The sequence below is a fragment of the Panthera leo genome, chromosome B4 (assembly GCF_018350215.1).
Source record: "Panthera leo isolate Ple1 chromosome B4, P.leo_Ple1_pat1.1, whole genome shotgun sequence".
In the NCBI taxonomy this organism is placed as follows: Eukaryota; Metazoa; Chordata; class Mammalia; order Carnivora; family Felidae; genus Panthera; species Panthera leo.
Window position 1 is genome coordinate 137,705,499 of NC_056685.1, and position 124,524 is coordinate 137,830,022.

The 124,524-nt window shown below is 55.3% G+C and overlaps 1 protein-coding gene across 8 annotated transcripts; it reads left to right on the forward strand.

Annotated features, from left to right (window-relative positions):
• Nucleotides 1-53,804: 53,804 nt before the first annotated feature.
• On the forward strand, nt 53,805-120,590 carry PPARA (peroxisome proliferator activated receptor alpha). 8 transcript variants are annotated; one of them, XM_042948121.1, is made up of 10 exons: nt 53,805-53,847; nt 54,841-54,990; nt 88,676-88,823; nt 89,082-89,480; nt 96,587-96,822; nt 106,408-106,568; nt 108,226-108,364; nt 109,366-109,568; nt 116,907-117,354; nt 120,256-120,590. In XM_042948121.1, exons 5-10 carry the CDS (start codon nt 96,615-96,617, stop codon nt 120,501-120,503), a joined length of 1,407 nt encoding a protein of 468 aa, XP_042804055.1. In that variant the 5' UTR covers nt 53,805-53,847; nt 54,841-54,990; nt 88,676-88,823; nt 89,082-89,480; nt 96,587-96,614; the 3' UTR covers nt 120,504-120,590. The 8 variants fall into 8 exon arrangements, with proteins under 8 accessions (XP_042804055.1, XP_042804056.1, XP_042804053.1 ...); XM_042948122.1 differs by lacking the exon at nt 88,676-88,823; XM_042948119.1 differs by lacking the exons at nt 88,676-88,823; nt 89,082-89,480 and having other exon boundaries at nt 53,811-53,847.
• Nucleotides 120,591-124,524: the final 3,934 nt, after the last annotated feature.

A 124,524-nucleotide genomic window follows, 5' to 3' on the forward strand; every position in this document is an offset into this window, starting at 1 on the left:
TCCAGTGACTGGACCAGGCAGACCTTGTTGAGTACTGGGTCCTCTGCTAGAGGGTTAGAGCCGTGACAGGCAGATGTGTCTGTCCCCCACTCCCGGGCACAGGGACCTCAGTTAGCAGATGTGGGCAACCTCAAGGAGGCCCGGACCCAGTGCTGGGTCGGGACTGGACCCAGCTGGGCAGGGAGCAGAAAGTCAGCCTGGAGCACCGAGGGCCGGCCCGAGGAATCCAGGAGGCCTCCCGGAGGTGGTGGACCCACAGCCCCAGGCTCATTACTGCATCCAGCCCGGGGCCTGCCACGTCCCAGGGCCCTGGTGCCAGGCACAGCGCCGCCCCTCCCGCCACCCCACGCCAGCCCTGCACAGGCCACATCTGCTGCCGCCACCGAGCCAGAGCTCCACCTCCCAGGCTCTGTCCCCATGGAAACCACGGGGGGGGGGGGGCGGAGAAGGGGGTGTTCCTGCTGCATTTGGCCCGCTGACTGGTTTCCATTAGAGCCACCCTGCTTTCCTTGAGCCCTGCCCCTGAAGTTCAAGGCTTGCCCCCCCGCCCCCCCACGGGGTCTCTCTCTGCATATACTGAGCTCCAGCCTTCTGGGCCACGGGACTAGGACCGCCTGGGTGGAGTGAGGGCCTGGGGGGGATTCTCCCCACCCCCCCACCCCCCCGCCCAGGCCCAGGGTCCCGCCCAGGGCCATGACTGCTCTTGTCTTGACCGGCTGTGGGCTCAGACCCTGTCCGTTCTTGCCCAGGTCCAACAGCTGCTGAGGGCCCCCACTCCATCCTGGCTGGGCCATAGAAGCGGTGTGTGTGTGTGTGTGTGTGTTGGGGGGGGGGGGGTCAGCAAGCCCCTTTTCTCTCTCTGGGCATCAGTTTACCCGTCTGTAAAACGAGAGGGTTGAAATGTGTCTCCAGCTGGCTGCCGTGCCAGACAGGAGAAGAGAATGAAAGAGAAAATGTAGCCGAGGCATCACCAGCTCTCCCTGGTTCACAGTTCTGGGATTTTTGTTTGTTTTCAAAGAGGGATTTTTTTTTTAAGGGAAGGAGTCATGGAATTTGACCGGAGATGGCTGTCGGAGAGCCAGTGGGAGCCCATGGACCCAGGGCTCGGGAAGGCCTGGCGTGGCTGCGGACAGCCGGGGGCCTGGGCGGCTGCGCCCGTGGGCTCCCCCTGGCATCTGCAGGGTGGCAGCGACCTGGCTGTGAATGCGGCGAGCGGAGGCATGAAACGTGCCCGTGACAGAATCCAGAGGGCTCTGGAAAACTACCCGAGAGGCTTCCGGAGGTCAGAAATGTGGGCAGAAAATGAGATCCAGATTTAAAAAAAAAAAAAAAACCTGGCTGGCTCATCCCCCTGGGAGAGAGGCCTGGGAGAACACTGCTGCTTGTTGACTTTGAAATGCTTGCCCAGGGCTGGTCCACGGCAGCACCCCCCAGCCCCAGCCTGATGTCCTGGTGAAGGTGCTGCCTTCCCCCTCCACCTCTCAGGAGCCGGGAGTTTTACCGAAGGTGACGGGGGACAACTTGAGGACTTTGGCCGGACCTGCCTTCTGCGGGGCCCTGCCACCGTCATCTGGGGACGCTTTCCAGCTTACGTACAAGGAGCAGAACCTCGGAAGCGGCAGACCTTCGCAGCAGCCGGGAATGATTGGGGCAAATTGCTTTCCTCCCCGGGCCTCAGTGTTCTCATCTGTGAAATGGGGATAGGAACACAAACCTGCAGGCACATGGGAATTAGGCGAGATTTGGGGTCGGGCTGGACGCACGGTGGATGGCGACATCAGAACCCCACCCACCCCGGCATCCTCACCACGAATGAAGCAGGCTGCGCCTTCCAGATTGCCGCACACCCTGGGGAGGCTGACACCCGCCCAGCCTGGCCCCAGGGAAAGGTGTTTCTCAAGGCCGCGGGTATAGCTGGCCCTCTTCTTCATCCGGGACCCCACTCCACGTTGGGCCTGCCTCCCCGGGGAAGCCCGAGGCCTCCTGGGTTTGCCAACAGATCTTGGTGGCGGGAGAAGCAGCCGACACCGGGAAAGTCATCACCGCAGCCCGGAGGATGGGCCTGGTGGCGTTTTCGGCTTTCTCTCCCGGGGCCGGAGCGACTTGGGTTGGAACAACCGCGTCCCGGTGGCCTCCACCCTTGTGCGTCCCAGCCCGCCCTCCCTCCGTGGAAGTAGGCCGCGAGAAGCAGGCTGTGGTGTGGCTGAGGTTGATTTAGACATGCGGGGAGACTGGGATAATGTAGGAAATGAAGGAAATTTCCCCAGGGAAAGGGGGAAGAGAAGAGAGAGGAGCTTAAGTGCCTCGATAATTATAAAGCATGGCGTGGTGATTTATGGCCAGCAGGCAGGCTCCTCTGGTCTCTGCCGCCCCTCCCCTCTCAGTCCCTCGTGCCCCCGGAGACCTGCTGGTGGGGGAGGCAGTGAGGCCAGCGGGCGCCGCCCGGCACCCAGGCCCTGCTTTGTGTCCTGGGGACAGAGCCCCTCTGTGTGCGAGCCCTGACGTCCGCTATCTGGGGCGACCTCACGGAACACTGGTGAGCTGCCAGCCGGGGAGCCGAGGCCTGAGAGGCTGAGCCCCTCACAAGGATTCTTAACGGAGGAGCCGAAGCCAGACCGGCCGGCCCAATAGAGCAGTGATGGTCAGGGTGGAGGCGTCACCTCTCATTCTTGCTGCAGGGGGAGGTGAAGCCGGGGCCACGGATTCGGGCAGAGGCCAGGGGGTGCGTTTCTCCGGCTTGGGACCTGTCTGGGTGCGCCCTAAAACTAAGTGAGGGCACGGCTCGCCACGTTGGCCAGGCTGCGAGCGAGGCTGGTGCTGGCCCAAGGGGGCTGCCTGGACAGCACGCCCTTTGGGGCCCAACTATGGGCAGCCTCTCCCCCCACCCCCCCCGCTGCGGGGTTTCCTCTGCTGGGACCAATACTGTCCCTTCCCTGCCTCCTAGAATTCCTGGGGGCTGTCCCCCAGCTGCTGACCTGCAGGCTCACCCTTGACTTCCCCTCCCTGCCACACCCAGATGGTGCCCAAGTCCTGCCAGTTCTGCAGCTTAGACTGTATGTGTCACCCATACAGGGACGTGGGATCACCATGCAGGCGTCTGCCCCGATTGCTGCCCTGTGGGGCTCCCTTCCAGCTCCTGGCTAAAGTCCAGTCTCCCCCCTTCGGGGGACTTGAGAGTCCAGCAGCCTGGACTGTCCCTCCACGTTGCCATCCGTCCACTCTCTACGGTGCAGCACAGCATCACCTCCTCCTGGAAGCCCTCCCTGCTCCTCACCTGCCCACTGCCCTGTAGTCCCATGGCTCCAAGCTTGGGTGATCCGCTCATGGCATGTGTCTGCCCTGGAAGACTGAGCCTCTCCAGAAGGACAGGCCAAAATCACCAGCCTGGCACAGGGCAGGCTCTTGGGGAACATTTCATGAATGAATGAAACGGGATCCAGAGACTGAAACGGAAGAAGCCGAGGCTGTGAATCAACTCCCTGCACTCAGGGCAGCAGCATGAGCCACTGGGTTGGCCTCATCGCCCGGGGCACCCGGGCTCTCAGAGAAACGGGACAGAGGCTACTTTTCCACCCCCACCAGTATGTTCCCTTCTGGGAGTAAGTTGAGGGGCTTGTGAGCCTAAGCCTAACCTCCCCACAGACCACGTGGAGGCACCCTGAGCACCTACGGCCCACAGAGGGAGGATTCCAGGCCACGGGAAAACCACGGCTGCTTCTCTGGGGGTTCCAGGCGGGAAGACCAGGCTGTGAGAGGTGTCCTAGAAGGCTCTGGGGCCGTTTCCCCACCACTCGTCATTAGCAAGTACTGGCACGTTCTGTTTAGGTCGGACGTTTCCAGTTCGTGAATTTCCCGCACGGCTCTGCTGCATTGCGGCCTGTGGGGGGTCCTCCTCCTCCAGGAAGTCCTCGAAAATGCCAAAGCCCCCCGGCCTCTTCCCCCCGCGCCTCCATCGCACCTCCCGCACCCCTCTTCTTCCCCGTCGTTCGTCTTCACGGGTCTGTGATGAGTGAGGGCATCGGTGCCCAGACCTTTCCGAGGGCCCTGGCGTCTTTGTCCAGCCAGGACAGCTCTGGGGCAGCTTCCATTAAGGCTTTTTTTTTTTTTTTTTTTAACGTTTATTTATTTTGAGAGACCAAGTGTGAGCAGGGGAAGGGGAGGGAGATTTGGAGAATCTCAAGCAGGCTCCATGCTGTCAGCCCAGAGCCTGACACGGGGCTCAGTCTCGTGACCTGAACCGAACCCGAGAGTCAGATGTTTAACTGAGCCACCCCAGGCGCCCACCATTAAGGCCTTTTAAAAAGCGTTCCTCGGGGAGGTGACGCCTCCCCGGCTCTGCTGCCGGCTTGCTGTGTGAGCTCGGGCCCGTCCCTCCCCCACTCTGAGCCTCCATTTTGCCACCATCTCTGTGACCTCCAGCGCCGCCATCTGGTGAGTCTCTGGAAGGTTCCGAGGCCCCGGGTGTGGAGCGGCTGCCTCGGGTGTCTGCAAGTGCCCCTGGGTCTTCGAGCTGGGACCCCACTTCTGGGGGTCTCTCCTGGGGAGGGGGGAAGGATCTAGGCCTACAGACAGAGGCGGGCGTCCTCACGCCTCCCCGGAACGCGAGAAGCGGAGCAGCCAGGTACGGTCCGGCGTTGACGTCTGGGCCAGGCGGCTGTGATGGAGCACCGGAGGGCACGCCGTGTCGAGACGCTGCGAGGAAAGGCCGAGGCAGCCCGCGGTGACACACAGCGAGCCCCTCCTGGGAGTGGGCCCGCCCAGGGCTCAGCAGAGGAGGGCCGAGCGTCTGCTGTGTCTTTCTCGCTTGTGCAGATCTTGTTGAATGAGGAAAACGTCACTTAAGCCACAAAGCCCGCCGCCTGGCCGGGGTGACACGGACTCACATCACCACCGCATATTGCGCCCCGAAACCAGAGACGTTGATGTCGTGGGGGCCGGCAAGGCGGCTCCCTGGCCGGGGCGTGTTTGGGGCCATGGAAAACGAGCAGAGGTGACATGGGGGTGGGGGGGAGCTGAAGGGGCCGCTGAGGTTGGGGAGCGCGTGGGGGCCCCTCAAGGCCGATGCTGGTGGCTGTGCTGCCGCGTCGGGGCGGGGCCCGTCCTCAAGCGTCCGTCCGCGTGCGGAGCGTTCAGAGCGTGATGTCTGGAAGGGACGTCTGTGGAGAACAGTTCTGTGGTCACGTTAGCACTGGGCCCGGTACTTTGCCGTTAAGATACCTTGACATCCTTTGCGACAAACCCCGACTCCGTAGAGCTCAAGGCGGGTGTGCGAACAGAGGCGCGCCAGGGAGCGGCTCACTTTTCCGGAACCGAGTTGGGGATTAGCGTGGCGTTGGCAGCTGACCTGCGGGAGGACCCCCCGTGTGCCCCGACACTTGCCGTCGGGAGTTTCGTGTTCGTTCGGCTTCTGATGTCAGGCGCTGTAAATGGCTGCTTTTTAAGCTACAAAACTGGGGCCCAGAGAGGCCAGGCTTCTGAAGGCCACGGAACCCGGAAGATTCTATGTGGCCGTCTGGCGCCGCAGCCTGGGCTCCTCCCCGGGGCCGGCGGCTCTGCCACTGGATGCCGTGTCCTCGGGGATCTGGGCTTCCCGTGTCCTTGCCACGCCGGCCATCGGCGCCCCACGTCCCTGCCGGGGCCGTGTTGACCCCAATGAAGCCGCAGGATGTGGCTGCCCGCAAGCTCACGGCCTACTTCTGACCCCTCCCGGCCTGTCTTGGGTCCCTCTGAGGCCTTGGGTGTCCGACAGGACCCAGGGCCAGACCTCCTTCCTTCCCACTTCTGCACGTAAGTCGAGGGTATGCTCTGCGTGATTCATTAGCAACTGGCTCTTGTGGGGAGGATGTTTCTCCTACACGTGACCTTGGAGAAAGGCCAAGCTTAATGCCGAGGAGACGTGTGGACTAGGCAGGCCGAGCCCTCTGGGGGTCTGGGCTTCCGTGGCTCTGGGCCCTGCGGCTCGGCCAACATCAGGGTTCCTGCTGGGGGCTCCGAGCTCCTGCCGCACGGTGTCCACTCGGGCCCCAGGCGACTTGGTCACTGGTAAGACAAGAGGCTGGGAAGGAGTTTGTCCAGGATGACCCAGAGTGATTCTCACATGTCCTCAAAGCATCGGGGGTGGGGGTGGTTGGGGGGGGCAGGGCACAGGGGTGGTGATCATGCTGTCCGGGGAGCCCATTCGGCCTGGGTGTGGAGCAGGCATCGCATCTAATCTTGTGCGTAAATCTGAGGTGTATGTCGCTGTCCCTGTGTGACACTTTGGGAGCCTGAGGCCCAGAGAGGCACAGGGACTTGTCCAGAGCTGAAATGGGACCTCGGTGGCCCCCGGACCACCCTGCAGATAGACACAGGAATGTTCCAGAGACCAGGGATACTCATGGGCATGGGCGTGGGCAAGGAGGGGACCAGGGTGGGGCCCTGGTGTTGGTTCTGAAAGATTAAGCACCAGCCTCACTGTGACAAAGCCTTGCAGATGACAGAAACGCAAGAGAGAAAGCTGCCAAGGTGGCCTGGGCCGCCCCGTCATCCGAGTGACCGCACCATGGGGCACAGGCTCTGAGGGGGTACGGGTCGCAGTACAGGGCCCCTGGGTGGTTCCGGGGTCCCAGAAGGGGAGCAGTGGTAGACATCATTACAAGCCAGCCCCGGGCTTGTGACTTTTGCTTTTGTCCCCTGAAATGCGGGCCACAGCCCTGGGAGGCAGGCAGTCTCTCCCACATCCCAGGAGGAGACAGGGCAAGAGAGGATGATCTTGTGCCTGGAGCCGTACCCCAAACAGAGGTAGTAGATCTGGCCAGCTCCCCACGCTTCCCTCAACCTGCCTTGTGACCTCTGGAACCTGGGGGCCCAAGCTCGGAGTTCATTAGTGATCCTGAGACAGGCGGGGGCCCCTGCCACCCTTCCCCGCCCCCACACACCACGTGGGCCGGCCTGTTGATGGAGGACAGCGTCGGAAGGTTCAGACAGCCCAGAGGGGGAACGCTGGACTCGGCAGATTTTTAGAGGCACCGAGGGCAGGCCACACAAGGGCTGTCTAGCTCAGGAGCGAGCAGAGTGAAGGTGGGAAGACCGAGAGAGTGCCTCTGTGTGCCGGTGCCCGCTGGGGCCCCCCTGAGTGGGTCCCCGGGGGACACTCAGCCCGGCTGTTCTGTGCCGTCATTGGGAGAGTGGGTGCAAGGATATGGGAGCCACAGAGTATCCCAGGGGGAGAGCATGCTGTCAGTGCCGCTCTGAAGTTGGAAGGGGCGTCCTGGCTTCACATCACCCCCCCGTGGGCAGCCATCCTAGAGAGTTTTTCAGCCGTGGCCACGTGTGGTTCCTGTGTCTGAAGGGTTGGGCCAAGAGCCACACCTGCTCCTGCAGCTGGAGCCCAACTCACCTGCCAGGACAGAAGTTTCACACCCCTTGTGCGTCCAGAACAGGCACGGGGGGGACCCTCCCCCAGCTCCCCGGATATACTGAATTGGGCTATTTGCAAAAAGGGGGCGTCGACTGCTGGGCCTGCGGGCACGGTGGTGTGGGAGCGCCCCTCTGTGAGCCCCTGCCCTGTTCGCCGTCCAGAGGGAAGAGTGGCTGCCTTCTCTCTTGGCTCCCTGGTGCTGTTTTGGGGGCTCCTTCCCTGGGCGGGCCCCAGAGCAACTGTCCCATCAACTCCCGGTGAGGGTGTCAGAGACAGCCTCGCCCGAGGGATTTCCTGACCAGCCCCGGGGGTATCTCGTAGGCTCGGGCAGGTGGGCCTGGGGTTCTCAAACATCAGTGCACAGGCGAGGGGCCCCATCCTGCTGGTAGGAGAGGCCGGGAGGGCGTCCCAGCCCGCTACGCAAGGGCTGTGTGGTCTCAGGGCAGTCCCCTCCCGGGGATGGCCCCCCTGCTGTAAAGCGTACGATTGGGGCATCGGGTTCACAAGCTCCTGTAGGTCTCCGTCAAGGGGTGACATTGGGGCTCCGCCCAGCATTTGGGGACTGGGAGTCCAAGCACATCCTTGGGAACCGAGCAGCAGTCAGGTCCCCTCTGGCCTCTGACAGCCTTAAGAGTCCCATGACACCCACTGTCCAGGGCCTCTGCCAGGAGGGCTATGAGCCACTTGGTGGCTCCAGGTAGGACCTGCTCAGGTGACAGGAAGGGTCCCAGGAAGGTCGCATTCCTGAGGGGACAGAGCAGCCACATTCTTGCACCTGGGGGGGGGGGGGTCTGTGGGAGCCTAGGCATGTTCAGGAACCTGGGGTGCTGACAGAGGGACGGGGAGGAGGGTGTGGAAGGGAACCAGCACCTGGGACTCGGTGCTGGGACTCTCCTCCTCCAGGCCACCGTCCACGCCCAGCCTGGGGCAGAGGCAGAGTGGGTCTGTTCCTTTCTTCGGAGAGTCGGACTGGGTCTCCCGTTACATATGCACGGACGGGGGGTGCCAGTCCTGCTTCCGGAGAGCCTGCGACCCCAGACACAAGCCTGAGCTGGGCCTCGGAGTCACCCTGGGCCGGATGTTTTGCTCCGTCCGTTCTGGAGTGTCCTCTCACTGGCTCACTGGGAAAAGACCCAGAGTCCTGTCTACACCGTCTGAGTCCCAGCTAGCAGACGATGTTCCAAGAGTGGGGGGTGCTTGCCGTCATCCTGGGTGCCGGGCAGGGGCGAGGCTGTGCCTGTGCGAGGCTGCAGGGGTGATGGTTCCTGCTGCAGAGCTGCTGGCCTTGGGGGAGGCGGGCAGGGCGGGACTCTGTGAGCTGATTGCAGGGGACCCCCAGACCACTCTGACCCAGGCGGCATCCCTGGAAGAGTGACCTGAACGATGGGTATAGGGATAGGTGTTTGATGGCAGGAGAACGTTCCGGGCCCAGGGGACAGCAGGTGCCAGTGCAGGGCTGGAGTGAGGGGGTGGAGACACTGTGATGGCAACCTCACCGTCGGCCCTCTCCCTGCAGACCCTGGAGCCGTGTGCGGCTGGGCTGCAAGGAAGCCTGTGGTTGGGGCTCAGTTTTGGGTGGGAGTCCAGACCAGGGCGGTCAGACGAGGCTTTCCTTGCAGTCGGTAACCTCCGGGCGCTTCGGCACCTGCCCGCGGTGTGCGGTGGGCCCGGCCCATCTGTGGGTGGTTGTGGGGGGGAGGGTCACGCTGAGCCCCGTCCCATTCTCGGGGCCACGTGCCCCCAGGGCCTGCCCGGCTGATTGCTCGGTCACCTTGTGTCTTCTGGGACGTGCCTCATCCCAGAGCACCCCCACGGAAGCGGGACCCATGGGGGCCTTTGGGGGACACTCCAGGACTGCGTGGCCCAGGTAGATGGTCTTTGTCCTGGGCCGGGGCGGGGGGGGCAGCCCTGGAGGCAGGCGGCCTGGCCAGGAGGGGAGCGTGAGCCCATCTTTCAGAAGATTCCGGCAGCAGGACCCACCCTGCCCAGAGCCCCTGGCAGGTGGATGAGATCCTTCTTCCAGGGCGGAAGTGAGGTATGAGCGGAGCATAGGATTCCCTGGCCTGCCGTGTGCCCGTGCCTCTCAGTCCTGCGGCCCGAGTCTCTGAGTCACCTCCTCGAAGCAGACGGGATCAGGGAGGGCCAGGAGGGCCAAGCTGTTGGCACAGAGACTCTCCTGAGCCAGCTCTGACCGTCGGCACCTGCGGCGGTGGGGGTGACGGGCGCGCCCGGCCCCAGCTGCGAGCCGGCAGACTGGACGGCTCCTTTGCGGCCTCAGTTTACTCATCCCTAAGACTCAGGGTAGGCGTTCTTCCTGGTGGAGTGTTGGGGACACAAAGTAAATCCCAGAGCACGCGTGGCTTCAGTGAGAAAGCCCAGGGGATGGGACAAAAGTCTTTGCACACGGGACGCAGCCAAGAAGCACGGTGGGTTATACTTCACTCAAAGGCAGCAAACTCTCCGGGTGTTTGGGCCGTGCCGGGCTCTTTCCGTGCTGCAGCCCAGCAGGGTCCGGTCCCCTCCCTCCGTTATTTCCCGTTTACGTGTTCTGGTGCTGCGGGAGGGGAGACGGTGAATTGAGGCAGCGTGAGGACTCGTGGGCAGCCTCCGCCCCAAGCGGCCAGGGGCCTCGTCGGCAGCATCTCTGAGGCAGCCGGGGGGGGGGGGGGTCTCCGGGCCCCAGGAGCTGGACCCCAGGCCTGCCGTGGCCACGGCCACAGGCTTCCGGTCAGATCCACAGCCTTGGGGAGACATCCACGTGGGGAGAGGTCTCCGTGATCTGAGCAGCTCTGTGTGGCGGTCCCGGGTCTGTTTGCACCCGCCCGTGGCAGGGGCTGCGTGGGGCTGGCCGGGGTTCCAGACTGGCTGTTTCCCCCGAGGCTCTCTGTCCATGCCTTCTGCAGTGTTCCGGAACGGCACCTCCAAACCCACGTTCTGCCTGGGACAGCCACTGCCAGCCCTGAGGGCTCATGGGAGTGGCCACACCGTTGCAGGGGACTGGGCCCCAGTATCCAGATCCAACCTCCTGGGGCCCGGCCCCACCTGGCCCTCACTGCCGTGTGGTCTCGGGGAAGCCGTGGCCTCTCCCTGGGGTTCTGTTGCAAAAGGGGCATCCAGACCTCTTGTGTGTCCCCCTCGGCACCAACAGAAGCGGAAGAGGGAGCCTCTTTTTCTGGCCAAGAAGGGGGCGGGGCGGGGCGTCTGGCTTGGGAACAGACACAACCCACCACTTGCAAAGATGAAGCCTGTGCACGCAGCCCCCACTGGTCACGCGGGCAGAGAGGGAACGAAGGTGCTTCACGTTCTATTTGCTTCTGTCCTGCCACATACATAAATAGGCCTGGAACTACCAAAGGTGTGTACGTTTACGTCGAAGCTTCGAGCAACACAGACAATGCAGAAGAACAAAAACAAACGGCCGAAGAAATTAGGGCAGAGGGAAAATCGAAGTTAGGCCTAGCAGAAGCCAAGTCCTGTAGAAGTCTGCCGGTTGCCGGTGGGGACCTGTAAATTCAGCTCTGAACTTCTGGCGTCCCAAGCAAGGAGGAAAAGACTATCCCTTGCAGGAAGTGACGTTCCGAGAGCGCTTTCTGCACCAGTGATCCCAAGAGAGCTGCGGGGTGACGCTCCAGGATGCCCCAAAGCCCTGGACGAGGGCGGGGGGAGAGGAGGGCCCTCCCTCACGCTCGGCACGGTCGTCCCCTCATCCTCGCCAGTGCCTCACGCACTCTGTCACTTGACTGTCCCCAACCCGAAAAGCCTAGTTTGAGACAGAGGCAGTGAGGGGCCCCGGCCAAGCCATCAGGCCTCGCCGAGGCTGATGGCGAACGTACGTCTCTGGCCCCCAAGTCCGCACGTTTGCGGCCCAGAGACGGACGACCCCAGAAAATCGGGGTGTTCCGTTCCCAGTGTTTGGGGCACACGGTCACAGCTGGGGTCCTTGAGGTGACCTCACAGGCTCTCCGGGCAGGGTGGGTCGGGGCAAGGGCACCGCATGTCTCCTGGGGGGCTCTTTCCCGAGACTCACATAGCATCTCTCTCCTTCCAGGACTCACCCCTGCGTCCCGTCACCTTGTTCTGCAAGTGACCCCTGACGTTCAGACGACTGGCCGTGCACCACCCTCAGGTCAGTGCAGCACCTTGGACATTGAAAGTCAGGGCTCCCCCGCCCCCCAGGTACCGCCCGGGGCCGGGCACGTCTGGAGCGGGACACGCGCACGCACGTAACACGCGTGGAGGCTAGTGGAGGACAGAGGAGCGGGCTGGCGGTACTCACGTTTTTGCACGCTCAGCTGGGCCTGCTCCAGCGTCGGCCCTGACCTGCCACCAGCCTCTCTCCGTAGCCGAGGGACCAAGGTCCGCCAGAAGCCAGGGGCTTGCCCTGGTCTCTTGCCCCGGGAAGCTGGACTCAGGCCCATCTCTCTGGCTCCCTTCTGCACAGAAGCCGAGGGAAGCTCCTTCTGCAAGGCGCCATCTGTCTCGGGGGTCCGTGGTGGGAGGGCCCGGGCCAGCTGCTGGGGACTGTTGGAAGTGTCTGTGGAGTGGGCAGAGCTCAGGGGCTCAGCAGGTGAGGGGGCCCCGGCCTGCCACTCCCTATCCTGGCGGCCTCGTGGCCCTGGCGGAGGCCTGTCGTGCCCAGAGGCCCCCTGCCCACTCCCCGCGCCCCCCCTGAGAGCCGGCCTGCGGTGCAGGCCGCAGGGCCCACTCGGCTGCTTCCAGCCTCCTGGGGAGTCAGTGGGGCCATGTGGGCCAGACAGGCGTCCCCTCCCCTCCCCCGCTGTTGCCATGGCCAGGGGCAGGCCTGCCTCCCGGGTCTGGGTGGAGAGGACCCCAGGCTGTTGTGTCTGGGCTCAGGACCCCTCTGCCATCTGGGCCTCGTGTGTTTATAGGTCCAGCTTGCCCACAAGACTCTGCAGACGCGGCCCCCGGGGCTTTTGTGTCTGCACGCAGAGCGGGCGCCAGCCGGTGCCTGAGATGGGGGGTGGAATGTGGGTGGGGAGAGGGGGAGGCCCCCAGAGGACGTGGGACAGAGGGAAAGGGGGACATGGGGGGGTTACCAGAGGAAGGGGAAGGACAGAGTGGAGGCAGAGAGAAAGCAGGGCAGGGCACAGGAAGAGAGGAGCCACGGAGCAGAGCGACAGGAAGCTGGGGGGGGGGGGGTGGCCTGGGGGTGCAGCTGGTCCCAGATGTCCCCAGGGCCTCCTGGGCTGTGCCCAAGGCCATCTAGTCCAGGTGCTTTCCCGGGCGCACGCTGCGAAATCCCCCAATGCCCGCTGGCTGCAGGTAGCCTCCAGGCTCCAAATGAAACCCAGGCCCCCGGAGGTTCGTTCCTCATACAGACGCGGGCACCAGACTCGGGTCCTGAGTCCCCAAGCCCTGACAGACGCAAGCAGGAGGCCGCAAGGGTGTATCCCCAGGACCGTGGGCGGAGGTCGAAGGAGGCAGGGCCGGCCCGCCTGGGAGGCCAGAAGGGCTCTTGGACCAGGACGATGGGGTCCGTACACAGTAGCCGAGGCCCAGGTGACGTGGGGAGGGTTGTGGGCGGAGAAGGACAGGCCTGGAGGAGCGGGCTCTCCCGGGGCAGGACCTGTACCACCCCCCATACTGTGCAGGGGACAGAAGACCGGGCCGATGCATACAGTAGGTGCTTGCTCTGTGCTCATCCAGAGCCTGAGTGGTCACCAGGATGACTGTACAGCCCGGCCACTCACTGCAGGGGTGAGAACATGCCCCGGGCCAGAGGGGAGGGCGCCCCTCCCGTGTGCACTCACGCCCTCCTGTAGCCCCAGCATCACCAGCAAGGTGGGGTTCATCATCTCCATTCTGTCCAGCTAGAAACAGAGGCCGGGGGCTGCGAATAGCCCAGCTCTGGCCTCACCTGTGGCCCTGGGGGGTTGTTGGGATGATGGAGCCCCTTCAGGACGCTGGGCTGGGGGCACCAAAGGTTTATGGGGGGACGGTGACTTGGTGAGTGGGCTCTTTCTGAACTGACCCAGTACTGTTCTCCTTGAGGTCTGCCCAGACTTGGCCCCGAATGGGGAGAGGTCTGGGCACGGGAGGCTCCCTCCGTCTCTAGTCCCTTCCCCTGCACTGAGCCCCTAGTGTCTCCCCCACGCCCGGTGAGGACAGGAGCCACGCGCCTCTGCTCGGCACCCAGTGGTGGCCTGCTCTCCACCACTGAAGGGACGTGGCCCTGCCCTCCCCAGCACCCCGGCTGCCTGTGGGTGGACAGGCTGCCGTGTTCTTCCGAAGCTGACACAGACGGGGGTTCACGGAAAAGTGAGGCCCGGGGTCACCGGCCCGACACCCCACGGCAGAGCCACGCCGAGGAGCCGTATGTGCCTGCTCCGGGGCTGACCCGAGTCTGGTGCCCACGGCCGAGGAGAAGCAGGAATTTGTTCTGACGCTAAACGTCCAGCCAGCCTTGATTTACTCAGAAGTTAAGGCCTTAAAAAATACCTTGCGTCTGACCTTTTGGTCCCAGTGCAAGTACAAAATGCAGAATGATGGGCTTCATTCGGTGCTTCTTACTGGTTCTGAGCTGCAGCGCGCTGGCCGGGAATGGTTAACCTTGAGACGTGAGGAGAGAAGGAAGCAGCAAACGCTTTGCTGCTCTCCGAGCTCCACCGGACAAAGCGACTTGCGATTCAGTTCCCGTTCTGGTGCCAGGCCCTGAGCTGGGCGCCCCTCCCCCCAGTGCCGTCGCTGGTGCCGTCGGCCCTGCTGGGCGGTTGTCTCGGTGCCACTTCCCCGGGGGGGAGGGGACAGAGGCTCAGGGAGGTCAAGGGGCCAGCCCCAGACCGCAAGGCCGCCCAGCAGCAGAGCAGGGGCCTGGCCCCAACCTGCTGAGAAGCACGTCTGTCTGGGTTCCAGGAGCGCGTGGCCTCCCTGAAGCGTCGGGGTCCCCCTGAGCTGTCGGGCTGCTGGATCCTAAGAGGCAGCCTCCCCGGGGGGCGGGCGGGGGGCCGGGGCCGGGGCCTCCAGCTCAGGCCCTCACCGGAGTGGGGCCCAGGGTGGGCTGGGGGGTGTCGAAAGAGACTTTCCGATAGAGTGCAACCCAAGGTGCCATTTTCCCCCAGGTCTGGGCTTGGCTGGACGCTTGGCCTCGGACCCCCCTGGTTGGAGGCCTTATTCCCCAGATACTACGGTGCTGGAAGGCCAGCTGGTCGGCTCTGGTGGGAAAAGAGAGGCTTCCGCTCTTCAGCAGCCCGATTGCTCTCCCTGTTCCGGCGTGCTTGGGTCCGAGCTTCTCTTCTCCAGCACCACCAACGCTCACCTAGCCTGGCGGCCTTGGAGAATCGGGGACGCCACAACACCCTGCCACCTTGAGGAAGAGAAGGCAGACATCTCAGAAGTGGGGCTTCCTAGGGTCCCCCAAGTACAGAGGAGTCTGGTCCTTCTTAGCAGCTGTGTGACCGGGGCTCCGTAAGTGGAGACGTCCGTGGGTTTCCGCTCCCCAGTGCCGTAGGCACAGGATGCCTGTCTTTGGCTGTGTGAGCGTGGGGAAGGGCCTTAGCCTCTCTGTGCCGGTCCCTTCTCGGCAGATCAGGCTGTAACGGGGACTGACTGAGGCCCTCAGCGGGATGGACGCAGGTCAGTGCCTGGCATGTCGCACGTGCTGGGGGTTTGCGTTGGCCGCGTGTCCGATGGGGAGCACGTGCCCGGGAAGGGCGACACGCGTTTGCAGTCGTATTGGGGAAATGGGGGTCAGACCTGGGCTGTGAGGCTGTCTCATCCCCGTGGGGCAGCTCCCACGGAGAATCTGCTCCCGGGAGTGGTCCTCAGTGAGGACAGCGCTTTGTTCACACCCGGCGTGTGTAATCAGGACAGCCGTGGTTACGCAGGTGATGGGGACCGTGGCCCCTGCCCTCCATGCCGTGCCATGGCCTATGGTAGCAGCCACCCTGTAGGAAAGGTGTGGGGCTGCCTTCCCAATCCCACTGTCTTGTTCCTTTATAAAAAAAAAATGTTTATTTAATTTTTGAGAGAGAGAGTGCGAGTGGGCGAGGGGCAGAGAGCGAGGGAGACCCAGAATCTGAAGAGGCTCCAGGCTCTGAGCTGTCGGCACAGAGCCCGACGCGGGGGCTCGAACCCCCAAGTCACGAGATCACGACCTGAGCCGAAGTTGGACATTTAACTAACTGAGCCCCCAAGGCGCCCTTCACTGTCTAATTTCTTGACACAGGCCCTGCCCCTGGCTCTGGATCAGCCTGTCCCCGTCAGAGCACAAGGCCCCAGCTGTGTGAGTGAGGACCTTCTCCCCGGACCCTTGGCCTCAGTCTGCCCATCTGTAAAGTGGGATTGGTCTGGGCCCAGGCTTTCACTCTGCACAGGCAGGGAGGGGTGGCCTGTGCAGTCCCAGGGCCCCCGGAGCAGTCCTACGTGTATCTGCCTTCCATCTGGGGTTCTGAGCAAGACGTGGTAAAGGTGTGGAGACCACGGGCAGCACAGAGTCGGAAAGACGTGGGCCCTTGGTGTGTACCCACCGCCCATCGGGCGGTGCGGCAGAGGGGGCTTCCTGTCCAGCGGGTGTTTGATGGGGCAGCGCCTCTCGCCCACAGGACGTGGGCAGGGGCTCCCCAGAGGGGACGCGAACAGGAGGTGGGCCGTCACCGGACGGAGGCAGAACAGGAGCCTCGAGGTTTGGGACGTGGCTCGGGGTCCCGTCGGGCAGGGCCCTGGGTGCTGTGGGAGGTCGGGGAGGGGCTGGGGCCGGTCTCCCCGGTGTCCCCGCCCCCGGCGCTGCCCTGGCACGGCCGGTCCTGCCAGCTGTCCCTGCGCCTGCCAACAATGGGCAGGAAGAAGCCGGCAGCCTGGACCCCGGGGTGGGATGTGCTGGGATGTCCCCGGAATGCGGGCCAGCCCCTCCGGCCATCTGGTCAGAGGCCATCCCGCCACCAGGCAAATGAAGACCACCCTTCGAGGGTCTGGGGCAAAGGAGGATTTTCCTGTGGAAGGAGGCCATGAGCCTGCACTCTCGCCTGCCTCCCCGCATCGCCGCCCCGAGCCGGGCCATCTCCTCCGTAAGGCGGGAGAGCGTCAGTGCCACCGCCCTGGGCAAGAGCTTCTTCCCAGACCACCCGGAGCCCCTCGAGAGGGTAAGCTCAGGGTGGTGGGAGCTTGGGCAGGAGGAAGCTTCCAGAGAAGGCACTGCCTGCCCCCCCCAACTTTTTCTGGCCAGGTCCCCCTGGGCCTCCACGCAGGACAGGCGGCCGCACTTCCAGAGTGGACATTACCCCTCCCTGCCGCTGCGGGGCCGGTCCCTGCCCCGGGCTATTGGCTGCCTTTGTCTTTCTGGGGCTCCACAAAATGGCCGCCGCAGCCCTCCGCCATTTTGTGTCTGAGGCAGGCGGGCGGGTGGCCGGCGGGGGAGGAGGGAGGGAGACCACCGCCCGCCCGCCTGCCCCGAGTGGCCTGGACGGAGCCCAGCAGCAGCCCCCGCCCCAGCCCGGCCTTGGCCGCGGCTGCCCTGGGCTTGGCACCAGCCAGAGTCTTGGCAAGGCCGTCCGGGAACCCCAGCCCTTCACCCAGCCCGCCGGCCCCCTCGCCACCCCCCAGCCTCCCCTGACGAGCAGACGGAGATGCTGTAGACCAGAGCCCAGAAGAGCTGTAATTAAAGCCATGCTCCTGGAGGGAGTCCTGGCAGCCACGGGGCCGGCACGGACAGTTCTAGAAATGACGCTCGCCCGAGTGGGTGGGGATGGGCTCCCCGGACCCGCCGTGACCAGGGCCCCGTCTGTTTCAGGCCACACTGGGGAGACCAGCGGCCCCTTCAGTCCTGCACCAGCCACCCTGCCCCCTTACCTGCCTGAGGAGCCTCCGGGCTCCCTGGCTGGGCCTCGTGCTGGGCCCGGGGCTCATGGAGGTCGGTCAGGTTTCCGGTCTGGACGCAGCTACTGCCCGTCCTCAGGAAGCAGGGACGGGGGGCTTCCTGGAGGAGGTGAGCTCTGCAGCCGGGCTTCCCGTGGGGCTGGGGCCAGCCGAGAATCTTCGGTGCACCAGGCTGGGGGTGAGCCCGTTCCAGCCCAGCCCGCTGCCCTACGCAGTCCTCTCTTCCGCGGGACCCACATCCCCTGAACCTCGGCTTCCCTGAAGGGCATTTTCCGGAGCTGGGAGCAACCAGGCGTCTCCCTCCTCGTCAGAGAGCCTCCGGCCTCCTCCTGTGCCTCCTGCTCTCGTTCTGCACACAGCATTCGCAAGCTTGCCCCTCTGACAGCACCCAGTGGGTCGCAGGGAGCGCCCTACAGAGGGGAGTCGGTCGGGCAGGAAGTGGGCGCACGGCATCCGGGCAGCCTTGGCTGCGGGGCCTGGGAGCAATATCAGGGAGACGCGGTTGTCCCTGGGCCCGTTCACTGGAGGGACAGGGACTCCACCGGCCTCGGCAGGTGCAAGGGAGCCGCCGGCCTGCCGGGCGTCGATGCCCACCCGTGGTACCCAGCCGTGAGGCCGTCAGAGGGCAGTGGACCTCCTAGAGGAGGTTCGTAGAAACGTCCTCGTAGAGGAGGGAATGGCATTTGAGGAGAGCAGGCGCCTTTTAAAGGGGCTGGTGCGGATTCTCAGGCAGCACGCGGGGTAACGCGGGCGCCGTGGGGGCAAGCCCCGGCCTGTGTTCCCTGCATCGCCGAGGGTCAGTTCCGCGCCGTCGAGGGGTAGAAAGCAGGCGTGCAGCAGGGCAGGGCCCCGGGAGCTGCGAGACGGCTTCCCCAGACACCTGTGGCCCAGCCAAGCCCTTCAGGCTGCGAAGGCCGCTGGACGCTGCCCCAGGCCCTTCCCAGACGCTCTCTCCTTGCGGTTCCCAGAGAGAACATTCCATCACCACGAAGTGAGGTTTACTCACGCCCCGGCTCCCTCTGGGGAAGGCCTGCCGGACGGACGGGATGGTGGCCACACGCCAGGCCAGGCGCAGAGCCTCCTGGAGTTGCCGGGAGCCCCGCGGCGGAACGACCGACCGTCTCGAAGGGGGCGGCCGCCAGGTGTGGCTGCTGCGGGGCGGGGTTTCGTGCTGGGTGTTTTTAATGGTATGGGTGCGTCCGGTCCCCTCCCTTACCCCTGCTCCTCGCCTTGTGACCCAGACTGTGGCCCGAACTGAGAACGTTTCAAGTCCGCGTGCGCCTTTGAGGCTGACGCTGTTGCCTCTGACACCCGACGGAGACACGCTCGGGATCAGAGAGGGCTCTGCGTTCGTGCTTTTCCCTTTGGAGTTTGAGCGAACCCTGGACAGAACAGCCTCCCCCGCCGACGCCTTCTCCCCGGGCACAGAGGCACCTTGCCCTTCCTTCTGACAGCCGCCGGCATCCGGGTCCCACTTTACAGGGCGGGCGGCTGAGGCCGGAGGTACCAACTTGCCCACGGCTCGCCGCCAGAGCAGGGGGCCCGGACCGTGACCCGGTGGACCTCCGAGCCAGCTGTCCCCTCCTCCCACCTGCCCACGGCCCCCGTGGATACAAGTGTGTCTGCAGAGCTGGCCAGCCTCCCCGGGCAGCGCCAGCCCCAGCCCCCCGGCTTCCCAAGTGGTACTTTCTGGGACCTCCGAACTCAGGCAAATGTGGCAGTGACAGTTTGGCCTCCTCTGTATGCCTGGCCCTCCTCTAGGCTCAGGACATCGCGGCAGGCCCGGCCCCTGCCCTGGGGAGCACTCATTTCCCCAGGCCTGGCCACCTTCACCACGCCAGCTCGGAGGCCTCTGGGGACAGGAAAGCAAGGAGCTGGAGCGGGACAGTCTTCTGAGGCGACAGCCGTGGGGGAAGCTGGACAGGGAAGGTGCCAACGAGAGAACGCTTTGGGGCCCTGAGACAGAAGGAGGGCTGGGGCCGGGGCTCCATCTGGAGGCGTCACCCACCTGTGTGGCCTTTGCGGCCCAGAGGTAAGCGAGGCCGTGGAAAGAGCCTGGGGCCAGAGAAATTTGGATTCCAGCTCTGGTTTTGCTGCCCCACCCCCCCAGACAGGCTTTTGGGGGCCGTGAGGCCACCGGGCCTCGTACTCCCTGAGCGGAGGAGTCAGTAACCAGGGTCTGTTCTGTCTTTAGGTTGGAGGTTTTTACGTCATGGGTATTTTCGCGTTCATGTTAAGAATTTTACTTCAAAATAATTTGTCCTCGTCGCTGAGTTTCGGCGCCCCATAAATTGTGTGCCAGAGGTGAGGGTCTGGCTGGCTCCCCGCTTCCTGGCCACACCAGGCCCACAGTGGGCACACGGCCCCTGCCCGCGTCGGTCAGACTGCCTGGTACGCGTGTCTCCTGAACTTTATGGGCCGTGTTTGCAGGGACAGACCCACGCCCCCCCCCCCCCCGCCACTGCCCGGGCCCCCGGATGCCACCCCCACATCTTTTTTCCCAGACTCCATTGTTGGCACGGCTTGCCGAGCAGAAACACTGGCCGCTTTATGGGGAGAAACCTAATCGGGGCGGCAGTGGCGGGGGGCAGCCACGGGGGGGCTCCCGGTTCTCAGTGGCCCCGAGCCAAGCCCGAGGTGACTGCGGGGTGACACCGTCTGTCTGCCTCCCTTGCTCCAGACATCCGCCCAGCCCTGAAAGGGCCACCTGCCCGCCGAGGCCTCCCACACACCTGTCCCTGGCCGGCCCGGCCCCTCCCACCGGGGCCCGCCCAGCACCCTGCCCACAAGCGGACACCGAGGGGGACTGGGACGGGGCCGCTGCCCACCGCTCTCCCCCGCAGCCCTGCTCAGGGAGCCCCGTTCACAGTGCGCTCCTGCCCCTGCCGCCGGCCCTCCTCCAGGCCGACGGGGAAGGGTCTCTTTGGTCTGTCTCGGGATTCCTCCCCAGGCCGAGGGTGCTGGTGATTCGTGGGACTTGTCGGGCAGGTGGACCCGGCCAATCTTCCCCTCCAGCTCAGACTCCCCGAGTTGGGGCCTTTTCCCCGCTAGCTCAGAAATGTCTCCGCACATGGGTCACCGACCCAGAAATGTAAACCCTGCCCCTGACCCAAAAAACCCCCTCTCCGGAGCTGTTGGCTAAAGAAAGCCGCGTTTTGGGTGAGCTCTGTTTTGGTAAGGGCAGAGCCAGAGTGGGGACCCTGCTGGGGGTCATGATACCTGCTTCCTGGTCACCTAGAGAAATTTGAAGCAGGCTGTTGAGTATGCAGGAAACACGCCCCAGGCCCCTGGGGAGAGTGGATTCCCGCCTCCTCCGTGGGCACCGCTCCCACCCACAGCACCACCTGCCGCAGGGCCGGGTCTCGCAGACGTGAGCACAGCTGGTCCCAGAGCTGGGATTCCCCTTGGGGGCCTCCCGAGGCTTCCGGGTGGGCAGTGAGAGAGGCCCATGGTACGGGAGATGGGGCCCTCGTGGGCAAGGAGCTGGGACAACCGGGGCTGTCGTCCCCGGCAGAGAACAAGCAAGGACAGAGACAGATGGGCCGGCGGCTCAGAAGAGGCCTGCCCTGGGCATTTTTCTTTTCCTTGGAGGACGTGTCTTGTTGGCTTCCCCGCCCCCACCCCCCCTTTACGCCAGTCCCGAACAGTAGCCTGGCCAGAATGGGCCAGAACCAGAGGGGACTGTGATCCTTCGAGCAAGTCCTGGCTGAGGCCTCAGGCCGGGTCCTGGGAGCCCTTTCCTCGAGGTTCTGCTCTTGGGAGGACCCCAGGCCTTGCTTGCCTCAGGGGCAGGAGCCCCCGCCTGCCTAGAGCTCTGGAAAGCGGGGACCTCAGCTCCTCCCTCTTGGGTCCTCCCAACTCCAGGCCCCAGAACATCTGTGCCAGCTTGGCATGGGAACGTCGGTGGTCTTGACCATTCAGGGACAAGCCCGGGTCTCGGTCCTCTCTGACACAGAGTCGTCCAGCTCACGGCGGCCACGGAGGCCGTTGTCTCCAGGCCCTTGCGGGGAGCATGTCCCTGGCACTGGAGTGCGGGATGTGAGGGTTGGTAGGGTGTCCCCGGGCAGGAGGCACAGAGCGGCCGCGGGCGTGCTTCTCCCACACCTGATTCTTGTTACTTTTTCTCTAAATCCCCAACAGGTTGAGAAGCGGTGTCCGGGAGGGGGCTTCTGTCCACGGTCGGCCTTCCTCGAGGTGAGTGGGTGTCAGGGCGGGGCCTCTGGGCCCAGGCGGTCTCCACCCTGCGAGGGCCCCCCCGCCACCCGCCCCGCTCTGCCCGGCCCAGCCTGAGCCCGCGGGAGGCCTCGCCGGGTCATCCTACGGGAAACAGGCCGGTGAGTCTGTGGCCCCAGCCTCAGACTGGGGCTGGCGTGGGTGCACGCCCAGTGACTTATGCGACGGCACGGGTGACCCCCGGCCGCACCGCCCACCTCTGCCGCCGTCCTTGCTCTGGAAGTCTGGCTGAGGAGCTGTCCCCCTGCCCTTCGTCTCCAGGTCCTGCCGTCAGCCACGAGGGTCCTTGGACGGAGATCTAACGGTCCCACTGCCAAACCTTTGCCCAAGCCGTGCCCTGCACCCGAAGCCACGCCTCCTTTTCCTGCCACTCTCCGGCACACTCCCCCAGGCGACGCGCTTCGTCCACCCACCACGCGCTTGTGACGCTGTAACCTTTGACGGTTACCGGACGTGGCCCGGAGGAGCCCTGGTCTGTGAGAGCGGATGCAAGCGGGGTGCTCAGCTCTGTCTCTCAGGTGCACCTGCTACCCTCGGGCTCACCTTGTCTGGAGGGCCTCTGGGGCCAGGAATCCTTGAGGGAGCCCCTTGGCTCTGCCAGCCGTGAACCAGCCCTCGACTGCAATCCTGATGTGCCTCGGCCGCCGCCACCGGCCCAAGAGGCCACTCGGTAAGTCCAGCCTGGAAAAAGAACAAAGGGCGAACGAAGGAAGCCAAGCGACCTGCTTCTCAGGCTGGGCCGGAGGCGGGGGGGGGATGAAGCGGGGGTACGTGTGGTGACCGCCAGGGTGGACCAGGATGTGGGTGTCTTCCCGTCTCCCTGTCTGTCCCCACCCCGCAGGGCCCGGCCCGCGGCCCGGCCTGTCGTGCGGTCTATGTCTCCCAGCTGGGGCTGGGCCCTCCCTGCAGCCTTAGCACATGGGTGTCTCAGCGGCCGACCCTGGAGCCCAGAGCCTGTGCTCAGGGTCCCTCCCCCTGGGACGTTCGGGGGAGTCCTGGGCTGGGAGCCTTGGCCAGTTTTCTCCCCAGCAGTGAGACCAACAGCAGTCAGTCTCCCCACAGCGCAGTTGGGCGGGCGCCCAGGGTGCTTAGGGGCCGGGCATGAGACCTCCGTCTGCAGCAGGGGGCAAAAAGCCAAGCCCGGCAGAGCCCAAGAGCAAGCCCCCCGCCCCCACCACACACATGGGGCCGAGGCCCCCACCGGTCTGAGCCTCCGTTTCCTCACTGCAAAAAGGGATCAGTAATCCTAGCTTCACCAGGCCCGTGAGGGCCAAATGGCACGGCCCAGCCTGGGGCCTGCCTGGAGGAGGCAGCCTGTAGGAGGGGTGTGGAAGGAAGCTCAGAGCCCTTATACCGCTGGGCGGAAAGCAGAATGCCGTAACCTCCCCTCTGCCGCCTGTCAGCTGTGTGACCCCGTGAAGGTGAGGTTAGCTCTCTGGGCCCCAGTCTGCTCACCTACAAGATGGGCTGACAGTAGTCCTTGCCTCACCAGCTTTTCCTCGGGGGCGCCCGGCAAGGTGGCGGCCATGGTGGACATTTATCCAGGCTGCCTGTGCCTCCGGGCACTGAATGCCGAGCCCTCCAGGGCCTACGGTTGTGCCCCGGCTGCCTTCCCCAGGGGAGCCGGGTCCCTTTGGAAAGAAAGAACAGTGTCCTGGGATGTCTCCCGAAGTGGGGACAGCTCAGGTCACTTGGAACAGCGGGACCGGAGTGACCAGAGTCTATGGGGAAGGCACACCCACCCCCCCCACCACCCCCCGCCGCCCAGTGGGTGGAGGGAGCAGGCCCTGAGGCCACCCGCGCGTCTCGGGCAGCCAGAGAGGGGAGGCTGTGCTGTCAGAGGGCGGGCGGCCAGGAGGACACGGCACCTTTTTGCCACATGTTGGCTTCTAAGTGACAGCCTTCCAGTGTCACCCTTGCAGCAGATGTCCCTTGGCCACACGGTGGCCGCTCCGTCCGGGTGGGAGTGACCGGTCACCTGTAGCGCTTGCCCCAAGCCACACTGCAATGCTTGTCCCCTCCCTCCGTCCCCTCGCCTCCTTCCTCTGGTTGGTGGCTTTCTCCTGCGGGACCCCCTCTGCACGGCGGCTCTGGGGAGTACGCGGTGCCCGGGGCCCCTGCTGGCCTGCCTGCCGGAGTCCCTGAGCCCTCGGCGCCCGCCGGCCTGGCCCCCACCCCCCTCCCCCGCAGCTCTCCCGCCCCCTCCAGGAGGTGCCTCTGAAGCCGCGAAGCCCGTCCCTGCATCACGACCGACGGTCCTTTGGGGTGAGGTAGTAGGTTGTATAGTTTGGGGCTCTGCCCTGCTCTGGGTAACTATACAATCTACTGTCTTTCCTGAAGTGGCTGTAATCTCGCCGATGGACAGCACCCGGGACCCTGGCTGGGCGGAGATCCGGGTGCAGGTTGGGGATGGGTAGCGCCTGTGGTAGGGTGGGGACGGTGGCCGCCGGGCAGGAAGTCGGGCGGGCCTAGGTTCCACTTGCCGTGTGACCTCGGGGAGGTCGCCTTTGACCTCTGGGCTTCACTTTCCCCGTCTGTGAAATGGGGACCAAGGAGGATTGAAGATGATACCGTGTGAAGTGTCCAGAGCGGGGCGGGGCCCAAAGCCGACCCCCTCCCCCTCCCTACACTGCACTGAGAGCCGCCCCCGTGGCCGGCCGTGGGCACCAGTGGGCACAGCCGTGCACCCAGAAGGACGAGGGGCAGCTGAGACTTGGCTGGGGTTGCAGGGCTGGCCCCCAGGGACTCCCACGGGCGACCTTAGCGCACCCCACCCCCCCGCCGTGTCCTTCCCAACCTGCCCGGCTGAGCATCTGGGCTCTGGTCAGCGGTGGGATGTCCCCCAGAGAGGGAGGCCGAGGCCGCCCCATTCCTCCCCACTCGCCATTCCAGGCAGGAGAGCGGGAGGAAGGCTTTCCGGAGTCTGGCCCCTTGGGGACACACGCTCCCTACCCACCCCCCCGCCCCCGACAGCTCGTAGGTGGAGGGCGTGGGCCTCACTGTGTGTGGGGAAGCCCACGGGTGATCTGCGTCGTCACTCCCGCCCTGCACCTGCCCAGCCTTCCAGCTCGGCTCCGGTGGCCGCAGACCACCGGGCAGGGGCCGGGGCTGGGCGCGGGGCAGTGGCGGGACATCGGAGCCTCCCGCTCCCCGGGCACCGGCGGGGTGAGGTAGTAGGTTGTGTGGTTTCAGGGCAGTGATGTTGCCCCCTCGGAAGATAACTATACAACCTACTGCCTTCCCCGAGGAGCCCAGCGACACGTGCCTGCGGGAGGGCCGCCCCCACGGCCGGCAGGCGACTCCGGGGCCCCGAGCGACAGGCCGGGCGGGCGGGAGGCTGCAGCGTGCACTGCTCGACTTCAATAAAGGCTGTTCTGATGTGACTCTGGAATCACGCCTTGTTCGTTCCCAAAGCCCTGGAACCGGGTGACAAAGGTGGGCGCGTCGGCTGCGGAGGAGTGTGTGTGTGTGTGTGTGTGTGTGTGTGTGTGTGTGTGAGACTTGGCTGGGGAGCTGGATGCAGGCTGTTGGGGTTCCCCAGGCCTGCCCCCTGCCTGTCCGTGGGCCTTTCCAACGGGTTCGGTCCCGGACCCCGGGCCCCAGCCCATCGCCCTCACGCCCCCTTTGAGCACAGGCCCCGATGTGTCTCTCAGCCCCCATCCTGTAGAGAGGACCCCTGGGAGCCCCTTGCAGGGTGGAGCCCAATCAGCAGCTCCGAGCACAGGCCAGGGCCTGGCCCCCGAGGCCACCTCAGCACCTCGTGCTCAGAAGTTCCCATTGCCCACACCCAGCTCCTTCGGGACGGGTTCTGGGGACAGCCCTCATTCTGGTGGCCGTCCTTGGGCCGAAGCGTTCACTCACGTTTCTCCCGGAGGCCTCGAGCCTCGTGTCGATGGCCAGTGCGTGCCTGTCCCCACGGTTCCAGTCTGGCTCTTGGAGAGGCCTGTCATGCCTGCCCCCGCCCCGAGAGCACCCCTGGGGGAGGGGAGTCTACACCCTGCCCCTGTGCCCCTGGCGCCTGGCACAGACCCAACGAGGCCCTGCCTTCCTCAGCCGGGGCCAGCCCCCTGAGTCTGCCCACCGCCCCCCGTGAGAGGCAGCTCCCGGCTGGCCCTTGCTGGTGGCACGGGGCACACCAAACAGCACACTGACACAGCCCCCAAATGTCCCAGCCTGACAGGAGAACAGAAGAGACCTAGAGAGTCCTCAGACGGGGATTCGGGATCGGGGACCTTGTGACAGGGACCAGAAGAGGCTGTGGAGGGGCCGGCTTAGCCGGGCACTTCTCGGTTGTGTGCAGGCCTTATGGGGGCCCTCCTCCTGGTGCTCTGGTCTCTCCTACCATGACTGTCCCCAAGCCACCATTTTGGCCCCAGCCTCTGTCCTGAGCATCCCGGCCCCCCCGCCACGGGGGGTCTACACCTGCCCGCCCTCCGGAAGCCTCTGCTACCCCACAGGTCAGGGACTGTGGGTGCCCAGAGCAGGGGCCCTGAGGGGTGGAGAAACCTAACAATGCTGGGAGCCGTCTGAGCTGGGTCTTGATGGCTGTGTAGGAGTTCACAACCGAGACTCCCGAGAAGAGACCTCCGTGGAGCGTCTACCCCCTCACCGCTGCCCCCGTCGTCCTCTGGCACCAGGGTGGGTGGGAGACTTGGGCACTGCCCACTTCCTCTCCCGTGGTCAGTCAGTGGCAGAGCCTGGCCACTCTTGTCCCCTGAACATTGTGTCTGCCCCTGCCCTCTCTGCAGACCCGTTCCGTGTGCCAGGCCTCAGAGCTTCTGTTGGGGGAGGGGGGCAACCCCTTTCTCCAGACTCTCCGTGCTCATACCTGTGCGTGTCCTCACCTGGACCCCTCCTGCTCCCCCCTGCTTCTCAGGGCTCTGAATGCACAGCGCCCCCCTCTGGGTGTCGTCCGCTCAGGCGCCACCTCTGACCGTGGTGGTCTGTGTCTGAGCCGACGCCCTGGGTTCAACCTTTCCCTCCTGGCACCTCCACTGTGCCCAGCCCTGCAGTTGGAGAGCAGCCAGGGACATGTGACAGCCATTCCTTGTGGTCAGCTCCACGGTTGGGGCAGCCTGGGGGCTGGGAGAGCCCCCAAGGAGCCCTGGACCCAGCCCTGTAGTCAAGGATGGCTTCCTGGAGGAGGGATTCCCTGGATCACCCTGTGTCTCTTGCCACATTGCAACCGACCAACTTCCAGCCTGTCCTCTGCCGCCTGGCTCTGCCCAGAGACGAGGGTGTCAGAACCCAGCAAAATGTGGGCCTGAGTGATGAGGGGGGGGCGGGGATGGGCAGGGTTACCCACCGTGGGTCATCAGCGACACGTGGAAGCCACTCGGTCCTGAAACACAGCAGATGGCGTGGACGGCACGGTCAGGGCAGCTAGTTTGTTCTCGTCCCCTCATCCAGCGCTGGGAAGCCCTGCTAGGTGGCGGGAAGGGCCCCCACCTTCGGGGACACAGGCCCCGGGCAGTAGCTCCACTCACCAAGCCTCCGTTTCCCCGTCCCGCTCGGTAGGGCGGCCTGCTCTGGCTCGAGGGGGCGCACGGTGGACACAGAAGGGCAGGGGCCGGGCAGGAGAGGCCCGGAGGCCCGATTTGCGGCCGGGCGTCTGGCGCCCCCTGCTGCCCGATCTGGGCTGTGGCTCTGGCCTGGGGCTGGGCGGCAGGTGAGGCTGGGCAGAGAGGGCTTGGGCCCCCCGCCCCGTGAGCAACCCGGGCAGGCCGGGACTGTGCTGAGGTCAGAGCCAGGGCCACGTGGCACTGAGGGATGGGGCGGTCACCCAGGGCCGGGACTAGGCGAGGGGGCAGAGGCCCAGCATCTCGGGGGCCTCACTCTGGGGGTCACGTGGCAGGATGGCCTGTCCATCAGTCTGGCGGGCACAGAGCTAAAGCTCACAAGAGGTTTAATTTCTGTTTCCTTTAAAATCCAAGGAAAAAATGAATACGGGTGTCCCCCCGCTATCCAAAAGCAGAGCGCTCCTGTGAAAACTTCCGGAAGCCAAAATGCCGTAAAGCAAAGAAGCAATTACCGTTAATTTATATGGGAAATGTGTGAGGGTTTCCAGACGTAATAAATCACCTCCCTTAGCCTTTCTGATACTCTTAGGACCCGTCTTGCTAAAGGATGCACAAACTCACTCGAGATACAGCACAGAGGCTCACAGACAGGGTTCAGAGCTGAGGTGGCTGGATGCTGAGCGTTTCCCGGGAAGGAGCTGGGCGGGGCCGCTCGCGGATCCGTTGCTCAGGGCGCGCACTGTGTCTATACCGGCTCACTGTGAAAACCAGTGCTGAATGCTATCTTCCCTTCTCACTTGTTTTCGTAAAAGGAGAACTGTTCGGATTTTTTTTTCAGTTAGCGAAAAAACAGGTGCTACTGTAGCGAAAACAGTAAAAGGTAAACGGGGTCACGTGAAATTTTGAAAGCAGTGTATGTATACGATATGTATAGTGAATGATATCATAATACACAGTATAGAACCCCTGACCTCCATAATAATGAACCTGTCCCGATGTTATATTCATTATGTACCACCCAGTCATACAACATGTTCTGTAATGTGTTTTACAAAGGAAGGACCCAGGGAGGGAAAGCGCCCCGTCCCACGGAGCAGGGCTGGGACCCGCCAAGAGGGTGAGCGCCTCCTTCTGCCTCGTCCTGTCCTGCCGTCATCCCCCCCACCCCGTCCTCCGTATGGCCCCCTCCCCTTCCCCTCCCTGCCGCTTTCCCCCTCCTCCCGCCCCCCTGCAGCCAGAGCCCCGGGCCAGCTGCTGAGCAACTCTGCCTTCGTTTCCCAACAGCGACAGCGACACGGTGTGGCGGTGAGAGGCAGTGGAGGCCGTGAGCGCTGCCCACACCCCTCCCTAAGGGAGGGGCCCAAGGCTGTGGCAGCGGATGACCCCTCTTGGGCCAGAGGCCTCAGGTTCCAGGTCAACTCAGGGGAGGGGACCCTGGGGACACTTCTGCTCCTCTAGCTTGTGGGGCCTGTGCTACAGACCAAGTAGGGTCTCCAGCAATTACCCGGTAGCCCCTGCCAGCAATAGGCCCGGGCGGCCCCAGCCTTGGTCCCACTCCCAGAGGGCGCTGAGTCCCAGGGGACACAGCTGGTAGTGTCCCATTCACCGTCACTGAGCCCTCAGCATCACTGCCCTCCAGTGGCACAACCACACCCAGAGCAGACCTGTGAGGGGCTTGGGGACCCTCCGTATGCGAGGGTTCAAGGGACTTACGCTTCCTGCTGGCCTGAGGCCAGGCTCCCTCCGGGAAGGGAGAGGTCCCCCCAAGCGTGGGAGAGTGGGGGGCACTGGGTTGTTTGCAGAGCTGGAGATGGGGGTGACCCCCCGGCAGAGGAGCCTGGAGGGAATGTGTCCCGGGGGTGAGGCAGGGCCTTGCTGTCGTGACTGTGGCCCCCTGGCAGAGACCTAGGGCCCACCCTCTGTCACTGAGCAGAGACGGGTCTCCCTGACGGGTCTGAGGGGCCAGAGTGGGCCGGGGGCTGGGGGGCTGGGGAGTCTCCACGCAGCTGGGGAGGGTGCTGAGCTCCGCCTCTCTCTCTAGAGGGAGAGGGGGCGGTGACAGCCGGAGCCACGTTGCACATGTCAGACCCTGGACAGCTTGGGGGGCCGAGACGGGCCAGCGGGGGAGGGGGCCATCTGTGGCCTGAACGATGCTCATCTGTGAAACTGTTGGTGCTCCTGGGAGGACACCCAGGCCCAACTGATGTCCCAGCCTGCTGCCAGCCGTCGGGCTGTTCCCGCTTTCTCAGCACTACCCACCCCATGTTCTAGATCTTCCTGGGCATGCCCCCCTCCCCCCTCCCCCACTAGGCTGTGGGCTCCAGGGACTCGCGGCGTCTTATTCCTGTACTATCCCCAGCACCTAGCCCGGTGCCTGGCACACAGCTGGTGCTCAATAAACACCCACTGGCTGAAGAAATGAATTAGAGTGAGCACATGGTCTGCTGGGGTGGAGCCCAGCACTCTGAGGGAAGCTGGTGGGAGTGGCAGTAGGGCAGGTGGGTGGCAGGAAGCAGCCCCTGGGGACCCTGGGGACCAGGCTGGGGAGGGAGCCGGCTGTCCCCTGCAAAGGCCTCGGATCCAATGGGCTCCCTGGATAAATACATCCAGAGCAGCTGCCTACAGCGTCCTCTCTTGGAACTGATGAGCCCATGGAAGGCTCTGACAAGGCCTGCGCAGAGGGCACAGGCCTCTCGGACTTAGTTTAACCCACAGTTTCTCAGACAGGCCTGGTCAAGTCGTACCAGTGGGCATATCCTCTAGAACAGGAGCCACCCTAGCGAGCTGTAGCCCAGCTCTGCATGTCCCTGTGGCCACCAAGAGGGCCCTGTAGAGGCAGAGGGCCCCAAGAGGTGGTGGCTAGCAGGCTCGGACCAGAGCAGCGATGCCTGGACAATTGCGGTGACCTTGAAGTGCGTGGGTTTGAGAATCCCTGGGCAGTGACGCTGAAGGGGTGGGCCTGGGGCTTCGCTGGGTGGCCCAGGCCTCTCCGGATGGACAGGCGGACGGCCACGGAGACAGAGGGGCCAGGCTGGGAAGGTCCGCAGCGGGTGAGGTTTAGGACATGGCCTTCACGTAAGGTACTCCAGGGACTGACCTTGGGGCCCCACGGGGGCTGGAGGCCAGGCCTTTGCCCCAGAGGAGCCCCCTGGGCCCCTGACCCCTGCGGACGCAAAGCAGCCACCGTTCCCTTGCTGACGTGGACCGTCAGGTGCGAGGCCGGTGGCCAGGCAAGGCGGGCCTCGGGACGGCACAGGGACCAGCTCTGGTCCCGTTTCCTCTCGGGTCCCGGCCGACCGTGCGCTCTGACAGCCTGCTGGGACGGCAGGGCAGGGGCTCGGCGGGCCCAGAGCACACGCACCGCACCCACTGGGGGGGGGGGGGGGCCCGCACTCGTCCCTCTGTGGCTTGAATCCCTGCAGGGCTCGAGCCGCCTTGACCTCTGCGCACAACCAGAAACAGGCATCGAAGTCACATCAGGAGCGCCAGCCTCTGTCCCTCCCCGAGGGCCCCGGGGAGCTCCCGACCCCTCCGTGAGCCTCAGTTTCCCCATGTGCACCGTGAGGAGGGCAAGAACGTGGGGGTCCGGCCCCGCTTTCAGCCGCGTGTTCCACAAGCCGCGGCTCCGGTCGAGCCTCCGCGGTGGCGTCCGAGGTGACCACCAGGTGGCACCCAGTGACCGATAGAAGGGCAGCGCTTCCTCTGTGGCTTCCGTGCTTGGCCTCTGTCGGCGGGGGAATCTGGGGGGGGGCACATTCCTCTGCAGTCCCAAGGCCCCCGTCTCACCCGGCTGCGTGGGACGGACTCAGCTCACCCAGCTGCGTGGGACGGACTCAGCATCAGCCGGGCCACCGGCACAGGAGGCAGGGCCCCCTCTCCCCTCACAACACCCCCTGGGTGGGGGCGGTGCTCTGGTGGCTGGTGGGGGCGGGGAGAGGCGGGACACCCCACCTTCCGGTCACCGGAAGGAGCGCCACCCCACGCCCCCCCCCCCCCCCAGAGTTCTAGACTCGCCAGGACAAATGGGTGGCAGGGCGGGCAGGGAGCGTGGGAATGGCCACGGCTGGGTGGGCAGCAGATGGGAACTGGGTCCACGTGGGCATGGGAGCCATAGGCTCTTCTAGGCTGGCTGACCCGGGTCCCAGCGAGGGGCAGGTGGTGTGACAGGGGAGATGGCCCCATTGGCAGTGGGCAGGCAGTGCGGCCTCACCGGGCCTGGGCGAGGCAGTCCTGGGGAGGCCAAGGCCAGCCTGCCGTCCTGCCCAGCACGGGGCCTGCCTCCCAGAGGGAGCGACTCCCGGGCCAGCCGTCACGCAGTCCTCCCCCAACTGGCTCGCGGCCTCGGCTTCGTCTCTCGCTCCCGGGAGCTCAGTAGTGGCAGCACTGGTCACTGTCACCGGAGCCTTCCATTACAGCCACCACTGCCAGCCTCTGTTAATACGTGCCCAGCACTATCGTGCCGTCTGACCTTCTGTGGCTGTTCCTTTCTTCTCCCCATCTTCAGGAGGAGAAGTCCGCCCGAGGTCCCACAGCCCAGCAGATGCACATTCTGCCCGGGGCCTCCGGCATTGTTGCACGAACACGGGCACGCCTGGCCTTGCCTCCACCAGCTGCCCTGGAGGCCAGGGTCTAGCCTCTCCGCCTCTGGGGAGCCTTCCTGGCAGCAATCTTTCCCCTCAGCTCCCACGCTTGTACCCAGACGTCCCTAAGCCCCTGGCCCCCCGGGCACTGTGGATAGCCGGGAGCGGAGGGAGGGGTCCAGGGCGGCCCCATCCCCAGACCAGCCGGGGCAGAATGTTCATCACCTTCAGGTACCGCCTCGGAGGTGCTGCCCTCCAAACGATCCTTCGATACATTCCAGGTGTGAGACGGTCCTGGAAGGAGCAAAGACGACACAGTAGGGGTAGGGGCTGTGGAGGCACAGGAGAGACAGCAGGGGTGTGGTGGGGGAGAGTTCATGGATCGCGTCCTGGGACGGCTAAGTCCTGAGTTGGGTTTTGTAGGATGAGTAGGAGTCTGGTAGCTACAGAGCAGGAAAAGGAATGAGAAGGCCCACCCTCACACGCTGTGGTTGTATGTGCATGTTGTGGGGGCCTGTGGAGGTCGCCAGGTGGGTACGCCGATGCGGTGAAAGGGTGAGGAGCCCTCTGTGGGCACTGGGGACCCACTCATGCCCAAAAGTGAAGGTCATTTCAAGAACGAGTCTCAGAATTCATCAGGAAGCAATAGTCGCGGGTGTCGGTTCTGTGTGGCACGTGGGGGCTGGGCCTGTGTCCACCCCGGCCGGACAGTTGGAAGGGAAGCAGCAGCCCTCAAGGCCGGCCCAGCGTGGCTTCTAGAAGGTCAGAGAGACGGCTTGAGCACTGGCCGTGCGCCTTCGCCCTGGCCACGTGCGGCTGCGCGGGACACCCCCGGAGAGGCCCCAGCAGCCACCGGGGAGGCGCCTGCCTCATTCCACAGACCAGAAGTCAACGACAGGTAATTCTGTGACTCAGCCAAAGGGGGCCGCGCTGCAACCACGGGTGGCCCTGTGTCGTCCACACCTGAGCCCCCCGGGCGTGACCTGGGCCCCCGCCCCACCACCCCAGCCCCCTCCTGCACGGGGCGAGCGGCCTGCTGTGGAAGGTCACCTTCCCCAAGTGCCCAGTCCCGGGGACCGAGGGGCAACACGGCACAGCCACCCTCCACTCCACACCGTCTGAGGCGGGGAGCAAGGGTGTCATCCCCCCCAACCCAGGCTGAGTGTCCTTTCTGGGGAGGGAGGCCGGGCCGAGCCCAGGAGGAGCCAGCAGAATGTTCAGCCTTGACCCTCAGATCGGGCCGGGGCACCGGTGCAGTGGCTTCAGCATGGGTACCTCCCAGCCGAGGCGCTCGCTGCTGCCTGGCACCCGCCCTTCTTGGGGCCCTACTCTATGTGTGAGCTCCGACTGTGACCCCCCCCGACCCTGGCAAGGGTCACCTGGCAGGGGCCCGAGTCACATGTGAGGCCCCACCCAGCCCCACAGACGAGAGGAAGTCTGTGTCTCACGGATTCAGAATGCCCTGGGCTGCAGCCTCAGGAGACAAGGTCCTGGGGTGCCCAGAGCCCGGCGCAGGGCTCCCCTCCCTGGTCCAGAGCTTCCCGCCTTGCCCCTGGCTCTCCCACCCCACCCCGCCTCCGAATTCGACATCTCAGTGCCACGGTACTGAGCACCACCCCAGTGAGCCTCAGGAAAGCCCTTTCCAGGTGGCGAGACCCACAAGTACAGATGTCGATCACCATGGCAACAACCTGAGAGCCGTGCTGCAGGAAGGAGGTGCTCCGGAGCCACAGTCCTTTTCCTTTGTGCCCTGTGTCCAGCACGGAGCTGGCACTCCGCGAGCATCGGCCAGGCGGACAAATGAGGTGACGCTTCTGTTGGGCTTTGAAGGATGAATAGGAGTTCATCGAGGCGAAGAAGAGAGGCACATCAGGCCCAGAGGTGGACAGGAGCTCTGTGTGTCCCGTTGCTGTGGGAGAGGTTGAGGCCCCGCAGTCATGAGGAAGAAGAAGTCGGGAGCTGGTCCACTGGGAGCCAATGTGCACGCCGCCCTGCCCTTGGCCTTGCGGGCACCTCTAGTCCTTTGGCCTGCTTCTCCTTTGTCTCCCAGTCCCAGCTGCCGCCTCCAGGGGGCCTCCCTGGCACCGGCTGGTGGCACTTCCTGCCTCCCGCGGCTCCTGCCGCTCAGACGGTACCCGGGACAGCCCGTGTGACCCCCGCCAAGGCTGGACGGCACCCACTGGACCCGTGAAGACAGTGAGGCCAAGGGTGGTGCCAGGGTGACCCACAGCGACAAATCCGGCCGGAGTGGGTCAAGCTGGGGATCCCTTGCCCCAAACCTGAGGCCAACCCCGAGAAAATGGCACAGAACTCCTTCCGGCTGGATGCCCGCACGGGGATCCCGGCAGACCCTGGTGAGTGACACAGCCGGGCGGGCCCCCGTGCTGCCCCTCCCCTCCCCCTGCCCTCCCCCACTCCAGCCCATGGGCCTCTCTCTCTCTCTCTTTTTTAAATAATTTTTATTTATTTTATTTATTTTAACACTTATTCATTTTCGAGAGACAGAGAGAGACAGAGCACCAGTGGGGGAGGGGCAGAGAGAGAGAGGGAGACACAGAATCGGAAGCAGGATCCAGGCTCCGAGCCGTCAGCCCAGAGCCCGACGCGGGGCTCGAACCCACGAACCTCGAGAACATGACCTGAGCGGAAGTCAGATGCTTAATGGACTGAGCCACCCAGGTGACCCCGGCCCGGAGGCCTCTCGAAAAGCACCCCCACTGGACCTGCCCCAGCAGCCTGCCCTGCTCTCCTGGGCCCCAGCCTCTCCCCTGGCTAGGGCTGCAGTAGACTTTCCAAGGAGAAAGCTGGGTCACCCCCTCCCGTGTCCCCCATGGCCTCCGGTCTTGCTGCCCAGTCACTGCTGCCCTATGACAGGTCCCCTGCCTGTGTTGCCATTCCGTCTTGTGCCCTCCGGCCGCACTGACCCTTCCAGGCCCCCCGCCTTTGCCCGCATGCCCTGCCAGGAGAGCCCCGCCCAGTGGCCCACCCCTCCTCCTCGTCCCCACAGAGTGGGGACCTGAGCTTCCAGGGTGCTCTCCCACCACGCCCCCCCCCAGGCTGGGCTGGCGGCCAGCATGAGGTGCCCCCGTCCTCCCAAGCACATGCAGCTGTCCTGTGCTCTGATCACGGGGCTCGGAGGGCCCTCCTCCCAGCGCCCAGACTCTCCCTGGGGGTGGCACCAGGGCGGGTGGCGGCTGCCCCTCCACCTCACGGGCGAGGGAGAAACAGGGGCCCCTGGCCAGGACCACCCCCCACCCCCGCCATGCGCGCTCAGGAAGTCCGGATGCAGGCAGGATGCCGTGGCCAGAGCGGGCTCCATCATCTCGCATGGCTCTCCCCTGAGGCTGGGTGTCCTCAGGCAAGTTGCTCACCCTTTCTGGGCCTCAGCTGGAGCACGTAGCCACACAACCTAGAGTGATGGGGGCTCGATAAAGCTCCAGGGGTCTGCTAGCGGGGAAGCCCCAAGCGCCCCTCCTCTGGAAAGCCGCCCGGGTCTCCGTCCGCAGACCACGGTCGTGGCCCCCTTCTCTTCTCGTGCCCCCAGCACCGTATTCCCCTGTCCATCCGGCAGAGACTGCCCCATCCTGGAATCAGCCGGACCAGATGGGGGCCTTTTAGACGGGGCCACGGATGTGTTTTGTGGACAAATTACTCACTCAGTGGAGACGGTGAAGGGCTGGGGAAACCAAGGCACAGGGGGTAAAGTGACACCCCTAGGTTCCATGCGGGTGCCCTCATGCCCGATGGCCACCCTGTCCACTCCCAGCCAGTGCCAGCCCCAGGATTCTTGACCACAGACTGTCCCAGCTAGAGGGTTCTCGGCGGCCGGCGGCCAGAGCTGACCTGCCCCTGGGAAGTGCACCCCTGGGGGCCCCATTGTTTGCAGGAAGAGGAGGACGGGCCCCTCCACTTTATTCCCCTGCAAGCCCTGTGCTCAACGCAGAAGCCCCGTGTCCGGCGGGGGCCCGCGCCCAGGAACAGCTGGGCCACTACCCAGGCCTGGGAACAGAGGCGGGACCTGGCCCCGCGGGAGGGCCCCCAGCGACAGCCAGCTCAGACATCGGGGACCTGCCCGAGGCAGACAGGCAGGCAGGGGCCAGAAGCGTGCCCACCGGCTCCTGTCCAGTCGTCCACCCCTCCCCTGCGACCCACCTGTTGACCCGGTGGGCTGGGCCCTGCTGCCCCGAATCACCTTAGTCTCAGGCTCTGGGTACTTCTGCCCTGCCCATCTCCCAGCCAGGAGACGGAGGCTCGGCAAGGTCAACCCAAGGTCACACAGGGGTGAGTGATGGAGCTGGGGTGGGCCACGTCCACGGTCCCAGGCTGTGGTCTCATCCACCACGCCCTGCTGTCTCTGTGCTGGGAGACGGCCCCCCATTTCCCAGCAGGGAAACTGAGGCCCGGGGAAGAGCGGCCCCTGAGGTCGCACTGGTCAGGAGGAGTGCTAAGTCGTGGACTCAAGACCAGCCTTCCCGGTGGCTTGCCCCTCCCCTGGGTGTGGGCCTCCATATTCTGCCCCAACCCTCCCGAGCAAGAGGGTTCGTCTGTCTGGCCTGAACCAGGAGGGTACAGCTTCATCTGGGAGGCATTACATCTGGGGGTGATGGCAGCTGCTTAAAGCACTCAAGGGCCGAGGGAGGCGGGGGTCGGGAAGGCTTCCTGGAGGAGGTGATGTGACCGCTCACCCAAGTCTTTAAGGATAAAGAGCTGAGATAGGGCAACGAGCAGGGCATAGACACATGTGGTGTCACAGGTGAGGGAGTAGCCCACAGGCACGGGGCCTGGAGGTGAGAGGCCAGTGGGCAGGCCATGAAGGGCCTTGGGGACCCTCGGGTCCTTGTGGAACACGGGGACCAATTGAAGCTTTTAGTGGGCTTGTGACGAGACCAGGTGTGCGTCTTGGAAGTTCATTCTGGCTGCCTTGTGGACAGGAAGGCAGGACAGGAAACCGGGACAGCGGTGGCAGAGAGCTGGGTGAGGGGGTGAGGGTTTCACCAGGCAGGTGTGGGCCTCTAGAGGGAGCGTCACCTCGGGGCACTCAGCAGAGCCCAGCAGCCACCCACCCCATGCTCCCCAGTCCAGGCCCCAGGACTGGTGCTGTGGGGCCCTCTGGCCTCATTCTCTTCCCCGATGCTCTCTGGGGTCCAATCTCAGAGGTCATTAACGCTGGGAACAGACTTGGCTCTGAAGGAGCCACTCTCCCAAGTCACGCTACACACAAGGGGACTCGAGAGCAGCCAGCCGCATCCTGTCCCTGACGGTGCTGGCAGGCTTCGGGGATGGCATTTTACCAGGAGAGTACAGGCCAGGGGCTCGCTTCCGCTAGGGCCCAGGGAAGCCTCTAGAAGGGTGAGAGCCTCTGGTGTGTTGGGATCACCAGGCAGCAGGGGCAGGAGGGGGGCTTCGGGCAGAGGGAGCAGCAAGGGGCAAAGGTGCAAAGGTCCTGGGGCAGGCCCCTTGGAACCCTAGGTGGAGGGAGGTGGCAGGATGAGGCAGGGGAGACTCCGGGGAGTTCGGCTGCAGGCAGGAGGAGATTTACAGTCAGTGTAGATGACGGAGAGAACTCCAGGCAAGGAGGACAGAGGTGTGGAGGCCCCGTGAGGGATTGAGAAGACAAGACAGACACTTGCAAGGCATAGAAGTCATTGGCGGGGGTGGGAGAGGGGGGTGTCAAGTGGGGAAGAGTAATCCAGAACCAGGCCTGTCATTGCAAGACAGCTCCCGAGCCCTCCCTGCATTTCAGGGACTGTGGGGTGGGGTGTCAGTGACACCAGTGAGCGTTGCAAAGCCCCACGGGTGCGGGGACGTGGCTTGAGGGCCCGGACGCTTCTGGAAGGAGCTGTCCAGCATCAGTGTGGTTCTCGGGCCCGGGGCCAGGGCCAGGTCCTCAAGTCAGGAGGTTGGGCCGATGACAGGAGCTGAGGGTATGAAGTGGCCCCCAGGATGGGCGGGATCGAGGCCCAGGCCAGAGGCATCTTCATCGGGCTTCTGGGTTATGCTTTCACACCCAGCCCAGCCCCAGGCAGGCTGGGAAGGTAAGTCAAGGTGCCTCCTTTGGGGGACGGGGGGTGCTGTCTAGGCTGTGGCCTGGCACCTGAGGCCTCACATCCAGCAGTAAGATCCAGATGCCGGGACAGCCGGTGGTCTGCAACCACCCTCCCTGCCCCCGCAGGACAACGAGATGTGCACCCGCTCAGCTCTGGCCTCTCGGTCCAGATCGCCTGTGAAGCTGTGTGCAGGGAGGGACCCAGCGTTCCCCACCCCTCAGAGGGGCTTAACCCCTTGATCTGACCCCTGACCTCCAACCAGACCCAGCCTGGGATTTCATCTTGTAATTGACGTTCTCTGGGTGCCTGATCTGTGCTGGGTGTTGCGTGGACAGGAGCTGCGGTGGCGGGGAGGGGTGTGTCCTGGGCACTCGCGGAGGCTGGAGGCCCGAGGGGGCGTGTCAGAAAGAGCTGGGCCTCACACAGCCCTGGGGGCATAGGGTAGTGGTGGTGCCGTTTGCCCAAGGGCTGGCCGGTGGCCAGCACCTGGCTGGGGGGACTGGAGACACTCAGGGTCAGGGGAGCAGCGGGGTGGGGAGGTGATGCGGGCAGATTGTTACGGGAACGGCCATCCCTGGAGCCACTGGGCCGAGGGCCTCACTCAACGTCCGGGCGGCATGGCCATGAGAGTCCAAAGGCCAGGCCAAGGTCAGGGCCGGCCAGGGCTGGAAGCCAGGACTCTTCTCCCTTGCTGCACCCTCCCCCCCTGCAGCGGTCAGGACTGGGACAGCATGAGGTCGTGATTTTGTACTCTTCTGGGGAAGCCAGCCCCAGGCTGCGTTAGCTGTTGGACCGGGGTCTCGGGTTCAGAGTGAGCCTGGGGACACCCTCAGCTCTCCAGGGTGGGCGGGAGCTGGCGGGGCAGGTGGTCTGGGGCTCCCTAAACCCCCCATCTAGCAGAGAGGAACCCGGGAGTCCTCCCCTGCCTCCTCCAAGAGGCAGCTGCCTGGCAGGACAGCTCAGTAGGAGGCTGGGTGTCTTAGAGCCTGGCCCCTGCGGAGGGGTGACTCCAGGCCACGCTCCCGGGCCTGCCCCGCGGACGATGCTGCCAGGATGCCCACCTGGCAGTTCCACCCGCCTGGTTTTGGGTCGTGGGTCTCACGGGGCTCTGAGGACTGCTGTGTGGGCTCCAGCCCATCGCTGGGGCCCCAGATACTCCACTTTTTTTTTTTTTTTGTAGGTGACGGGTTTAAAAAGCAAAGTAACTTCGTCGCAAGGCTTGACTTCAGTGGCCACGAGATGTGTCGCCCCCCACACCCGCCTGCCAGAATCATCAGGGTTTATATAGAGGCTTCAACCGGGTTCAGTCAAGTACACAGCCCAGGTGGTCTCAACAACACCTCACTCTCTCGAGGCTGTGTCTTCAGAAAAGGGCTCCCAGGGTGGGAACGGTGGGCAGAGTGTAGATCCCAAGGGCACAGGAGGGGTGAGGAGCCTCCGACTGCCCGGGTCCTGCTGGAGGGTCACCCGGGGGACACTTCCTCCCGGTGACCTCCCCCAAAAGCAAGCACGAGAATTCTCTGGTTCTTGCAACCTGTGTCTTAACCTGCGACTCCTTCAAGAGGGGGAGGGTGACCGAGCGTGGGGGGGGAGAGGAGATCAGAAGTTCTGAACAGAAGGAAGGGCCGCAGGTGAGCTCACGGGGTCAAGGCCCCCCGCGCCAGCTCAGCCCCTCCCCCCTCCTAGCCCCCCTCTCGGGGCTACCCCCCCTTATCCCCTCCCAGCCCAGCCCCACACCCCGCAGAGGCCCCCACCCCGGGGCCCCTCCCTCCCTGGAGGGGGAGAGCTGCACAGTGCTGGGAGCCGCCACTCAGATCCCAGTCCTAGCTCTGAGCCTCTCTGCCTCAGTTTCCTCGCCTGCACACGGAGTCACTAGCAGCCTGCCACAGGGCCAGCTGGGGCCAGCTGGGGACTGAATGTATCGGTTCAGCCCGCTCCGGCCCTCCCCCTCCCCCCTCCCCCCAGGCCTTGCTGGCAGAGCTCTGTCTCCAACGCGCTCCCGGCCACTTGCCCCTGGCCTCGGGTGCCCTGTTCCCTGACGGTCCTCACCTCAGCTCCGTAAGACCCAAGCCTGCCCCCGCCATGCCAAGTGACTGCCAGCCTCCTGCAGGCCCCAGGCCTCTGGTTCTGTGGTCCTCACGATGCCGTCGCCTCCCTGACCCCTCCACCTGGAGAGTCGACCCCCTCCCCCAGAGTGACTTTTCTGACCTTGCTCCCCACTGCCCGGATGACCAAGCCTTAGTGCGCTGCCCCCTGGCCTGGCTCCCCTCGGGGTCACCTTCCTCCTGTCCCTCCTCCTCCCCGTGTGCCCTCTGCATGCAAACCCCCAGCCCTTGAGAGGCACTTTCTCCTGCACAACACCAAAGTCTGCGGAGCACTTTAGGCAGCAGTGAGGAATCAAAGGTGCTTTCGGCGGGGAGGGTGTAGGGGCAGCGCGGTGTCGGGGGGGGGGGGGGGGTCAGGTGGTGACTCAGCCGGGCAAGGAGGTGATGAGAGAGGCACCCGTGAGGAGCCTGGCTGGAGCTGGGGGGGCGTGTGCCAGGGAAGTGGGGTGCCAGGCTCCCTCCTGAGGGGTTCTGTGGAGCCAGACAGGGATTGGGGAGCACCAGGAGGGGGACACGACTGGGAAGAGGAGAAGATCTGCCCAGGGCACGGCCCAGAGCAACAGGGGCTAGTGCTTAAGGCCAGAGGCGAGGCCCCAGAACCCTGTGAGGCGGCTGGAGGAGGAGGCCCAGAGAGACCAGTGTCTGGAGGGAGGACAGAGAGGGAGGCCCAGAAAGACCAGTGTCTGGAGGGAGGACAGGCACGTATATGGGAGGACTGGGATGTCCCAGAACAGAACAGATGCCCCCGAGGCACATTGGGGGCCACAGGGGCCACCCACACCACCTGAGCAGCCTTCTCCCACAGCAGCTTCCCAGGCAGCCAGGGGCCTGGTGATAGGGCTCAGATCAGGGAAGGAAAAAATAAATTCTTTGTGCCACACGAACTGCTGCCCTTTCCCACAAGCCCTTACAATCCTGTCTTTGTTTCCGGTGGAGCAAATCATAGGGAAACCGATGGCTGTTCTGTTCGCATTATGGTGGAGACTTAAAGACAATCCCCCCAGGGCCCAGGGGGAAGGACGCCAGGCAGCGACCTCAGTGGCCACCGGGGAAGGTGGATCACCAGGGAAGGGCACTCCCCAAAGTCAGGCCTGGAGCAAGCTGCACCTGGCTCCCTCGATGGGGTGGGGACGCTTCCCTGTGCAACTGAAAGATGGAGGTCCCCCAGGGACAGCATTGCGGCTGGCTCTTAGAACAGGCTAGAAACCAAAAACAACACAGGCGAGATGAGGTCAAGATGGAAATAAGCAAACAGAGACGGTCAAAGGTGCTGGCAGCGTCTTCCTGGGAAGCATATCCTACCCGGCTGACCATGGCTTTGCAGAGTGCAAGGTCCCAAGGTCCTCTGATCTGAGCAGACTGTGGGTGAGTAAAGGGCAGGCCCAGGCCCAAGCCAGCCGCTCTCTCCAGGCCTGCCTTTGCACACCCCCTCCCCCCAAATCTCCACAACACTCAGGGGGGCCCCAGGGAGGAAACGAAACACTCACCCGTGTGCACACACGGAGACGTGAACGCCCACAAATAGGCTCACACGCACAGCTGTGAATGCACACCACACGCAAATACGTGCACGTGCACACACACAGACAGGGCACACACGTGCATACAGGTGCGTATGCTCACGCACACGGGCTTGCAGGCACACCGATGCATCCGTGCACGTGCTCGAGCACATAATATACTCACAGACGTGCACGTTTGCCCACAGGCGTGCACCACACACAGTCACGCAGGCAGGCACACACGCATGTACACGCCCTGGGTGGTTTGCGGGGTCCTGAGCTGAGAGAGCCATGTAGCCTCCACCCCCCTGCAGGGTCCCGCAGCCCTCCCTTCTTTTTCTCCCCTGCTGGAGGAGGAGGTAGAGACTGGGCCTCGGGGAGCTCCCAGCTGTGCCCTGGGGGCAGCGGCCGAAGCAACTGGAGTAGCTCACTCAGGTGCCAGGCTTGGCCCTTCCCTCTAGCAGCTGGGGGCTGGCTGTGCCCACCGGGGCAAGGTCACACAGCCTGCAGGGGCCAAGTTCTTGTTACTGTTTTGAAATCAATACGCCTTCCATTATATGTTAACAGAGCAAAATGGCTTTGAGACAGCCAGGGGGTAGAAATTCTGATTCTCTCTCTCCTCCACCAGTCGACCAACAGATGATTCCTCATCCAACAAGTGCGCATTCGACGCCTCTGACGTGGGAGGACCTGACACGGAAGGACACTCCAGGCCTTTCTTGTAAACCGGTCAAATCCAAGGAAAAGCCCTACACGGACCAAAGCGATGGGGACCTCCTCCTTGCCCTCCCATCCCCCACCACGCGACCGGGGCCTGTGCAAGAAACGGTGCCCTCAGGAAGGGGTGACGGACAGGTGGACGGTGTCCTGACCGCTGACCCAAGTGGCCAGTCCCTCCGCAGCTACATAGGAGGTTCCAGAAACATTGCCTGTACCTACATCACTTGGCGTTTGCCAGAAGGTGTGGAAACAGCAGTGAGCCAGGAGGCGGGCCTCCCCAGCTGGCCTGTCCTTCCCTGGGCCACTGTCTCCTCACCCGCATAATGGGGGGTTGGAGGGCGGGTTGAACCAGGGCATCTCCCTGGGTCTTGCCAATGCAGCGCCACCCAAGGGGCCTGCCCAGGTGGCAGGAAGTCCTCTGGAGGGTGGGTCCATGGGCTCTGGGGTGCAGACTGGCTTTCCCTCCAGGGTAGCGTATCCACCATTCAGGAACCACAGCAAGGGAGCCATGGCTCAGTTGGCTGAGCGTCTGACTCTTGATTTCAGCTCAACTCATGATCCCAGGGGCGTGGGATTGAGCCCTGTCCTGTGTACCTGTGTAGGGCTCCTTTTGAGCGTGGAGCCTGCTTGGGATTCATTCTCACTCTCTCTCTCTCTCTCTCTCTGTCTTCCGACCCCCTTTGCTCGTGCTGTCTCTAAAATTAAATTATCAAGAAAATTTAAAAAGAAAAATTGAAAAGAAACACTCATTTGCTGAGTTTAGGTTCAGGATCAAATACCCACACTTACCTGAAAAAACTATTCAATCGCCTCTCTCCCCGACCATGCGTGAGGCTAAGATTTTCTTCACAGACATCGCCGGAAACAACACAAGGCAGCAGGCAAGACGCAGAAGCTGCTGAGATCCCAGCCACTGCCTATTAAACCAGACGTTCAAGAGCCTTACAAAAATGCTTTAAACAATTTGGGGGGGCTCTGAAGAATATAATCAGTGTGTAAAAAATGTTTTAAATTTCATATAGGCAGGACTTCTTATTTTTATATGAATTAGTAAATATTTAAAGGGGTTTGTTGGGGCGCCTGGGTGGCTCAGTCGGTTGAGCGTCTGACTTCAGCTCGGGTCACGATCTCACCGTCGGTGAGTTCGAGCCCCGCGTCGGGCTCTGGGCTGATGGCTCAGAGCCTGGAGCCTGCTTCCGATTCTGTGTCTCCCCCTCTCTCTGCCCCTCCCCCGTTCATGGTCTGTCTCTCTCTGTCTCAAAAATAAATAAACGTTAAAAAATAAAATAAAATTGGGGCGCCTGGGTGGCGCAGTCGGTTAAGCGTCCGACTTCAGCCAGGTCACGATCTCGCGGACCGTGAGTTCGAGCCCCGCGTCAGGCTCTGGGCTGATGGCTCGGAGCCTGGAGCCTGTTTCCGATTCTGTGTCTCCCTCTCTCTGTGCCCCTCCCCCGTTCATGCTCTGTCTCTCTCTGTCCCAAAAATAAATAAAAAACGTTGAAAAAAAAAAATTAAAAAATAAAATAAAATAAAATAAAATAAAGGGGTTTGTTTGTTTGCTTTTTTTTCACTTTAATTCGAATCCTTGGAAATATCAACGAGGATAGCCCATGTAAGCAAAATGTCTTGGGGTTCTCAATAGCTTTTAAGAGCACAAAGGAGTCATGAAAACAAAATCTTTGGGACCGTCTGTCCTCCACAACCACAGCACAGTATTTCGCATCAGGAAGTTAACCCTGATGGGACCCTATCTCAGCCACGGATCTCTGATTCCACCGAATGTTCTAAAATCTCTTTTACAGCAACTAAAACTCCTGAATGGGAAGTGGGGAGCGAGTGCTTCGTGGGGACAGAGTTTCCGTTGGGAAAGAGGAAAGGAGACAGACCGTGTTAACGTTTGCACGGCGATATGGAAGTTCATGCCGTGGAACCACACACTTAGAAATGGTAAACTTTATCTGATGAATATTTTACCCCAACAAAAAAATGACTATGTAAAAAAATAAAAAGTTTATTCAAACACAGTTGATGTCATATGTATCACCATAAAAACAGGCAAAATTACAGAGCACCTATGTGATAGATTTCATTACAAAATAATCTTGTAGTGCTAGAGAGACTCCTGCACAAAATAGCCGGGCCTTGTTAAATCTGAACACGTAGGAGGCAAAATACCAAAAAAAAAAAAAAAAAGGGTAATTTTTTTATACTGTCATTTAAAAAAAATTTTTTTTTTAATGTTTATTCATTTCCTGAGAGAGAGAGAGAGAGTGGGCAGGGGAGGGGCAGGGAGAGAGGGAGACACAGAATCCCAAGCAGGCTCCAGGCTCTGAGCTGTTAGCACAGAGCTCGACACGGGGCTTGAACTCACGAACCGCGAGCTCATGACCTGAGCAAGTTGGATGCTTAACCGACTGAGCCACCCAGGCGCCCCCTGTGCTGTTGTTGTTTTTATTAATAACCTCAGATGAGATCCTAAACCCCAAGAAGCTTCCAGTCTCGCGGAGATAGACTAGGAAACAGGCATGTAGGACCCAGGAAGATCCGCAGAGGCCCTGGGGCTGATGAAACACAGTGGAGAAACAGGGCCCGGGGAGAGGAGATCAGGGAGGCCTTCCTGAAAGAGGTGGTGCCCTGCACAAGGAAAAGCTAGTGTGACACATCAGATTGTGAGTGGGGATGCTGGGCAGAGACGCGGGGATGTGACCCTGGCCCTCAGGGATGTGGTGAGAGGGTGGGTCAGAGCCTGGCGGCTGGTGGATAAGGGAAGTGAGAGACGAGGGCCCACGTGAAAGGGCTGTGCAGGCGGCTGGGGGAGGAGTCGGGGCCGGGAGCCTTTTGACCGGGCCACGCTGGTCTTCATTGCCTCTCACTCTGGCAGTGACCGTCCAGGGCGGCCTCAGTTCTCCCCGCGAGGAGAGGGAATCACTGAGGGGTGAGGCCGGCGCTGGAGCTCAGACCCAGCACGACCTCGGTGCCCTGAACGAAAGGGTGCTAAGGACAGGGAGCCTCTCTCAGGGTGAGCCCCGTGTCACCCACACGGCTGGCTGAATCTTCCTTTCAGGGCCCGTACCCGGCCCCGGGGGGCCCAGTGAGGATTCCACGGGGGTCCTGCCCTTTCCCCCAGTCCAGAAAGTTCCAGCTGGACCTCGGGTCCTGCCAAGAGCTGCCCCCGCCCCGCTCTGCCATGGGCCGACCTCTCAGGTTCCCTTCCGGAGGGGGCTGAAGCGACTGGGCAAGGAGGCCCAGGTCTGGGTGGGAACCGGCCTCCTGTTTCCCTCACACCCTGGTGCCCGAGTGAGGACAACCCAGCCCCGGGTTCCCGCTGTGCCGCCAGAGCCTGCCCCACCCAGGAACCCCTCCATCTTATGGCAGGATCTATGACCTCCGCTGGTTCCAACAAGAAGTGCTATTTTTGGACCAAAGCAGCAAGTGACTGGGAGACCCACGGGAAGAGCGAGCTGGACGGTAGGAGGCCACAGTGAGTGTCCCCTCCGTGGGATGTGATTGGGACACGATGTGGAGCTGCCCTCCTACTCTGTGTTTGCCGAAGACAGAGGTGGGTGGCTTCCCGCTGACCTGCCTTGGCCCGGGGGGGGGGGGTTCCAGCAGCAGAAAAAGGGAGCTGGCTCCCCAACCAGGCCACAGGCTCCGATGATCCCAGGCCTGGAGGTCGGTCCTGAACACATTTCCAAAGCACAGAGCACGAGCCACTGATCGTAATTCACGGCAAGCGCTCAGCCCGGATAGTCATGTGTCTGCTCCCCCCCCAGCGAGGCAGGAAAAAATGCCTCCCTCGTGGGCCCTGGCAGCTGGCTCCTGGGGCATGTCCCAGTCACAACCCCAGGCACGACTCAGAGTCCCCAGCTGGCGGGGGACGTTTGAGATCAGCCAGCCCAGCCTCTCAGTTTACAGTCAGGAACGGACGTAGGGAGGTTGTGGCTGTCCAAGGTCACAGAGCCCAGGAGGGGAGTGGTGGGCACAGTGGAAAAAGCAAGGACACGTGAGCCGGGCAGGCGGGCGCTGGGGCCAGGCCCGCGGCTCCCGGGCTGGCGGCTCAGGGCTGTGGCTCAGCCCCTCTGTGGCTGCCAACCCTGGGAGCAGGGAGCAGACCACAAGCCTGCAGGCCCACTTGAGGCCGAAGTGCCCTGTGCACAGTGGGCATGTCGTCGATGACCTCACTGGGCAGCCAAGCAAGGAGAGAGCCCGGGCACCTGACCCTCTGTCCAGGAAGGACGGCAGTGAACTGCTTTGCTCCGGATCGACGCCACTCTTAAGGTGTAACCCCTGATTAGTGACCACTGCTCCCGTGCCAGGCAAGGCAGGGATGCACCCAGCATAAGGGACAGCCAGGTCCCCGTGCTTAACATCTGAACCAAAAGATACATAAATATCATCGATGATTGAGGCAATGGCGGGCAAGGTTATTTGGATCAATTCTCTCTCTCGAAATAAGTTTTAAAAAATGTATTAAAAAATGCTGGGGCACCTGGGTGGCTCAGTCAGTTGAGTGTCCGAGTTCGGCTCAGGTCATGATCTCACCATTTGTGAGTTCAAGCCCCGCGTCGGGCTCTGTGCTGACAGCTCGGAGCCTGGAGCCTGCTTCGGATTCTGTGTGTCTCCCTCTCTGCCCCTACCCCACTCGTGCGCTCTCTCTCTCTGTCTCTCTCTGTCTCAAAAATAAACATTAAAAAAAAATTTTAAGTGCTTACCAATTATGTTAAAAACCTCTAAAAGTGGCCAAAATACTGGCACACCTCCAGGCCAAGTTTGGCGTGGGAGGGACAGCAGGCAAGGAGAGAGGTTGCAACAGCCTTTTTGTCCTGAGGGCCTTTGCCAATCTGGACAGTTTGGGCCTTGACCTTGGCGGAGCGGGACATATGAGGACAGAAGTCAAGGTACCAGGTTTCTAATGGGAGGCTCTCCCTCGTGTGAAGCAGGGGGCCCGAAGGCCACACACACCAGAGAGTGGGAAACAAGGCGGCGTGGGGGAACTTTCTGGCAAGTCTGCAGGAGCCCAGAGACCGCCTTGCTCTCGCACGGGGAAATCAGGGGGTCGCCGGCCAGTGAAATAGGAGTCCTGTGTGGAAAGCGGCAGCCCAGTCCTGGCCACCTGCTTAGCCATACTAGATTGTGTTTTCTGGGGTGGGGGAGGGTTGTTTTAAAATTAAACTCGGCACTAGGGGCTCCTGGGTGGCTCAGTGGGTTAAGCGTCTGACTTCGGCTCAGGTCACGATCTCACGGTTCGTGAGTTCGAGCCCCGCGTCGGGCTCTGTGCTGACGGCTCGAAGCCCGGAGCCTGCTTGGGATTCTGTGTCTCCCTCTCTCTCTGCCCCTCCCCCGCTCACGCTCTGCCTCTGTCTCTCAAAAATAAATAAATATTAAAGAAATGCATGAAATTAGACTCAGCACTAACACTTTGCTCAGATGCTGCTTTTCCACGTGGAGAAATGAAGGGGTAAGTTGACGGTCCCCTCACCACCCCACCCGGGGTCTGGTTTTCCCACCAGCCATCTACAAACCCCACCCGCCAGGGTGCTGCTCTGGTGTCCTGCCCCACGCCACCGTCACCTTCTAGAAGCTGTTCCCGTGATCGCCTTCACGCACGTGTGGAATTCAGCCTTCTTTCTGCCTCCAGCCAGCTCCTTGCCCTGCGCACCCCAGGCTCCCAAGCAGAGGGAACCTTTCCCTGCAGAGCTGCCCCCCCCCCACCCCGGGTTGCCTGATGGCTTGGGAGCCAGGCCCCCACGTGGGTGTAACTCCCGAGGGCTCCCAAGGCAGCCAGCCGCCCACACCCCGTTCCCTCGATTTGTCAAAGATCAAAATCAGGCCCTCACGTAGGATCGTATACTCCACGTGCAAGTCCCAACACAGCCCAGAATGTTGACTTGTAAATAAATACCATAAGTAAATCTGGAGGAGAGAGCTAGCCGGGCACAGAAAGACTGGAAAAATGTCAGGAGGCCTTCGCAACGTGCTCTGTGTTTACCAGTAAACACAGCCCATCTGGGCCAGCAGGCCCCGGACTTTGGGCTTTCCAAACCAACAATGTTTTAAACGGCTTTGGGGACTGACAGGGGGGCGGCTCTTGTCCTCGGCTCAGGTCGTGATCTCACGGTTCGTGAGTTCCAGCCCCGCAACGGGCCCTGCGCGGATGGTTCGGAGCCTGTTTGGGATTCTGTCTCTCCTTCTCTCTGCCCCTCCCCTGCTTGTGGTCTCTCTCTCTCTCTCTCTCTCTCTCTCAAAATAAATAAATAAACTTTAAAAAGCGGGGGTGGCATTTTCAATAACAGCACAAGAGCGTAAAGGACATACTCTCAGGGACAAAAGGGATATTTCTTTAAATTTTTTTTTTTAATCTTTATTCATTTTTGAGAGAGAGACAGAGTGAGAGCGGGGGAAGGGCAGAGAGAGAGGAAGACTCAGAATCCGAAGCAGGCTCCAGGCCCCGAGCTGTCAGCACAGAGCCCGACGCGGGGCTCGAACCCACGAACCGCGAGATCGTGACCTGAGCCGAAGTCATGACGCTCCACCGACTGAGGCACCCAGGCGCCCCTAAAAAGGGCTATTTCTTTAAAGTGACTAGATGAAGCTTTACAGCAAACCCCATAATGCCCTTGCTTTGCTGCCCTGTCTTCTGCCGACCAGGAATATTTGGCAAACGTGGTCAGTCCCTGCAGAGGACTGGGGACTGTGGTCCACTTTCTCATTTTAGTGACAACCAAGGCCTAGAGATGCCCGTAGAACATCCTGGCCGTTCTCTTGCACATTTAGGGAGCCTCGTGCGTCCCGGCCCCTGTGCCGGGTGAAGAGCTGCATCGGGCCAACCCCCTGCATCGGGGAGCTCTCTCTCCGGAGGCTGGCAGCCGAAGCCGGTGGGGGAGGGGGGGGGCCGTGCACACTACTTGGGCTCTGGTCCATGCTGCCTCGACGAGCTGGAAGGACTCAGCTGTAAAAGCCAGATACCAGGGTAGACCTGAGGGTCCCAGGAGGGAACAAAAAAAAAAAGAAAAGAAAAAAAAAAAAGGCACTCTGCCTGCTGTCTGAGAGGTTTGAGGGCCCAGGCGATGCCAGCTCACTGGGGTGGTGAGACAGGCAAGGGGAGGGGCACCTTTGTAGACAGTGCTAAACGAGACAAAAGCTACAGGGGAGGTGGGGGCAGCTGTGCCGGTGAGATGGAGGCCAAGCAGGCTTCCTGGAGGAGGTGACCCTTGGCAGAGCCCTCAGGCAGGTGGTCGCCAAATTTCGACTACTACGACTCGCCTATCAGGTCCTGTGCCTGCGCTTCCTGCACACTCCCTCCTAATTCTCACCCCAGGGCCCACGGAGATAACCATCGCTGCCCCATTTTATAGACGAGGAAGTTCGGTCCAGAGGTCAGGTGATTCGTCCAAGGTTATGGTATGAGTAAAAGGTAGAGCCAGGTTGTGACTCTAGATCTGTTAGATTCCTTTTTTTATTTTAATTTTTTAATGTTTATTTATTTTGGAGAGGTGGGGAGGGGCAGAGAGAGAGGGAGACACAGAATCCGAAGCAGGCCCCGGGCTCCCAGCTGTCGGCACAGAGCCCGACGCGGGGCTCGAACCTACAAACGGTGAGTTCTTGACCTGAGCCGAAGTCGGACGCTCCACCTCCTGAGCCTCCCAGGCGCCCGTAGATCTATTGGATTCCTAATGTCTGCTAGTTCCACGGGGGTTATCGGGGATGTCCGAGGCAGAGGCAGTGATGTGCATCTATCCCTGTATTTGTAACGCATTTGTGTCCAACATCCCGTGTCTCGTGTCTGCACTCCTCCCCCTGACCCTGCCCACCCACGACAGTGTAATTCCCTACCGGACTCAGGTAATTGCGAGCCCCGTATCCGGCCGAGTGGAATATCCTCCATCAAGGAAATTCACCTATCCATCATGCTCTATGGCGAGGCTCCGACCTACTGGGTCACACGGGTCCTGAAGCTCCAAGCCCACTGCTCTAAACTGGACAAAAGACATCAGCGACCCGGCCCCCATCCTAAGGAGCTGAAGCCATCCGGGGAAGGCCTAGCGAGTGCCGCTGGGGAGGGAGAGGAGGGGGCAGCATCGCTGCCTCGGGCTTCTCAAGAACGACAGAGACAGATTGATCGGAGACAGAGACCCACGTTGAGGCGGAGCCTCTAGCAAAGCCAGCCGGTAAACGGCAGCCGGGACCGGTTCAGTAACAGCAATCGGTTAGCACGTATCATTTATTGTTTTTACAAATCTGACGGAATCGAGCCGAACTCCCCTCCCGGCCACGTCTGCGGGTCTTGGGCCATTTTCACTCTCTCCCCTTGAACGCGGCCCCTCTCTCCTGCCACGGGCTTCCGCACATGCTCTGCCACCCCACGGTGCTGGGGCCGAGACTGATCCCTAATACCGTGTTCCTGCACCTGCCAGAGACAGCTGGGTTATCGGGCCAGGGGAGCGCTGGCTTCTGGACCAGACAGCCCACCTCTGGGGGTACCCTGGGGCTGGTGCAGATGGCAGAACGGATGTGGACTCTGACAGCCCGGTTCTTGCTCCCTCCTGGAGATCTCGGCCACACGATATCATTTCCGGCCCTTGGTTTCTTCATCTGTAAAACGGGGAGGAACCTAGCTGCCTCGTGGGACTGCTGTGAGTTCCATGCCTTAACGTGACAAGACTTCTTTATCTGGACCCGTGAGGCTTTGCCGTCATTACTAGGATGGCAGTCACGTACGTGCCCTCGGTCGGCCTCCCACCGAGGTCCAGCCACGGGCCACGGGGCAGCTCTGTCCCGGCCAACAGTGAACTCTCCCTTTCTCTGTCTGTGTTCCCTGCCCCCATCGATTTCCACCATCTGACCTGAGGGCAGGTTTCCAGGAGATCAGGGGCCACTGCCCTGGCTGATGACACTCCCAAGCACAAAGTCCGTCTCATCAGAGGCTTTGCAGATCAACAAAGGGCAAACAGGTGACCTGTAGAGGCCTCGGTTCCTGGAAAAGGGCTTACCTAAGCTGTAGGGCAAACAGACCCTGGCCTGCACCCCCAGCCCCACTGGGGGTGCTCTCCCCCACAGGGCTTGGGGCCAGCAGTCAGGTCTCACATTCTCTCCAAACACAGGTGGCTGATAGCACCTTCTTACAAGTTCAGGGTCTAACCCACTGCCTGCATCAAGTGGCAGGAGCCTCGTCCAGCTCCCTCCCCTCCCCCCCCATGCCCCAACACCCTGATTCTCCCCCCCAGAAGCCAAGGGGAGAGCCTCGACATCTCTGGTGAGATCAGGCAAGTTGGTACATCCAGGAGCGGCTCACCAGGTGTGGGTTCCACAGACCCACCTCCTAACCTCTGCAACTGGCCTATGTGACAAGGGACTTCTCTTGTGCCTTGGCCTCCAGGTTGTAATGTGGGCACAATAATAAGTTATGTCTCTGAACATCTTTAAGATTAGAAACTGTGAGTAGGAACGTTAAAACAGGGGCACCTGGGTGGCTCCGTGGTTAAGCGTCTGACTTCGGCTCAGGTCGTGATCTCACGGTCCGTGGGTTCGAGCCCCGCGTCGGGCTCTGTGCTGACAGCTCGGAGCCCGGAGCCTGCTTCGGATGCTGTGTCTCCCTCTCTCTCTGCCCCTTCCCCACTCACACTCTGTCTCTGTCTCTCAAAAATAAATCAACATTAAAAACATTAAAAAAAAAAAAGCAAGAAATGCTAAAACAGCATCAGCACCAAAGAGAAGCTTGTGTACCCCCAACACTCCTAGTATTTAGTGAGGCTCCAGAGGGACTCAGGTGGGGCTCAGACACATTGGCAAGGGCATTAATGTGTCTCTGAAGATACAGATTTCTGCTCAGTCCTGCAAAGGAAGCCGTCTCCGTTCTGTTGCATGGCTCACATTCTGCGACACTGGTGGTAAGCAGAGAGGGAGGGAGAGACTTCCAAGAGCTGGGGGCTGTATCCTTTGTGACAGTTTCTCCTATGGGGGATGTGTGTGACGGGTTCTTCATGGCAAACAGGAACCCACACCCCTGCCCCCATGCTTGGAGCTGTTTCATGGAGCTGTTTGTACCTGGGAGGAGGGAGGGAAGGGGAAGCTGTTGTTCAGAAGCGACAACTCGGTTCAAAAGTGACAACTCGGTTCAAAAGTGACAACTTCGAACACAGGCATGAAAAACAGGTTTTGTCTCCCTAAAACCTTGGGAGCCCAAGAATATAATTTCTCCATGTCTGCCAGGTGTAAACGCTACTCTGTTGAGCCCGGCTTCCTTTGTCCTCACCGGAAACGATTTTTCACCAGGTCTTTCCAGCTGCCTGGTTGAACGGGGCTTATGGCAGACCATCACAGCGGATCTGGGAAGAGAGGCCAACACCCCTGCATTTGGATTCTCGGTTTTTCACAGCCTGGGATCTGGAGCGTGTCAGGTGACGTCTTTGAACTTGGCTGTCCTCGTGAGGACATGAGCTCTGTACTTCCCTCACCGCTATATCCATGACACCCAGCGCTGTGTGGCTCCGAGCTGCGTTGGTAATAAAAGTTGGGCTTGTCGCTCTGAGAGCGGGAAGGTTATGTGGGTGTCTGCAGGGCGGGGCAAAGTTCACCACACCTAGGGGCCCATCAACGCGGGTGAGTTGAAGAGACTCCTGGGAAAGGGCCAGGTACGGCCTGGGCTCCAGAGTCTCTGCGGAATGCGGGGATTTGTTCGGAGCTGGGTATCCTGCCCTGCGCAGGTCCTCCTGGGCGCTCGCCGCTACAAATAGAACAGTGGCAGGAGCAGCGGGAGGGCAGGGAGGGAAGCTGGCATAGCACACATTTCGTTCCCAAGGGAGGGGTGTCCTGATGCGCTGGCACCGGGGGCTTTGTGCATTCCGTGCGTCGCCGCGCAAACAGAGCAGCTTTGCAGCTCTCTCCCCTGCTCCTCGTCATTGGCTGCCGGGCCGCGACCTCCCCCTGCGCTGGCAGAGGCCCAGCGCCTTGGCTGGGCACAAAGTCAGCCCCTCACCCCCGACGCACGGCGGGAGGGGGCACGGCTCTCCCTCAGTCCGGGTGCGGGTGCGGGTGCGGGGCGGGTGGTCGGGGTTGACAGCGCTTCTCCACGCTGTCCCCGCTGCCCTTCACCCTTCTCTGTCCCCCGCCCGCCGGGGCACCTCCGCCACCTGTTGACGCGTCCTCCCAGCTCGTGTTCTCTTTCTCCTTCTGTTGAATCCTGGGGTCCTCGGGACTGGTCCTTCCCCGCCCGCCCCCCTCCCACCCCGGGCACCCCGAGACTCCAGGGCGCTCGCGCCTCGGCCCGGGCCTAGACCGGCTCGGCGGCGGAGGCCAGGGCTCCCGAGGGAGGAGGAGGGGCCTCGCCAGCGTGGCCCGGGCGCCGGGCGGGAACCTCCAGGGTCCCGCGGCCTCGCGCCGGCCCCCGCCGCGACTGCGGCCCCACCCGGCGCGCGGGCCCGGACGCGCGCCTACCCCCAGGCGCACGCGCTGTCCCCCCCCCCGCCCGTGGCGCGGGACCCGCCCGCCCGGTGACCCCGGCCTCAGTTTCCCCACCGGGGCGGCCGCCGCCGGGCACGAGGTGGGAGTCTCCGGGGCCGCGGCCCCGCCTCCGACCCGGCGGGCAGCCAATCGGGCGCCGCCGCCAGGGGGGTGTGTCCCGCCCGGGGCAAGGCCGGGGGCCCGGGGCGGGGCGGGGCTTCCGGGGGCCACCCGCGCGAGCCGCCCTCGCAGCCGGGCCGGGGCGGGGGGCCGAGGGGCGGCGCGTGCCGCGGGGGGCGCGGCTGGCACGGGCCCGGGGAGGCGGCGCCGGGCATGGGCAGGGGACGCGGCGGCCCCACGGCGGGGGCAGCGGGCGGCGGGGGCGGAGGCGGCGGCAGCTAGCGCCCTGCCCGGCGCCGCCTCCCTCGGCGCGCTCGCCCGGCGGGACCCGCAGGCGGCGGACCGGCCCCAGGTGCTCGGGGGCGGGCGGGCACGCGCGCGCGCGCGGGGGGTCCGCGGACCGGGCCTCCCCTTCTCGGGACCCGGAGCGGCGGCGGCCAGGGGAGGGGCCGGGCCGGGCGGCGCATGCGCGGGACCCGGGGGCGCGGGCCGAGCGCGCTGGGTCCGCCGCTGGGGATCCCCGGGGCCCGGGGTGGGGGGGCCGCCCCCTGCCCGGCCTCGCTCCGAGCGCCCGGGGCCCCGGAGACGCCGTGTCCACAGGTTGTCCCGCGCGAGGGAAGGCCCCCCGGGCGGGGGCCTCGGGCGCGCCCTCCCCTCGGCGCTGTCGAGTCGGGGCGTCACCGACTGGGGGCGTCACCCGAGGCCCCCGGGGTCCCCGGGGCTGGGTAGCCGCAGGCCGGGACCCCGGGACCCCCGAGGCGGCGCGCCCGGCGGCTGCGGGCGGACGGGAGAAACTCGCCCGCGGAGCGGCTTGGAGTCGCTGCCGCACTTTGCGCCCCGGCGCAGGCGGCGCCCCGGCCGGTCGGGACGAGCCCAGGGCAGCGGCGCCGCGCCACGTTTCTCCCGAGCCCGGCCCTGCGGGGCCGGCGCGCCGCTTCCGCGCCCCGGTCTCCCCGCGTCCCGGCCGCGCGGCCCCGGGGGAGGGAGTGCGGGGGGTGCGGGCCGGAAGCCGGGCTCTGTCCCCACGCCGACCCGGGACGGCCGACTGCGTGCCCGTGCTTTCCTCGCCTTCTTAAGTCGAGAGGAGGCACGGCGTGCCCCAATGTCAGTGTCAAACGTCTCTCTAAGAAAAGTCCACGGTGGTGTAACGTCTCGGATTTGGCGGGGCGCCCCGGGCCCTTCGGGGCTGCGCGCCCGCCCCAGCCCCGGCTCCCCCCGCTCCCCTCCCCAAACCGGGGAGCCCCCCTCCTCTCCCGGGGCCGCCTGGGAAAGGGCGCGCGGGGCGGGGGGCACAGGGTTTTCCACTGCTGCCCGAGTAGGGTCACGGTGACTTTCCTCTTCCAAGGTGGTGGAGAGTTGGGGAGAATCCAGAGGACACATCGTCATCATTTCCTCCTTTACCTTCTTGCTGCCGAGGCTGCCTTGAAAGGCTCTGCCTCCCCGAAGGAACCGCTCCCGGTGACCCAGGCTCAGCACTAAGACGCTGTCATCACAGGTAAATAGAAGGTTTGATTGGCTCGTGTTTCCAGACCGACATGTTTAAGTGTTTACTTCGGGTTGCCCTACACGCTGGCCATCCGGGGGTTAATTATTACTCAGTGGTGCAAAGTTGGGGGTATGTTTTGCGCGCTTTGAAAGTAAGATAAATGTGGGCCGTGCTCAGCTGCGGGTTCTTGGGTTTGTTTCACTGGGAGTTTCATTCCCTTATAGCAGCTCGGTTCCATGTGATATGAAACCCGGAGGTGGAACTGTTAAGAAATGTTATTCCTTGACAGACTGTGCAGTGACAGGTGCTGACGAGTACTGAACCCCAAACGTGCTGGCCCCTCGCCATGTTCAGGCTGCTTTGAATATCAGGCAGGTAGCTTGCTGGGGTGGCGACTCCGGCCTGGAACCGTCATCACACAGGACAGGCACAGCCGGGAGCAGACGCGATTCTTTCTGTGCAACTCTGAAGCAAAAGCAGGTTCACCCACGGTTGAGAAAATGTCTTTCTCTTTTCTCAGATCTTAGACATATCATAAGAGACGTCCCATAATCGTGAAATAGTTTCTACCGGCTCATGTCTGTCAGGCTCGTAAGCAGATTTTTAAACGTTGTGCGTGAGCGAGAGAGGCTGAGAGGAGAGGAAAGCCGTGTTTCTTCGATAGAAACCACTTTGTCATCGGCTTCCGTTTCATTGACTATTGGGCGAGGAGAGATCTTGCCGTGTGAAATAAATGTTTCTGCTTCATCATTTTGAATGTCCGTATACTATTCCATTGTGCTTAGGTACAGCCACTGTTTAGCCAGTCCCTTAATGTGTGTGTGTCTATATATTATGGTGTGTAATATGTATATATTATTCATTCCACAAATATTTACTGAGTAGCTGCTATGGGCTAATGCGTTCAGTATTGAGCAAAACAACCATAGATCTGCTCGCGAAGCTGATTTTTATGCCAGAATACAAAAAAGAAAGTTGGAGATTGCCCTCCTCATCCTAAAAGATGATTCTGGGGAGTCTGGAGAGAGAAACCATTTTTGCCAAAACATCTGACTGTTTGGTTGCTGGTCAACCGGTGATCTCTTTCCTGCATGCAATGAGCAAATGTGTACCTATGACAAATATTCTTTAAGTAGTCCTTAAAAATAAAAAAAAAAATGTTGGGGTGCCTGCGTGGCTCTGTCGGCTAAAGGTCTGACTCCTGATTTCGGTTCAGGTCATGATCTCACGGTTCACGGGATCAAGCCCCACATGGGGCTCTCTGCTGACAGCACAAAGCCTGCTTGGAATTCTCTCCTCTTCTCCCCTGTTCATGCACACGCTCTCTCTCTCTCAAAATAAATAAATAAGCATTGTAAAAAATTAATTAACTAAATGCTTCTTTGCTTAGTGCAAACACATTATAAACACACCAAATCCTCTTTTCTTCCTCTCCCACAGTCTCTGCGCCTGAATATTCTTAAAGGTGCCTCACCTTCCAAGTGCCTGGTGATTTTGTTGAACATTTCAACTAATTTTGCTGCAGTGCAGGGAGAGGGTGTGGCCTGTGTAGTTTCTGCCTTTTCTTTTTTCTAATTTTTTTTTTAAATTTTAAATGAAAACAATTTTTTTTTTAACTTGAGGACCTCTCAATTTTATTTCTGTTTTTGGTGGCTTGATACCGAATCCCTCTTTCGAGTGTTCCACAAACGTTTCAAAGAAAGGCATCGTTGCTGCGTGGGGCGTGGACGTTGGCTGCGTCTGTTACTTAAACCTGGTTATTGATGTGGAACAAGTGGGTTCACCTCCAAGGCCATGTCACGTGGCTAGGGAAACCTAGGCGATGAACTTTAATTTCCAACTTGGTATTAACACAGTTTTAAGGTAAGAAACCAAAAAGGATGTCCCAGTGGACCGTGTTTGAAAGAACCTGTTTCTTTTCCCAAGGATTTCTTTTTTATTTTATTTATTTATTTATTTGGCTGGCGGGGGGGAGAGGGGTAGAGGGAGAGAGAGAGAGAGAGAGAGAGAGAGGGAGAATCTGAAGCAGGCTCCACGCTCAGTGTGGAGCCCCATGCGGGGCTCCATCTCATAACCGTGAGATCGTGACCTGAGCCGAAGTCAAGAGTCGTACGCTCGACCAGGCACCCCTTCCAAGCATTTCTAATGCTGACATGCCGTGACCTTCTGGAAAAGAGCACGGGCGTGCGAGTTTTCCAGCTGGTCCTACGGATAATCAGACATGACGTGGTCTGATTGTTGTTGTTCCGGGGAGGTGTGTTTGTTCTTTGCCTCTGGAGTATTTACTTACGTAACGTCGTGTAGGGGTGATATTGCGACGTCTGGAAGAGGGTATACACTCCGAAAAGGGAAGAATTTACTCCCTACTAGGTCAGCCCCGTTATAATTATTTTTGTGGTGGAGCGGCGTTTGTTCTGAGCTTGTCGTGCAGTTTCCGCAAAAGTATTTGAGCATTTTGGTTGGCATCAGGTTGCTGCTGGGCACGGTGGAAATGCCTTAGCTCGTTAATCACGTTAGGTCATCAATTTGGATTCTTGCTCCTCGGCTGCTGCCTGCCAGGCCCGGGGTCTTCGTCCACCTGTCTGGACGGCCCTTGCCTCATCAGAAAATGGAATTCTTTTCCGCTTCACCTGTCGGAAGGGTTGGGACGCTCACAGGTGGTGGCTTACGGGAAGATTCTTTGTAAAGTATCGACAAGTGTGCAGAGCCCCGGAGGGGTCTTAGGAGGAATTTCTCAGTAGGTAAACGAGTCCCACATCAGTGAGAACAACCGTCACAAGCATTTTTGTGCTTTCTCTGAACGTGGCCGCCCCCTCACGTTTCTGGTGCTGATGCGTTTTGCATTGGCCTTTACTCCGCTGTACGTGGGTCGTGCAAAGGTCTGTTCCTCATCCTTGGAGGGTGAAATCCTCCCAGACGTGGGCACGACTTCGTTGGGCACCCCCCTCGGTGCTGCAGACAGCAGGCCTGCCTCCCGCCCCCCCCCTTGACGTTTTGCAGCTTTCCCCCGCCCCCCAAACTGGGATGGCCGGACCACCTCTCTCCCCCGACGAGACGGGTGTCGCCGCACCCATGCTGGGCCGCCACGTGCTGTGTCCTCCGCATCCCTATTATAAAGCCGTAGTTGCAGTTGAAATGATTCTGCCCCCGCTCATCGCTAGGTCTGGGGTATGTCAGGTATTCGATAGACCTTTTATGAGATGGCCCGAGAGTCTAATTAAATAGAACGCGATTTCTTTCTGCAAGGTCATGGATTCAGATGCCAAACAACTGACTTATTAGGCAAGGGGTATGTTTACACCCGTGTGGGGTGGGGAGTGCTCATCTCTAAGAGGGCGGGAGTCCCTGCGGGGGGAAGAAAGGCACAGGAGGAATTGGAGAAAACCCTGGCTACCTGCCCGTGTGTTCCGGGACGCTGGGCTCACCTGCCTGCTTCTAGTTTGCTCTGTTTTCAGGGATTTGTAAGTAAAGAGGAGGGACAGTTTCGCATCTGATCTGCATGCTTCACGCTTTCGCTTAGAGACCACAAGTCAACCTTTAGGAAAGCATCACTTTGAATCGTCCAAGTCAGGAAAGCAAATGCAGGATGACTCATTGCCTCAAAGACTACGAAGCCGCATGTGAACGATTTGAAACTATAATACACTTAAGTGAATGGGACACCGTAGTTCCCTTTTTTTTTGTTGTTTGTTTTTCATTTTTACGTGTGGGGGAGGCCCCGCGTTTTCTTGCAGCCACTTGTAACTGAATAAGCCTGTGGTGATGTGATAACCACACTGAGGTGACAAATTGCCAAGCTCCAGTAAAACGGACCCAGTCATTTAGAAGTTGACCCGTGGATACATCCCGGTCTGAAATATCCTAAGACGTCAGTTGTCGGCCTTAACTGACTACTTAAACACATGCTTAACAATTAAGCAACGCGGCTCGTAAGACACGGGATTGAAGAATCTACATGCCACCAAATCTTGATGATCTGAGAGCAGGTTTTCTTCTATTACCTGTATGTTAAATGGGGCATTTTTTGCCAGGAGAACTTTTTGAAGCATCTCAGGCAGCTTTCATCATTGGACAAGTTGACATCCGTTAGGATACCTCCACGCGGAGCACACTCCCCCCTTCTTGGAGGGTGAGGAAATTTGATAAATTCGACGGTCTCCTTTGGCTCGTTTTCCAGGACAGCATATGGCACCTGGGTCAGAGTCCTATTCACTCACTGTCCACTTACTTTCCATTTTAAGTTTATTTATTTATTTGAGAGAGAGAGACAGAGACAGAGAGAGAGAGAGAATCTCAAGCAGGCTCCACGCTCAGCACCAAGCCTGACGTGGGGTTCGATCCCACGACCCTGGGATCGTGATCTGAGCCGAAATCAAGAGTCAGGCACCCGACCGACTGAGCCATCCAGGCGCCCCGGGAAGACATTCTATCTTGTGGTACTTCCGAGACCAGGAAAGTAAACCTAATCCGTTCTCCTCAGGGAGGAGTCCTGGAAGGGACGGGACGAGTAGCTGAGAAACAGGTTCGGCCGTGGGAGGATGCTGACCGCACGCGCCTCGTGGGGAGCCGTGCCCTGGGAAGAAGGCTTTGGAAAAGAAGAGGTGTGAGGAGAAAGGTATTGAGTGTGTAGCAGCATCTGAAGGTAGTGTTCCTTGGGCGAAAAGACCAGTGTAAACAGGGTTAAAAGAACTCGCGTGCCAGGCCACGAGAAAAGGACACGGGCGCAGACGTTGGAGCACTGCTCCAGCGCCGAGAAAGAAGGTTCTAGATGCGGGAGGAGGGTCAAGTGAAGGGATAGGGGTCCCGGGGGAGCCGGGAAGCTCACACAGCTGGAGCCGCCGGTAGAAACCACCCCAAAGAGGAAGCTCCGACGCTGGCAAGGTCCCCGCCTCGGCGTGTGAGTCCAGGGGGGAGAGGGCGTTCAGCAGGATGTCCATACGACGAGAGGGGAAAAGGTGGTACTTTGTTTTCACCCCAGAGCCCGAAAATGATGGGCCTTCTTCTGCTCCGTTCTCTAGCTTAGATGAACCCAGCCAAGTTAGCTTTTCACATCTGGGTCAGAAATCTACATGAAGGTGAATTGTTTTTCAATTTTTTTTTTGAAAAAATTAAATTTTTAAAAATTTTTTAATTTTTTAATGTTTATTTATTTTTGACAGAGAGAGAGAGAGAGACAGACAGAACATGAGCGGGGGAGGGGCAGAGAGAGAGGGAGACATAGAATCCGAAGCAGGCTCCAGGATCCGAGCTGTCAGCACAAAGCCCGACAATGGGCTCGAACTCACAACCATGAGATCGTGACCTGAGCCGAAGTCGGACGCTCAACGACCGAGCCACCCAGGCGTCCCAACATGAAGGTGAATTTTTAACCACATTCAAGGACACATTCAAGGACAGCTGGTAGTCTTTCGTTCTCACAGGGGCACAGGACAGTAAAGGAGGCAGAATCTAGAAGGAAGAAGCTAAGCCAGGAAAGCAGACACATCCGTGGCTGATTCGCACACTGAGACCAGCAGAGGCAGGGGAAGCGCTCAGCCACAGTGCATTCAGAGGTGGGCTTTCCAGGTTTGCGGAAGCCACGCTCTAGAAAGTATTCCGGAAAGATCCATGGCCAGATACGGTATCGGAACTGGCACCTCCTCTGAGAACAAAGTCTCAGAGGGACAAGAGCAAGAACCAAAACTTAGAACTCAGTAAAGGAGTTGCTTTTAAGGGATGAGAAGTGAAATTCCGGCCGAGGTGTCAGCACACCATCCGCCTGTTGTTCCAAGACAGCTTCCGTCATCACGTTTGCTCACGCAGAGCTGCGTGGCCCAGGGACCCGGGAAGCAGACGCTTGCTTTCTGGTCCTGGGCTTGTGCCGTCCGCAGAGCCCCGGCGCCCCTCTCCGGGCTCCAGCAGTCAGTCTCTGCCGTTGCCTGGGGCGCCCGGCCTCGCCTCCTCCCTGGAGGCCCGTGCACTTGACCTCAGGTCCGACGTCCACCGGCCTCCGGACGTCACCCTGACCCTCCCGGGACCTCCCACCCAGACTGTCCAGCCCTTGCTCCTGGGCCAGCACACGGCCTCCCGGTGGGCCAGTGGAGACGGGACGAGGGCAGGGTCCTGCCCTGTGGCTGTCCGCCTCGCATGGGCCCATCTGGCCTGCCCCTCGGTTTCCCCAGTGACAAATGGGGTGCTTTCCATGGGTGCTTGCGGCTGGCACATAGTAAGACGTCCATAGACGTTTCTTTGCTTATGTTGACCGTCAGCCTTCACGGTGACTCACCCAGCCCTACTCACCTGCTCCCGTGGTGCATGGGAAGGCCCGGGCCTCACTCGCAGGGGCCGACATTGCTCCCGTACCCCCAGACCCTCTCACGCACCGAGGTTCCTCCTGTTGCCTGGGCTGCTCCGTTACCCCGGACCCTCAGCATCCCCCCTCGCCCCCGTGACCACTGCCTGGAGATCTGAGCCTGAAGTTGCTTCCTCAGGGAAGCCTCTCTGAATTGCCTGCCCGGCTTGTATCCCTCTGATGTGAGCACTTCCGACGCCCGGTGCTTTTCCTCCAAAGCACGCACGCGTTACGGGTTCGCCGTCGTGGCGGCCTGATGACAGCCGCTGTCCCCGCCGGACGCGGACCCCAAAGCCCAGAGCCGTAGCTGCCTCGCTCTCCGTCAGCCCAGCGTCGCCCGGGACTGTGCTGCCGGCTCGGGCGGTGCCCCCCGAGTGAGCTGCGAGCCCCCGTGGGGCCGCTGAGATTCGCCGATGGCCCAAGCAGGTACCACCACCTTCAGGGAGCCTTCCGAGATCTTCCCCCAGACCAGATACGAGAATTTTGTCCCTCGGGTATTCAGACCCTACGGCACTGGGAACCTGTCTGGTCTGATTCCGCCTTCACCACAGCAGCTGTTCACTGAGTACTTCAGTCATTTATTTCTAAGCCTGAGCATTTATTCAGCAAATATTTACTGAGTGCTCACCTTGTGCCAGGCAGTGTTCTATGCGCTGAGGAAGCAGTCAAAAGACAACACGCACAGTCACCCTGAGAAAGCACTGCATTTCTGGACGAGTGGGGCTCCCAGGCTAAGAGGGGAGGCAGGGCCCAGAGCAAATAATGCCAGAGTTTTAACAGTGGTCTGGATGGACGACTCGATAAATATTTGTCTTTAAAATTCAGAATACCCGGGGCACCTGGGTGGCTTAGTCAGTTAAATGTCAGACTTGATTTTGGCTCAGGTCATCATCTCCTGGTTCATGAGTTTGAGACCCATATGGGGCTCTGTGCTGATAGCTCGGAGCCTGCTTGGGATTCTCTCTCTCTCTCTCTCTCTCTCTCTCCCTCCCTCCCTCTCCCTCTCCCTCTCCCTCTCCCTCCCTCCCTTGCTTGCTCGCTGTCTCAAAATAAATAAATAAACATTAAAACAAACATTTTTTTAATTCGGAACGTCCTTTCATTAAAGGAAGCAAGTCGAGAAACAGGCCATTAATCGTGAACAAAAATGATCCAAGAGATTTCAGAACCCATTTTCATTCTAGTTATTATCTTAAAGGCATTAAGTGCTCAGGTGAGATCCTTTTGACCCGCTTCGTTCTGCAGAATTTAGATCTGAGGTGAATATTAACTCTAATCGTGCATCTAATGACCTATATGCAGGAAACACTGTACGTTCAGGTGCAGGGTCTGCCTTCTCTTTGCCGCCGAACTTCCAGCAGTAAAAGCAGATAAGCCCTCTGTGCAGTGAGTCTATCTTAATCCTGTGAGCATGGTAATTGCCTCCTGAAAGGCCGACTTGACAGGACAGGAGCTGGATTGTGTGCCGTTTGCTTGACACTGTTGGGTCTGATAGCAGTGAACCAACCGGGCAAATTATTCCCTGGACGAGTACAAGCCCCTTTCCCAGGATAATATACGATGAGTGATGTCAAGGCCTCCGAGGGCAGGCAGGCGTCTTGCTTCGTGGCTGCGGCGGTGGGGAGGGAGGTGGTGGTGTCCTGCCGGAGGCTGTCATGAGCCCTGTCACGTCAGGTGGGAGCAGACTGACTCCCCGAGGTGCCTGGGAGATCATCCCGGCCGCCTTCCTCCGTGGGTGTGATGATGTGTTGGGCTGGCTTCCAATACCAGACTGCCCTCTTTCTGTTAGGCTCTCCCCAGATCAGACAACCGAGATGTGTTTGAAGTCAGGTGTTTTTTTTTTTTAATTGTTTTTTATATTTATTTTTTGAGAGAGAGACAGAAAGCAAGCTGGGGAGGGACAGAGAGAGAGAGGGTGGGGGAGACAGAATCTGAAGCAGGCTCCAGGCTCCAAGCTGTTGGCACAGAGCCCGATGCGGGGCTTGAACTCACCAACTGCGAGATCATGACCTGAGCCGAAGTCGGACGCTTAACCGACTGAGCCACCCAGGTGCCCCTGTTTTTTTAAGTCAGGTTTATTGAGGTATACTTTACATACAGTAAAATTCAACCTGTTCAGATGTACAGTTGTGTGAGGTTTTTAAAAAAATGTTTATTTTTGAGAGCGAGAGACAGAGCATAAACAGGGGAGGGGTAGAGAGAGAGGGAGACACAGAATCCAAAACAGGCTCCAGGCTCCAAGCTGTTGGCACAGAGCCCGATGCGGGACTCGAACTCACCAACTGCGAGATCATGACCTGAGCCGAAGTTGGACGCTTAACTGACTGAGCCACCCAGGCACCCCTATGATTGTGTGAGTTTTGAATGTCATCTGTGGTCCCTGTTTCCTTGCTGGACACCAGCCAGAGGTGGTTCTTGGCATCTAGAGGCTTCACACATCCCTTCTCTCGTGGCCCCTTTACTGTCCAAATCGGCAACATGGGTTGAGTTGCCCTCACATCCGGAATCTCTCCGACGTCCCTTTCTGCCTCATCGCAGCCAGAGAGAGTTCTCTGCTTGTAAGGGCTCAGGAGACTCGAGTGGTCCTCCCCGAATGATCCGGGCCCATCTCCTCGGCCAGGGGTCTGTGCCTGTCTGCGTCCGTCTCCTCGAGCAGCTGTAACAAAGCACCACAGTCTGGGTGGCTTGAAACGACAGTTTATTCTCTGCAGTTCTGGGGGCAGGACGTCGGCCGTCCAGATGCCAGCGGGGCTGCTCCCCCATGAGGCTCGGGGCAGAACTTTCCTCACTTTCTCTCCTGGTGATGGCTGTCAGGCTTGGTGTGGTTTGGCTTGTAGACCCATCCCTCCAGTCTCTGCCTCTGTCACCACACGGTGGTCTCGGGGTGTGTGTGTGTGTGTGTGTGTGTGTGTGTGTGTGTGTGTCCAAATTCCCCCGTGACACCAGTCCTATTGGATCAAGGGCCCACCCCACTGCAGTGTGACCTCATCATAACTACATCTGCAAAGACCTTGTTTCCGATAAGGTCACATTCTGAAGTCCCGGAGGTGAGGTGGGGCGTGGGTCTGTCTTTTGGAGGGTGGCGGGCGGGGCACACATCACCCCCTGCAGAACCCTCGGTCACACCTGCAGAGCCCCCTTCTCCACGCAAGGCCACATCTCCATGGGCTCCGAGACTGGGGCTCCGCGTATCCATGGACCTCTTTGGGGGCCATTATTTGGCCCCACGTCATAATCCTGCCTTCGTGGAATTCACGGCCTCTCCTGTTTATACTCGAATACGAGTGAGCTCTTTAGCGTCCAGCCCTGTCCACTAAAGACATCTCTGGAACAGCAGAGAGGAAAAGCTGGGGCCGGCGTCGTAGGTGCGTTAGGCACTTGGGGTAGGGCAGGTCACACAGACACAGGCAGGGAGAGTTTTAGGGGGACGTGTGTAACAGTGTGGTGAGTGGCCGGGCACGGTGGTTTCCTTCCTTCCCTCCACCTGGCTGATGCCCGGAAGAACCTTGTGCTGCCCTGCGGAGGGCATGAGCAGTGGACGCCTCTAGAGTATTGGGAGGTCACGGCCACGTGGGACTCTCCCAGCCCTGTGTCCCTGTTTACAGCAAGGGAGGACACCCGAGTTGTGATCATTCCCCACGTGGGAGGTCTTCTCTGACCCCGTATTTGTAACTGCAGCCCCTCCCTCCTGTCTTGTCTCCATCCAACATAGGACACAGGACATCCATCCCTGTTTGTTGGTTTCTTCCCCCACCCCACCCCAAGAACGGCAACTGGGCAGGGATGTCTTGTCTGTGTTCTGCGCTCCTGTACCCTCAGTGCCTAGAACATGACCGAGCACAGAAGGCAGCTAAAAACGTTGAACGGACACAGCCTCCCTCTGTACATAATGCTTGTTGAAAAGATGACCGTTTTCTGTTCTAAAATTTTGCGGGCATTTTACTAGAAAGGTGTGATCTGAGTAACACTGGCTGAACGAATGTGAGGGAAACTTGAAGGAAGTGTAGTCGTTTCCCCATATACCAGGCTATGGAGTTTATTTTAGGGCACAGAAGTACTTTGGAGCTCCAGAAGTAAAAACTAAAGGGAAAAGCGACCATTTAAAACTCTGGAGCCGAGAGTCACCACTATTAAGTGGTTTAAAAATGTTAAGATAGGGGCTCCAGTCTTGATAATGGCGTAGGAGTTTGGAAGCCAACCGGAAAAGGTGGACGAAATCTTTAAACATGTGCCAAGGCGTTGGAGAGCTCGCCAGGTAGTGAACAGTTGCCAGGCTGAGGTCTGGAGAAGTTGGACACTTGACATTTGGGGTCGTTCTGTCCCCAGTTTATGGATGAAGCAATTAAGAGGCTAAAGAGCACGGCTAAAAGTAAAAATTGGGGGTATAAAACCTACGAGAAGGGGAGACCCTGGGAAACATCCCAAACTTTGGGTTGGGACCCAAAAAGCTGTCCTCTAGGAATACAGCGACCTGGGGATCAATCAGCTTGCTCACGAACTGAGCCCGGTTGTAACTAATCGCATTTCTTGAGGGGGATGGAGGTGGTCCCAGATTGCCAGGACCCTGGCAGACACTTGCAGGAAGAGAGCATCACCCTGAGCCTCTATTTCCAGGAAGAAATTCTCAAGCATAGGTAGTCCTCGCTCGTCAGTTCCATTATGCACAGATTCCAATGACCCGTTAAATACCACCAGGCTCCCTAAAACACAGTTCAGGTTTCCATGACGGGTACCTGAACTAAGCAGCTGCGGGATGCCCACGGCCCACTCGCCAGTCTTCCAATCACTACACAGATAACAGATCTGTGACCAACCCCAGCTCTCCTTTCAAAGTCGGTCTGTGATTGGCCCTGTGCATGTATCGTTCAGTACCTGCCATAGACCATCTCCTCCTCTCCCAGCGACAAACCCACCTGACATTTTCTAGCACCAGATAAACCTGTAAGAGGAACGAAGCAACAAAGAAAAAGGTGCAGCAAGTAAATGAAAGGTGGTAACACGGGGAATAAAATCTGAATCGGACCTAAACGGAGTTACAGAAAAACAGCTGGCGGTGAGGATGCTGCCACTTAGAGACACTAGATGGAAATCCAGAGGCACCTGGTACAAGGGACCTGTCTGCATAAACAAGGAACGTGATTGGGACAGAAAGAGGGAGATGACCCAGAAGAGGTGATCGTAGCAAACTTTACCTTAGAGGATGTGTCCCAGATATTTCAGGATATTGAACGTGCAAAGCATAAGTAAGTGATGGAAGCCAGTCCAAACTTAGGAGTTTGACAATTTACGAAAGAAAGCACAGAAAAGATGCTCACTCCAAGTCGTGACTTATACGAGAGGAAGCCAAGCATGGCTCACATACTTGCAAAGCTTTTTTACAAGGAAATAAAACACTTGAATTTCAGTGTTTCTAATGTTTTAGATTACAGTGTACTAAATCCATATTAGTGTTACTATATTTTTTGTTCCCTGGTTCATTTACAACTGATAATAAGGGAATTTTTAATGTTTTGCCAAAACCTTTTGAAGGTCATGGTAATTTTCACCACTGATTAGTAAAATCATTTTGCCCAGTTTCTGCCTGCATGATCCTTTTCATGGTCAGACAGGACTGTACAAATCGAGACTGTTTGTAGAGAATGACACACAACAAAACTGACCAAGCATACATGGAGAGAAGACTCATGAAACGCAGAAATGAGAGATGATGGAAATAGACCCGCAAGACTCTAAATATTAGGCTTATAAGATATAAACTTTAAAAGCACCTGCTTACTCTATTCAAGAAGATAAACGACAAGGTTGGGAGTTTTGGTAGAGCACTAGACATTATTATATATTTAGAAAGGACATTGATTGGAAAAATACCCAGGTAGAAATTACAAAAGGAAAAAATGCAAAAACTTAAATGGTGTACTCTGTAGATCAATAAAGCAGCAGAGTAGACACAACTGCTGGGAGAATTGTTGAATTAACACCAGGTCAGAAAATAATATCTAAAATGAAGCACAAAGAGACAAAAGGACAGAATATAAGTATGGAGAATTACATTATACATATAATTGGAATCCTAGGAGGACAAGAAAGGGAGAATGGAACAGAAGCAATGTTTACGGATCTAGTGGCTGAAGTTTCTCTAACACCGATGAAAGACATCAAGTCACAAATGCAAGAATCCCATGGAACTACAGCCAGAACTAAAAAAGAAAAATCCGTATCTAGACACACTATGGTAAGACGGCTGAGAAATAAAGACAAAGAGATCATCTTAAAAGAAGCTAGAGGTTAAAACAATTTGAAAAGACATCACTTTCAGAGGAGCAACAAGTCAGAGATAATTTCTCAACCAAATTTTCAGACTTCTCAACCCAAAACAGATAATTTTCTCAGCCAGAAGACAATGAAAAGACACCTTCAGTGTACTGAAAGTTGTTTTTCTCCTCCCAGGAATGAAAGGTTAGTTTAACATTTAAAAAGTCAGGACACCTCGATGGCTCAGTCGGTTGAGCATCCAACTTTTGGTTTCAGCTCAGGTCATGAGCTCACAGTTTGTGGGTTCGAGACCCAAATGAGGCTCTGCGCTGACAGCATGGAGCCTGCTTGGGACTCTCTCCATCTCTCTCTGCCCCTCCCCACATGATTTCTCTCTCTCTCAAAATAAATAAATAAACGTTAAAAAAAAAACCCATTTAAACAGCAATCAACTATCAAAAAATTGTGAACTGCATAGGGATAAAATGCATGAGATGTGCTCAGTGAAATCTACACAGCATTGCTGAGAGAAATATTAAAATAAATGGCAAGTTATCCCATGCTCTTGAATCAGAAGACTCAGTATTGTTTAGATGGCAGTGCTTCTTAAAATGATTTATAGATTCAAAGCGATCAAAATTGAATCTTAGCATGCCCTTTTGTAGAATTTGACAAGTTGATTTTAAAATTATGTGGAAAGGTACAGGAGCGAGAGCAGCTAAAACAACACTGAGAAAGATCACAGCTGGAAGACTCAGACTACCTGACTCCAAGAATTGTTCTAGAGCTACAGTAGTCAAGACAGTGTGGTGTTGATATGAGAGCAGACAGACGAATGGAACAGAATAGCAAGTCCAGAAATAGATCCTCACATGTATGGTCAATAGACTTTCAACAAAGTGCCAAGTCATTCCGATGGGGAAAAACATCATCTTTTCAACAAAGAGTGCTGGGATAATTGGATAGCAGTATGCAAAAGAACAAATCTTGAATCTCATCAAAAACCATATTAAAGAAAGGGAGGAGCAGGGGCGCCTAGACGGCTCACTTGGTTACACGTCTGACTCTTGATTTCAGCTCAGGTCATGATCTCACGGCTCGTGATTCTGATCTCACAGCTCGTGTTTCTGAGCCCCGTGTTGGGCTCTGTGTTGACAGCCCAGAACTTGCTTGGGATTCTCTCTCTCCCTCTCTCTCTGCCCCTCCCCCACTGGTGTGAGCGCTCTCTCTCTCTCTCTCTCTCTCTCTCACAAAATAAATAAAACATTTAAGAAAATAAAGAGGAGGAGGAGGAGGAACTTGAAATGGGTCACAGACCCAATGGTAAGGATGAAAAACACAACTTCAAGAAGAAAATATTGAAGCAGTCTTAGTGATTTGGGGTTTAGCAAAGATTTCTTATGTGTGATTCTAAAAGCATGAACTATGAAAAAAGTAAGAAATTGTATTTCATCAAAATTATGAAGTTTTGCCCACTAAAAGACACAAGAAAACGAAAAGTCAAGCCACAGACTTGGAGAAAATATTTGCAAAATGTACATCTGACAAAGGACTTACAGCTGGAATATATAAAGAACTCTTACAATTCAATAAGAAGACAACCCAGTTAAGAACTAGAGCAAAAATGGGCAAACCACTTGAACAGGCTCTTCAACAAAGGGCAGTGGATGGCAGGTAGGCACATGAAAAGATGTTCAGCATCATTATCATTAGGAAAATGGGGATTGACAGCCATAGATATCACTGTCAGTAGTCGAGAAACATCACTACACACCAACTAGAATAACCGAATTTAAAATTAAAAAGCCTGACCAAGTATGGCGGAAGGTACGGAACAGCAGGGACTCTGATACGTTGATGGCAGGAATGTAAAATGGTGCAGCCACGTTGGAAAACGTTTTGGCAAATGGTATCACTGACATTATTATCAGAAATATCATATACCTGAAAGAAGCCAAATCAAAAGGCTACACACTGTATGATTCCAACCATATGACATTCTGAAGAAAGCGGAACTGTAGAGATGGTCAAAGGATCGGTGGTTGCGGGAGGCTGGGGGAGGGAAGGATGAATAGGCAAAGTATAGAGGATTTTTAGGCAGTGAGACTCGTCTGGCTGAGACAGCCATTTGTCCAAACCCACAGAATGTACAACAAAAGTGAACCCTAAGTTAAACCATGGACTTCAGTTAATAATAATACATTGATATTGGCTCATCAGTGGTAACAAAAGTACCAGGATGCTACTAATGGGAAAACTGTGGAGTGTGTGTGTGTGTGTGTGTGTGTGTGTGTGTGTGTGTGTGTTGGGGGGTATTGTGGAATCTCTTGTACTTTCCACTCAGTTTTTCTGTAAACCTAAATCTACTCTAAATAATAAAATCTATTAATTGAAAGTGAAACTAAAAATGACATCCAGCTCAGGGCACCTGGGTGGCTCAGTCGGTGAAATGTCCAACTCTTGGTTTTGGCTCAGGCCATGATCTCACGGTTTGTAGGTTCAAGCCCCGCATCGAGCTCCACGCTGGCAGTTTGGAGCCTGCTTGGGATTCTCTCTCCTTCTCTCTCTGCCACTTCCCTGCTCGCTCACTCACTCACTCTCTCTAAAAATAAATAAATAAACTTAAAAACAATTTTTTTAAATGACATCCAGCTTAAAAAGGAAAAAGTGGGGTTCAGGGGGCGCCTGGGTAGCTCAGTCACTTGAACATCCGACTTCAGCCCAGGTCATGATCCCGTGCTTCGTGGGTTCGAGCCTCACTTCGGGCTCTGTGCGGACAGCACAGGGCCCGCTTCAGATCCTCTGTCCCCCTCTCTTTGCCCCTCCCCCAGTTGCACTCTCTCATAGGCTTGTTAGTTAAAATGATTTGAGGGTTTTTTTTGGTAAGAAAGGGAGCAACGTTTGCAATTTAGTGCCAATGTTAGATTCATTCAGCCAATATTTATAGAACACTTGCCTGGAATAGCAGAGGACGGTGGCAGATGTGAACTCTGCTTTAAGAAGTTACGGGTCGTTTGGGCAGGAAAGGCGCTGGTCAAGACCTTGGGTGTGAGCTGCGTGGACGCAGAGGACAGACAGGTGGGTCTGGGAAGGCTTTGGGGAAGCACTGATGTTTGAGCTTCCCCTAAAATGTGTGGGAATGGGAAGCATCCCAGCCAACGAAATAGGATAAAGTATAAAAGCTGGAAAACACGAGTTGAGTCTGGCAAATGATGAGTGGTACAGGGTTTGCAAAGGGAAATGAAGACAAGATCGAGTCCTTCAGGATCAAGTATTTACTGAGCTCCTTCATGTCAGGCATGGGTCTGAGCACTGGGGAGACGTGAAGTGAGCAAAAATCTACAGAGTCCCCTTCCTCCTGGAGCTGGTGCTCCGGCAGGGACAGACAGGTGATGAGCATGGGGGGGGGGGGGGGCGTTGCTCCGTGAGCAGGAGGTGGTACGATCAGGGCTGCACTTGAGGATGAACCTGGCAGCAAGACCCCACGAGGGGGAGACAGGCGGCGAGAGAGCCATTGGAAGGCTGTCGCAGGAGTCCAGGCGGAGGGTGTGATGCCCCGCACTGGGCTGCAGGTGGGATGGATGCAGGTGACTTCAGAAGAAAACGGTCCTTCAAAACAAACCACAAACAAAGCAGAGCGTCCAGAGGACCCCAAGCTGTAACTTCGTGCAGACGTAAAAGACCAAGGTTGTATCAGGCGTGCTGGGTACGAGGCATGGTGACAGCTGTCCCTGGCCTCAGATGTGCCCTCTTGCTGGCACGGTGGCTGGCGGACCCTCCTGCACATAAGGCATCCTTGCTCTGACAGGTTCCTCCGCCCTGAGGAAACCGCAGAAACAGGACCGTCCCCTGCTTCAAATCCCCGGCACTCGCTCTTACGAATAAACCCTTAGTAGTCTCCTGTTTCTCTCTTATTTTTATGCAGAGCGTTCTAGCAGAAAAGTCCGTGTTTCCCCCCTGAAACAGGTTGCCCCCGTTCCCTTCGCGCTCTTGTCTCTGTAAATTGCATTCTCCAAGTTTCTTTAGAAAAGCATTTGCTCTGCACCGACGCGGGCCCTCGGTTGGCTGTTACGAGGGTGAGCCAAACGTTTGAATTGCGTCCAGCTGCTTCCCATCTGCATTAGGTGGATTTCGGCGTTGTTCTCTGCACCCTCTTCTTACTTGGGAATAGACAGAATAATTCTGTGTTCCGCCTTCTGTGTTATGGTGAATGGGACTTGAAGCTATGTCGTTCTGAGAACCTCTAGTTCCAAGCAAGAAAGCCTCGCAAGGTCTTCCAGCTGGCACGTTGACCAAACCCAAGGCGTGGAAGTTGCCAGAGAGGCTCGGAGCCTGTGGGAGTTCCCAGCGTCGGGAGGGGGCCTCGGGTACCTCAGTTAGGGGGTCTTACCGAATGCTGCTTGTCCACAGAGACCTCCTGAGAGTAGGTTATTCAGTGCAAGTAGGTGTTCACTCGGTTTCCACTCCTGTTGGAAAACAGGAAGAGAGAGGGATGTGTGATGTCACTAAAGACAAAAGAGAACCGCGGGAGGGCTTCAGATTGAGAAGTCGTGACAGCGACGTTCAATACCTGACCCCGGACTGGATCCCGTACGGGGTGGGGGGGGGGGGGATGCTTTCCTGTGCGTTCTCAGATCAGCTGGCGAAACTTGACCACGAATCGTAGATTAAAGTATTGTATCTCTGTCGATTTAGTGACGTTGATAAGTGCACGGTGGTGCAAGAGAATATCCTTATTCTTTGCAAACACAGACTTCGTTCAGTGTGGAGGGGGAGGGGCTGCGCGGCAGACACGGGCACGCGCCCTTGCACACGCGCGTGCACACACACGTTCTGTGGCTCCCTGCCTATAAAGACAAAGCAAAGGAGAGAGACGATGGGCAGAACGGTAATCATAAGGGGATGCAGGTAAAGGGAGTACGGTGTTCTTTGTGCTGTTTTTTTGCGTAGGTGCATCTTTCCTGCAAGTGAAATTGCTTCCAAATAAAAAGTTAAAGAGTGAAGGGATCCACACAAAAGATGGCAGCTATTAGGTATCCCGGCTACATGTACTGCCCTGTTTGGGTTGTGAAAGCCACAGATGGGAACATATGAACACAAGGTCTTAAAATAATCACTCCTAATTAAAGTTTTTAAAAAAAAGTGTTGTTTTTTTTTTTTTTGACATGATGAGAGATCCACGTATAGTTGTAAGAAATAACACAGAGAGATCCCCAGGACTCTTGACCCAGTTTCCTCTTGCAAAACAATAGCGCCCCATCACAATCAGGTTATCAGTCGGGGCATCGGCACTGATGTCGACAAGACACGGAACGTTTTTCGTCACCCGGTGATCCCTCACACGGATACAGCCACGTTGATCCCTCCTGCCCACCTCTTCCTGGTCTCTGGCAACCTGCTCTCCATTTGTATTACTCCGTCGTTTCAAGAGTGTTATGCCATGAATCCTGTAGTACGTAACCTTTTGGGATTGGCTTTTTTTTTTTCACTCGGCACGATTCTCGTGAGATTCATCCACGTCGTTGGGTGCCCCCCCCCTCTTTATTGCTCTGGAGCGTTCCACGGCACAGGTGGGCCACTGCTTGTGGGACCATTTGCCCGCGGAAGGAGTTATTATGCGTAAAGCTGCTGTGGACGTTGGTGTCCAGATCTTCTGGTTTTGTTTGGGATCGCTCTGTTGAGAGGCAGTTTGCATACCATACAGCATACGGGTTTAAGTGCACAAAACAACTCCATGGTTTTTTATTATTATTATTATTATTATTATAGTTACGGGGTTGTACAGCCATCACCACAATCTAATTTTAGAACATTTTCATCACCCCTGAGAGACACCACATCCCCATTCGCTGTTTCCTCCGCCCACGCCCCGTCCAGCCCTGGGCAGCTCTGGATCCACGTTCGGTCTCTGTACTGCATATACTCGAATGGCATCCTCCACGCGGTCCTTCGCGACTGGCTTTTTTCAGGTAGCGTGATGCTTCCGGGGGCCATTCGTGCAATAGCATGCATCAGCCTTCATTTCTTTTTATTTGCCAGAAAACATTGTATAGATACACCCTACACTGTGCTTAGTACATTTTATTGGTCCAGTACTCAGTGGGTGGACGTGCGGACAGCCTTCGCTTTTGGGCTCTGACGGATGACGCTGTCATGAACATTCGTGTACAAGTTTTTGTGAAGATGTTTTCACTTTCCTCGAGGTGGAATTGCCGTGTCACGTGGTAGCCCTCCGTTTAACTTTCTTGAGGAACTGCCTGCCGGACCGTTTACCGCCCGGCTACGTCATTTTACAGTCTCACTGGCAATGTGTGAGAGTTCAAGTTCCTCTGTACCTTCACCAAGGCTTGTTGTCGTGCGTCTCGTTGACCAAAGCCATCCCAGCAGGTGTGGAGAGCTCTCCGACCGTCATTTCGATTTGCGTTTCCCTCCTGACTAACGACATCGGGCATCTTTTCGTGGGCCTACTGGCCATTTGTACATCTCCTTTGGAGAAATGTCTACTTAAATCCCTTGCCCATCTTTAAGTGGGGATATTTGTCTTTTTGTTGAGTCGTAAGAGTTCTTTGTATGCTCGGGATACAAGTGTCGTACCAGATACATGATTTACAAATATTTTCTCCCATTTGGTGAGCTGCCTTCACGCTCCTGATGGTGTGTTGATAGCACAAAAATGTCTAGTTTTGATATCAAACTTATTTTTTTTTCCTCGTCACTTGTACCTTCGGTGTGTGTGTAAGTTCTTCGGTGAACGTAAATTTTCATTTCACTGGGATAAGTGCCCAGGAGGGCGATTCCTGGGTCATATGGTAGTTGTGTGTTCGGTTTTATAAGAAATTGGCCAGCTCTTTTCCAAAGTGGCTCTACTGCTACACGTTCCCACCAGCAACGTCTGAGTGATCCTGTTTGTCTGCATCTTTACCAGCGTTTGGTGTGGGTGCTATTTTTTATTGTAGCCATTCTGATGGGTGTTCGGTGATATCTCACTGTGGTTTTCGTCGGCAAATCCCTGGTGGCTAATGATGTGAAGCATCTTTTCACGTGCATGGTTCGTCATCTGTATATCCTCTCTGGTAGACTGTCTCTTCCTGTCTTTACCCCTGTCCTAATTGGGTTTTTGGTTTTTTATTGTTCAGTTTTGAAATTTCTTTACGTATTCAAGATACCTGTCCTTCGTCAGTTACGTGATTTGCAGATGTTTCCACCTAGAATGTACTTGTCTTCTAGTCTCTTCGTAGAGGCTTTTACAGACCAAACATTTTCCATTTTGATGAGGACCATTTTGTCAGTTTCTCTATTTGACGATGCTTCCAGTATCCAGGCTAAGAACTTTTTAGTTGGCTGTAGATCCTGAAAATTTTTCTGCTATGTTTTTTCTAAAAGCTTTATGATTTTATATGCTGCGTTTATGTCCATGTACCACTTCGAGTTAATTCTTGTACAAGATGTGAGAGATTGAGGTTCTTTTTTTTTTTTTTTTTTAATGGACGTCCATTTGCTCCAGCAGGTTTGCTGAAAGACTGTCATTCCTCTACTGAATTGCTTTTCTTTTTTTGTCAAAAATCAATTGGGTGTATTTGTGTGGGTCTATTTCGGGGTCTTCTAATCTGTTCCTTTGGTCTGTGTGTCTATCCCTTCGCCAATAACACGCTGTCTTGATTACTGACTAGGTCTTAATATTAAGTAGAGATCTTCCTTATACCTTATACTTCTTTTTCATAATTATCTTAGCCCTCCTAGGGCATATGCTTTTCCATGTGAATTTAAGAGTAAACTCGTCTATGCCTACAAAATATCTTGCTGGGACTTTAATAGAATTTTACTAACCTCATATTTGGGGAGAATTAACATCTTTATTGTGTTGAGTCTCCCATCCCATGAATATGGTGTATTTCTTCTTTACTTAGGTCTCCTTGATGTTTTTCATCAGCACCTTGTAATATTCAGTATACACATCCTGTATATGTTTTGCTAAGCTTATCCCTACGTGTTTTATTTTCTTTGGAGTGGCATTGTTTTTAATTTTCCTTTCTGCATATTTATTGTTACTAGATAGAAATATAATTTATCTTTATGTGTTGATCTTATAACCTTGAAGCGCTCACTTTATAGTTCTAAGAGGTCTTTTGTAGATTCCTGGGGGATTTTCTACCTAGACAATTGTGTCATCAACAGATGAGAACTGTTTTATTTCTTCCTTTTATTACACATGCCTTTTATTTCCTTTTCTTGCCTTATTACAGTGGCTAGGACCTCCAGCGCTATGTTGACCAAGTGTAGTAAGAGTGGACATCCTTGCCTTGTTCCTGGTCTTAGAGGAAAAGCATTCAGCTTCCATCATTAAGTAAGATAGTAGTTTTTTGTAGATATTCTTTATCATATTGAAATAGGTCTTCTCTATTACGAACTTGCTAAGAATTTTTTTATGAATGGGTGTTAGACTTCATAAAATATGTTTTCTGTGTTAGTTAACATGATCATATGATTTTTCTTCTTTCGTCTGTTGGTATGGTGGATTACAATGATTGGTTTTCAAATGTTAAACCAGCCTTGAATACCTGGAATGAATCTCACTTGGTCATTGCGTATAATTCTTTTTATGGATTTTTGGATTTGATTTACTAACATTTGTTAAATATTTTTGAAGTGTATTTATTTATTTTGAGAGAAAGAGAGTGAGAGCATGTGGGAGGGGCAGAAAGAGAGAGGGAGAGAGAATCCCAAGCAGGCTCCCTGCTGATAGTTCGAAGCAGGGTTCGAACTCACGAACCGCGAGATCCTGATCTGAGCCCAAATCAGGAGCCAGCCGCTTAACCGACTGAGCCACCCAGGCATCCCTGATTTGCTAATACTGTATTTTATTGAGAATTTTTATGTCTACGATCACAATATTGGTCTGTGGTTTTTTTGTCTGTTGCTGTTGTCGTAGTGGCTTTGCTGGTTTTGGTATCAGGGCAATACTAGCTTCATGAAAATGAATTTTTCTCCTCTTTTTTTTTTTTGGAAGAGATTATAGGAAAGTGGCATTGTGTTAATTCTTCTTTAAATGTTTGACAAAATTTTCTAGTAAAACCAGCTGGGTCTGGAAATTTCTTTTTCAGGAGGTTTTTTTTTTTATCACAAATTCAATTTTTAAAAAAAGTTTATTTACTTAGAGAATGAGCTGGGTAGGGGCAGAGAGGGAGAGGGAGAGAGAATCTCAAGCAGGCTTCATGCTCCACACTGAACCTGATGTGGGGCTCGATTTCACAACGGTGAAACTGTCACCTGAGCCGAAATCACAATGCTTAACCGACCGAGCCACTCCGGTGTGCCAGAATTTTTAAATGGTTAGAGAGCTATTGAGATTGTCCATTTCATTTTAGTTAAGTTTTGGTAGATTGTGGTTTGCAAGGAATTGATCCATTTCTTCCAAGTTGTCGATTTTATGAGCCTAAAATTATTTGTAGTAGTTTCTTTTAAACCTTTTACTAGTTGTGATCTGTAATGATATCCTGTTCCATTTCTGATATCAGTGACTTATACCTTGTCTTGTGATTTTTGCCAGTATTTCCAGGCGTTTATTAATTTTATTGACGTTTTCCCCCCCAAAGAACCAGCCTTTTGTTTCATTGCTTTTCTCTGTGGTTTCCCTGATTTCAGTCTCATTGATTGCTACGCTTACTTTTATTATTTTCTTCCTTCTGCTTCCTCTGTGTTTATTTTGCTATTATTTTCCTCGTTTCCTGAGGTAGGGATTTAGATTATTGATTTTAGGCCTTTCATCTTCTCCATTGTAAGCACTTAATGCTATTTAATTAATGCTATTTTTTAATGTTTTATTTTATTTCTGAGAGAGAGGGAGAGAGAGCGTATGCAAGCGAGGGAGGGACAGAGAGAGGGGGAAAGAGGATCCGAAGCAGGCTCTGTGCTGACAGCAGAGAGCCCAATGCAGGGCTCGAACCCACGAACTGTGAGATCATGACCTGAGCTGAAGTCGGACACTTAGTCGACTGAGCCACCCAGGCGCCCCAATGACTTGCTATTTAAGCATTTAACGCCCTTTCAGCACCACTTTTACTTTATCTTACGTACTTCTACATTTTCCTTTTTCATTCCTTTTTTTGTATTTTTAAATTTCCTTTGTGACCTCCTCCTGATCTACAGGTTATTTAGAAGCATATTAATTAATTTTCAAATATTTAGGGATTTTCCTATTGTCTTTGTTACCAATTTCTGCTTTGATTCCATTGTGATTAGAATATCCACACTGTCAACTTTTGATTCTTTTAAATGTGTTGACGTTTATTTAACAGTCTAGGATATGATCTGTCTTGGTGAATGTTCCATAGGTGCTTAGAGAAAAAAAGCATATTCTGCTCTTGTTGGATGGAGTGTTCTATTTATGTCAGTTAGAGTCTACTGGTCACTTATGTTGTCCATATCTATAACCTTGCTGGCTTTCCAGTAATTCTATTTGTTGCCAAGAGGGTATTTTAAGGCTTGATTGTTTGGTACACACATATTTATTATTGTTATATCTTCCTAGTAGATGAATCCTTTTGTCGTTTTTTGATGGCCTTAGTACATTTTATTTTTTTATGTTACTTTATTTTTGAGAGAGAGCGACAGACAGAGCACGAGCAGGGGAGGGGCAGAGAGAGAGGGAGACACAGAATCCGAAGCAGGCTCCAGGCTCCGAGCTGTCAGCACAGACCCTGATGCAGGGCTTGAACCCACAAACCATGAGATCATCACCTGAGCTGAAGTCGGACACTTAATGTCCTGAGCCACCCAGGCACCCCAACCTTAGTACATTTTAAAATAATCTGCTCAATAGTCTATTAGTGTTCTGCCTTTCCTATTTATTTGACATTTGTTAATCTTAACGTTATGTCAGAAGTGACAATGTTGTATGTGAAAACTTGATAGTATTATGCTCTGTAAGATTCAAAGTGAATTTGGAACCATCTTAAGTATTCTTGATAAATATGGATTTTTTAGATAGATCTCAGTATTGAGCCCAAGCAGGAATTTGAGTCTATGTGAGGAGAAGATGTTCCGGAATCTTGGGAATATACACAGGAGCTCTATCAGGATCTCCGGTTTATCCAGGAGATGTGTCAGAATCACAGGTACTTCCCCAAGAAGGTGTAGACAGAGTCTCAGCTATAGACCCAAGGAGGTACTCGGAGTTCTGGGAATATAGTCAGGAATTTGTATCGGGATCTCAGGTTTATGATCAAGATATATCAGAATCTCCGGTATATACCCAAGGAGGCTTAGCAGGATTCTGAGGAGGGGGTGGATTTTGAAAGTATAGTCTAATCATTAATTTACTTAAAAAGTTAAAACAAGGTGAAAGGAGCATGTGAGTTATTTCTATTTATCAGAAGGGGACGTGAATTTTAAAAAATGGAGACACACTGGCTGTGGCCTTGTAACTCACTTACTCTATGTGTGTCAAAAGGATTGGCTCTGCTGTCCAAGGTGGAACAGCAGGGACTGATCTACCCTCCTGCCTGAGGCAGCCAAAAACCCAGACAGATCATACGAAGCAAGTTTTTCAAGACATTGGAATCAGGCCCTGAATGGCACTGATGTTGTAAGACGCAAACGGCCAAGGTGAGGGGTGTGACTTGAGAGCTGACAGGCTATGATGGGGGAGGAGGAGCACTCCCTTAGTTGAGAAGGTGCAGCTGAGGGTCCAGAGAGACCGAGATGTCTAGAGTCCCCAGGGCAAAGTGCCAGAGGAGAAGGCCGCACAGAAAGAGATCTCTACAGATGTGCTGAGGTGCCGATTGGTGTGTGCAGGGAACAGAAGTACTGGAGGCCAGGGAAGGAGCCATTCGAGAGGATGGGAGGGAACAGCTGGGGCCAGGAATAGTGCCTGATGCTCACATGGGGCCGGGAACAGGCCCGTTTCACCTGCCAGTCTGGAAAACCTCATACTTTGAACAGAATTGGATAGGGTACTCAGAAGGATCTCGCCTCAGTAGTGGGGAAAGGTTGTACTAGAATGCACACTGCTGTGGCCCTGCCCAACAAACTTCACAAATAAGATACAAAAGAATCAGGCTTTTTCCAAGTAGCGTGACTGCATCTTAGAATGTAGCTCAAGAATATTTACAGGAATGCGAAACTACCCAGCACGGAACAAAGCAAAGTCAAAATACCTGACATCTAATCAAAGATTACTAGACACGCAAAGTAGCAGGAGGGGAGGACCCATAATGAGGGGAAAAAGATCAACGATTCGAAACCTACCCAGAACTGACATAGATATTAGATTCACCAGACAAGCACATTAAAGTAGTTTTTATGACTGTATTTTAGGCACTCAAAAAGTTAAGTAGATACAACACAAGATATAAATTGAACTTCTACACTGAAAACTACAGTATGTGAGATTAAAAATACACCAGGTAGAGGAACCTTGGTGGCTCCATCCGTTAAGCATCCAAGTCTTGGTTTTGGCCCAGGCCATGGTCTCACAGTTCATGACTTCGAGCCCCGCGTTGGGCTCTGTGCTGGCAGTGCGGAGCCTGCTTGGGATTCTCTGTCTCTGTCTCTCTCTGTCTCTCTCTCTCTCTCTCTCTCTCTGCCCCTCCCTTGCTCACTCTGTTTCTCTCAAAATAAATCAATAAATGTTTAAAAATACACCAGGTAGATTTAATAGCAGAATCGATATTGCAAAAGAAAAGATTCATGAACTTGAAGACATAGCAATGAAAAATAAAATGACACACATAGAGGAAAAAAAGAGTTTTAAAACATGAAAACTGCATCAGTAACAGTGGAACAACAACAATGGCGAAACAGCTTACAATATGTATAACTGGAAAGGTGTGGGGAACAGAAAAAATATTTTAAAAAACAGTGGGGTCAATTCATTGGAATGATTTAACAATCCTAAAAGTTTATGCACCTAATAGCAGAGCTTTAAAATACATGAAGCAAAAACTGACAGAGCTGGAAGGAGAAATAGACAAGTGTGTGTTTTCAGTGCAGTTTTAGTCAGAGGCCCCTCATAGAACAAATACAGAGAATATCAGCAAAGATACAGAATATTTGAACATCACCAACTTGACCTAATTGACCCTTATGTATAGAACATTCCACCCAACAACAGCAGAATAGACACTGTTTTCAAATGCATGTAGAAGGTTTACCAAGATACGTCATACTCTGGGTCATAAAACAAGCTTCAATAAATTTAAGTCATACACGGTAGACTCTCTGACTATAGTGGAATTAAGTTAGAAATCAATAACATGAACGTGACTGAAAAGCCAACAAGTACTTGGAAACTAAATGACACACTTCCCAATAATCCCTGGGTTGATAAAGAAACTTTAAAAAGACATTAGAAAGTACTTTGGACTGAATGAAAATAAAAGCAACCTATGGGAATTTGTGGGATACTGCTGTGCACTTAAGTGGAAATTGATGGCAGCTAAACACCCATGTTAGAAAAGAAGAAAGGGCTCGAACAATGACTTTAAGAAACTGGGCAAAGAAAAGCAAATTAAATCCAGTGTGAGCAGGAATAAGGAAACAATAAAGATCGGAGTGGAAATCGATGAACAAAAAAACCAAAACACAATAGAGGAAATCAATGAAACGCAAAGCTGGTTCTTTGAGAAAATCAATAAAATCGATGAACCTCTAGCCTGGCTGATCCAGGAAAGGAAGAAAAGACACAGATGACCAATATCTGGAACAAGAGACGCAGCATCACTACAGAGTCTACAGGTATCAGAAGGATAACAAGAGACTATTATAAATGACTATATGCCAGTGCATTTGACAACTCAGATGAAAAGGACAAATTACTTCCAAAAACTGAACTCAAGAAGAAATGGATCACATCTATTAAATAGATACAACTTGTAGTTAAAAACCCTCCCCCCAAGAAACTCCAGGCTCAGGTGTCTTCACTGGTAGATTCTCCAAATATCTAAGGAATTAATAATACCAATTCTACACAAAAACCTTCCAGAAAATCAAAGGGGTGGGAGTACTTTGCAGTACTTTGCTCATTCTACGAGGCCTGCATTATCTGATACCAAAACTAGACAAAGGCATTACAAGTAAAGAAACCTAAAGCCTAATATCCCTTATAAACACAGATGCAAAAATTCCAACAAAATTTTAGGACCTTAGATTCAATAATATATAAAAAGAATATTATTTGATAGCTAAGTAGTTTCAGCCCAGGAATGCAAGGCTGGCTTAACAGTAAAAAAATATATATGTAATTCACCATTTTAACAGAATGAAAAAGAAAAGCTAATCATTACTAATAAAACAACTGATTTTTTACAAAGGTGCAAAGGCAATTCTGTTGAGAAATCTTATGTTGACACAATCTTTTCAACAAATTGTGCCAGCACCATTGGCTATCCGTGTGTCTCAAGTGAACTTTGGTCCATATCTCACGTCATATACAAAAATTAACTCAAAATAGATCATAGACCTAAATGTAATCTAAAACTCTAAAACTTCTAGAATAAATACAAGAGAAAATCTTTGTGACCTTAGGTTGGGCAAAGATTTTATAAATATGACACCAATAGCACAACCCATAAAAGATAAGTTGATAAATTGGACTTCGTCAGAATGAAACTTTTTGTTCTTCAAAAGACAGTTTTAGGAGAATGAAAACACTAAAAACAGACTGCGAAAAAAATCTTTATAGAGCATACACCTATAAAGGACTTGTACCCAGAATGCAGAAAAAACAAACGACTCTGAAGATTCACCTATAAGAAACTGAACAACCCAGTTTTTGAAATGGGCAAGAGATTTGAACAGGCACTTCACCAAAGAAGGTGTATGGATAGCAGTGTGAAAATGCTCCACATCATTAGTCATCAGGGCAGTGCACATTGAAGCTACAATCCCCATGCTAATGTTCATAGCTTTCCTGGTGCCATTGAACCTACAGTCACATGCTAACTTTCACAGCTTTCACGGTGGTGGTATGATAGCACAATGTACCTGTTAAAAGGGCTCAGATGAGAAAGACTGTCCATCCCAAGTGTCGGCCATGGTGTGGAGGGACTGGGGCTCTCGTACACAGCTGGAGGGACTGTGAAATGACACACACGCTTTAGAAAACAGGTTGGCGGTTTTTAAAAAGTTAAACACCTGCCATATGATCCAGCAATCCCATGACCAGGTATTTAGCCAATGAAAAGAAAGCATATGTCCATCTGGAGACCGTATGTGAGTTTTGATAGCTGCTTTATTTGCAGTAGCCAAGACTTGGAAACGGTTCAAATACCCATCAGTGGTAAAGGGATCATCAAACGGTGGCCAGCCATACATTGGAATGTTCCTTTGCAATAAAGAAAAATGAACCATCGGTATGCGTGGCAATGTGAATGAATCTCGAAATAATTATGCCGAGTGCAGGAAGCCGGACAAAATGTGTGTATACTATATGATTCTATTTATATGAAGCTCTAGAAAATGCAAACATGTAATATACAGGGACAGAACGCAGGTCGGTGGGGACGGGAGCGTGGAGGGCAAGAGGGAGAGATTACAAAAGGGCACCAGGAAACTTTGGGGGTGATGGATATGTTCATTACCTTGATTGTGATACTGGTTTCACAGGTGTATACCTATATCAAAACTTATTAAATTACATACTTTAGGTATGTACAGATTACTGTATGCCCGTTGTACTACACCCACTTAAAAATTTTTTTTTCACGTTTATTCATTTTTGAGCGATGGAGAGAGACAGAGCATGCGTGGGGGAGGACCAGAGAGAGAGAGGGAGACGCAGAACCCGAGGCAGGCTCCGGGCTCCGAGCTGTCCGCGCAGAGCCCGACACGGGGCTCGAACCCATGAACCGCGAGATCATGACCTGAGCTGAAGACAGATGCTGAACTGAGCCACCCAGGCAAATAAAGCCCCCTTAAAAGAAAAAAACACACGCACAACGGAACAGGCAACCAGCTCCTAGTCAGCACGGGCACTGAAGCTTTGATTCGGACGCTTCCTCTGAGCCTCGAGGGGTCCGTGTGAAGGTGCTCGCAGAAGTGACTCCATGTACTGGATGAGGGGACTGTTCTCACTAGCTATGCAGGCATTTGGCAGCATAAGAACTGGGGATGCCGGTAGTCCCTCCATTTCATTTTGCCTTTAGCGGAAACCTCCCGTCTTTATTGTAAAAACGACTTAGGGGCGCCTGGGTGGCTCAGTCATTTAAGCATCTGACTCTTGATCTCAGCTCAGGCCTCCATCTCCGGGTCATGAGTTCAAGCCCCACGCTGGGCGTGAAGCCTGCTTCAAAAAAATAAATACAATTTAAAAAATAAAAACAAATTAGAACAATGCTGGGTTTTTGTGGGGGTTTTTCCTCATCTCCCAACTTTACTAAGGACTCTGGCAAAGGACGCTATTCACACAGTGGAGCTTGTGCTCCGCACGGACGAACTGGGATTGACTACTTGCCGGTAATCAGAAACCGGATTATCAGATCCCTAAACTGCTCATAGTTGGGTTGAACGTTCGAGGGTGGTTCCATGGCCCTCAGGAGCAGAAACCCAAGGCTGCCTGTCTGGGCTCACACCCCAGCTCCGCTGGTTCTGTGACCCCCAGCGTGTCCTTGTCGCCTGTCTGTACTGCAGGGTCCTTATCAGTAAAGTCAGCGTATTAATAGTGCCCACCTCATGGGGGTGTTTTAAGATTGAAATGAGGCCACACGTTCCTCGGCAGGCGATGAGGATTCGGGAAGTGTTACTGCCATCCTCAGCAACGTCGGCATCTGATTGGTGGCGGTGTTGTGCCTGGAATCACGGCCAGCCATGACCAGGTCCTGGAGTTGACCCACGGAGGTCTGTAAAACCGTGACGACATGACGCATGCAAGAAACGTTTGCTGCCCCCACCACGAGTGAGCGGGCCAGGCAGAGGGAAACCCCGGGCCTCTGTGAAAACCCACGTTCCGCAAGAATTACCCCCAACACGAGACAAGTACCGAGCATCACGGAGGGAGAGAGTCTAGAGTCCCAGAGACACAGTCACCGCACGAAGAGAATAAGAGGGAACTTTTCTGCCCGCCCACCCGGTAGATGGCTTACCTGAATATTTAGTAAGGCGTCGGAAGTAATTTTCCTTCAGCGTTCTAAAGGTTTGGAGCCTTACTTCCGCCCCCAGCGCTCTCTTGAGGACCCCAGACGGACGCGTCTGGTGTGTGATCTTTTGCATGTGACTGTCTTCCCTCTTCCAAAAGCCTGTGGGATCCTTCTCTTTGTCCCCGGTGATGTGCCTTGTTGTGGGTCCGTATGTGCCCATTGTTGGGAACCCGGTGGACCCTTCCAGGGCCTTCATTTCTGAGACATGTTCCTGAGTCCATTGGCGGCGAATGTCCTCCGCTCTCGTGCCTCCCCTGGGCTCCTGCCTGCCTTTGTCCTTTGTCTCTCCCTCCCTGCCCCCCACTTCCTTCTGGGAGACCGAGGCCTCCCTCCTACAGCTCTTGACTAAGTCTGTGATGGTGGGCTTCTTTAATTCCCAAGGGAGCTTTCTGTTCTCTGAACATTCCTTTTTCTGGCACGTTCTTTGCTTTCGACGAGGGCGGTGGCTTCTCTTTCCGGGGCTGTGAGAAACGGTTCCCCTGGTTTCGTCGTTTTCTTCCTCCCGTATGCTGTTTCCTCCACGTCGACTTTTCTGGATGGGCCGGTGGGCTGGCTGCCGTGTTTCCCGTCAGAGGCCTTCCTCGGAGCAAGCCTGGTGCTTGGGGGTTGTCTGTGTGACCAAGCGAGGAACCAGAAAGCCGGCCGGGGTCCTGGGCCGAGGGTGGGGACGCTCGCGTCAGGCCGGGAGGGGGACGGGCCCCGCCGGGGCCTGCTGGTCTCTCCTGGCCTCCCCTGTCAGGCCCCTGCAGTGTGGGGAGGCCGTGCCCTGACACCCTGTGCCCCAGCCCTTCCCCCCACCGACTCTCCAGCCTCCAGGGCTCCCGTTGACATATTCTTTTACACCGTTTGTTTTTTTGTTTTCTGTTTTAATCTTTCTGCCGTGGTTTCAGCCGGGATTGGGACAAGAGTACACTTAATGAGATTAAGCCTTGTATTTTTTTAATGTTTATTTCTTTATTTTGAGGGGGGAGGGGGAGGAGAAGAGAGAAGGGGAGAGAGAGAGAGAGAGAGAGAGAGAGAGAGAGAGAGAGAGACTCCCAAGCAGGCTCCGCACTGTCAGGGTGGAGCCCAATGCAGGGCTCGATCCCATGAACCGTGAGCTCATGACCCGAGCCGAAATCAGGAGCCGGGCGCTCAACCGACTGAGCCACCCTGGTTCCCCCAGAATTTACTTTTAATACAAAGCTTGGGGCGCTTGGGTGGCCCAGTCAGTTGAGCGTCCGGCTCCTGATTTCGGCTCGGATCATGATCCAAGGGTCATGGGATCGAGCCCCATGTGGGGCTCCACGCTGAGAGCAGAGCCTGCTTGAGATTCTCCCTCTCCCTCTGCCCCTCTCCCCCGCTCATATGCTCTCTCTCCCTCCAAAGAATCTTTTAAAAAGGATTCTTAAAAAAATAAATTCTGGAAGGCCTGACTCCTGTTCGCTTTTTGAATATGGCCGTCAGATTTCTCCTCTGTGGCCCCTCAAAGTCTCCTCCCACAGTCCTCCTGGAGTCGTGTATTTCGGGGGTGGTTAGTGGTCAACGTGTTTTATCTTCCACCCCCCCTCCAATGGCTGAGAACTCCTCAGAGTATAAAGAGCAGTGTCCTCGTCAGCTGCGTCCCAACTGCCCATTTCAGGCCACACACAGATGCCGAGACGCACAACGGCCTCTCGGTGACGGAAGAAATACAGTTCTAACGTCGAATGTCAGTTCTCTAACTCAAACCGATGCAGAGAGGAAGCGTTTCCTTTTCCTCGTCTCCTTATGCGGAGGGAGGAAACCAGCGAAAGTCTGATGTTAGCTATCCCACATTCAGGCTTTTTTTCCCCCTCCTTTTGTCTAACCTGCCGTAGAGCAGAACACAGAATGAGAACGAGCAGGCATCCCTCCCTTGGTCAGGCAGAAAACCCTGAAGACGAACTTACTGATTTTGTTATGTTGCGTTAATGACGAAGCTGTAGATGTGGTTCTCACCCTGCAGAGAAGTGGACCCGTGTTGATAAAGTCATTCTTCTGAGTGTGGAAGGGCTGCCGACCGACCACGGGCGAGGGGGCGCTGGGCGCTCAGAGTGTTGCTGGAGAGGCTCTGCCCTCATCGAAAGCTTCTGGCATTTTCCATGCCGGGTAGTTCCCTTAGCCCAGAACCCTGCTCTGCTCTTCCGATGCTGCTTTTCCCTGGGCTTTGAAGAAATGGAGGCACGTCCAGAACTTGTCTGCGCCGGCCAAACTCGATACCGTGGCCTTAGTCTGAAACCTGGAGGGAAGTCCAAGGGGAACGGTTGAAAACGAGACCCACCTTGTCATCACCTTCCTGAGATCACCAAACCGGCGTTAACCCCTGGGATGTTGAGGTTGCCTGAAGTAACCCTCTTTCTCCTTGCTCTAGATCTTGAGCAAATTTGGACTTCCAGTGAGGCGTCCCCTCGAAGTGAAAGATAAAGGGACTTTTTTCTTTAGAACTGGTCTTGCGTGTCTGTCTGAGGTTGGCGGGACGGCCCCGAGCGCTCTGCTTCGGACTGGCGTCGGCTCAGTGCTTTCCAGGGTGTATTTTGAGCAGTGCACTTGAAGGCGGCCCGGTCTGGCCTCCGGGGACGCGATTGTTTGGGGAGGAGCCACGTGCCCATCGTTTCGCGAACGCTCAGAACAACCGGCCTGGCAGATGTAATTGACCCCGACTAGAGGTACCGAAACCCAGGCTCCAAGAAATGTGGTCATGTGGTCAGTCCTGAGGGTGGGACTCGCGTCCTCCCCGAGCTGCTGCTAAGGACAGAGGAGGTGAGCCCCGCTAGCTGCATTGTGACTTCCCCGGGGAGGGGAGGGGGCTTGAGGGGCCCAGCCCGGGTGTCCCTCAGAGACCTCGTACCTGCTCTACGACTGCCCTTGCCATCTTTCCGCCTCCTCCAGGGACACCTGCTGTCTTTACGTCCTGGATTTCCTGGACATCACCTCATCCTCCCGGTTACCTGCACCAGAGAGTAGGTTAAGCCTTGCGTCTGCCCCGCGTCCCTGCTGCCGTGAGCCCCCAGCGTTACAGTTCTTCCTGTCCTTCTGGCCCTCCCTCCCAGGGCCACGGGCTCATCTCCTGGGGACGGTCTCAACAGCCTCATAAGCCCTCTGGATGCTTCTCCTTTAAAGCTTTTTTTTTTTTTTTTTGTTAGTTCCTTTACTTATTTTGAGAGAGAGAGAGCGAACCAGTGGGGGAAAGGAGCAGACAGAGGGAGAGAGAACCTCAAGCAGGTTTCACACTCAGCGCAGGCCCGACGCGGGGCTCGATCCCACGGACCTTGAGATCATGAGCTGAGCTGAAGCCCGGTCGGATGCTTAACCGAAGGATGCTTAACCCCCCAGGCGCCCCTCATCCTCGCCTTTAAAACCAGGTCCCACCCACCTGCCAGGAAGTCCTAAGGCAAGTGTCGCCAGGCCCCCCTGCTGGCCAGCACCCTGCCCTGAGTCCTGTTGCCTCGAGGCTCAGGACCACACCCCTTCCACCATCACCACTGGCCTCTCCTGCTTCTGCCGCTCGTCTCCTGCCACTTCCCGTCGTGCTGCATCACAGATGGGCACAGATTTTGCCCCATCAGGGGGGAGGGTTCGTGTCCCCATCCCTCAGATCTGAGCTCGCCTTGTGGCTTGCCCTGGGCCACGCGGCCCGTGGCCTCGAAGTTGCCGCCCTCACCCTTGGGGCACCGCTGCGCTGAGAAAGGCCCACCCAGCAGCCGGCACCGACCTCCACCGGCCATCCATCCGCGCGTGGTGCCGCCACCAGATGGCCCGCCCGGCCCGCTGGCCCGCAGAACTGTGAGCACAGAAAACGCTTGCGTTTCAAGCCACGACGTGGCAGGGTTGTTAGCCAGGCAGTAACGCAGAGCCGACAGGTCTCAAAGTGGGCGGTACCGCCCGTCTCGGCTGTTTTTCAGTGATACTTTAGGTCACCGTGCACACGCTAGAGACGCCCCTTACCCTCTCCCTGTCATGCTTTCTCGCCACCCTTCAGGATTCGGCTTGGGCGTCCCCGCCTTCAGGGAGCCTTTCTGGACCCTCCAGATTCCCCACATTACAGCCTCGACCATCCTGTTCGTATCTCCCCACCTACCGGGCGAGGTACCTACTCTCTGGATTGCTGCGTTTCTCCTCTGGAAACGGTACCCATACTGCCTGCCCAGCCCCGGGTACTGGGAAAATTCAAACAATGCATGTGACTGTTACTGGGGCTCAACCCCTGTGTTACCGTCTCCTTCTCTACCCTGTTCCCGGCCCCGCACCCTCTGCCCTGGGGCCGCGGGTCCCTGCAGGGCTAAGATTGCCTCTTCCAGTGCCCTCTCCAGGGTTAAGCCAGTTTCTAGCTCAGGGATGCCCATGTGTTTCCTGAAGTTCATAAAACGTGGTCTTTCAACCCCAAGGTGACCATCGGGTTCACTCAGAAAATGAAGGCCCAGCCTTACAAAGTTTGCCGTCGCGTGTCTGATGTCATCCGGCCACAACCAGTCAGACCCTCCCCTGCTCCCGATGTCATCATTCCCTTTTGTGCCTGGCGTGGCCCTGGGTCCCCTGTTGCTTCTCTGCCGTCCGGCGGGTCAACGCTCCAGCGTCATCCTCGTTGCCAGGCTTCTGCGTGCGTCGGAGCAAAGCTTGTGCCTGGTAAAACGTGAACCTCGTCTCCATTGACTGTTGGTTCTTGCGACAAGCTTTTCAGCTCAGATTTCACTGCAACAGGCACACGGTGTGTCCAAAGTGACACACTGGCCTGACACACTGACACACACTGGCCTGTAACGATTGCAGTATCCCCACCGACAAAGGTAAGATGAGATTTAAAAATGAGAATTCCCGCTCCAGGAAAATGGGAAGGTTTGCTGGGTTTGAAGTGAAGAGAAATACTGCCATGTCGTGTGAACTTTGTGGAAACCTGGCAGGGGTTTTCTTGGAAGTGTTAGGGAACATTCTTCTTGCGCCTCGAAAGATAGACGTTAGGGGTTCACTGCTACTCTGCCACATTGGGCTCCTCACGCATTTTCATGGGCCAAATTCTTGCGATTACAAAATGCCGATGCCTCAGGCGTCGCCGGGGAAGATCTTAGATGTTCCCAGATAAAGCTGTGCACTGTGCAAACCAGTCATAATTATCCCATTTTTGGTCGCGTTCATTGAAATAGGCCAGCCCCTGCCTTCTTAACCACTGCTACACCCTGGTGCTCTCCTCCTCCGTTTCAGACGTATTTCCCGAGGCATTTTCTTTACTGACTTTGGGAGCTCACTCGCTGATCATTATGCAGACGGCAATGATTGCTCAATTTCCCTGAACTTCTGGTGCCAGGTGAAGGTCCCAGAGGCTTTTTAGCATTTCTTTGTTTATTTTGAAATGTGATTTGAAGTCCTAGCCCAACAAATTGAGCTACGAGGCTCTAAATATTAAATATCTAAAAGGCGTACAGAAAAGTGTAAAGAATCTGACAAGGTAGTGAATTACAGTGGGTGGAAAATGGGAAAATTATCTGATGGCTCTCTTGTCTGCCGTGCAAATGGTACTCCTTTGACAAAAATTCCACCCTTAACCTTTCTACCATTCTGAAGTCTTATCAGACCTAATTTAGCAAAAGGAAATGTAAATAGGTTCCTATAAGGTGACATCGGTAAGCACATGAAGTGATAATTCGAGGGGGGTTTTACAGTATAACAAACTCAGGAGGATTACAGAAAGATGAGTCGTAGCAAAGTAAAAGTCCAATGTTTGTAACTATTTATTTGGGCCCTTTTTGTGTCGAATACAAGTTCCGAGTGGGGAAAATTCATCTGTTCTTTGTCTCGAGTATCTAATCCCCTCGCATATAAAAATGTTTTGAATTCTAACCATTTTATATTCATATTTCAACTCTGACAGCCAAACGAGAAAAATCAGGGATGAACAACTTTATCCCGTTTGGGGGATTTTTGTAAGTGATTTACACACACATCAACTTTAATAACATTTTTACTTTTTCTGTAACTTCATTCTTCATATAAGTTTACAATGCAGGTGCGTTCATCTTTGTGCGCAAAGGTTTAATAAATTAGCTTTCATATACGTAATCTAAGACTCTGAATACAAAAAAGTGAGTCACAGTTAAATTAGTATATCCAGCCTTGTAAGTTTGGAAGTAAATTTTATGGTTGCAAAAATTAATGGTAGCAAAGAAGATCTAGGAAAATGCAAGTTTGTTTTTTCAGTGTTATTTCAGCCTTAACTATAGAGACAGCAAAATCTTTTAAAGTACTTATTTTGGGGCGGCGGGGGGAAGGGCAGCTAGCCTTTGTACAAAAATAACTTTCTAAACTTGAACCGTAAGATAATGAATGCTTAAAAATAAAAAGTAGACGTAAACAAATAGCTTTTAATTGTCAGATATATCAGATGGAGACGAACTGTGTTTTTTTTGTATTTAAATGGAATGCCATCACGTTGTTACAGTCGCATTCCCGAAAATAAACATGTAGCTGATCTTGAAAAAATTAAAATTAAAAATTAAAAATGTGTTGACAGTTGGGGCAATATCGAGCTATTATTTAATACTTAATTTCAGAAAATATTTACGAAGGGCCTCGAAGGTCCAAGAAACTCCATTACTAACGTAGCGGCACAGAGAAAGGTCGTACACAGTCACAGCCCCAGGAGCCAACGAGGAGCTGATCCCTCCTGGGTCTTTGATTTCCAGTCATTTGACGAAACGAAACTTCTTCACTGTCTCTTCGAAGCGCCTGATTTATGCCAGCACAGAATATCTCCCACATTCTCTGTCGCTTCTAAGGTGGAGAGTCAGACTGATCACCTGTCTGTTCATGTCTTTACCCCACATTCTGCGCCCGGGTCTCTCCTCCTGGGGAAGTTGCTGACAGGCCGCAGCTCAGCTCCCTACATCCCTGTGTGATGCACACTCTTTCCTGCCGATCTGGGACTTTGTTTTTTACTGTGAGGCTGAGATTTCTTTTTCCTTTTGTATGCTTTTTCTTTTTTTTAAATGTTTATTTTTCAGAGAGAGAGAGAGAGAGAGACACACGCACACACACACACACACACACACACACACGGAGGGAGAACGAGAGAGAAGGAGAGTGCTTGTGAGCAGGGGAGGGGCAGAGAGAAAGAAAGACAGGATCCGAAGCAGTCTCTGTGCTGACAGCAGAGAACTGGGTACGGGGCTCGAACTCACGAACCATGAGATCATAACCTGAGCCAAAGTCAGACCCTTAACTGACCGAGCCACCCCGGTGCCCCAAGTTTTTGTTTTTGTTTTTGTTTTTTTAAGTTTATTTATTTTGAGAGAGAGAAAGCATGAACAGGGGAGGGGCAGAGAGAGAGAGGGAAAGAAAATCCCAGGCGGGCTCTGCACTGTCAGCACAGAGCCCCACGCGGGGCTCGAACTCCCAAACGATGAGATCACGACGTGGGCCGAAACCAAGAGTCAGACGCTCAACCGCCTGAGCCACGCAGGTGCCCCTGTGCTTTGTTTTTAAGCCCCTGTGATGATGATACTTCACCGTGCAAATTCCTGATCAGTGTCCCAACACAGAATGACTCTGACGTCTGTTCTAGATTCCCTTGCGTCGTGTTGTCTTTGGACACAGCGGCTCTGCCATCTTGCCATCTGGGTGACGGCCGGCCACACGTGCTGACGCAGAACGGGCCGCGTCCTCGCGGGCTGTCGCCCAGTTCCTGGGGGTGTCACTGCGCCTGCAGTGCCAGGCTTGGCTGAGCGTCAGAAATACAAACCCCGCACCTCCTGCTGGGTCGTGCGAGAAGCGTGGATACAAAGTTAGCAAAATCCATTCTCTACCCTCAAGGCACACGTCAGACGTTCTCACGCCCCATGGAATTAGGGCCCCATCAGAAGCGAGCCGCGGGGCTGCCGGGAACCAGAGTTGCCTGGGCTGGACCCTCCTCGGCTTCAGAGTAAGAGCTCATCATGCCATTTGTGACTCATTTTAGCCTCGTCTTTAAAAAAAAAAAAAAAAACAACATGCCGTGCGAGAGCTGTTGATGTGCCGAATGCTTACAGGTTATCAGTTAATGTGACAGTCCTTCCAGTGTTTCAGCGGCCCTCGGCACAAAACGCTCATCGTATCTGCTTCCCTTTCTGTCCCCCTTCCTTGCATCTTCCCTCCCTCCCTCCCTCCCTCCCTCCCTTCCATCCTCCCTCCCTCCCTCCCTCCCTTCCTTCTTTTCATTCTTATTTCTTTTAATGTTCTGTCACTTTTGTATACTCTGCCCAAAGGAATACTCCAATTGGTAAATGCGCTCCTGAGACCGGAAAGTAGAATTTTAGCCGTTCGCGTTGGCGTTTCCGATATACAAGGCGCAGCTCTAACATTTAAATGGGACGGCAAAGAACAGATGCCTTTAGAGCCCCGCAGGCCCCGGGGACAGGGAAGGAGGGCCAGGACGGCCGGGCACATGCATCTTGGTGGGAGCCGGGCTTGGAGCCCCGCTGCCCTGTCCTGGGCGCTCGGCCTCCGCGGAAGCCTCTCTGCGCTAGGAAACCCAAGCCCCACTGGAGTTGTGCTGGCGCTCTCTGATTTTTCTCCAGTCGTTTCTGCCTTGCCTCATCGGCCACACTGGGAGCTGCGGAGAAAACGGATCGTTTGTTGCGCCCGCCTGCCCCTCCTAAAGCACTTAGGGCAGAGGATACTGTAACTGGCACCTGGTTTGCTCTCCGAGGAACTGGGCAGTGGCTGTGCTATGTGGGCTTTAGAGCCAGACTTCCCGTGATATTTCTGCTTCTTGAGCAGAAGCCACAGTGATGGGGGCCGGGGGCGGCGGGGAGGCCCTGGAGCCCGGAGCCGCCAGGCAGGTGGGCCGCGCTCTCTACCTGGGGACGCCTTCAGAGGAGCCGAGCCTCATCTGCTCGAGCCGGAAGCCAGAAAGGGCCGGCGGTGATTTGTGCAAACGCCAGTCCCCTGGCCAGAGTTCAGGACGGTATTGCCTCACTCGCTGGAGGGATTTTATCTCGTTAGCTCTTCATTAGCAGTGAGACGGACGTTTCCCTAAATAAATCTCAGGTATGCTTTAAAAGCAACTGAAAAGTAAAATGGTAAGGTCCCACAGTATTCAAACTCCCCGAGTATAATGACAAGGAAACTAACACGATCTTACAGTTCGCGATCGATTCTGCCAGTTTCGACGCTCCTGCCAGGAAAGACAGAATACTTGCAGGGAAAGGGAAAAAAAAAAAAAAAAAAAAAAAAAGGCTGCTGTCCACCTGCATTGTCCCCTGTAGCACCGGGAATATGAAGGGGTCGAGGAGGGGGGTGCTCACAGCCCCACTGACATCGCAGCCTCTGCTCAGCCCATACTTACTAGGCTGGACTTCATGGTTAAACCTTGAAGTCAGGGACTGTAGTTTTTCATGGTGAAGAACATTGTAAGTAACGCTCACCCCGCCGTCTTGCTTGCCATTTGAAGAAATCTTCCTTCAGATATAATGCGGAACGAAATACGGTAGAAAAACCGCACAGACTCACAGCCCCATCTACACTCCTAGATTACAGAGAAGGAAAGTCCCTTCCTTTTAAAGCTCGTGAAAGGCTAACGATTCTCTCTGATTTTTCCCGTGTGTGACGGTCACCATCATGGTTGCTTGTCAGAACTCTAAGGGTGAGATGTGACTTTCACAAAAATGTGCGAATTGCACCCTTTTTTCATTTCTAAAGGAAGTCAAGACACCCCCTCACTCTTGCATTTACAGCTACTGTTTCCTTTATGCAGGGCTGAAACGTGTTTCACGGGAGTAAGTACCGTGGGTTGTGGGTTCGCTGGGGAATGGCACCCTCACCTCGGCAGAGAGCCCCGGCCGTTGCTGGCATGCACCTGCTCGGGTCCCCTCCGTGCCGGGAGCCGTGGGCTTCACTGTGGCCACTTCAGCTGGGAAAGCGGTTCCAGAAGCCAAGTGTCGCCTGGTCCGTCTCATTGAGGACGCATGACCGCCAGGCCCGGGGGGTGGTCGTGGGGCGGGATCTCAGGGGGACGGAGGTGGGGAGGGCAGTTCGGGCAGGTGGACTCGGACGAAGGTGCAGAAATGAAGCGGCGCGGGGAAGGCGTGGACCAGGTGGCGGCCCGGTGCCGCGGGTCACAGTGGGGACAGGGAGAGGGCGAGGAGGCGAGATCAGGAAGGGGACGCATCATGAGATCGCGAGTGCTGTGTCGAGGAGGGGGACTTCAGTCCGGAGGTCACAGGAAGTGGCTTCGGGCGTTTGAGCAGGAGTGTGAAACCAACCCACGTGGGACGTGGCACTGCTTTGACTCTGTGGCCGTGATCGTTTGCCAGGGAGGCCGAACGAGGCATCACAGACTGGGTGGCTTAAGGAGGCGTTTCTTTCTCACCGTGCTGGAGCCTGGAAGTCCGAGAACAGGGTGTTGGCGGCTCTGGCTTCTCCGGAGGCCTCTCCCCTGGGCTTGTAGGCGGCTGCCTTCCCTCTGCGCACGGACGCCCCGGGTGTCTCGTGTGTGTCCAAGTGTCCTCTTCTTAGAAGGACGCCAATCGGACTGGATTCGGGCCCCCTTTAAAGACCTCCTTTTGACATAAACACCTCTTTAAGACCCTGTGTCCAAATATAGCCACGTCCTGAGGTCCCGGGGGTTAGGATTCCAACATATGAATTCTGGTGGGGGTACAGTTCAGCTCATAACAGGACCCACCCACCTGGAGCGTGTTCTGTTGGTTTTTTACCAGCTGAAACAGTCTGGCTTTGTCAGGGACGCACCTGTTTGGGTTTTTTTAGTTCTACGATGTATCCGTAAGTGCACAATCATTTTTTAGGAAAACCTGCATGAATTAGCCCGTGGGTACCAGGAGGACATGCTGACGGCGTGTCCTCCCCCACCCCGCTCGCCCTGCACCCCGCGGCTGAGCCACCTCGACCTGCTCACTCCTGGAAGGCTTCCATCGTGGGGCTTTTGCACTTGCCATTTGTTTGCTGGAACATTCTTCCCCGAGACCTCCACACACCTCCCCCTCTCAGACCCCGTTATCCCCAAATCTGCAAGGCAGCGTCCCGTGTAAGGCAGCATCCGTTCCCCATCCGGTGAGCCGTCGGACCAGGATCGGACAGTCCACCTGTGTTACTTGTTTATTTGTTAACTGTCGGTGCCCCCACCAAACGCGGTGTTCAGGAAAGCGGGGATTCTGTCCACTGCTCTTGCTGTCCAGCTCGGATATAGTAGATTGTGCTGAGCACAGCGTGTAGACTCAGTAGCAGGTGAGTGATTCTACCAGGATCGGCTTTGTGTCCTTACACAGTTTGTGTTTAAAGATTTTCATTTCCTTAGCGTGCTTTTCTAAAGGCATGCTGAGAAAAGGTGGTTAGCAACGTTCCTCCTCAGGTTATAAGTTCAGGTATGACGCTTTCATCGGAGGAAAACCAGTGTTCTTCTTTTTTTTTTTTTTTTAATTTTTTTTTTTTTTAACGTTTATTTATTTTTGAGACAGAGAGAGACAGAGCATGAATGGGGGAGGGTCAGAGAGAGAGGGAGACACAGAATCGGAAGCAGGCTCCAGGCTCTGAGCTGTCAGCACAGAGCCCGACGCGGGGCTCGAACTCACGGACCGTGAGATCATGACCTGAGCCGAAGTCGGACGCTTAACCGACTGAGCCACCCAGGTGCCCCTAAAGTTTTTTTTAACATTTATTTATTTCTGAGACAGGGAGAGACAGAGCATGAATGGGGGAGGGTCAGAGAGAGAGGGAGACACAGAATCGGAAGCAGGCTCCAGGCTCTGAGCTGTCAGCACAGAGCCCGACGCGGGGCTCGAACTCACGGACCGTGAGATCATGACCTGAGCCGAAGTCGGACGCTTAACCGACCGAGCCACCCAGGCGCCCCAAACCAGTGTTCTTCTATATCCACGGTTCACGAGTTACTTCTCTGTCTTCCCAGGTTGCGTTTCCGGAACCATCTAAGCAAGATGGTGGACACAGAAAGCCCGATTTGCCCCCTCTCCCCCCTCGAGGCTGATGATCTGGAAAGCCCATTATCTGAAGAATTCCTACAAGAAATGGGAAACATCCAAGAGATTTCTCAATCCATTGGGGAGGACAGTTCCGGAAGCTTTAGCTTTACAGAGTACCAGTATTTAGGAAGTGGCCCAGGATCAGACGGATCTGTTATTACAGGTGAGTGTGCTGTAGCCTTAAAAGCTTTATTTAGAAAACGTTTTGGTTTCGGGTTTTGGTTCTGGTTTTGGTTTTTTTGTGTTTTTTCTTGTTTTCTTTTTTCCTGCCGAGGAAATTGTTCTCTCTAGCTGGAAAAGAGGTCACATCTCTGTGCAGCAAACCCTTTAGACATGATAAAGCATAGCCCATTCCCCTGGGCCTGCTGTGCCGTGTGTCTCACGGTACGCTTCTTTTAAAAGCCATACGTGCGTCAAATAATACTTGAAACTCAGTTAAGGCAGTCAGCCACATTTCTAAAAAAATTCTGACTTCTTATTTCTTTAAAGCAGAGGCTCCTATTCTAATAAAAATGATGGTTTTTTAAAATCTGGAGATGTATACGAGCCATCTCCCTAAATTCTACATTGCATTACGAACTGCATCGAGTGCCAGCAAGGCAGAAACAAAGAAATAAAACACGGGGCCACTCGGGTAACCTCTGGGATCACTGGGAAGGAAGAAGACATAAAACGGTTCATCCTTCCAGACAGCACTTAAGCGAGCCCGGGGTAACGTGGCGTAAACCGTGCCCTCGATTCGAAAAGGCTCCATCTGGGGTGCACCTGACTCCACACGCTTCCTGGCAGAAGTGGGTCTCCGGTCGGGACTGACCAGGCTGGACCGGGGTCGGCCCAGCTAGTGGTTGGCAACAGGGGTACGTGTGGTTGTCGGCTCTGAGCGTGGGATACCGGGGCCCTCCGGGGAACCGAGGGAGAATGTTCTCCACGGCAACGTCCACGAAAGGTCTCTGCGTCCTTTCCCCTCCGTGGCCCCCTATATGAGTCCTGAACCTGGAGCACGTTTCTCCCTACTGCCTTCTCACTCATTCCTGCTCCGGGAAGATGGTTTTCGTGACGATTGCACTGACTTTAGTGACGGTGGGAAGGGAGGGTTCATGCTGTGCTGAACAGCGTGCGCTGATAAAACCTGTACAGAGAGAGTCGTGCAAAGCGGATGCACTCTCAACCCAGCAGGCCCACCGGGGACAGACATTGTTCAAAGGGAGATGTGAATGGGGCGCCCGGGTGGCTCAGTCGGTTAAGCGCCCGACTGAAGGTCATGATCTCACGGTCTGTGGGTCCGCCCTCCGTGTCGGACTCTGTGCTGACAGCTCAGAGCCCGGCACCTGCTTCGGATTCTGTGTCTCCGTCTCTCTCTGCCCCTCCCCCGCTCGCACTCTGTCTTTGTCTCTCTCTCTCTCTCTCTCTCTGTCTCTCTCTCTCTCAAAAAAAATAAACATTAAAAAAAATTAAAAAGAAATAAATAGAAGGAGACGTGAATGGGGGTGTGCCCGGCAACCATGGTTCATGGTACGTGCAGTGCGACGGTGCATGTGATGGGGACGAACAGGAAACAAGGAAAGCAGAGAAATCGTGCGCGTTCCCTGCAGCGGAACGCTCTATGGTAACTTCAAGGAATGAATTCGCTCCGCTTGTGTCAACATGAACCCATGTAAAAAGTGGCACTGAGTGAAAATATGCTGAAGGATATCGTCAGCAGGATTCAATTCCCGTAAAACCTCCAGCACCAGAGAGTGCCGCGTGGGGTAGGTGGGTTCGGACGCGCACCTCGGAAAGCTGGCTCCAGCTTTACTGTGTCGATCACCCACCGAGAGAAGAGAGGGGGGTGGGGGCGGAGGGAAGGGTCTCCGGCCGAGAAAGAGACGGGGGGAGCTCCGTGGGGAATTCAGCCCTTGCAGGTGGTACTTTCAACAGAGACGTGAAGCCGTGTGAGAAAGCGTCACAGTTTGGAAATCTGGGCGGTGGGTGTTATACTCTATATTTTCCTATATGTTTGAAGTACTTTAAAGGAAAATAAAAGCAGCGGGAAGGAGCATTCCTGGCAGGAGGCAAAAAAGGCAGCTGGTGCAGAGGCTCGCGTAATCCTTGCGAAAACCCCGGATGGTTGCCGCTTCCCAAGTGGAAACGAACCCGCGGGAATTAGGTAATGTGGCCCGGTCACACAGCTGGAAAGAGGCCGCGCCAAGACTTGACCCCGTGCTCCCCGGCTGGCTCCACAGCCACGTTGTTTGTACGGACACCCCTTTTGACGCCCTGCTCTCGACCTCGTAACTCAGGGATTGTGCGATCCGTGCGACACCCTGTGAAGATGATGCGTTAAAGGACTCTGCGGCCTTCGTGGCCGAGCAGCCTCTGTAGTGACCCCAACAGACCTTTATAAACGGTTCAAGTCTTGGCTGCTTTTCCCATGACGTGTTCCAGAGAGAGTGTCCCGGGTGATGGCCGCTTCCAGAAACAGTGAGGGAGGGAGCAAGGAAGAGCCTCTGTGTTGTAGGCCCGCCTTGCCGAGTCTTGTGGCCAACCCGTGCCGGGGTCAGGGACGGTGACAGCCCAGCTACCCAGCACCGGTTGGCCACCGCATGGGCCTTATCTCCCTGAATCCCAAGAGCCGTGTTTGAGTTCGTCGTTATGTTTATTTAAGGGAAGAGGAAAGGAGGCAGACCCCGGGACTTTGGGACGTGCTGGAGGTTACAAGCCCAGAGTAGGAGAAAACCTGGGCTCAACACCCAGCTCTCCACCCCTCAAAATGGGTCCTTTCTTCTCCACATCATAGACACGCCACACGCCGGGGTGTTTTTGTGCACTATTTGTGGTTACGTTGACTGTCAGAAATCGGTTTTCTTCCGGATTCGAGATTTCTCTGTGTCAATTTGTCTCTTTCCTTAAAGGAAGTGGTTTCTTCCCCCTTCTTTGGAAAACATACAGTCCCTCTTATAACGAAAGGATTCGAGGATACGCCTTCCTTCAGGTCAGACACAGTCTCGAGGTCCTTCTGAAATAAGGAACTTGCGTGAGCGGGGCGGACGTGTCATGGTAAAGCCCCTGGAAAGTTCTGTTCTAGCCGTGGACACGAAGAGCGTTCAGACACCCTCCCGCTTTCTCCGGGAAGGCAGAGGCCACACAGCGGCCGCTCGGCCTGGGCTTTCTCTTCCCAAGTCCTCACCCTCCAACAGAAGGAATGTGAAGTCACATTCTTCCAGTTTAGGTCAAGGTAGCTTTTCTAAAACTAACGTCTTTCGGGTCGTTGTCAGGAGCTACACGCCGTCTGAAAGCTGGGACACGGGTAAGACCTGGAAACGTCACGCCAACTAGCCTCGTGGTCCATACGCTTCGTGGGAAGCCACGTTTGACCCAGCTCCACGGGCTGCCACGCACGTCCCGTCTAAAGAAAGTAAAGGGCAAGGGTTTGGGGGGAGAGAGTTCCACGCTGGCCTCCGACCAATTCCAAGGAACTTCGTGACCAAAACAGGAGGGGGACCTTAGCAAAAGTGAGCACACCGAGGTGTGCTGGGCACACGCCCCTGCCTCTGCACCACCAGCCTTCCCCGCGGTGGGCGTGTGGTCCGCCACTCGTAGCCCCTCCGGCCCCTGACTGGTGATCCTTTCGGTCATTTGGAATCACCTCATACTTCTTACTGGTTTCCCCGTGCTCGTGTCACTGGCTACTTTGAGGGATAAGATTATCCCTTATTTATAAATTAGATTTTCCATCTCTTGGGTGATGGTGCGAAATTACGTGAACCGCTCCCGTGGAAGGGCCATCTATAAAGTGTATTCGCTTCACGTGTTACACCCAGGAGACCAGACGGGCGAGGCGGCTGGTGCAGCCTGATCTATCTTTCTCGCCTCGATTTTTCTTAGCGACTTGACTGGCATTCCATAAACTGCACATATTTAAAGTGTACCACTTGATGTGTATATGTACACACACACGTTTAAAAAGTTTTTTTAATGTTTTATTTTTGAGAGAGAGAGACAGAGCCCGAGCAGGGGAGGGGCAGAGAGAGAGGGAGACACGGAATCCCAAGCATCTCCGGGCTCCTAGCTGTCAGCACAGAGCCCGACGCGGGGCTCGAGCTCATGAACCGCGAGATAATGACCCGAGCCAAAGTCGGATGCTCAACTGACTGAGCCACCCAGGCGCCCCCCCCACACACACATTTTAAGTGTGAAACCGTCACCACAATCAAAATAGTGACCCAATCCATCAACCCCAAATTTACTTGTGCCCTTTTATAAACCCTGTTCTCCACCCTGGGTTTCCTTCCCCTCCCCTGAGCAACCCCCGGTCTGCCTGTCATTATATACCTGTTTGTGTCTCCTAGAATTTTATATAAAAAGAATAATACAGGGACACCTGAGTGGCTCAGTCAGTGAAGCATCCGCCTCGTGATTTCAGCTCAGGTCACGATCTCACAGTTGGTGGCATCGAGCCCCATGTCGGGGCTGTGCTGACAGCATGGGGCCTGCTTGGGATTCTCTCTCTTTCTCTCTCTGCCCCTCCTCTGCTCTCTCTGTCTCTCTCTCAAAATAAATAAATAAACTGAAAAAAAAAAAAAACAGGAAGAATACAGTATGTTCTCTTTTCAGTCTGACTTCTTTCGCTCAGCAGAATTATCTGGAGCTTCTTCTGCACGAGTTCCGTCTTTCTGTCTGTTGTGCGGCTCTGCTCCTGTTTGCTTCTCCGGGTACCCGCCGATGAACACTGGAGTCGCTTCTAGGTATTGGCTGCCAGAGATCAAGCCGTGTACCAGTCTCTGTGTGGACATGTGCCTTCACTTCTCCCGGGTAGACACCTGGGAGCAAATGGCTGGGACATAAGGTGGATGTTTGCGTAGCTTTTAAGAAACTGCCAAAATCGGGGCACTGGCGTGGCTCAGTCGGTTAAGCGTCCGACTTCGGCTCAGGTCACGGTCTCGCGGTGTGTGGGTTCAAGCCCCACATCAGGCTCTGCTGACAGCTGGGAGCCCGGAGCCTGCCTCGGACTCTGTGTCTCCCTCTCTCTCTGTCCCTCCCCCGCTCGCACTCTGTCTCTCTCTGTCTCTCAAAAATAAATAAAGGTTTTAAAAAAAAATTTTTTTAATGAAAACAAAAGGAAGGAAACTGCCAAGATCTTTTCCAGAACGTGATACCATTTCATGCTCCCACCAGCGCGTGTGAGAGCTCCAGCCCCAGCACGCCGTCACCAACTGTGGTTGTGGTCAGTCTTCTGGGTTTTTTCCCATTCCAACGGGCGTGTAACGGTATGTGATGCTGAGAATCTTTTGCCAGATATCTTCTTTTTAAAAAAGTTTTACTGAAGTGTAGTGGATGTACAATGTTCGTATCAGGTGCACAACACAGTGAATTTTCCACACGATAATCTGTGCGTTACAGAGCGCTCACCACGGCACGTGTCGTCACCATCTGCCGCCACGCAGCGTTATCGTGATCGTATGGGCCGTGTTTCCTGTGCCGTACTTTCCGTCCCCACGGCTGGTTTACCAAGTCTGTACCTCTTCTACGTACACGTCTTCTTCGGTGACATTTCTGTTCAGATCTTTTGCCCGTTTTAAACCGAGTGGTGTCCTTGCTCTTGACTGCCGAGAGCTATTCCTCTCTTCTGGATGCAAGTATCTTCATCAGATATGTGACGTATAAATATTTTCTCCTAGTCCGTGGCTTGTCTTTTCTCTCTCCTAACAGTGTTTTTCAAAACCCAGAAGTCCTTGATTTAGAGGAAATGCGATTCATCAGTGTTTTTTCTTGCATGGATCATGCCTTCTGTGTCATGTTTAAGAAATATTTGCCTGGCCCGAAGTCACTTTCTTCTACACGTTTTCTGTTGTTTGGGTTTTACATTGACGTACCAGATCTATTGAGTTAATCTTCATACGTAGATCAAAACTCACTTCTTCTCTCTCTCTCTCTCTCTTTTGCATTGTAAAGTTCTAGCACACTTTGTCAGAAAGACTGCTGTCTCCACTAAATGGCCTTTATATCTTTGTCAAAAAGCAATTGACCTTACCTGCCTGGGTCTATTTCCGGACCCTCTGTTCAGTTTCACTGATCTGTTTCTCTCATTTGATACCAATGCCATTAATTCCTGGCCACTATAGTTTTATAGTAAGGCCTGGAGTCAAGTAGCGTTAAGTTCTCCAAATTTTTTCTTCTTTGCTAAAGGTGCTTTGGGTATTCTGTTAATTCCAGAATCAGTTTTTCAATGTCTACCCAACAAGCCTGCTAAGATTTTGATTGGGATTGCCTTGAACCAAAAGGTCCATGTGGGGAGAACTGACATCATAACAACACGAAGCCTTTGGAGCCACGGACTTACTGCCCCCATTAGATTCATTCTTCATTGTTTTCTAGTTTTTAGTGCACAGGTCTTTCACAGTTTTTGTCAGATTTATTGCTAAGTGTTTCATATTTTATAAGGTCTTAGGATGTTATGCACAGATAGTTATGTCATCTGTACATAAAGAGTTGTACTTCTTTTTTTTTTTTAATAGGCTTCATGCCCAGTGTAGAGCCCAGCATGAGGCTCAAACTCATGACCCTGAGATCAAGTTCTGAGCTGAAATCAAGAGTTGGACACAACCGACTGAGGCACTCAGGCACCCCACTTCTCCTTTTTTAAGCTAGATGCCTTTATTTCATTTTCTTGCCTTATTACACTGGTTAGAACCCCCAGTACAATGTTGAATTAAGTGGGGGGACACCCCTGCCTGGTTCCTGATCTCAGTCTCTCACCACTAAGTATGATGATGACCATCATTTTTCATAGATGCCCTTTCTTAGATCGAGGAAATTCCCCTTCTCATCCTAGTTTTCTGTGAATTTTTATCAGAAATTGAAGTTAGATTTTGGCAAATGTTTTCCCTGCATCCGGTAAGATGGTCAAATGACTTATCTTTATGATTGATTGGTAGGGCGAATTATACTGTTTGATTTTCAAAGGTTAAGTCACCTTCACATTAGCACAATAAATCCTACTTGGTCATCACGTATTGTCCTCTTTACACATTATTGGACTTAACTTCTTAAATTTTTGTTAAGAATTTTTGCATCCGTCTTCATGAAGGATATTGGTTCTAGTTTTTTTTGCAAAATCTTTATCTGGTTTTTGTATCAGATTAATGCTGGCCTCATAGAATGAGCTGGGAAGTCTGCCCTATTCTCCGTTTTCTGTATATCCCTGTACAATTGATACTCTTTCTTCTTAAGTGCTTGGTAGATTTCCCACATGAAGCAAAATTTTTTGGTCATATTTCTGTGTTTCATTCTGGATAGTTTCTTTACTGGGTCTTCAAGTTCACTAATCTCTTCTTCTACAGTGTCTAATCTGGCCCTGATCCCATCCAGTGTATTTTTCACATCAGTTAGTGTAGACTTACTGGCATGACCAGTCTCTACCTAACACATCCAGTCTTTCATTCAGCTCCTTAAACACTTAGGATACACTCATAAATTTCTATCATCTTTGTTACTTTGGGGTCAGTTTAAGTTCATTGATTTTTCTCCTCATCGTGGGTCATATCTTTCTGCTTCTTTATGTATTCTTAATTTTTTTTAATGTTTATATATTTTTGAGAAAGAGACAGAGGGCATGAGCGGGGGAGGGGCAAAGAGCAAGGGGCACAGAGGATCTGAAGCAAGCTCTGAGCTGTCAGCACAGAGCCCAGCGCGGGGCTCGAACTCACGAACCGCGAGATCACGACCTGAGCCGAAGTCGGACGCTTAACCGACGGAGCCACCCAGGTGCCCCATGTATTTTTTAATTTTTTAATTGGATGCCATCCATTGTGAACTTAGTTCACGATGGATATTTTTGTATCCCCGTAAATATTTCTGAGTTTTGTTCTGGGATGCACTTACCTTACTTGGAAAAGGTTTGACCTTTCAGGTCTTGTGTTAGATGGAACCGTAACGGTGTGGAGTCTGCAGGTAAGTGTGCCGCGATACTGAGCCCAAACCCTTTTGAGTACTTTACCTGATGGCCTACGAATTCTGACACTTGCGTCGTGAATGGTGGTCACGGAACTCTATGCAGCCTTATCAGAGTCCTGGATGCCGTCTCCTCTGTCATTTCAGGTCGCTGCTGGAGCGTCTTTTCCTTTTGGTTCTCTTAGCTGGGGGAACAAAGAGATACGTGCACATGCTAACCCGTGTGTACACGCACGTCTATAAATATTTCTGTACGTAGCCATCTGGATCTCTGTTAAGCAGGAGCTCATACTAATGCCGGCAGCTCTAAGCCACCGCCATGGAGGTCGGTCTCACCCCTCCCAGCTGATCTGCAAGGGTCTAAGCCACCGCCACGGGGGTCAGTCTCACCCCTCCCAGCTGATCGGCAGGGGTCTAAGCCACCGCCACGGGGGTCGGTCTCACCCCTCCCAGCTGATCGGCAGGGGTCTAAGCCACCGCCACGGGGGTCGGTCTCACCCCTCCCAGCTGATCGGCAAGGGCACGCTCCAGCAGTGAGAGGCCTGGCGCCCACACCACCATCCCTCCAGTTCATTGTCCACCTCTGTCTACACGATGGCGGCACCAGGGTGGCGGGCCGTACCCCTGTGGGGGCCACTTTATCCACCGATGCGCCTTGCTTGCACACAGCTCCTTTGCCTTCCGTCCCATAGACGCCACTGGTTTCCAGGGTTCCTAGGGTCATGTCTTCTCCACGCCTCCTTCAGGGAGGCCGTTTCGTACACATGTAACACAGTGAGACGACTTTGTCCCGTTCTGTGTGTCACCCCACAGTCCCCCAGCCTCCTAAATATTTTTTATTTATTTGCACACGTTAAGGCTCGCCCTGTACTGCAACGTTCCGTGGGCTCTGACAAACGCACAGCGTCACGTCGTCACTACGTTTTCGCATCGACTGTTTTACCGTTTCCAAAAGACCTGCCTCACCTGCTCAAGCCCCCCCCCCCAACCCCCGACCCCAGCCGCTCGTCTTCGTACCAACAGCCACGAATGAGCGTTCCCGTTGTTCCCCATCTTCGCCAGCACTGAGTGTTGTCAACTCTTCCGTTTCGTCTTGTTTTCGTTTGAGCCAGTCTCGCAGGTGCAGGGCGACGTCTGCTTGTTCTAATTCACAGTTTCCCAGCGGCCAGGGACACGGAACATCTTTGCACGGGCTTCATTGCTACCTCTGTACCTTCTTCAGGGAGGTGTCTGTGCAGATCTTCTCCCCGTTTTTCAATTGAGTCGGTGGTTTTTCTTACTGTTGAGTTTTAACACTCCTCTGTGTGCTTCGGATCCAAATCTTTTATTAGATGTGTGCTTTGCAAATGTTTTCTCCACATCTGTGGTTCGTCTTTTCGTTTTCCTGGCAGTGTCTTTTGGAGAGCAGAAAGAAGTTTTTAACTGTAAGAAAGTCCAACTTTTTTTTTTTTTTTTTTTTAAGTCTTTCATGGATTTTGCTTTTGGTCTTGCCCACATGGACTTTCATCCTTTATTCTGGTGTGATTTACGGCGTTTACAGTAAAGCGCCGGAGGGAAGCAAAGTAACAACTCGCGTGTGGGCCGCGCCCGGTGTGGGTGGGGAGGCCGCTGGGCGTGTTGGGGTCCAGAACCGGGGACGGCCCAGCGGCAGGTTCGGGGACGCTGCAGCGGTAACAGCAGGGGCACAGGCGGGGGTGGGCCAGCCCAGGACGGGGGCCCCTCACTGAACACCTCACGAGCAGTCGTGCCCTTGGAAACCCGGTTTAGACATCGATGATGCGTCTGCAGTGTTCATGAGTCTTCCCTCCTCTGTTCTCAGACACCCTCTCACCGGCTTCGAGTCCCTCGTCGGTCACTTGTCCCGTGGCTCCAGGCAGTGCTGATGAACCTTCCAGCGTAGCCCTGAACATTGAATGTAGAATCTGTGGGGACAAAGCCTCGGGCTACCATTACGGAGTTCACGCCTGTGAAGGCTGCAAGGTACGGTGGCCCCTGGCGGAGGGGACGGGCCCTGCTCCAGGGGCCGCGTGTGGTTCCTTTTACTTACTTACTTATTTAATTTATTTTGAGAGAGCGAGACAGCAGGGGAGGGGCAGAGAGAAACAGAGACAGAGAATCCCAAGCAGGCTCCACGCTGTCAGTGCAGAGCCGGACGTGGGGCTCGAACTCACGAACTGCGAGAGCATGACGTGAGCCAAAATCAGGAGTCGGATGCTTAACCGACTGGGCCACCCAGGCGCCCCTGGTTCCTTTAATGTTTTACGCAGATTTTCATCACTACTAAAAAGATCTGCCAGAAGACAGAGATAAGAAACAGACCCACGTAAGAGATTAGCTTCTCCGTTCAGAGGGTCTGGGGCAGATTGCTGGGCCGTACTCGTTAGGAAGTTGAAGAGACATGTTTGAAAGAAAATAAACAGTAAGAGGGATCCCTTTATTTGAGGCCGGGGCCAGGGGGCCCACTCGCTCTTTCAGTCCTCAGCAGGCCGGGGGGGGGCAGGGGTCCTCACGGCCATCGGAGGTGGCCGGACGCCACATCGTGCCTTTACGACGATGTATGTGTTCTCAGCTCTGGGGTTTCGTGTACGCGACAATCTCAGCGTCCGGTTACAGGCAGAAATCTCCTTCCCCTGCGCGCACGGAGACAGCTTACTGACTCCTGGAAGATGCCGCGGCCTTTACCGGTGCAGGTGCGACCTGCCTCCTTGAGACGCTGTCGCAGCACCCGAACCTGGGGCGGCCTTGGAGGCCTGCGTCGCAGGGAGAAAAAGGGCTGCGTGAGCGGGGCCGGCTCTGCCTCCCGACGACGGTTAGAATTCTGTCTTCAGCCCCCCGCGTGACCCTGTGCCTCCTCCGGCCATCCCGCTGCACGGACCCAGACGACCAACTGAGTGAAGGCACCAGCCTCCCCTCCTGTTCCCCAAGAAATTGCTGTCCCCCCTCCTGCGGGCCCCCGGACCAGCCCCATCAGGAAGACGTAGGAAGGAGTGGGAAGCAGAGAGAACAAGAACCGAAGCAAATACACAGACTCCTTCACAAGCCTCCTGACCACGTGCCTGTGACAAAGCTGGTTGCAGGGTGGCCTCTTCTGCGGGGCCGCACCTACGTTCCTTTCGTTTCATTTTTTTTTTATGGGCTAAATAGTGACGTTTTCTCTTACTGGGGAGAGCTTAAGATGCTTCTGTAAGGCAAGACAACTGTTTACAAACAGTTGCCTCCCTTTTATTGTGGTCGATGGGAATTGCTGTCTTGCAAGGAGTTAATACTCTCTTCTAAGATGCCTAGGAAGCGCTTAGTCCCCAGTAAGGGTGTGGGTGGGACAGGGAGGGGTGACGCTTGTCCGACCCGGGGCAGGGCCGAGTAGCCCTGGGAGACCTCGCTTGCGTCTCCCCAAACCAGGGGAGGACGTTCGGAAGCTGCTTTGCACTTTGCCACGTTTTGTCGTGTGGCATCTTAGGCGTAATGACATTTGCGATTCTCAGTTTGTCCCAATTATGTCAGACTTTTTAGAACCGTTCCACGAATTCTAGTTCGCTTGCAAAGGACAATAAATGAGCAACAAGGAGCACGAGTAAGGCAGTGATACCGACTTGGCCGCGGCCCGCGGTCGCTGATCGACTGTGTCTCAACCCCTCAGGGCTTCTTCCGGAGGACGATCCGACTAAAGCTGGCGTATGACAAATGTGACCGTAGCTGCAAGATCCAGAAAAAGAATCGAAATAAGTGCCAGTACTGTCGTTTCCACAAGTGCCTTTCGGCTGGGATGTCCCATAACGGTAGGTAAGGTTGTCCAGCGTGCCCTCCCGGCCCGCGCCCCAGCTTTCCTCCCCCGTTGGGTCGCAGCGCACCGCGCTTTCCACGAATGCGCCGCAAAGACAGTTAGGACCCAGGTCGTGTTGCAACCAGAGTAGCCTAAGGAAGTAAGAGTCCCACGTGGCTGAGCTTGCGCAGCGTGCCTGCGATCCCCGTTAGAAACTCCACACGGTAAGACCGGGGTCTGAGATTGCCGCTGGGATGCCAGAATGGTCACAGCATCCGAATGAAGCGTGGGCCATTGTAGACACCTTCCCACGCTGAATTCCATTGTTCGGAATCATGCCGCCAGTTTAGAACGTGCCAGTGAGGACGTGAAGGTATAACCAGTTCCCAGCAGTGGCACGTCTCCCTTCTGGAAAAAGAAAGAGGGTGCCGGACGAACTCGTTCTAGCGGTCACGTCCGTCTCCTTGAACTAAGGGGCAGTTTTGGACCTGACGACAGTAAACAACCCCCAGCCGGTCCTGTTGCTGAAATGAGTAAATGGTGTGGCCTTTTCTTTTCTTTTCTTTTAATTTTTTTTTAACATTTATTTATTTTTGAGACAGAGAGCATGAACGGGGGAGGGTCAGAGAGAGAGGGAGACACAGAATCTGAAACAGGCTCCAGGCTCCGAGCTGTCAGCACAGAGCCCGACGTGGGGCTCGAACCCACGGACCACGAGATCGTGACCTGAGCCGAAGTCGGACGCTTAACCGACTGAGCCACCCAGGCGCCCCGGTGTGGCCTTTCCTTTTCACCTTCTTTTTTTTTTTTTTTTTAAAAGTCCAGGATTTATGAAGGTTGAGTTTTATCTTCCTTGCTCCAGAGCAGAACCTTGGCCGATATGGAGGGTGGGTTTTCACTCGTGGACGAATCCTCGGCGCGAACTCTCTGCCCGGCGGTCGGTAGCTGTCAAGGGCCGCCTTGCTCACTTCTGCTCGCTTCCTATTCCCGTTTCTCCCCCTCCCCCCCCCCCCCCAGCAATTCGTTTTGGACGGATGCCAAGGTCTGAAAAAGCAAAACTGAAAGCGGAAATTCTCACATGTGAACACGACCCAGAAGATGCTGAAACGGCGGATCTGAAATCCCTCGCCAAGAGAATTTACGAGGCCTACCTCAAGAACTTCAACATGAACAAGGTCAAGGCCCGGGTCATCCTGGCGGGGAAAGCCAACAACAACCCGGTAGGTGTCCCCGCGGCTGTTTGCCATCCAGCCTGAAGTGTCCCCCTGGCGACCCGTCAGCTAGAGTCCCAAGGAGGGGCTGAGGAAACAGGTGTTACATGTTGGGAGAGTGGTGTTTACCCCCAAGGCAAACGAGAGGCCACGGATAGAGGCGTCCAGAGACTAAGAGGCAGCTTAACAGCAACTCCTGGGTTCGCTGCGCCTCAGAGCTCCTGGCAACCAAGTTATTACAATGACTGCGTGATTAATACACACACACACACACACACACACACACACACACACACACAAATCTGGTTAATAGCTTAGGGGCATTTCTTAAGTGCATTAAAAAAAAAATCTCTATTTTATGCCAGAAAATGGAAGCATTTTCTTTTCATTCAACCTGTGTTCTTTTTATTATTTTTATTTATTCATTTATTTTGAGAGACAGAGAGAATCCCAAGCAGGATCCGTACTGTCCGTGCAGAGCCTGATGCGGGGCTCGAGCTCACAGATCATGAGATCATGAACTGAACTGATATCGAGAGTCAGATGCTTAACTTCCTAAGCCACCCAGGTGTCCCCCAACATGCGTTCTTACTTATCCTTCCCCTAAAACTCCTCCCTCTTTTCCCATCACCCCTCCTCTCCCCCCCTCCAAGGCCTCCTCCTGTTTCTTCATTGAAAAGGCAAGGATATCTCTGGGCTTAGAAAGGGCTATTTGTTTACGGAAATTTTATTGTCTTCTCTGGACCTTTTCCGCAGCACTGAGCGGGTGTCTGGGGATCCTCCTTCACTCTGCCTCCTGCAACCCCCCACCCCATGGTCAGCTCAGCCTCCGTCTCCATTACAGAACTAATCCCAGGGCCTCTTCAAAGAGGGGCTGGCCCACGGTTGGCTGATGAAGATATTTTGCCTTTTTCCTACATGCATGGTGAAACAGGTTTAATTTGTGCTAATGAGTAGCTAGCTGAAAGCAATCCTGATTGGGAATTACAAGCTGGAATTTTTAGTCACAGGAAAATGAAGTATTTCACAAGCCACTTACTTTCATGAACAAACCAACCTTCTCTTTGACGGAGTCTTTAATTCTTCAGTGAAATTCTCCCATTAAATAGGCTGAGACATTGCAGAACAGCTCAGGCAAACTCTATTAAATTGGCAAAGCCACACCCATGCTGGGAGGCCCCAGAGGCTTTTATAAATGAGACCCTTTCTGGATCACAAGGGTGAGAATAAAATAAGTTTTTAATTTTGAATTTCCCTCTTGGAAATGATTAGAATAACCCTGTATTAGAGTCACCAGCAATTCTGATCTCTTTGAGATCTTCTCTTGCTCGGTTGGGTTTTTAGAATTTAAAGGGAACTTAAAAGTCATCTTTACTCTTAACCAAACACTGTTCTTTAATATTAATTTCATTCCCACGGAGTGTCTTTCCGAGATCCTTCCCACCAAGATCCACACGCCCTTGGAAGGAGCCCCCTCGGCCCGAGCTGATGCCATCTGGGCATTTCCTCTCTGGGAGGAATCTATTTTCATCTTAAGGAAATAAATAACAGACTTGAAGTCTGGGCTGGGGCTTCACCGTACAGGAGAAAGGGAATTCAGCAAACTGCTCGCGGGGGGGGCGCGTGCCTGCCCCTGCCCCCCACCTCCAAACCAGAGTGCAAGGTCACCGGTCTGAAAGGCAGCGTGCAGGTGTCTGCTGCTCATGGCCGGTGATCCTGTGATCGCGGTGTCTGCACAGGGCCGGACTGCTTCACCCAAGGCCCTCTGCCTTGGCCCTTCCCCGTCCCCCTCCTCCCCACCAGCCCAATGGGGCACTTCCTGGGACTTAGAGCCCCCAGTGCAGGACACAGCCTCTACAAAGACCCATAGCTGACCTGGAACCAGTTAGGAGGCTGGGTGGGCCAGGAGGGGGATGCTGTGGGAGGGGAAGGAGGAGGGGTGCAGAGAGGGTCTTGAGAGGAAGAAGGGGGCTGCAGGAAGTATGGAGATTCCATGGCTTTGGGGAAAGATCTGCAGGGGGGTGATGGCAGGGACAGCGAATGTTTCCGTCCGCACAAGGGCTGGTTTGAGCCCCTGAGATCTCCGAACCTTGAGGCCAGAAAACGAGCAGGGTCCTCAGTTACCTAGTCCTCGCTTGTCACGTCCCTTGCTGCCCCCTGATATGCGGGTGCCAGGAACAAGCTGAGGTGCAGAGGCAACATCGGTGCCATCCGAACTTGGCTTCCAAAAGAAGTGCTCTTCAGCAGTGTCCTAAAAAGTCCGTGTGTTGATGTGTGAGGTGTTAAGAATGTCACAAGGAGACGTTCCAGGAGGCCACTTGCAATGAGATGGAGAGGAGCGCTGAAGTCTGGGCCTTCCGCGCTCTGTCCCCTCCCAAGGGCGCCCTCCGCATGCGGGCCGCTCCCAAGTGCTCAGGCCCCAGCTCTGCACATGTGCACACACCCGTCCTCGCTCCAGCTCACTTCTGGCTCCAGAGGCCTTACAGCCCTGAAGAGACAGAGGGTGAGTGGGGGAGGGGCAGAGAGAGAGGGAGACACAGGATCCGAAGCAGGTTCCGGGCTCCGAGTTGTCAGCACAGAGCCTGACACGGGGCTCGAACCCACCAGCTGTGGTCAGGTCAGATTGTGACCTGAGCCGAAGTCCGATGCTTAACGCTTAACCGACTGAGTCACCCAGGCCTGGCTACAAGTTTCTTAATTCAGATGTTCCTCTCAAAGATTCCCGTGTGGCCCACAATTGTCAGGGATTATATTTAGAGTCTTTGAATGTCACCAGTTATGGAAAATCTTTGTCCTCTGGGAACATAATTTTTAGACAAAATCATGAGTCAGTAGCAGCCAGCCTGAATGCAAACTGGGATTATAGTAACAGAGGTGTCTTGTCTGAGAAGACTAAATGAAGCAAGGGGACGAATTTTTGACCTGTGGCTGGGAATGGATTCTAACACTTGTTGTTTAATTTTTTTGAATGTTTATTTAATTTTGAGAGAGACAGAGCGTGAGCGGGGGAGGGGCAGACAGAGAGAGAGAGACACAGGATCCGAAGCAGGCTCCAGGCTCCGAGCTGTCAGCACAGAGCCGGACGCGGAGCTCAAACTCACAGACCGTGAAATCGCGACCTGAGCCAAAGTCGGACGCTTAACCGACTGAGCCACCCAGGCGCCCCAGTTTTTTTTTTTTTTTTAATGTTTATGTAGTTTTGAGAGAGAGCATGAGCCCGGGAGGGGCAGAGAGAAGCGGACAGAGGATCCAAAGCAGGCCCTGCGCTGACAGGAGCGAGCTCGATGTGGAGCTTGAACTCACCAACCGTGAGATCGAGACCCGAGCCGAAGTCAGACGCTTAACCGACTGAGCCACCCAGGCGCCTCTTTTCGCAATGTTCCTGATTCTTCGGGACAAGGGGCCTCCTGGTGTCATCCTGAAATGGCATCACCTCTTTAGGGGATGTTGCTTTAAGATTGAAAAACATACTTTTTATACTGTTTACTAGAAATGTGTAGTAAAACCTAACTGAAGCTTACTAAATGGTTTCATCCAAAGCAATTACACCAATAATTCACAAGTAAGTTTTTCCTAAAAGCTGGTGCTGCCTGACTTTCCATAGAAAGTGCTGTTTAAATGTATTTAAAGACGAGTTCTTGGGGCGCCTGGGTGGCTCAGTCGGTGGAGCCCCCGACTTGAGCTCGATGATCTCGCGGCTTGTGGGTTCGAGCCCCGCATCGGGCTCCGTGCTGACAGCTCAGAGCCTGGAGCCTGCTTGGGATTCTGTGTCTCCCTCTCTCTCTCTGCCCTCCCCTGTTTTCACTCTCTCTCTCTCTCTCTCTCTCAGAAATAAACATTAAAAAAAAAAATTTTTTTTAAGTAAGTAAAGATCAGTTCTTGTCAGTAACATCATCGACACACACGATACCAATCAGGTTTGCACATGAGTGATGGATGTCAGTTAGGAGAACCTTCTGGTCTCAGTGGGGAGTGACTTGGGGGGGAAATTGGGCAGGTTTCTGCCTCACGCTATTTAAACTCATCACAGCCTGCTTTATTTATTTGAAATGACCACCCGTGATGGCAGATACATTCATATTCTAACTTAAGTATAAAAGGCGCATTCCACAGTTCTATATAAGCAGCGTGGCTTTTTTTAGATGGTCCTATCAACTGTGTTTATCAAGTGTGTTAGCATACATAATTTCTCTTTAATAAACATTGGTTTCTTAATATGAGCACCTGTTTTGAATTCAAATGGTTCCTAATTCTGTTAGTGAGGCCCTGCCTCCTTAAAATCCAAGTGATGATTTTATAAAAATGAAATGAAATATTTGTGCCAGTTATATCCCCATTTATGAGAGTATGTTTCACATAAAACCAGTCCCGGACGGGTTTCGGGGGCGTGTATCCCATTTCAGAAGGCCCCGTGCCTGGAAGGGCCCCACGCTGGGATGTAATGTTCTGTTGCTGTCTTGAAATTCTTCATCATTTTTTAACAAGGGGCCCCACGTTTTCATTTTGCCCTGAGGCCCGCCAATTCTGTAGCCGGTCCTGCGAGATGCGCCATCAAAAAAGAAACCCATGTTCTGTGGTCACGTACTTTGGGAGCTACTGCCTGTCCCTGCTCTCGAAGCTTCACTGCACACACCTGTTGCGATAGAGACTCTGAAAGGTCCTAACTTCCTTTAACTCAGCGTTTCCCAAATTTCTCTGGCCACACAACTTTAAGACCTTTATTTCTGCCATAGGTACTTTTTTTTTGTATGTTTATTTTTGAGAGAGAGTGCAAGTGGGGGAGGGCCAGAGAGAGAGGGAGACACAGAATCCGAAGCAGGCTCCGGGCTCCGAGCTGTCGGCACAGAGCCCGACGCGGGGCTTGAACTCACGAGCTGTGAGATCATGACCTGAGCCGAAATTAAGTCAGACTATTAACCCACTGAGCCACCCAGGCTCCCCGCTGTTGTACTTCTAAAAAGCCAGTGATGTAACCAAGGTGGCCTACTAGTATATTTTCTGGAACTGAGGGGAAAGCCGTGTACCCTTTTATTTATTTTAAATGTTGATTTCTTTCTGAGCGAGACAGAGTACAAACAGGGGAGGGGCAGAGCGAGAGGGAGGCACAGGATCGGAAGCAGGCTCCAGGCTCCGAGCTGTCAGCACAGAGCCCGACGCGGGACTCGAACCCACGAACCGCGAGATCGTGACCTGAGCCGAAGCCGGACACTTAACTGACTGAGCCACCCAGGCACCCCCCATGAACTCTTTTAAAAGCATGTCTCCAGTCCATCCTAGAATGTTAATTCCTTAAATCTGAGCAATCTCCCATGAAGCAGAACTGCCCCCAAACTTCCTCAAAACAATGATAATCTGGCTTTTATGATCTTTGGAGAGCAACAGTTTTCGTCTTCCTTAATCAAACTGGAGATATTCGGAAATTTTGGCTCTGACTTTTGTATTTCGAATGTTTTCGCTCATTCACAGGGAATTTTTAGAGTATGCTCTTCAGACGTAGAATCAAATTATATTTTCGTCCAACGCTGTATTGCAAACTCTGATTTTGTTTAAACATTTCAGAAATGGGGCACCTGGGGGTGGCTCAGTCGGTTGAGCGTCTGACTTTGGCTTGAGTCATGGATCTTGCAATTCGTGAGTTCAAGCCCCATATCGGGCTCGCTGCTGTCAGCACGGAGCGCGCTTCATATCCTCTGTCCCTCTCTCTCTCTCCGCCACTCCCCTGCTTGTGCCCTCTCAAAAATAAATAAAACATTTTTAAAAGTTTTTTCAGAAACGCTCCCGTGTATCGTTCCGATACTCTGCCTTGCTTCTGGGACAAATAGCACCCCACAGGCGCCCTGAAGGCGGTTTGGCACTGTGGTTTCTCCAGATGCTCTTGGGGGCCCAGAAATAGGGAACACATCATGCCAAGGGTCCAGATGCAATGTCAGTGACGTGTTTTGCCCATTGGCAGAGTGAGTCTTAAAATCATGAGCGGCTTATGCGTTCTACATTGAAATATCCCAGGAGGAATTGAAAATAACGCTTCGGCCCGCCTCATTACTGATCTGTAGAACACATTATAAATCACAGAGGTCGCGTAGAAGCTGTCATTTCTTCTGCTCTGCACACAGATCTGGTGTACGTTTTGGCCAGCAGCACAAAACGTATGTGCATCCGTTCTCTTGTGCCCCACCAGATTATAATCCCTCTGGGCATGCTGGCTTCAAGTAATATGGCCAACTGTCTCTTCTTCCCCCCTCAGAAAATGGCACAACCAGTGGGCTCCGATGCAAATGGTATGGCAACATACCGTGGGGGTTTGGCACTTGTTCCAGAACGGAGCACTAAAGTGCCGATTTCAGTCTGACGCACAGGGAAATGAGGGTTCTTGGAGACTTTTCCCAGTCTATCCCCAAAGAGCAAGGACTTAACAACGCTTGTTTGCTTATTGCTATGCAAACTTTGCCAACTTTCTGAGTTCTGTATATCACGTGTCAAGTTTATTCCCTTAGCCGTGTTAGATAGCGACGGAGGTCTCCAAAGTTCGTAAAATGGTAAAATTAAGAACTATTATGGGATGGGCGAAATGGGTGCAGGTGATTGAGAGGCACATGTGTTTCATTATAAAATAAAGAAGCCAGGGGGATGAAAAGTACAGCACAGGGACTCGAGTCAGTAATATTGCAGTAACGTCTGGCAACGAGGCTCGTCGTGGTGAACACGGCATCACGCGTGCACCTGTCGAACCACCATGTTGCGCACCTGAAACCAATGTGACATGGTGTGTCAATTGTACTTCCATGATAAAAATTCAAAAGCTATTGAAGTTTAGGAGCTCAGAGAATATTACAAAATGTTGGGGCGCCTGGGTGGCTCAGTCGATTGGGCGTCCGACTTCGGCTCAGGTCACGATCTCGCGGCCCGTGAGTTCGAGCCCCGCGTCGGGCTCGGTGCTGACAGCTCGGAGCCTGGAGCTGCTTCCGATTCTGTGTCTCCCTCTCTCTCTGCCCCTCCCCCGTTCATGCTCTCTCTCTGTCTCAAAAATAAATAAACATTAAAAAAAATTTTTTTTAATAAAATATTAAAAGTGCTTTGCGAACATTCTGTCGTTAGCTTTCCTGCCCAAATCAGACCTTTGTCGTCTTAGCCATGAAATCTCCACCCAGCGTCAGGAAGTGATTATTATCTTACTGACGTACATCATTAGTTCTCTATGTGTGTCTTCACGTCCCCGATTAGTTTTGAGGTTAAGGATGAAGACTGCCCCGTGGGTGATTTGGAGACCGTGGCTGTTCATCAATTCACTGATGGTGAAGAGGACTGCCTGTCACCAGTTAATTGACCTTTTCCGGCGTTTCTTCGCAGCCCTTTGTCATACATGACATGGAGACACTGTGCATGGCCGAGAAGACTCTGGTGGCCAAGTTGGTGGCCAACGGCATCCAGAACAAGGAAGCAGAAGTCCGCATCTTCCACTGCTGCCAGTGCACGTCTGTGGAGACGGTCACGGAGCTCACGGAGTTCGCCAAGTCCATCCCTGGCTTTGCAAACTTGGACTTGAACGACCAAGTCACTTTGCTGAAATATGGAGTGTATGAGGCCATATTTGCGATGCTGTCTTCTGTGATGAATAAAGACGGGATGCTGGTAGCATATGGAAATGGTTTTATAACTCGTGAATTCCTAAAGAGCCTAAGGAAACCATTTTGTGATATCATGGAGCCTAAGTTTGACTTTGCGATGAAGTTCAACGCGTTGGAACTGGACGACAGTGATATTTCCCTTTTCGTGGCTGCTATAATTTGCTGTGGAGGTAAGTCCAGTTGACTTAACCTGGTGCCATGTCACCTGCAGCCTCCCGATCTGAGGAACAGCCGTAAATGTGGTACGTGCGGGAGTCGGGCACTTGGAGCGTGTGCTGGCGGGTGGGAGGGCATCTGAGCCCCTGCATCGCCCCTGACAAGAATTAAGTGAGAATTACATCCTATCGTGTCATATTACAGCATACGTTAACATATGCAAATAAGTAGGGGCGCCCGGGGGGCTCAGTCGGTTGAGCGTCCGACTTCAGCCCAGGTCATGATCTCGCGGTTCGTGGGGTTGAGCCCCGCATCGGGCTCTGTGCTGATGGCTCAGAGCCTGGAGCCTGCTTTAGATTCTGTGTCTCCCTCTCTCTGCCCTTCTCCCATTCACTTGCTCTCTCTCTCTCTCTCTCTCTCTGTCTCAAAAATAAATAAACATCAAAAAAATTTTTTTTAATTAAAAAAATACACAAATACCTATTTGTACATTATATAAACGTGTCCTATTCATAATTATAATGCTATATACATAAGTCTATTTCTAATTATAATCATATCAAATATATATTAGGTATAATGGCAATATAATTTGATCTAACGTGTCTCATATCTAATACATCTTAGAATTATGTTATACTATATGGTGTATATTACTCTTATATGATTCTATTATTATAGGATTATGTCCATATTACAAACAGTATTGTATAGAGTGCCATATAGATGTTAGCACAGTTTTGCTCACTGTTGGTATATTTATCCTGTTTCATAGTGAAAATCATTAGTAGCTAACTGGCAGATTGCAGTTTGCTTTGCCAAGGACATGGGTCCCACGGGAGGGAATCTGGGCTTTCGCCAGCTCTGCAGCTCCCAGAATCTTGGCTCCCTGTCATGTTCCTTTAAATAACCCTGTCCTGGTATAAGAAGGTCCTCCCTGCACTGTAAACTCGGCTGACCTTACCCAGCCTTGGGGGAGACCGAGGGGGCGACCGCCCCCTCACGCTGCCACAAGCCCTTCCATCCCCCCGGGTGCGCTCGCACGCAGGGTTGAGGCTGGCCACGACCACCCAGACTCCGGCAGCCCCGCGAGGCCTGCCCCTGTTCCCATCCGTCTGCACACAGTCAGGTGGAGGGAGTCCTCGCGCTCTGGCGAAACGAGTAAAGTTGCAAAACGGTTGTACGTCATCTACCGCCATCCTTGGGGTGCTCGAGATGGAGTGCTCTGGAGAGAAGCAATGCACAACTATTTATATGTAGGGTGACCACAGTGCTCCAAAGGAAATTACAATCCTAGATCAAGCCTAAATATACAGAAAAGTGGTGAGGTATCCATTAAACCTATATGATACATTAAACCTTTGTTTTTTAAAATCTGTCTAAAAAGTTAATAATTATAGGGGCGCCTGGGTGGCTTAGTCAGTTGAGCGTCCGACTTCGGCTCAGGCCATGATCTCACGGCCTGTGAGTTCGGGCCCCACGTCGGGCTCTGAGCTGACAGCTCAGAGCCTGGAGCCTGCTTCGGATCCTGTGTCTCCCTCTCTCTCTGCCCCTAACCCACTCGCATCCTGTCTCTGTGTCTCTCAAAAAAAATAAATAAACATTAAAAAAAAAATAAATAAATAAAGTTAACAATCATATTTGTGTTACAACCAAAAAAATAAAAACACCCACATCCTTAGCAACCCTTTAAAAAATCCTAGCTAAGGAGCAGGGCTTTCAAGGGAGCACTGCCTGTGGGGACAGCGGTGGGGGCGGGGTACTTTCTGGAGCAAAGGCAGGACACGTGGTCTCAGAGCGGCCCAGGAAGTCTGGTGCTGAGGTTGCACTACCCCAGGGAAGGCACCCGCTGTGAGTGTTGACCCTTCCCGCGCAGATCTCAGATCTCGCCTCTCTGGCTTTGGGCAGCATCGTGTCCAGCTGGCGTCTGCCCTCCTACTCACATCTCACTCTACTTCCTATTTGGCTGAATCATGTCGGAAGACTCCTGTCTATACTGCAAAACCCCCTCTGAAACAATCACCACTCCTGAAATAGTGGCGGAAAACCTGAAAGCGAATATCTAGTTTTCACTCAGGAAGAATTTCATTTCATCTTATGCAGCATTGGTTGGTTCCATCATCATCAGAATGTATAGTTCTCCTAATGTTCTGGGGTTCTTCTCCTGACCGGTGGTGATCAGGTAAATGCATAAGGAAAGGGCCACGCTCTGAGGGAGCTGGTCGAGTTAAGGCCGTATAAATATTTAGGGCCAAGTATCTGTCCTGTGTGCCCCTACTAGGCCCAGTAACGTTGTCTTCCTGCTGAGTCATTATCGAAAGGCAGGCAGAAGAAAGAAGGGTCAGGGATGCCTGGGTGGCTCAGTAGGTTAACCATCTGACTCCGGCTCAGGTCATGATCTCATAGTCCATGAGTTCGAGCCCTGCATCAGGCTCTGTGCTAACAGCTGGAGCCTGGGGCCTGTTTTGGATTCTGTGTCTCCCCCTCTCTCTGTGCCCCTCCCCTGCTCACACACTCACTCGCTCTCTCTCTCTCTCTCTCAAAAATAAATAAACATTACAAAAATTAAAAAACGAAAGAAAGAAAGGTCATACAAGGGGCGCCTGGGCGGCTCAGTCGGTTGAGCCTCCGACTTTGGCTCAGGTCATGATCTCACAGCTCGTGAGTTTCAGCCCCACGTCGGGCTCTGTGCTGACAGCTCGGGAGCCTGGAGCCTGCTTCGGATTCTGTGTCTCCTTCTCTCTCTCTGCCCCTCCCCCGCTTGTGCTCTGTCTCTCAAAAATGAATAAATATAAAAAAAAAAAATTTAGAAAGGTCACAGAAAATAAGGAGGTTTGCTTTCCCACACTGATAAATAGCTACAAGGCGCTAATGCTGTGACGATCCCAACCACCTCTTCTCTCTTTCGAGGATAGATCGGCCGGGCCTTCTCAACGTGGGACACATTGAAAAAATGCAGGAGGGCATCGTGCACGTGCTCAAACTTCACCTGCAGAGCAACCACCCAGACAACATCTTCCTCTTCCCAAAGCTCCTGCAAAAAATGGCAGACCTCCGGCAGCTGGTCACCGAGCACGCGCAGCTCGTGCAGGTCATCAAGAAGACCGAGTCTGATGCCGCCCTGCACCCGCTGCTGCAGGAAATCTACCGGGACATGTACTGACGGCTGCGACGCGAACGGCGAAGCGCGCGGCTCTCCGGGGGTCTTTCCGAGGCGACAGCCCTACCGCGTGAGAAGTGGGAGCCATGCCCACTTTGCACAAATTCCACCGTTCTCACCTTAGCGAACGGGACGAAAGCTCTAGGTAACCGGAACCCTAGTCCGCGTTTCTCTCTCTCTCTCTCCTTTTCTTTTACACCAGGACTTCTCAGAGCGTGCCAAGGACTGAAAAGCTGGTGAGAAGCAGCTAAGATGCGGTTCTTGGCAAGTCGAGGGGAGTGACGCGCAGCGGCCTGATCTTGACTCACCCGGTGTTAATCAATGCAGATTTCTTCACGTCGCGTTAGCAATTTACCGTCCGATTAACTGGTGACCTCGACAGACGTGGTCGGCCTCCTCTTTTCCCCACCTTTTGACTGTTGTGCGCCTGTATCGTTCTGAAAACTAATCGGCACTTTTTAACTTTTATGATCCTGTAAATCTAGAGGAACCCAAAGGTTAGGTATGTAAAAAGCGGTAAAATATTTATTGGGAAGGTGTTAATTCTGTGTCCCGCACTTGAGGAAAGACAGCGTGCTGGTTTTGAATCAGAGGATTCAAAGTTCCCGAGACTTGCCTGATAAGCCATCGGGATGCAGCGGTCGGTTGCTTTTCGCGGTCTTTGTGGTCGTAGCCGGTGCGCAGCAAAGGCCCGTTTCCCGGTTTGTGTGGAAGATCCCGGGAAGCCACGTCCCAAGACCGCCCCTGGGCCTGACGGCCTGCCCATTTCGAGCTGGCGTCTGCGGGCAGCAGGAGCAAGACAAACAGAAAGTATGTCGGGCTCTCTGTTCCTCTGACCTCTGTTTCCAAACCTGAACCGACCGAGTCAGGTTGTCTGGGGGCCACGAAAGCGTTTTCAGGAGCAAACTGACAAACGGTCTGTCGATGTTCCTCTGAGCCCTGTGTGTCAAGGCAGCTCCTTGGTCTTTTCCTGTGTCACTTTCTCAAATGGGCAGCTTTATTTTTTTAACCCTTGGTGAGAGCAGCTGCTCCCGAGAGTGGAGAAAATGAGGCAGACACGGGCCAGGGCAGGGGGGGTGGGGGCACCTGGAGAGTGAGGGGGGCAGGCACAGAGTCCTTCACGTGGTAGCTTTCCCAACACCTAAAATACTTATTTCAGCCTTAAAGGTCATTTCTCAACCTCGGTCTGGTTAGGAAAGCAGTGCTGATCGTGGTTTTTGTCTAGAACATATGGACCCGGAAAGACTCTCTCTTTCTGTCCACCATGGAAGGTGAGCGTGCCATGGGAGGGTGTGCGGCAGTCCCCGCCCTCCAAGCCAGGCCGGGCTCAGCCTGCCAGGGCTGAGGCTTCCGGTGGGGGGGCGGGGACACCGGCCACCTCTCCTCCCAGCAGCACTTAGGACCTGGTTGTGCCCTCAGCGCCCCTCCCCCTCTGTCTTTAGAAAATGTGGCTCTAGCGGGTCGATGCTATTTGCTGTTGGAAGAATGATCAGGATTGAAATTGATCAAGTTCCCAAGATCGGCACCCTGGGAATGCAGCCACAGAGAGGGCAGCTGAGGTTTCAGCTGCAAAAGGCAAACGCTACAACGGGCACATCCTTTTCAGAATTAAACGTGAGTGGTACTTTTCACGTTTCATTTTGTGGAGAGATCCAATTAAAGGATCTGTTGGAAGCGAGTAAAAGTATTTCCACATATGGATGACACCAGTCAACAGGTCATCCGAAATCAGAAGGGAGCTCAGCTTTGAGTCAGAGGCGCGTCCGCGTCCTGCCCTAGGACGGGGCTCCCTGGATCTGTGGGGCCGAAGGGCCGTGGCTTGTCCACAGGTTCAGGGACAGAGGCTACATTCCGATGCCAGGTCCTTGCTGCCTCTGTTGACCACTGGCCTCTCTCCTGCGGTGCCCCAGATAGACGCTGTTCACAGACGTGGCCTCAGAAAGTGACCCTCGAGACCCAGGCTTTCAGAAGAGTCGCTCACACCGTCTCTATTTTCATGAAACTTATTTTTGAAAACTCCTTATTTCATGCATCCTGTGGCGACAGGCTGACAAAGCCACAGGTCCTGCGTTCCTAGCGTTGGTGAGCATTTGGCACTCTCGGGGCCCAGCTAGGCTCCCCGCCACGTTCCCGGTGAAGCCACAAAGGAGGCCACGGAGACCTCAGCTCGAAAGCCACTTGAACTCGTTCACGTTTATCACACATTCGTTTTAAATAATAGTCACTAATCGCCACTCGATATTTTGGGTCACCTATTGAAAAGTTTCTCAGACCACTGATAGTCAGATGGACGAACTGTTCACCAGTTCAAAATACTGTTGCATTTCCAGTAGGGACTCTTTAAACCGCACGCAGTGCCTGCTGGGTTTCAGCTGACGTCAGCGTGAAGTTCAGTAGATGGGACGCAACAGGTTCTAGAAGCCTCAAGCCAGAGCCCGGAGCCCTTCCTCTCCTGGTGGACTGGCCCACGGGGCGGCTCCCCTCTTCACCAAGCCACAAATGCCAAACGCCCGGGAGACCACGGGATTACAAACGGCCTTTGCAGGACTGACGAGGATGACTCCTGAGCCCGGGAGCCAGCCGGACCTCTCCACCCGATTCCCCCAGCGTCCCTCGTCTTCTGCCTCCTGGGCAGGTCCGGCCGGGCGTCCCGCACGCCGAATTCTGCCCCTGCCACCCTGAGGGCTGCACGCGCCCGCGGCCGTTTCGGCGAGGCCCGGCATCATCAAAGCCAGGGTGCTGGCCACTGCATCAGCACGCGGGGCAATCGCCGGAGTGCCAGAGAGCTGCTCCGTCCTTCCCGCCTGGCTCGAGTTTCCCTGCAGCCTTCCTCAGACTCTTGGACGAGACGCATCGAGAGCATCTTCCTAAAGAGTACGTATACGTCTACACGAGTAAGAACGTGAAGTCCGGGAGAAGAAACGTGGTGCCCAGGGCGTTCCAGGATGCCCGCGAGAGCTGTCCCTGTGGCCAAGGGATTCTTTTCGTTTTCAAAGCGAGAACGTTTCTTTCCGGGTTTTGGATGCCTTTCTTACTCTGGGCCGTCCAGAACTCTAAGGAAACGAGCAGCCTCGAGGGTCACGTGGCAGTCCCGGAGACCGGGCAGCACCCCGTGATCCGAGCAGAAGCTCGAGGCACGAGTACAATCCTTGGTTTGATGTCTGATGACAAGTAAACTGTCCCTTCAGCCACTACTGTTTCCCCAAATCCACAGCGTAGCAGCTACCTCAATGAGCTACATCAAAAGGCACTGTTAAAATTAAGGTGCACAAAACGCGGGGGGTCCTTCTGGAGCATCTGGAGTCAGGCTCACCTTTCTTTGCTTGACTGCGCACAGAGAGATGGAAGGTTATAGCTTTCTGAAGGCACTCTTGTTGTTTAAAGGGAGCCTCGGAGATACACACGTGCAGAAGTTGCTGCCCCGTTTAGCGGGACAGAGGTGGAGCATAACCCGGCTCTGGGAGACACGACAAAGGTCGCCGCCTGCATTGACCCGCCCCGCCGAGGGCCTCCCCTCCGCCTGAGCCTGCTGGCTGCCTCAGCCGGCCAGACGAGGGTGGGAGGAGGTGCCTCGAGCAAACCTAGCTGGGCCGTGACTTTCCAAGGGCTCACCGCTAGTAGGCGCACCTGTGGCCCTGTGCTGACTCTGGGCCTTCCCTGCCTCTCGCTCCCTTCTTCAAACCACGGTGGCACCAAGCACATTTGATACTTAGCCACTGGACACATGATGGTTTCCTCGTGTTGACCCAGTGGCCACACCTGTCTTTGCAACGTCTTACGAACTTGTGTTCAAATAGGGGGTGCCACAGTTTCAACCAAGTCCGCTGCTCTCAAGACCGACTGGGCCACTAGCCTGGCCCTACGCGGGGCGCTTCCGGGGAAGCAGGGAAAGCCAGCCACCTTCAAAGTGCCTCTTCCCCGTGTGACCTTTCCAAGCTCGGGTCCCACTAGGAAAACACGTCCAGCGCTCGTGGCCCACCACCTACGGCATGGACCTTTACCGCCCTCAAAGCAGGCTCCTGCA

What these genes read in the sequence shown, in the direction of transcription:
- PPARA (XM_042948118.1), top strand. Translation starts at nt 92,523, where the DNA reads ATGGAATTAGGGCCCCATCAGAAGCGAGCCGCGGGGCTGCCGGGAACC. An exon ending in AGACGGATCTGTTATTACAG is followed by an intron (nt 96,823 to 106,407) that starts GTGAGTGTGCTG and finishes CTCTGTTCTCAG; the next exon opens with ACACCCTCTCACCGGCTTCG. An exon ending in ACGCCTGTGAAGGCTGCAAG is followed by an intron (nt 106,569 to 108,225) that starts GTACGGTGGCCC and finishes TCAACCCCTCAG; the next exon opens with GGCTTCTTCCGGAGGACGAT.